This window comes from Zalophus californianus, chromosome 3 (genome assembly GCF_009762305.2).
Source record: "Zalophus californianus isolate mZalCal1 chromosome 3, mZalCal1.pri.v2, whole genome shotgun sequence".
NCBI classification, from domain to species: domain Eukaryota; kingdom Metazoa; phylum Chordata; class Mammalia; order Carnivora; family Otariidae; genus Zalophus; species Zalophus californianus.
The window spans coordinates 188,221,303-188,350,076 of NC_045597.1; the positions used below are offsets into that span (position 1 = coordinate 188,221,303).

General features: G+C 51.7%; 1 protein-coding gene across 1 annotated transcript; it reads left to right on the top strand.

Annotated features, from left to right (window-relative positions):
- The first annotated feature begins 4,683 nt into the window (after window positions 1–4,683).
- Window positions 4,684–117,880, top strand: INPP5D (inositol polyphosphate-5-phosphatase D). The gene is made up of 27 exons (XM_027590307.2): window positions 4,684–5,052; window positions 20,427–20,490; window positions 49,944–50,094; window positions 52,358–52,529; window positions 56,031–56,171; window positions 65,833–65,920; window positions 70,235–70,315; window positions 70,483–70,554; window positions 71,560–71,683; window positions 79,010–79,116; window positions 81,546–81,648; window positions 83,721–83,917; window positions 84,379–84,496; window positions 87,490–87,586; window positions 88,122–88,260; window positions 89,533–89,641; window positions 89,818–89,906; window positions 93,577–93,658; window positions 98,127–98,216; window positions 100,493–100,606; window positions 101,793–101,875; window positions 104,470–104,557; window positions 106,911–107,060; window positions 109,114–109,210; window positions 110,918–111,184; window positions 115,159–115,771; window positions 116,609–117,880. The coding sequence occupies exons 1-27, from the start codon at window positions 4,919–4,921 to the stop codon at window positions 116,609–116,611; spliced, it is 3,573 nt and encodes a 1,190-aa protein (XP_027446108.1). The 5' UTR covers window positions 4,684–4,918; the 3' UTR covers window positions 116,612–117,880.
- Window positions 117,881–128,774: the final 10,894 nt, after the last annotated feature.

The window sequence follows — 128,774 nt, forward strand, 5'->3', positions numbered from 1 at the left end:
AGTATGTGGTCGCAAAGGAAATCCGGGAAAGTAGAAGGAGGAAAAAGATTGCTCGTGGATTTGCTACCTAACTCACCACCCTTCGTATTCGGTGATTTCCCAGGATAACTTTTTTTTCTTTTTTCCGTAGTTGGATTCATACTGTAGCCTCAAATTGGTTTCCTGATGTTTTTCTTTTCTTTTTCTTTTTTTTTTTTAAATTTACCATTGTATTTTGAATATGTTCCTGCATCTTTAACAATCTTGGCAAAAGACACAAGTTATTTCTGTGGATGTGATTTTCTCCCTTATCCAATTCTTCCCCAAATCCAGCCCCATTCTTCTGGTTGCACTTCAGGTCTATTTGATTTCCTGGCAAGGGGAGAGCTGGGCGCTGCCAGGACTTTGGTGTCCGAAGGAAATCCTTGAGCACAGTTATGGACTTGGTGAGCCCTGGGGAGGGGGGGGGCGGGGGGGGGGGTATTGCCTGCGTCCCTGAAGGCGTGGGTACTATGGGAACAGGAGAGGCGGGGCCCTTGGAAAAGTGGCAGCCCCGCTCAGGGTCACACAGGAACTCAGGGCCGGAGGCAAGAGTTGGAGGCTCCCCCTGGTGGTGGGGAGTCACAAGGCTCTGAATCTGACCCATTTTAGGTTATTTTTAGTTGTAGGTGAAGAGCACTTTTATAGAATCGTGTCCTCTTTCAGACCAGGGTCGTTAAACCAATGGCCAGTGTCATTGACACTGGCCGCTGGCTGGAGCCCCCCCCCCCGGCTCTGTCGTCCAGGCAGCGGTCAGGAGGGCCACCTTGGAGGCCTGCCTCATCTAGAGCGCCCACCTCACACCAGACACTTAGCAACCTCACAAACACCCTTCAGCAGAGATATTACTACCCCCTTCACAGAGACGCAAACGAGGATCGGATGCTAGATCTTGAGGCAGAGCTGGGACTCAGATCGGGTCCCGCTCCCGTGTGTATGACTCAGGGTCTGATCTCCAGCTCTGAAACCAGAGATTGCAGGGGAAAGAGTGTGTGCGTGTTGTGAGCGGAGGCCCTGCCTTCCCACCCTTCATGGTGCCCCAGGCTCCGGGAGGCTTAGGCCCAGGGCCTGTGAGAAGCCTGGCCCAGCACTCAGGACTGCTGAGCCGAATTCGTGTCCTCAGGGGTCTGGAGAGAGGATCTAGAAAGACCACGTGAAGATGCCCGAGCACAAGTGGAGCAGGGACTCACTGTGAGAAGGCAGGCAGGTGGAACCAGGCATCCTGACAGTCCTCGAAAATCACAGGGGTGAGGCTGAGAGAGAGTGGGCTGAAGCGGGAGGGACCGGACCCTTCCTTCCCGACGGAGGGTAGAGGATATGATGATCCTTGCTATGTCTGGAGGTGTCCCAGCTCTCAGGAGATCTCCACTGGGTGGGCAACTTACACCCGGGTCAGAGAGTGAGCCCCTTCCCCCAACTCAATAACATTATTGAGGTCCTTGACCTTTGATTTGGGAGGGGCCCATGGGGGGCAGGGTAAATTCTCAGGACAGAAGAGATGAGGGGGGGCGACCCACCTGCCCTGGGCCCCCTGACACCGGGAGCAGAGCTGCTTGATGACAGGAGGCTCAGGCCTCCTGGTCCTACCCTGGTTCTCTGTGAGTGGCTGCTCCCTCCCCTTCTTCAGCTCAAGATGCCTTTTTATCAGGTCTGGGGGGCAGGGGGACATTCACTCCTGATGACACCAGCCAGTGAGCAGCTTTCAAACATTTCCTCTTGTGTTAGTCAGGGTTCTCCAGAGCCACATGCCGACAGGATGTGTGTGTGCGTGTGTATATAAATGAGAGAGATTTATTTTGTAAGGAATTGTCTCATGTGACTATGGAAACTGACAAGTCCAGAATCTGCAGGGTGGGCAGGCAGGCTGAAGACCCAGGGAGGAGTTGAGGCTGCAGTTCAAGCCGGAGGCAGTCTGCTGACGGAATTCCCCCTTCTTGGGGCACCTCAGTCTTTTCTGTTAAGGCCTTCAACTGATTGTATGAGGCCCATCAGCAATATCTGCTTTACTCAGAGTTTACTGATTTAAATACTGATCTCATCTAAAAATATCTTCACAGAGACAACTAGAATAATGTTTGACCAAATATCTATGTACTGTGGCCTCTCCAAGTTGCACAGAAAATTGACTATCACTGCTCCCTTTGATTTGGTGACTCAGGGAGTAAACACTTGGATTTCCTCATTCTCCAATAGGAATGGGTAGGTGACACCTAACTATCTGCCCAGGCTGGTGGGCCATGGGGAGCCCTGGGGTCCAGCAAAGGGCTTCCATGAACACAAGACAATAAAAAACAGGATCTGAACAGGAAGCAAGAGCCTGGACATCACGAAGGCTCTTCCAGTGCACTGACTGGACACTGAACATAATCACCTCTTCTCTAGCCATTATTCTAAATCTTTAATGATAAATCACTATTCCCCCCATGGGTCCACAAATGTTATAATGCAAATTTTTAGTACTTTGTGTATATAGACAGGGGCCCTGCAAAAAAATATTTACCCAGGTCCCACCAACCATAAGGGCGGTCTAGATCTAAATGTTGCCAGGCACCCGGGGGCTCAGTTGCTTAAGCGTCCCACTCTTGAACTCGGTTTGGGTCTTGATCTCAGGGTGGTGAGATCAAGCCCCTTGTAGAGCTCTGTGCTCAGTGTGGAGTCTGCTTAGGACTCTCTCTGCCACTCCTTCCACCCCACGTGTGTGCGCACGCGCTCTCTCTCTCTCTCTCTCTCTCTCTCTTAAATAAATAAATAAATCTTTAAAAAAATACATTGCAGTTTTTCAAACATGGGGAGCAGAAGCGTGGGGGACCAGGAAGCTGACCATGTCAGATGGCTCAGGCAACTGGGTTAGGTGGAAGTAGAGATGGAATGGGCCCTAAAAATTAGGGAAACGTGTGTGTCATGTATGTGTCGTGTGTGTCCAAGGGAGATCACAATGGAGTCGAAGGACAAGGGCAGTCCCACTGGCCACCCAACTCTGTGGAGAGGCAGGACTTGGTGGGGATAGAGTCCTGAGAGAGGGAAGGCAGGAAGGCAGTTATAAGTGTAAAAGTCTTGGACATGGTGGATGAACTGGTCAAGGTACTAAGGGGCCAGGATTGCAGATGGATCTTCCCGATGGGCCCTAGAGAGACCAGGAGGTTTCGAGGCTGAAACCCATGAGGAGGTTGGTGGAGGTTAACAGGGAGGCAAGAAGGGTGCTAAGTGGGTGATGGGAGAATCTGCTGGCTTCCTGAAGGCCAGAGTGTGGAGGCCAGCTCTTGTCCCCATCATTTCCCCGTGCCTAGCTCAGGGCCTGCCCAGAGGACCCTTGCTTCCTAGCTTCTTACGTTCTGAGGGTTTGGGAGTTGAGTCATTGGTCCAGGGGAAGGAGCGGGGGAGGGGCAGCAGTCAGGGGAGAGGAAGCTCACAGTGGCTTGGGGAGGTGGGAGAGAAGACTGGCGAGTTCACTGGGCTGGAGCGTCCAAAAGGAATTTCACCTGGAGCCCAGGGGCCACACTCTGGGCCTCAGAATCAGGATGTGCTTGTTCAGAATCACCTGCTGAGAGCCAGTACGTCCGTGCAGGTGGGAGGGGCTGGGGGCTCCTCAGCACACGTGAGCTCCTTTAGGAGCTACTTTCTTCAAGGTAGGAAAGAGGAAACTGGGGCTGAGAGAGAGAAGTCTGATCAGCTCCTGCAGCTCAGATGTGGATGTAGAGCTGTGGGTTTCGGATGCTGCGGCCTGTGGAGGGAGGTCTCTTGTCATGTCTTGGGGGGCAAGGTCTGGGTGTGGGATTGGGGGGGGGCACCACACCTTGTGCAATAGGTCACAGTGCCCCTTCACCCTGGTGGGCTTGACCCAAGAACCGAGTGCACCCCAGGAGTGGGTGTTCGCTTTGGAGCCCTCAGAATCCGCCGGTCTGGGATGGTGGCCGCAGGGAGGCAGCTCTCGGCTGAGCCATGGGCACGTGCAGCCAGGCCCAGCCTCGGAAGAGCCGCCGTCCGGCTGGCCACCCAGACTCTGCGGAGATAAAGGGCACTGGAAGCCCCGTTCCTTATCCTTGGCCGGGTGGCCAGCCTGGAGGGAAGTGTGGTTTCCCACGTGTCCTGGAAAGACCCAGAGGTGAAAACCCAGCCTGCGTTCGCCCCGTGCAATGTCCATGTCCCGAGCCCTCCACAGCCTTCCTGTGTCACTAAGCGGGGTTGCCATGGAGAACAGGGCACCTTCACACCCACAGGCCCCTGGGATGAGGGTAAAGGTGTCCCAGGGCTGTCGCCTGAGCCCTTGGAGCCCTCAGGTGGTGTCACCCAAGGTCCTCCCAGCACTCGGGGCTGTGCGGTGCCCCGAGTCTCTCACGTGGGGCTGGGCTCAACTGTGCTCCCACCCCTCAGTTTTGCTCGGCTCCGGGGTGGGCAGGCCGTGGTCCCAGGGGGCGAAGCTCCGGGGTAGGGTAGGCCCGAAGGCGGAGGGATCCGGCCAGGGCGTGGCCACCCCACGTGAGCCGCGGGACGGGCCTCCAGTGGCCACTGCTTTGGCCGGTCCACACCGGCTAGGCCCCGCTCCTTCGGAAGCCAGCCGTGGGCCTCCTGGGCCCGAAGCAGCTGACACCCCCAGGAGGCCTTGTCGGGGGTGGGGGGAGCGGGAGGGGCGGCAGGCGGGTGGGCGGGGTGGGAAGGTGGAGCACGGCCGCCCGGCGGGTCTCCGCAATGAGGAAGTTCTCGGGCTGCTGCTGGCTTCCTTTCCCTCGCTGAGCTCCTGAAACAGGAAGTCGGCCAGGGAGCTGGTGGCAGCGGCGGGGCCACCGAGCGGGGCCAGACGGACGGCGGCGCCGGCTCGCAGTGCAGGGGCCTCAGCTCCCCTCGGTGGCGCGTCGGTCCTGGGGTGGCCGCCGGCCCGGCCCCGGGAAGGCCCGTGGCCGCCATGGTCCCCTGCTGGAACCATGGCAACATCACCCGCGCCAAGGCCGAGGAGCTGCTGTCCAGGACGGGCAAGGACGGGAGCTTCCTCGTGCGCGCCAGCGAGTCCATCTCCCGGGCCTACGCGCTGTGTGTGCTGTAAGTGCGCGGCCCCCGCCCGGGCCCCCGCCGCCCGCCGGGGCCCCGGGGAGGGGAGGCCAGCTCGGGCCTCGCGCCCACGTTGTCTTCATGTCATGGGATGCATGGACCCGTCTTGCGTGTTGCCCAGATTTGTTGGTGGGTCCAGCCGACGCCCACTGTGGGCCCCGCTGGGCCTTGGAGCATAGGTTTTTCGGCCCCCGGGAGCTCCCCAGGGCCCCCCGGGGCCTGGTCACCCTTGCGGCTGCCTGGGAGCGGTGGTGCCAGGGGCCAGGAGGCGGGGGCGGGCCGTCTCCAGACTCTGGGAAGCAGGCAGAAGCCTCAGGGCTCCAGAGCGGTGCGGGTGTTAGAAAGCGGCTTGGTCAGTTCAGGTGTGGGTCAAACATGCCCAGCTTGGAAACCCTCGTGGAAGAACAGATGTGGCAAGAGAGGACCTCTCCGGAGCCCAGGCTTTGGGCCCGTGTTGGAAGCTGTAGTTCGGGGAGCCAGAATATGGGGAGGGTTCACCCAAGAAAGAGCTTTCAGTTCACCCAGAAATTGCATTCGGGGCCCTGAGAGCAGAGGAAGTCACCATCACTGACAGCGAGAGCCTCTTCTCCCCCACCTCAGCACTGGGCAGTGTCCCCCACCCATTGTGGCCTCTCAGTCACCGTCAACTCCCCCACCCCCGTCCCCACTTCACCCCACTCCCAGCTCTGGGATATTGCTGAAACCTCCAGTTGTCTTAACAACGGAGGAAACAGCCACTTGCTGAAGGTTCCTTTTTAAAACACCCTTGTTTGACCCATGTCTGAAAAAGGCCCTCACGCCAGCAGCCCCGCCATCTAACCACCCCTGCCAGGCTCAGGGCAGTGCCAGGGCACGGTGGGGGACAGGCTGTCCCCCTGCACCTCTCAGGTAGTATCCGTGGCCTTGCAGAAAGTTCCCCCTGACCAGGCAGGAGGGGAAGGAGGTCACTGAACACAGACCTGTTCTGAGCATCGAGGGTAAGCATTTGTCTTGGGGTTAATCCCATTTTATCCTCTGGCGACCTGAACTGCAGTTTCCAGTATCAGTGCCCTTTGCAGATGAGAAAACTGAGACTCGAATGGGTTCAGAGACTGACAACAGTCAAAGCCTGGGCCCTCTGCCCCCAGAGGCTGCCCCCAGACAACCGGACCCTTGCCGCCCCACTCCGAACCCTGTCAGGCCGAGTGTGAGCATAGGTTCCAGGGGACAGCAAGGGAAGCCAGGGTGCTGACAAGGACGCAGCTGGCCAGTGGGCCGGAGCGCTGACTGCACCAGAGGCCCACCTCCCAAGGCCAACTCCCCCCCGCCACCCCCCCCCCCCCCGCGACTCTCACACTCAGGGGAAGAGACCTGGACTTCCCCACAGGCACTGCCCCCCTACCCCCCGGGCACCTGCCAACAGGGCCTTGGAAAGGATGGGAAGACGCCACACTGACTCCACTGGGCCCACATGGCTCTCTCTCCTGCCCCATGGACCTTAGCGGAAGGCCGATGCTGTTGGGTGTTGGCTGTGTGCTGAGCCTCCTGCTGAGAGCTTCTAGGACCCTCCCAGGGGCCCTTTGGTCAGGGTGCTCGGGTTGTGCGCAGGTTACAGACGTGGTCTCTGACTCCGCACTGGCAGGTGGCAAGCCAGAGCCGGGGCTACGCCTAGAGGCCCTCGGGAGCCTCTTGTCCCACGCCGCGGACTACGGGTGGGTGGAAGGAGCTCTGAGAGGGTGAGGCCTTTGGCTCCACCGCCCTGCTGACTGGTGGCAAGCTGGGGTCCAGGCCTGGTTTCCCCTCTTCCTTCCTCCGCCTCTCCTCCCCTCTGCTCATCTGCACTGAATCACTCACAGGGCTGCAGCGAATGTACAGGGTCCCCTTCTTAGAGGGGGCGCCCGTAGTGCCCACAGATGTCCGCGCTTCTCATCAAGCTCCTGTCTTCAAAGCCCTTTTAGGTCCAGACCCCAGGGCTTGGATTCCTCCCTGGGGACCCTGCCCTTTGGCCAGGCCCAGGGCTCCCTTTTCCCCTCTGCTCTTTGAGGGAAGCCACCCTTCCTTCAGGGTCAGGAGCCACTGCAGGCTTCAGGATAGGGTGGGCCACCAAACGTTCCCCAAACCTGGGAGACTCAACCCCGCTGCCACCTTTCATTTCGCCAACTAAGGAGATTTAAGAATGAAAAACTTAAAATGAATGACAACTATCTGCCACCTTCCAAAGGCTCATTTCATGGAAGAAAACATCCTTGAATACCAAAAGAGCAGGAAAAGTGTACTCTTAAAAAAAAAAAAAAAAGCCAGTCCTTTAAATCAAATTAGATTTAACTTCTCTGTGGCCTGGTGCAGACCTTGCCCGCACGCCATCTGGGTCCACGGCCTAGTGCTGGGAACCCTGACAGGGTGAAAAGCAGCTGGGCTTTCCTCCGTTTCACAAGTGCTGGCTGTCTGGAAGTCAGCCGAGAGTGCAGGGACCCCGGGGTGGGGGGGTGTGCAGCTGCGGGGTCAGGGCTCTCAGAGTGAGCCAGGCCTGCAGAAGGAAGCCACCAAGACTTGCCCTCCTGCTCTAGAAATATCCAGGGGAAAAGGCCTCCTGGCCGGACACGCCAAGACACCCTGCCTGGGCCCAGTGGCCGGAGCCTCTCCCCAGTGCCCTCTGGCGAGTGAGGGCACAGCAGGAAAGCTCAGCTGCCGAGTTAGGCGTCTGCGCTGGGAGCACCAGGAACTGTGTACACCTTCTCCCCGGTGGCCTTGGTGCCCAGGAAAGAGAACAGGATTTGACTATTTAAATGAAACGAGAGAGGGGGTGAGGGAGACACCAAAAGACAAGGCTGCAATTCAGGGCCGCCCACGTGATGAGAGCGCACAATCACCCCAGGCCTCGCAAACCCACATTTCCTCTCGAGAGGTCAGCCCTACCACCTGCCCCTGGGCAGGAAAGCTCAGCCCTCTCCTTGGCAGCTCAGAGAGGCCTGCTTGAGGGAGACCCCGGAGGTTCTTCTTGGGCACAGAGAGCTGGAGGGGAAGACCCCCAGGCAGCTGGCCACATGGTTTGAGTCCAGCTCTGTCATCTTGTGGCAAGGGGCTTGAAAACATGAGGGACACAGGGCCTGCGTCATCCTCCCGTGACCTGACTCAACCCCGCCACAGGGGTCCCTGGAGGGGGCGTCCGGCCCATCTTGGATGGGGTCGCTAAGAGGCTATCAAGCTCACACCCTCCTCTCCTGCCAGGATGGCACGTCCACGTGGGGCCAGGGTGCCTGTCAGGTGCTTTATGCTGCAGAAAGGAGATACACCTTTGGGGTGGGGGTCCCTCCATGGAAGGGGCCAGGAGTCGGCAGGACCAGCCTCTCCTTGCTCAGGCTGCACAGACAGAGCTAGAACAGTGGCCCAGCATCGCTGGGCATACAACCTGCCCACCCACCAAAGCGCACTAGAGAGGGTTGGCTCCCCTCCTACGGGAGGGACAGGTGTGTGCTGCCTTTGGTTCAGGAACCAGTGCCCCGTCCGGCCAGCCGTGGCAGGCACGTAGTCTTGGTTTCCCCAGTACAGAGCCTCCCCACCCCCGCCGAGCTACCCAGGCACACCCACGGTCTCCTTCCCAGGGACCGGGTACCAGGCAACCTGGACTCTGGCCTTGTCAGCAGAGCCCCAAAGATGAGGAAGCACAGGTAGGACATTGAGCCACCAGAAGTTCCCTCGGAGAAGGCATTTTTCTTGTTAGGATGATAGAGTGTGATAGGCCACTTGAGGTAGAGTAAGCCTTAAGCCTTGCAGAAGGTGGTTGCTAACCTGTCCTGTCTAAAAATAACCCAAAAGACTCACGAAGGCTTCCTGTGTGCCAGGCTCCCCATTCTAGGCTCTTTACATGGATTAACTCACTGTCCCCCAGGGCCTTTGGAGGAAGGACTATCATTAGCCCCACTTTACAGATGAGGAAGCTGAGACCCAGAGAGGTTAAGGGGCATGCCACACTTATAGGACTGATAAATGGCAGCGTTCTCGGGAGGGAGAAAGAGAGAGGAGCCAGCCAGCCTGGGTGTGTGTGGGGTCGGGGAGGCCTAGAAGGGGGAGGCGCAGAGAAGGGACTTGGGAGGGTAGCAATGTCCAGGAGAGGTGTAAAGCCATTTCCTGTGGTGCGAACACGTGGCTAGAGTCCCCCTTCTTCCAAACCCCTTCCAACGTTTAAGGCAAGTCTGCACCGCTCATTGATTATTTTTGTGCAATGCAAGGAAATACTGGTTTCCATTTCCCGCATTCATAGAAAGTGGGGACAAACGCTGGTCCAGACAGTAGCCAGCAGCCAGAGCTGGAGGACCACGGGCTCTCGAAATCTGGTTTATGTAAGAGCTTGTCCAAGGGCAACTCTTCGGAGTCGTCTTTCCGGGTGCAAGACAGGAGGGACTGGTGTGCCTGTGAAGGCCTGTGTGTTGAATGGATCACTGGCTCTTCCATTTGAAGTGACTCAGAACAACCTGGTGAAGTTGAGTGTCTCCAGGTTTTCTGTGCCCGTGCCCAGCACTCCAGAACAACCCCCCCAGAACCAACACAGGCTCTGGCTTTGGTGTGTTTTACAAGCTGGCCTACCTGACGGGTTACATTCACAATGGTGCTTCTCCGTTGAATGGTCCCCTCTCCTGGAGTATGAGCCCAAGCATAGGGAGGAAATGGCAGGGGTGCCCCTGGCCAGGCCTTCCTCCTTGCCCTAGCGATGGAGTGAGGAGAGGCCTGCCCTTCCTGCCCAAATCCTTGCCGTGCAACACAGTCCTTAGAGGTGAGCCCTCTGTGGTTGGCTACATCTGATGTGAGTTCTAACATTCTCGAGACACTAACCTCCCTGTGCCCACCCGGCATCCTCCCTGGTGAGAAGCCCAGTCCTTGGGTTATAAGTGGAATCATATATAATATGTGGCCTCCTGTATCTGGCTTTTTTCACATGATGCTTTTGAGGTTCATCTATGTTGCAGCCTGAGCATTCCTTTTTATGGCTAAATAATAGTCTGTTGTGGGGGTAGACCACATTTCATGTGCCCTTTCATCAGTTGATGGGCTTGCGGGTTATTTCCAGTTTGGGGCTATTGTGGACAATGCTGCTGTGAACATTCGTGTACAAGTTTTTATGTGAACACGTGTTTTCAGTGGCCTTGGGTGGAATTGCTGGGTCCTATAGTAATTCCAAGTCTTTGTGGAACTGTCACCCTGCTTTCCGCAGAAGCAGCTCCATTTTGTGTCCCCGTCAGCCATGTGTGACGATTCTGATTCTCCCGCATCTTCACCAAGCCTTGTTGTTATCTTTTTGGTAATAATCATCCCAGGGGGTGTGAAGTGGCCTCTTATGGTGACTTTGAGTTGTGTTTCTGTAACGACTAAAGGTGTTGAGCTTCTTTTCATGTGTTGATTGGCTATTTCCCTATATCTTATTTGGAGAAACGTGTATTCAGATCCTCTGCGCGTTTAAAAAATCGGGTTATTTGTCTGTCTGTTGTTGTCATTGGATTATTGAGAGGGTAAAACGAGAGAATGTGGTCAACCCGTGTGACCCACCCAAGGCCAGGCACGTGGTAAGCAGCCATAGAACACTGGCCATTATTTTGTACAAGTTATAGAGTGAGCAGTTACATCTCAGATGCAGGGGAGTACGGGCCTGTGTGTGAAGAAAATTCCACAGCAGAAGGAAAGAGGAGAACTCGGGCAGACTGTCACTTTGAGAACTTCCTGGAGGCCTGTAAGAGCCTCCGGGAGACAGTGAGCTGTCATGTGGGGCCTCCTCAGAGGAAGTGCTCAAAGAGATAAGGCAGGAAGAGCACTTGAATGGTGCATGAGTGTCCAGTGGCCGCTGGAGCCAGGGTTGAGCCCCCGGAAGCCTGAGGGAGAGAGGGCTCTAGGGGCACGGATACCAGGAAGAACCACCAGGTAGATGGAAGATAAAGTCAAGAAGGAATGGCGGCCATCTTAAGAGTGATGAACTAGTTCCCATTTAGGAGGAAGATACTGAGGGGACAGAAGCCCTAAGGCTCTGAGGAGGGAGCCCAGCATGTGGACGGGTGGGGATCCGTGCCGGTCGCTGCAGCAGGCCTTGCCGGAGGGAAGTGGGGAGGCCAAGCCCGCAGTTCTGGGGACCAGACCTTTCCTTCTCCCATGCTCGTGTCACACCCCCTTTGTCCATTAATTAGAAAAGCATCGTGTTAATAAGTACCAGCACCCAAACAGTTTGGGTTCAGTTACTCTCTAAAAATGACCCCAGGCAGGGCTGGCTCCGAAAGGGTGCGCTGATCCAGCCCCTTCGCTTGCCAGCCAGGAGCCTGGCCTCCAGAGAGGAGAGGCGTGTGAGGCCATGCCAGGCGTCGGGGGCCCACATAGAACTAGATCTGCTGATAAGCACTGCCCTGTTCTTTCAAGTAACTTAATACAGTATTAAGTATAATGTACAAAGAAGACAAAGCGTAAAGAAGATTAATAATCACCCGATTGCTGAGAGGCCAACATAAATACTGTTAATTTGTAGGTGTATGTTCTCACTCTTTCTTTGTTCCTCTTGCTCCACAGATAGCTAAATCTCTGTACTGTATACCGCTATAACCATGTAATTTTGGTCTGTGTTTTTTAGCCACGTTAACATTTCCCGGTTAGTTAAAATTTTTTTCCCTTAAATATCATATTTAACGGGTGCCAGAATTCTAGTACATGATGTGCCGCAATTTATGAAGTGATTCTTGTATTGTCAGACATTTGAGTTACCAGTAGTGTTTTGTTGTTATAAACATGATGGTGATGAAGGTCTTTGTGCAGAAATGTGACATTTCTGGTTACAGATTCCCAGGGGTGGAATTACCGGAGCAAAGGATTGAAAAGTTTTTCAGGCTCTTGATACAGAATGACAAATCGCTTTCCAGAAATTTTGTTCCAATTTATTCTCCGGTCAGTCGGCTGTACAAGAGAGTGCTCACCTCATTCCAGGCTCCCTATTCTGAATATTTGCCCTTAAAAAAAAAATTATTAAGTTGCAAGGTGAAAGGGGTTTAATTTCTGTTCCTTTCTCTTTGCATTTCTTGATTGCAGTTATAGTAGACTCGTTTGATAGGACTGTTGACCTTCATAATTCCTCTTTGGTGAATGATCTGTCCATTCTCTTTGCCATTTTTCTTTTGAAGGTGAGGTTTTTCTGTTATCTATTTACGTGAAGTCCTTAGATCACTTTTTTTTTTAATATTTTATTTATTTATTTGACAGAGAGAGACACAGCGAGAGAGGGAACACAAGCAGGGGGAGCGGGAGAGGGAGAAGCAGGCTTCCCGCCGAGCAGGGAGCCCGATGCGGGGCTCGATGCCAGGACCCTGGGACCGTGACCTGAGCCGAAGGCAGCCGCTTAACCGACTGAGTCACCCAGGCGCCCCCTTAGATCACTTTTGTTGTAAATATTTTCACTGTGGTTTGCCTTTAAACTTTGTGATTTCTTTGACAGTCAGAGATTGTAAATTTTCACGAAGTCTATCAATCTTTTTCCTTTATTTTTTTCTCCTTTGCTTTTCAATGTAGAGAGTCCGTCTGCACATGGATATTCTGTTTTTGTTTTTTTCTTTTTTTCCCCAGGGAGAGGCGGGAGGGTTAAGACAGGGCCTGTGGAACTTGATGGACTCAGGCTAAGGATGCCTGTGCCTGTCCAACCTCCAGATTCTGTGGGGCCTTGGTTTCCTCATCTGAAAACCAGGGCCAAGAATACCTATGTAGTAGTGTCAGTGGCTGGATCGAACAGGTGTGTATATCACATGCAAGCTACTTGGCAAAAACAGATGGAGAAATGGTAAGTTTGGGGGGCTTTATTTCTGTTTTGTTTTGTTGGTTTTTTTTACATTGAACACTTTAATCCTTCTGGAATTAATTCAGTGGATGGTGTAAGACAAAGGTGTATGTGTATTTTTTTCAGTAACCAATCATCTTTCTCAAAAACTTTTATTGAATGATTTGCTCCTTTTCTGATGCCTCTTTCCCTGTACATTAAGTCTTATATATCTCTTTCTTGCCTGTTTACCCTGCTCCACGTATGTCTGGTTTTCTTACACCAAATGCGTCACCACAATTTTATAAACTATTTTATTTTAGGGTATTCATATCTGTTGTTTTCAAGTATTCTCCAGGTGAACCAGCTAATAATTTTGCCAAGTTGGAAAAAATACAATTGGGACTTCAGTTCGAATTGCAGGAAATCTATAACATAACTTGTGAAAAGGAATATTTTAGTATTAGTATTTTTTTTTTTACGATTTTATTTATTTGTCAGAGAGAGAGAGAGAGAGAGAGAGATCACAAGCAGGGGGAGTGGCAGGTGGAGGGAGAAGCACGCTCCCTGCTGAAGGAGGCTGATTCAGGACTCAGTCCTAGAACCCTGGGGTCATGACATCAGCCGAAAGCAGACGCTTAACCGACTGAGCTACCCAGGCGTCCCCAGAACATTTTAGTATTAGTCTTAATGATAAGTGTACCCTCCCCTCTTTAAAATCTTGTCATTTTTCTTCCTATAGATCCTTCCTATTTCTTGTTATGATTACTTCTGATTACTTTATAATTTTGTTACTTTTGTAAATGATACCTTTTCTCCTCCAGTTACCCTTTTGTGGTAACTGATAACATACAGGGAAGTTATAGGTTTTATACATTTACCTTTTATTCTATCACTTGACTTACTTCTCTTTATTTCAAATTGTTTTCCATTTGCTTCTCTTGGATTTTCTTGAGAGGCAATCATGTTATATATAAATTAGGATCATTTTGTGGTCTACTTTCCAAATACTTGTAACTCTGATTTAGATTTCATAGTTTATTACATTGGCCAGTAGTTCTCAAACATTGCAGTGGAGGATGTTGGGAAGAGAACAGATCTACCTCAGGAAGTTCTGTGAGAGTCACACATGACACTGACTGGGTAGGACTTGATACAATATCCACACGAAGTTAGCGCTTGATGAAAGTGAGTTGTTGCTCTTTGTCATGTCAAACAAGGACCCATCTTTTCCTAGTTTTATAAAGTCTTGAATGACTAAGTATTTAATTTTATCGAATGCCTTTTTAATATCTATTGAGATGATTCTGTTGTTTATCCCTCATTTCATTTCCTGGCATAATAGCTTAATTTTATAAACTCCCTAACATTAACCATTTTTGCACGATTAAAATGAACTGTTCTTGATTATGTTAATTTTTTATTGTACTCTGAATTTTATTTAGGATTTTTGTATATATGCTCATAGGTGACATTGAGTTATATGATTTGGTCAAGTTATGGTTGAAGAGTCATGGAAATTACAAAATATGGAGACATTCATGTGGCATCATCATTATCTGATTTTTTTGAAACATTAAAAGAAGTTTGGCAGAGGTGCTTTTCCTCAGAGCCACAAAATAATTTTTATTTTATTTATTTATTTATTTATTTATTTTTTAAACTTAATTTTTAAGTAATCTCCACACCCAACATGGGCCTCTAACTCACAACCCCGAGATCAAGAGTTACATGCTCCACTGACTAAGCCAGCCAGGCGCCCCAGAGATAATTTTCAAATATTTGCTTCAGTTTCTTCTTTGGTGTTGATGGATTCTTGTTTTCTATCTCTTGTTTCACTTTCAGTAAGTTATCTACATTTTTCAGAAAACAGCCCATTTTTTGAGCTTTTCAAATTTTCTGGCACACAATTATGCCTAGTTTTTTGTAATTTTCAGGTTTCTCTTTTATTACTGTCCTTTCTTCTTTTTCTCTTTTTGATTTTGTTTCCTTCCTGTGTTGGCTGGGCTCCCAGCAGGGAATGGATGGCCTAATCCATAGGGGTGACAGGCATAGGGAAGGCAACTCAGCCTAGGGCTAGCAACCTTGGGAAGCCATTCCCGCACCTGAAGAGCCAGGGGCCAGGCTATCACCAGGCCCTCCGACTGAAGCTGTAGCCTCTACTGGAGGCAGGGTGGGGTCAGGGGACCGAATGTCCCCCTCCCGTGCTCCTCTCACTCTTGTCTGTGCCAGACCTGGGTGAGGCAGCCCACCCGGGGCCATCCCCCAGACACAGGGCGGGTGGAGAAGGATGGAGCCCGTCTAGATGGAGGGTAGGAAGAAGGGGAAGCATTTTTTTCTTTCCTTTGTTCAATTTGCCAGAGGGTTGGCCATTTAATTTTCTGCTTTTCAAGTCGTAAGCTCTTAGATTTATTCCCCGTTTTGCTTTTTATTTTTATTTAAAAAATTATCTGTGCTTTCAGAAACCCCTCCTTATGTACGTATGAGGACAGAGATCTGTCTTCTCTATTTCTCACGTTCCCTCCCTGTCTTTTCTTTCTGTACTGACTTTCTCGAGTTTTTCTTCCTCGTTAGCATTCTCCAGGACACGAGCTGCTGTTTATCTCCTCTCTTGTGGTGTTTCTTGCTGACTCGTGAACTCCTGGGTTTTCCCATCTGATCACTTTTCCTTGTCTCACGCTGCTCAATCTTTAACAACCGATCTCTCCCGTGCCGGAGATGCAATGGTGGACTGAGTTCACAAGTCAAATTTCGCCAGAATGTCTTTTATTCTTCGTGCAGTGATTCTGCGAAACATGGAAGTAACACCTTTGAGCCCTTAGAAAAATGATGCCCTTCCTTGGAGTGGTGTGGTGTTTTCATAGGTCTGGTGATTTTTCTTTTCTGACAAAGAACTGTCAGGAAAAGTTGGAACAGATTCTTTTGGAGAGCAGAGTAGGTTTCTGCCCACATCCTCTTCCCAGACGTAAAAGGACCAGCAGGGATGGGGGTGGGAGCCCCGATCGGAGATCCAGCTGTTGGGGCTAAGAGCCAGGGTCTCATACGAGGACCAATGTGCTGGGCCCCTAGCTGCTGGGGCAGGACGCTCAGCAGACCCCCAACAGCACTCTGGCTGCCTCCCCTCCACCTTTCATTTGGCCACATGGCCTCCTCTCACCTTCTCTCTTCTGAACTAATGGCCTCTTGTAATTCATCCATTTTCTGACTCTCTCTGGCTGGATTCTTTGAGGTTTTGGTGGTGAATAGAGAACACCCTTGGTTTCTAGGGCTGACGTACATTTTCCCTTGTCTCTCTCTCAGTCCAAGTGGCTTTTCTGAGTGCAGGGTTTCCACCCCTTGTTCTCCCGCCCACACCATCTTGTCCAGAGGTCTACAACATTTAAGCAAGAAAAAAAAAATGTGCAGGGCGCCTGGGTGGCTCAGTTGGTTGAGCGACTGCCTTCGGCTCAGGTCATGATCCTGGAGTCCCGGGATCGAGTCCCGCATCGGGCTCCGTGCTCGGCGGGGAGTCTGCTTCTCCCTCTGACCCTCTTCCCTCTCGTGCTCTCTGGCTCTCATTCTCTCTCTCTCAAATAAAAAAAAAAAAAAAAAAAAACGTACAAATAACACTAGAAATCAGAACTGATAGATAATAAAAATTACAAAGGGGCTTAGAAACAATTATACAGCACACTAAGCTGATCGGCAGCGTGAGAGAGAGACGCTAATGAGGCTCTTGAATTTTAGAGTTTGATTTCTCCGTCCCATCCTACCCCCACCCCCCATGGGGCTCACCATGGTAGACAGTGTTTCTGGGCATGCTTGTCAGTGTTCACTTGGCTGGGAGTAGACATGCAGAAATAGCAATATTTATCTGAGATATTAAAAATGCCACGGTGTTGCTTTCTGCTTCCACTGGCTTGTCCTCTTGCATTCAAGTAAAACTTCCAAACCATATTAGGATTGATCTGGAAATGCCCTGCCCAGGGGAAGCATCTTCCCACTTAGGACAGAGTGGGCACCTGCTGTCACCAGGCAGCAATTCAGAGTCACGTGGGACATTTGCTCTAAGCCCCATTTCACTGGAGAGTAGATCAGCGGCCCACGTACCTGGCCCAGCACCATCCCCACCTGGGTCTCCAGTGGGGCTATTCCTGACACAGTTGCCCTGAAATGCACCCCAGTCACTGGAAAGAGTAGCAGCCAAGGACCTAAGGGGTTAGCACCCCAAACGGTTACTAAATCCCCACAAAGAGCTTTGAAGGGCTGGACAAGACGGTCATAGCGCGTTGTCTGGATTACATCCTAGTGCAGTTGCTGTCAAAGAGGATTTCGTTGTGGAGTCTTCACGACACGTTTCACGTGTCAGATTGCGCGCCCGTGTGTATACATGTAGGTTATGGATCTGTGTGTGCGCACGTGTGTGTAGATATATATACGCGTGTTCTCTGTGTACACGTTTATGCATCTGGGACCAGAGGGAGGTACAGCTGCCGAGGATTGGGGGAGGCCAGGGAGTGCCCCCCTCCACCTGCCTGCAGAGCCCCCATTCCTCCCTGGCATGTGGTCTGGAACAGCTGATCTCCTGTGGGCTGGGGGTGGCGGTGGTGACCTTGTACATTTTCCCTCAAAGAGGTGAACTGACCCAGCTCCAGAGATGGCGAGTCCGGCCCCCTGTGCGCCCGCTGCTGAGATATCCCTAAGGGGGAGTGTCCTCTCTTCCTATTGTACTCGCTTGTTTTTAAAAAAAATTTTTTTTAAGGATTTTATTTATTCATTTGAGACACAGAGATAGAGAGAGAGAGAAGAGAAAGCATGAGCAGGGGGAGAGGCAGAGGGAGAGGGAGAAGCAGGCTCCTCGCTGAGCCAGGAGCCCGATGTGGGGCTCGATCGCAGGACCCTGGGACCATGACCCGAGCCGAAGGCAGACGCTTAACGACTGAGCCACCAAGGCGCCCCTTGTACTCGCTTTTGAATTCTGATCTGTTTGAGTCACACGGAACTGCTTCTGCGTTTCAGGGTTCCTGGAACTTCTTTAAAAAGCCAGAAGGGCTGGTGTGCAACACTTGATGAACGAAAGGGCCTTCCTGTTCCGTGCAAATGTCTCTGCCCCTCTCCTGGTGACCCTCTTCTTTTTGTGGACAGGCTGCCGTTTGGGGCCTGCTCAACTGCTTACACAAAGTAGCTGCCCTCAGCCAAATAAGACTGTTCGGGCCCCGGTCTCATTTGCATATCTATGGGAGGAAGTGTCACGAGAACAAGCAGTGAAAGATAAGAGCCTGGCAGGGTGGGGCTACCCCTCAGGCTCTGCAGAGGGGGCTGAGGCTGGAGGGGCCTGGGAGGGGGGCAGTGGGGCCGGGGTCCCCGGTTCTGGGACGTCTCCGGGAGCTGAGGTGACAGCAGCCTAGAGAGTCATCCTTGCAGGCTCTGAAATAAGTCAGTTGTGGCATCAGCTCGGGCTCTGGAGGCAGGACAGGGTGGGGGGCGATGAGCGTTCGGAGGTGAGGGAAAGACAGAAAAAAGAAACTTCCCTGGGAGAAATGAAGAGCCGGGTGGAAGTGAAATTACCCAAAACTTCTCCAAAACTTTCTTGAAACAGCCATTGGCTCACAAGCCAAAAAAAGATTGTAAAACTTGACCACGTAAAATCGTAAAACCTCTACACAGCTTAAAAAGAAAAAAAATTCCACGAGCACCGTCAACAATAAGTAACTCCAAGGGGCGCCTGGGTGGCTCAGTCATTAAGATCCCGGGGTCCTGGGATCGAGCCCCGCATCGGGTTCCCTGCTCTGCGGGAAGCCTGCTTCCCTCTCTCCTGCTCCCCCTGCTTGTGTTCCCTCTCTCCCTGTGTCTCCCTCTGTCAAATAAATAAAAATCTTAAAAAACAACAACAAAAAAACAAAACTCCAAAATATATTGTGGCATGTATCAAAGTCTTACAGATAAATAAGCAAAAGATTAAAAAAAAAAAAAAAAAGGTAAGCCAAACACATGAAAAGAAATTTGCAGAAAAAGAAAGACGAATAGTGAAACATGGGAACACGGTCAGCCTTTCTCATAAAGAAAGGCAGATTAAAGTGAGTACTCATTTTTCTTTAACCTCTCAGATTTGCAAAGATGAAAATGTCTGATAGCAGCCTGTTGGCAGGGTGTGGGGAAATAGACATATCCGGTTAGTGGGAGAGAAAAGTGACACAGCCTCGCTGGGAGGCGATCATCAGTCTCTCTCAAAATACAAAGCCTGCGTCTCTCCTGCGGTTCTTCTCCTGGTGGTGATCTCCCCACGGCCACTAGTAAATGTCAGCACGTGCAGTGTGTCCAGCGTGTTCCAGGCCCTACTGTAAATGCTCTTCCTACGTTAACTCACTTAGTGGAGGCAGTGACAGGTGGCCGGTGTTGTTCTGGTCCCCGTCGTACTGACAGGGAGGCTGGCTCTGTGCCTTTACCAGTCACACAAGGTGTAGGCATGGAGGTGCACACTGCAGCACCGTTTAGGAGGGTAAAAAGCTGAAAGTAACTACCCATCTGTCACGGCAGGCCGGTCAAATAAATGATCATACAACCACGTGGTGGAACGTGAGTTGGGAAGACCTGTAAGATACGTTTTTTGGTGAGGAAAGCAAATTTCAGAACAACATATATACTGTGATATTATGTGCATTTAAAAAGATGTGTATATTTAAGTTTGTACATTTAAGAGTTCTGGAATGATTTACAAAAAGGAGTGGTAACTCGGAGAAGCGGGGCTCAGCAGGAGGGGGAGAAAGGAGACATTTCTTTTCCATCTTTTATCTTTCTTTATGGTTTTAAATTGTTTAAACTGGTGTATAATTTTATTTCTTTTAAGTTTTTAAAAAGATTTATTTATTTATTGGAGAGGGAGAGTGAGCCTGAGCTGGGGGGAGGGGCAGAGAGAGAGGGAGAGCACAAGCAGGGGGAGCAGCAGAGGGAGAGGGAGAAGCAGGCTCCCCGCCGAGCAGGGAGCCCGATGCGGGGCTCCATCCCAGGACCCTGGGATCATGACCGGAGCGGAAGGCAGACGCTTAATGGACTGCGCCACCCAGGGGCCCTTAAACTAGTGTATGAGTTTAAATACTAGTTAAACAGGGGCGCCTGGGTGGCTCTGTCAGTGAAACATCTGACTCTTGATCTCAGCTCAGGTCTTGATCTCAAGGTCGTGAGTTCAAGACCCACATTGGGCTCCATGCTGAGCATGGAGCCTACTTAAAAAATAATAATAATAAAATAAAATCTAGTTAAACAACACATACAAATGTGGAGTGAAGTGCCAGGCACCCGGGAGGGGCTAAATACTCTCGTAATGAAGTTATGTCTTGAGGGTGGATTCCTTTAAATCAGACCACGTAGCTGTCAAGTGCCAATGTAAATCATGCCCAGAAGACCCCACACGCCTTTTCCTGGAGCTTCCTGAGTGGAGGGTGGGGGGCGGAGGGAAGGGGGCTCAGTCCAGGACTGCTTGATGTCAAGGCCGATCTTCACCTCAGAATGGTCAGCTCCAAAGTTCAGAGACGTCATGCCCGGGTTCCTCGAGCCATGGAATTCCTGTCTTTTCAGTTCCCAGAGAAATGAATTCCTTTGCATGGGTTCTAACGAAGCCTTTGGTCTATTTCAGGTACCGGAATTGTGTTTACACGTACAGGATCCTGCCCAATGAAGATGATAAATTCACTGTCCAGGTAAGCCCTTTATCAACCTGGACATCTGACCCTGAGTGGAGCCGGTGTTGGCAGAGAAAGTGACAGAGTTGAAGAAGAGAGGAAAGAAAGCTTGTGCCCCAAACAGCCTGGACGTGAGGGCCTGGCTGAGCCTCTTTCTCCCCAGCAGTCTGGGGGTGGGGGTTGCTTGGCGGGTAAGCTGTGACCCCACTCCATTGGGAAGGATGCCCAGAGGCAATGGAAAGGGACTGTAGCTTGTTGATTATTTTCTTCAGTGAGCTCAGCTGAGTGAGGGTCCGTGGGCCGGGAAGGAGAGAAGGTGAACTTACAGGAGAGCAGACCAGTTTTTTTCTGGGGGACTAGATGATCGCCCAACGGGTTAGCACAAAACAGTACCTTTCCATTTGTAGACGCCTGTTCTGCCAAAGGCTGATGCTCATGGCACCTGGTGGCACCGTCTAGAGGCCAAGTGTGTAAAACTTGCCATTAAACGTTAACAAAGAATCAGCTGCAGCAAGTCTTTCCAAGTCCAAGTCTCGAAAGCCCACCCCCCCACATAGTTTGCATGACAAACACCGCGGGCTCTGTGTGACCACCATGCATGCCAACTAAGTGGTGTGGAGGCCAGGGGAGCTATTTTTATCTGGCTGCCTTAAGAGAGCAGGGCGGGTAGTCAGAACAAAGGAGGTGTCCTCAGGAGGGGCAGAGGAGTCATGACCGTGGTAAGAGGCACCAACAAATGGCATGCACCCACGTGGGCAGCAGAGAGGAAGGGTAGACCAGGGTCAGGACACCGTGTCGTGGAGGAGCAGCGACAGGGTCTGTGGGGTTTAGCGGAAAAGAAAGTAAAAGCGGAGGGAAGGTGGGGCATGATCACTGATTCCAAAACGTGAAGGGAAGGATGCATTTTGTCCAGAGCTAGGATGCCGTTGAGGGCAGGACAACAGGCCGGTGCCGGGGGCACCGGTCGCTGGAAATGTGTCAAGTGGGAGAAGGTGTGTGGCGTAGAACACCTCTGGGAAGATGATGGGGGTCAAAGGAATCACTTCAGTGAGCCACTCGGTCAGAGAGTGAGACCCAGAGAGGGTGCTTGAACCAGCCCGGGGGCTCTCGAAGCTGCCTTCTCCAGCAGCTGGGGCTCTGTGATGCAGGGGCTTGTGGGAGATCCCACTGTGGGCTCATTTGGAATTACCACACCCAGTAGAGGTCAGGCTGAGTTCCTTTGGGCTTCTTCATCCTTCCCCATGTGTGTCTGCACGGGGATCTAAAGAATATCCATTTGAATGTTTCTAGCGTGTCTGGGGCCCTCGCACATCTTGGCCGGGTCACCGGGGATAAGTGGCAGCACCCCTGGTATCAGACTGTCCTTTCAGGTCCTTGGCAGCTGCTTATCGTGGGCACGGTGGTCTCTCCCGAGGGGAGGCCTGTGTGGGGCAGGCAGTGGGCGTCCGCGGCCCCCACAGTGTTTTGTGAGTCTAGGACGGTGTGAGCTTTCCTGGCCGGGCTGGCATCCTTGATAGGTGGTTTGCTGAAAGGAGTCTCAACTCTCTTAAGTTAAAAGTTGGTCAATGCTTTTGATCTGTTTTCCCCTTGTGGTTTCTTCTATTCCTTCAAAGTGAAGATGACTTCAAGTATGACTAGGCCTTAAGCTGGAAAAGACATGACTCTGTGGCTTCTTGTACACGTGGCTGTACCCACGGCCCACAAACATGCACCGACCGCGTCTGGCATGTCCCCCTCTCACCTCCGTACCCTTGTGGTCGTGGCCATGTGCCTTCCTGGGAGTTGCTGCCTGTCCCGCAGCGGTTTCAGGATCTGGGGCCTCGTCAGGCTTTGGGGGTGTCAAACAATGGAGACTCACTTTGGCTAAGCCCTATATGGAGTGGGCGGCCCGTGAGGGAGAAGGCCTGGCCTGGGACCAGGGGGCAGGGGGCCCTGCACTGGGGCGGGCCCTGCCACGCCTCAGCTGTCCTCTGCCCGTCTGCTCTTGTCCCAGAGACAGGTGTCCTTCTCAGTTACCGGTCCCCAGAGGGGATCTGGGGGGCTCAACCACCAACAGCTTTCTCTGCCGGGGCCACTCAGGGGCCACAGGCTGGCGTGTCAACCAGGTGTCTGAGCAGCTGCCCCCCCCCCCCCCCGCCCCGGGCCACAGTCAGAGCGTGGGCACAGAGCTGGTGACCTGAGGCCACACTCAGCCAGGGCCATGGGCGGGCAGGCTTCCTAGAAGAGCTGGGGCCCTGCTGGACTGGGGGGCTCCCGACCCCAGCACTGGGTGGCCCACAGCAGGTAACCAGGGTGCAGGGATCTATGGGGCCCGGGCGGCCTGCGAAAGTTTCCGCCCCAGAGGATACACCTTCCTGTAAAAACACAACACCTTCCTGTAAAAACGAGACACTTTCCTGCGATCACAAGAGTAGTTGGCTCCTGAGGAGCACGTTGAGGCGTGTGTGCAAGGAGACGAAATCAGATCTACCGGGTCTCAGTCCTGACCCCTTGCTGCTTATTTTAACCCTGGTTCCTCTTTTCATGTCGAGGCAAAACCTCATACTCTTTTCTGAGCCGAGCCACAGTTTCTAAATAACTCATTCCTTACACCTGAGCCTGCTTCGTACCACCAGAATGTGAGGCTCGTAAAGTAAGAATCCAGCCTGAAAAACGTGGCCAAGTGAAGCACCCAAGGCTCGACTCGCTTTCTTACTTTAGTTCCCTCTGCTCTTCTCACTGGGGCTTCTGTCTTTTTGGACAAAACCAAGGGGCCACCCCACCTCTGTTCTTTGCAGAGGGACCTCAGGTGGTGGGCCTGTGCATCGTGGCACATGACCGCCCCATTTGGGTCAGGAAGAGGAGCGATCCTCACGCTCTAGGACCTTGCTCTCTTTCCACCTTTCTCAGACTTCCAGAAAATCAGGGGAGGGAAGGCTGTAACTTCATTCCACTCCCCCGTCGTGAGCATGAAGGTAGCTGAGGACTACAGAAGGTGGAACTCACACCCGGGCCTCCACCCCAGAAAGTGTGTCCGGACCTGACTGGGTGTTGGACCCCTGGGAAGGGTGGACTCCACCCGAGGAGGATGCAGAGGCCGGGCAGTGTAACCTCTCAGGGAGAGAGGCCCTTTTCCTTCCCACAGTTGTCAGTGGCGTCTGACCATCAATGGCATCTGGCCCTTGCGGTTAATCAACCTGGAACGAAGGCAGGAAAGCCTACAACGTGTAAAACACCCACCCGGGTGAGTGGCTGGCGTGGGGGAGCCCCCGCCTCTGCCACTGCTGTCTGTCTTCACTGGGAAGGAACAGGCGTCGAACGAAACAACTGCATCTGCTCGCCAACATAAGTCATTCCTACCTGCTGCTCAGGGGACGGAGGGAAGGAGAATGGAGGACGAGGGGATGGACGGAGGGGGAGGGAGACTACGGAGAGAGAGGAAAGAGGGAGAGAGAAATGAACGAGAAGAGAAAAAGGAAGGAGGGAAGATGGAGGAGTAGACGTGGGTGAGGGTGGAGGGCAGTATTCTAGAAGGTTCTAGGCGGTAGTGCCTGGGGGTGGCGGGAAGGGGGCAGATGTCCCGGTGCTCAGTCTCTCTCAGCTCTGCCCCTTGTTCTGTGGATTTCTGTGCCTCGGTTACCTCAGGAGCCCACAGAATTGTGGCGGGGGCGGGGGTGGGTCAGCAGCTCTCTGGCCCCCCCCGATCCCGAGAACCTTCTGGTCCTCGGGGGTGAGTAGTGCTCTGAGCCTGGTGTGAGGCCAGAGGAAGGCAGGTCAGCTCCACCCGTCAGGCCTGAGTCTGCCACGCTCAGAGTTGGGTTTCTTGTAGACTCCTTTTCTGACTTGGAAGGGGATGTGACCCTCCTCTGAGGGTCTGACTGCAGAAAGAGCTGTTAGGCTTCTGTGCCTTTCCGAAACGGCCCTCCTCCCTGCGAGATCAAGGACCCGTTGGAAGCAGTAGGAGCAGAGCCGGTGGGCCAGCCTGAGCGCGAGCACGGGGAGGCCGGACGCTCCAGGCACGTCACAGAAATGGCTGCCCCGAAGCCAGCGCCCCAGTCCACGTCAACAGGGCCCTTCGGCCGGATTCCTACCACCCCTCAACCCTTGCTCTCTTTCTGACATCCTTCCTACCAAGAAGAACAAAGCAGAAAATAAAAGCTGTGCACCGTGGTCCCCGGCACGTCAGTATTCGCCGTGAACTTCCTGCCTTTTTCTCCTGGTTGAGACCGTGTCCAGGAGACGGAGTGTTTCAGGCAGGAGCCCGCACAAGGCTGCGTGCGAGTTTCGGCGGAGCGCGAGTGAAACTGTCTGCCTCGGAGACTCTTTGGGTCTTCTTTGCCCGTGTAGAAGAAAAGCCCAGTGGCTCAAGCCGCCCGGGTGAGAGGCTCATGACTCAGTTCCTGGTCCCTGACAGTGGCCGGTGGTAGTTGTCCTGTCGCTTGGGGCAGTGTGGCTTTTGGAGACAGAAAACAAAACAACTTTCTAAAAGCTGTTCGTCACAAGTGTCCCGGAGGGTAAACGGTTGAGCCATTGTTATTAAGTTCAGGAAGAGGGTGGCAGCTATTATTGTTCTGAGTGGTCACCCAGTGAAGCAGAGATTCCGTCTGAGCCGCCCCGGCGAAGGATGTGGCTCTCACACACTTCCTGACATTGCACAACGGGACGGAGCAGAAGGTGCGGGTGAGGGAAGACGCACAGGGCCACCCTGCACCACCGCTTGGCCTCGGGGGGCCAGGGGCCGGGGGCCTGGCGGTCCCTTCAGGCCCTGACGGCCACATTCTAGAAGCCTGCATTGTTTAAAATTAAATTTATTTTATTGTTTTTTTTTTTTTTAATTGTATCTGCTCTTGAACACGGGCAGCTCAAAACATCCCCCCAGTTTGCCTTTACCTTCAACAGGGAATTTGAGGGAGATAAAATTTTTGAGGACCATGGTTTTTTTTGTTTTTGTTTTTCAAAATTCTATATAGAGGCATTGTTCTACTGCCTTCCAAAATGCGCTATTACACATAGCCCTGAAGACAAAATCCAAGGCCAACCTGGTGCTGGTTCCAATATAGGGAACCAGGTTTTTTTTTTTTTCTTTTTCTGATTTGAAGCTGGTGGGAGTTGTTTTTTTTTTTTTCCTACCCTTGTTGTTTTCCTTTTGTTGGTAGTTCCTGAAATGGGTTCAGCCTGTTCCGTCTGCAAATTTGGGTCTTTCTTCGGCTCAGACTTCGCTTCTGTTTGGTCTTTGAGTACATTTTTATGCCAGCTCTTCCGACTTTTGTCATCCCCACCTCCCGATGACTGTCTTTGCTTTCTCTGCCCACCCCCCACCCCGCCCGCACCGTGTCTCTCATGCTCCAAGCTTTCTGATCCACCTTGTTCCCCCCCCACCCCCCCACCCCCCGCCTGGATGCATCTCCCCTTAGCTGCCCAAAGCAGAGCTCCCATGGGGCCGACACCAGCTGTGGTTGGTGGGCTTGGGCCCGGAAATAGGATGCAGTTGTAACCAAGGAGATATGAAGGGAAGCACTGTGTGGGGCTTCTGGGAAAGGTTTATTTGTCTTAGAAAGAGTTACAAGGATGGCGTCTGCCTTCGGCTCAGGTCCTGATCCCAAGGTCCTGGGGTCGAGCCCCGCGTCAGGCTCCCTGCTCTATCGGGAGCCTGCTTCTCCCTCTGTTTATGCTCTCTCTCTCGGTCAAATAAATAAATGAAATCTTTAAAAAAAAAAAAAGTGCTACAAGGATGAAATTGTCCCTTTTCTACCTTTGGAAGCTGTCGTAGTGTATAATAGCTGGGGCTGAGGCTCCCATCTTGCAAGCAAGAGGGGCGGTAGCTGGGGAGTGAGGCCGACATGCAGAGGGCAGAGCAGAAAGGCACAATGAACCCGGGTCCCCGATGACGCCACTGAATTAACTGAACAGAATTCACCAACCTGGTCACTGCCCTACCTCTCGTCTTCCTGTTTGTGAGATCATTCCTTTTTGTTCAAGTAACTGAATTAGGGTTTTCTGTCACCTGCAGCTCCAGGTATTCTAACATGCAGAGGTTTGGGCTGTCCTAGGGGAATCTCAAAGCAGAAAATGAAAATTTTAAATTGAACATCAAGTTTCATGGCCCCCAAAGCCCACAAGCCATGATCCGACCCCTGTGGTCTCTGACTCTTCCCTCTCCATAGCTCCGGCCTGCACCATGTTGCTGGACCCACTCCCACCCCCACCCCACCCCTGACATTCCCTGACCCACGTCACCGTGCCAGACATCCTGGAGTTCGGTATCTCCTTGTCCAACTGTAACCACAGAAAGCACAAAAACCAATCCATATTTCAGCCATTTCTGCCCTGGGAAGGTACCTCCGTTACTTGCTTACTATAGATGGTTTAGCCTCTCCGCTCGGCGTTGCCTTTCAAGATGAGGTTCTGGGTTTAGCTTTCACATATGCAAGAGGCCGCTTAAAGTCACTCACATATGCAAGAGGCCGCTTAAAGTCACCCAACAGAAGGGAGTCTTTCCTCTAAGAAAATAGCGCCCCTTACAGAGGCCTTCCCTGATGACTCCATAAAAATGTCTACCCGCGCCCACCTGTCGCCCCAACCCCATATCCTGCTTTATCTTCCCTGTGGCACTTGTAATTGCCTGCTTTACTTGATTTACTTATTGTCTGTCCTAGAATGGTCCCTGGCGTGTGGTGGCCGCTTGGTAAATATATCAAACGACTGAAGTCTGCCGCCACCCGTAAGAATACAGAAGGAGCTGCATGTTTCAGCTACAATGGTGACTTGTGTGGCGCTTGCCACACTTAGCAGCCCTCCATCGGGCCTCCATGGGATGCACCTGATCTGCTTGTTGACTCCTCACCCTTGCTTTTCATGCCTTGACCAGTTTCCTCTGCATTCTGGGCAGGGAGGTTCCCCTGCTCCCCAGTCTCGGTTTTGCTCTCACCCACTCCGATGTGGATTTGAATTTCACCACTGAGTTTTTCATTCTGCTGCAAGCCGGCCTGATCTGACTGGTCTCCCTCTATAAGTGGCCCTGTTGTTTGTTCGTCTTTCCTGTTCTCTTCTCGTGAGGAGAAGGAGGTGCCGAGCCTGGGCTTCTCTGTCCTGTCTTGATGGGGACCTGTTCGAGAACTGTTATGGTCTTCTGCCTGCTCATTGGGTTTCTGTCACCCCAGCTTTGGAGAAGTGGGAGGACAGAAGGTGGAGGTCAGGGCGGAGGCTGGTGGCTGGGGTCCCATGAGGCAGCAGGAAGAGAGAGCCTTGGGGATACCGGAGCGGTCAGAGGGAGGGTCCCCTGACTCCCCCTGGGCCCTAACTCCTCATCGCTCCTCACCATTGCCCCCATTTATTGAGCCCTTCCTGGAGCCAACCACTTGATATATGACCTTTAATTGAAACCTGGAAGGGAGTATCATTATCATTATTCCCATTTGAAACACAAGGAAACTAAGGGGCTAACATTATTTTCTTGGTTCATACAACTAGTCAGTGATGGGATAGGGATGTTATTTGATCTGCCGTGCTCTGGCTTAAGGGCCAGGCCACCCTCCCTCTCCTTGGCTTGGCTCTTAGTCACCAAGGCGCCCTGTAGCCTGGGCGCCTGGCTGGAAGGCCAGATTGAGTCTGGTGCTGCCGCCATGTTTGGCTACTGACCTCTGCTTTCCTGGCCACCCAAGGTCGGCCCCGGCAGTGGAACCAGCTGTGAGTTGTATGGCACTTGAACCTTTAACCTTCTTGAATGAGGCTCAAGATGACCCTACTCTTAAGCTGAGTCCAGTCAGCTCTATAGCCATATCTCCTGACCATATTCCTTAATGACTTGTCATTCCAGAATGACTTGGCTCAGAGACTCCCCATTTGTTCATCTGCTTGTTCATTCAGCAAATTTTGCTTAGGGCACTGGGGGTACAATCGTCAGTCAACCTTGTGCACATAGTCCTTGCCCTTATGGGATGGATGTTCAGTTTAGAGACTGATGACAAGCAATTATCAAGATTATCTCCTGGGCCCCAGATTTGTATACCTTGAAGCGGAGGTGTGTCAGGTGTCTTCATAGCAAAAGGAGCTGCCCTCAAGTGGGAGGAAACGAATGACCCAACCAATCCCTCTAAAAAATCACCACTCCCTGTCTGTGCTCCCCTAGCTCTTCCCCTCTCCCTGCTGCCATGCCCTTCCCACGTGGGTGGCCCTCAGCTCTGCGTCTGTCTCCCCGCACCTCTCCACCCCTGTGTGTTGTGGGTGCCTCGGGAACACGAGTCGGGGTTCGTTTGCTTCTCGTGTCTGCTCTAGAGCGTGGCCCAGGACAGAGAATTCATAGCCATTCATTGAACGAAAGGCCCAATTGGACTTGGCTTGAAGATGGTGCCTCTGTTTACCACTCAGTGCTCACAAACCCTTTGAGGTTAACCTTAATCCCCCTGTTCTCGGCAGAGGTGTGCCCCACTTTGAGCAACCCCGAGATGGAAAAATCCAGACTTCTTCCCAAGTATTCAGTGAATTAGTAGGTAATCCGTTAGTCATTTTTACAAAGAGATTCACTGTTAGAGAGTAGGAAGTTCTCAAAGTCCCTTCATTGAAGCTGCTCCTGACTGTCCAAGTCAAGGGTCCCCGGAGGGCGGATGGCCATCAGAGTGCCTGCCTGTCTCTCCACCACATTTATGCTCCTTCATGACTTGGGGGGAAATGTTCTGAAATGAAGACCTGTGTTTTCCAAATGTTTTGAAATGAAGAACTGTGTTTTCCAAAATCCAATTATTTCCGGCAAATACACTCTGAAGACCCTGAGAAGAGGCCATAACACCTCATACTGGGACAAGGACAGGACACAAGGACATAGTCCCAGGCTTTAAAGAGGGAAACCAGACATTCACAACAAGTAGATTTCAAGGTTACTCAGAAGTCTGCAAGAAAAACTGTTGCCTGCTTGGGACACCAAACAACAGAATGGTTCTCCCTTTGTGGGAAGGCATCGAGGAGGTGGTTACCCCTACTAACACCAAGCTCCTCCCTGCCCCAGGATCTTTGCACTTGCCCTGCCCTCTGTCTGGGACTCTATCCCCCTAGATGACCACATAGCTAACTGCCCCAGAGTTACTCCCAGGTCTCCCCATCTAAAGCCATGCCCTGCCCTGACAGTCATTCTGCTATGACCCTGCTTTATTTTTCTTCATAGTCTTATCACTGTCAGCAACCATATTAGTCTTCTTTTGCTGCTGTGATGAATTACTGCAAATGTAGTGATTTAGAAACAACACAGATGTGGGGCGCCTGGCCGGCTCAGTTGGTAGAGCGTGTGACTCTTGATCTCAGGCTTGTAAGTCTGAGTCCCATGTTGGGGGTAGCGATTGGTTAAAAATAAAATCTTAAAAAAAAACCCACAAATGTGTTATCTTACACTTTTGGGGGTTGGTAGTCTGAAATGGATTTCACTGGGCTAACATCAAGGTGTTGGCAGGACTGTGGTCCTTTCTGGAAACCAGGGGATAAATCTGTCTTCTTGCCTTTTCCAGTTTCTAGGGGTCCCCCATGTTTCTTGGCTCATAGCCCATTTTTCCATCTTCAGAGCCAGCAAAAGGGGGGGACGGGCTTTCTCCCCTTGCCACAGCTCTGGTTCTGACTCTCCTCTTTCCCTTCTGAGGACCCTCGGGATTTGGTTGGGCCCCACCTGAATAATTCAGAACGCTCTCCCTATCTCAAGGTCAGTACCTTAGCGATCTTAATTCCTTCTGCGTCTTGATCCGCACCCCTCCGTGCTGTGCAACAAAACATATCTCTGGGTTTCAGAGACCAGGACATGGACGTCTTCGAGGGGGTTCTGCCCACCACAGTGACTCTCCGTTATTTATTGACTCACTCATTTGTCATCTGTCTCCACTATGAGGATGTGAAACCCAGGGGTGCTAAGACTTTGTCTTTCTTGCACACTGGCTGCGTCTGCCGCTCTTAGAAGAGCACGTGGCACATGGGAGCTTCTCGTTTGCTAAACGGTTGAATGAAGAGGTAAATTTGTAATATGAGTGAGGGAGGAAAGGCCTCCATTTCTTTACGTCTACAAGGAGGGGAGTCGAGTAGAGACCTCCAAAGGCCTCTGCGCTCTAAAATTTTACAGTTCCTTCCATGACAATGACATTGAACGAGGTTTAGGAGAAGGGCGGGCTCCGAGCAGCTGTTTGGAATCTGCAGCAAGAGCAGCAGGAACCCGGTCTGGGTCTCCGACGAAGGGAAGGCAGCAGGGGAGCTTGGGGGCGAGCAGCAGAGTTAATCAGGGAGCTGCCCCAGGCTGCATCTTCCCGAGGCAGCTCCTCTCCAGGCTGGGGACACAGGCTTGTCTGCCGGCTGTCATTTCTGTCTCCCACCAAGTACCTCGAGAGTTTCACAGAGAGAAATGAAGCAAGCTAGAAAGAAGAGCATCTCAGGGATATGTAATTAAGGATAAAAATATCCCTCCCAGGCTCCCAGCAATGGGGAGATAGAGAATGCCCCTGATCTAGGGACTAGGGGAACCATGAGGGGTTTTGAAAGATAATGATGGGTACAGGTTTTTGTGTGGATAAGCTTGCACAATTAGAGACACCATCTATATCCAAACAGCACCAAAAGACACATGGTTACATTCTTGACAGGGAGGAGTTCGAAGCGTGCAGCTTTGTTAAATACAGAACCTTTGCTTGGGGCGAGAGAAAAGGGGAAACGGACATAGAGGAGAAGATGGGCTTCCTTCTTTGCGTGCAGCAGAGGGAAATGACGATTCTGGAGGCAAATGTTGAATACAGGAGGTGGAGGAGGACTTAGAGGCTCCTGACAACACCCCCCTGCCCCCCATCTCCCTTCCCTTCCATCTTGAGCCGGACAGAGCCAGGACACAGAGCCCATGCCTGTCTCACACCACCCCCCCGGGGCCCCCACCCCCACTCCAGCCCTCTGCACCCCTCAGCCCCACCCCACGCTTCCCACCTAAAGGATGTATTCCTGCTGGAAGGTGTGAACACATTTCGACCCCATGGTGCAAATGGTTACCCAGGAAGGAGCAGAAAGATAAATCACGTGGCCTGAGAGAGATGGGAAAATACGTAACCTCTCCATCTGAGTGCAGCGAGCGTGAGTCCCCGAAGCTTACATCGCAGCCCGGCTGGGCCCACTCACTCCCTCACTCATTTGGCTGACTTTTCTTTTTTCACCTTAAGAGGGATTCTTGCAGGTCGGCATTTGTTATCTCTGCTTTTTCTCTTAGCAAACTGGTAAGTGAGGGTGAGGAAGTTCAAACTGAAAATACTCAGCAGAGATAAAGTCCCCGGCCACCGGGACCTGCCTTGCTTCTGGGGAAACTGTCCATGTAAATAGGTTTCATTAAAATTCAACTTTAGAACCCGTAACATACTTGCCATCTCAAAAATAGTCTTAAAGACCTTATGGGAAGTACTTGGAATGCTCATTATGGCATTCTTTAAATGTCGACTCTGATATCTGGGGGAGAGATTTGCAAAAATTTGGCAACGGGTAGCATCGTGCCTGGTCAGCTAGAGCAAACTGTGCACGATTTTCAGCATGCTGTGGTTCCCTTTAAAAGTGAAAGCGGTCAAAAGGTACAAACTTCCACTTATAAAATCAGTAAGTCCTGGGGATGTAATGTACAACACGGTAGCTGTAGTTAATGATAGGGTATTGTATATTTGAAAATTGCTAAAAAAAACTAGGTAGATAGCAAAAAGCTTGACTACAAGAAAAAATACTTTGTAACTGCGTGGTGATACATGTTAACTAGACGGGCCCCGGTGATCATTTTGCAGTATCTATATGCCTTATATCGAATCATTATGTTGTACACTGGAAGCTAATATAATGTTGTATGTCAGTTATATCTCAGTTTTTTTCGTGTAAAAAGCAAAGTTTATTGGAAATGTTGCCTGGGAACAGAGAGGAGTAATAATATTAATAATAGCATCATTGCTTGGAGTCCTCGTGCCATCCAGAGTGCCCTCCTGCTGCCGGTCCTGAGGAGGCTTCAGACCGCACCCCCTTTGGCCAAAGAATGTTCTCACCGGTGCCTCCCGAGTGCCCCTCTTTTGCCTCCACCCATTTGCCTTGTGCTGCTCTCTGGGGTCTGGAAACAGATGGTGCCCTGGTTCTCTCGCTGGTAGAGCCCAGGAGATTCTCTAGCGCTGGGTGGGGAAGGAGGCAGCCACTGGCCACAATGTGGACAAGTACTTGGGTTGCAGCTAGTCTGACCATTTCTAATTGTTTTAACCATGGCTGAGGTGTCACTTTGGTAATAATTATTTTCCTTTTAGATATTTCACTTCTTTATTTTAGAATTATTGCTACAGGAAATGGGATCGTCTCAGAAAACCTGGGGCTCAGAAACGCTGTAGCTTCGGGTCCCACACAGGAGTCCCCGCAGACACTGGGGAAAGGAAGCCTGAGGCCTGATTGAGGAAGAGCTGGACCCTAGGCTGGGGAGTTCAGAGACTGTTCTGCGGGCAGTAGGGAGCCATGGAGGGTTGTGTATAACACAAAATGAACCGTTTTCAAACGAACAACTCTGTGACATCTCGTAGGTTCACAGTGTTGCGTGACCACCACCTCTGTGTAGTTCCCACACATCGTGGTCATCCCAACATAAAACCCCAGACACATATAATAATAATTTTGAAGTTAGTTGTGGTTTTTTTTTTTTGTTTTTTTTTAATTACCTTTGATTCCTTATGCCCCTTTCCCTGGGTGTCAAGACCCATGTAGAGAGTTGCTCTTGTTCTCTCCCCCTTCCCTTTCTTTCTTGTTTTCCTGTCTTTTTCTTTTCTCGCTTTCTCTTTTTCTTTTTAAGATTTTTTTTATTTATTTGAGAAGGAAAGACAGAGAGACAGAGAGTGTGAGCAGGGAGGAAAGGGAGAAGCAGGCTCCCCGCTGAGCAGGACCCCAGGATCATGACCTGAGCTGCTGGCAGACGCTTAACCGACTGAGCCACCCCAGGCGCCCCGGCTTGCTTTCTTTTCTTTCTTTTTTTTTTTTTTTTTTAAAGATTTTGTTTATTTGAGAGAGAGAGAATGAGAGAGAGCACGAGAGGGAAGAGGGTCAGAGGGAGAAGCAGACTCCCCGCTGAGCAGGGAGCCCGATGCGGGACTCGATCCCGGGACTCCAGGATCATGACCTGAGCCGAAGGCAGTCGCTTAACCAACTGAGCCACCCAGGCGCCCGGCTTGCTTTCTTTTCAACCCATGTGAAATGTGAACATGCCCCTTCAAGCATTCATTCCAACAAAAAGCACAGAGCGTAGAAAGCAAAAGTCTGCCCTCGGCATGCCCACACCCCTCTCTCCTCGGTGGGGGTAACCACTGCCAAGCGTGTGGCACTCGCCGTTTGGGTGCGCATTTACACAGAGATGGGAGCTTGTACAGATATATAGGGATTTTGTGAAAAACAAACGGGATTATGCTGTCCATATTGTTCCACAAGTTGCTTTCTTCTCTTAGCAGTTTGTCTTTGAGATTTATCCAAGTCAGTTCACATACCTCTGTGCCTCTCAGCCACTGTTACCATACAGTTCATCTTCCCACGGATCATCATTTAGACCGCGTCCTTGTTGTTATTAGCACAAAAAACCAACACTGCAGTCAGCAGGCTCATGCGGGCCTCTGTCACACGTGCTGCAAGTTCTCTTCAAGATGGTATTAGTAGGGTGAAGGAGTGCATGTTCTTATCCTACATACGGCCTTTTCATCCTGCCAAAAACCCCTTCCAACCGGCCCTCCCACCCGATGTCACTTGGGGGCCCACCAACCATGTCCACACATCCTCTCAATACTAGACATCGTCAGGGTCTATAATTTTCACCAAGCAGTGGGTGAAACATGCAATCTCAATATTTTATTTTACATTTCCTTCGTGATAAAACATTTTTTCCTATGTTCACCGGCCTTTTGTGTTTCTTTTCCTATCAATTGCCTGTTTATAGTCTTTGTCAGTTTTTTCCCTTTTAAAAAATCTTTCTGGTTTTAAAAAAAGCTCTTTATATGTTTTGCGTGTTAATTTTTGGGAGGTTAGTTAGTTATGATGTAAATATTTTCTCCCAACCTGTCATGTGTTAAAAACTTTGTTTCTGGTTTGTTTGTCGTGTGGAATTTAAACAGTGTTTATGTAGTCAAATGTTTTCATTTATGGATTCTGGGTTTTGTGAATTATTCATCTCAATATTATTTATCCAGGGAAAGTGTTATTTTTTTGCTACCACTTTCATGATAAGCTTTTATCTCTTTATGTTTACATTTGATATAAAATAGGGAATATAAGCCCATCCTCCAAATGGAAAGCCACACCGTATGTTGAAACATCCTTCACAACAGCCACCTTATCACACACTAAATTCTCACCTGGTGCTAATCTGCTTTTGGGCTCTTCCTTCTGATGCACGGACTGATGAATTTATTGTTGCCCTGATTCCATTACATCCTGACTATGTGGCTTTGTTGTGTGTGTTCCCATCCGGTGGACTAAGTTCCTGTTGATCTCTGTTCTCTTCATTCCTTGGGGTTTTCATGCCTTTTCTTTTCCAGGTGAATTTTATAATCAGCTTGCAAAGTTCTTTTAAAAAATCCGTTGGAGTTTGTATGTAATTACCTTTATCTATACGTTCTATACCTGAACGTATAGATTCATTAGAAAAGAAGTTACATCCTTACACTAGCCTGACATAGCATCCCTTTTGTTTGCTCAGATTTCCTATATATATATATATATATATATATATATATATATATATGAAGATGTTATCTATTTGTTAGAGAGAGAGAGAGAGAGCGCACAAGCAGGGGAGCGGCAGGCAAGGCTGAACAAGGAGCCCAATGGGGAACTCGATCCCAGGACCCTGAGATCATGACCTGAGCCGAAGACAGACGCTTAACCGACTGAGCCAGCCAGGCATCTCTCAGATCTCCTTTTATGTCTGTTTTATGCTGTCTTTTATATTTTCTCAATATAGTTCTTATAGCTTACATTCTTACATGTGATGGAGTTTAGTTACCTTGGCAGACAGAATCTCTTTTCCAGGACATTTTCTGATTGGGCTTTGTTGATGTCTCGGGAAGTTGTGGTGTTTGCGGGCTGCTCTCACCTATATTTCTGAATTACCTCGTGAGTTTTCATTGTTTCTTTAACGTATTCTTTGGCCACACGATTGAAGTACACCATCTTGTCTGCAAATAATGATAGACGCCTCTCTTCTTTTCAAGAGGACTGATTGCGGGGGAGGGGAGTCGTTTGGGGGTGTCTTCTGCTGGCAGGGACCCACAGTGATGCCCATCGGGGGCAATGGCGCTTGCTGGTGTCTTGCTTCTGATTTCATCCAAGAGTCTGGATTTTTACCTTCCCTTGAATATTCTGAAGTTCTGGCAACCTTGGGCCTGTGTTACCCGATGGGGATATAATTGGATATAAGTGAAGCTGATCCCTTCAAAGGGACATTTTTCCAATGTGCCACAGTCCCCACCGCTCCCTAGCGTCTCCCACCCTGCCTGCTTCACGCACATCAGGCTCCAGACTTTGTGCTTTTTACGTACAGGCCACATTGCTTTCTAACTAACAGTTAATTCCCCTGGCCACTTCTTCCTCTCCGCTTGACCAAGAGAAAAACTGAGACATAGGAGATTTGGGTAATTAATTCAGGTCAAATCAGAAAGGCCGCAACACGGCAAAGAACCCATCTCTTGCTCTCAGGCTACATGATGAAAACCGCAGTGCACTCTCACTATACAGTAATGCCTTACCCACTGCTTTGGTTCTTTATGCACTTGCATACCCTTCCTTCAGTAGGGCAACCACTTGACTGGGTGTCTTTTTATTTGAATGTGTTCTTACAAAAGGTCCATTGTTGTTCATGCGCAATTTTAATTCGCTGACATGATATCACCGCTCTCTCTCTATTTTCTACTTTCTTCACCAAAGGATCTTGTGAAGATCCTTCCACGTTGGGTCTTAAACACCAAGTCTTTGCTTTTGGCTGCTGCGTGACACCCCGTGTCTACCTCGATGCCCTTTGCCCGTCCACTCTCCCAGTGATGGGCACCCAGACCTCTGCCACCACAAAACTGTGATGGCCATCCGAATAGGTGGCCCGGTGTGAGCCTTAGGGCATATACGCAGGGGTGAAAATGCTGGGTCATAGACTGCACACGTATACTTGGCCTCAATTGTGTCTGATGGTTCTCCAGAAGTGTGCGTGGTCTACTTGATTCTTTATATAACACAGACGTTGAAGGAGAGTAGAGGAAGAGAGGGCTTATAGATACATAATATCCATTAGTAAGTAATTTCCTTTGGATGGAGTTCAGAACAGACTTGCCTCCTACCAAAGGTTCCAGAACACACAGGCAGAAAAATTGGAGGACAGCCCCCTTTCGGAGTCTAAGAGCCCAGAACCTAGAGTAAGGGACCCGAGGCCCGGTTCAGGTCCTGTGCTGCCACTTACAGGGCAAGGCATTTGGCCCTTTTAAGCCTCGGTTTCTTCCTCTGTAAAATGGGAAGACCAACAGAAACTCACGGGAAGTTGTCTGGGTGCTCGAAACACATTCGTCCTTCCTGCCTTCATTCTCAGCACGCAGGTAAATCCGTGATGCATTTTGTCACCTAAATGCTGAGTTTCTGAGTATGCTGTCTCAATAAGGAATTTAGTCTAGCTGGCTCAGGGACTCACAGAACCAGAGGCCCAGCTGCCTGAGTGGGTTTTGGACTAGTCTATGCAGAAGGTGAGGCAGGATATGCACCGAGAGTGTGCTGAGCCCGAGGGAGGTGAGGAGGGAGGAAGCAGAGAGGGATGGTGGCGGACCTCGTGGGTGGCCATGTTTGTGTGGATAAGAGGAAGTTAAGGGCTTCGAGTCTGATCAGTTCCTTCATAAAGTGGGAGCGGGGGGGGTCCAAATTCTTTGCCGTTAGTGAGGGGGCTTGGGTAGAGGGCTTGAGGGAGAATTCTTGGATCAGCTGTGAGGGAAGGCTCAAGAAGAACAAGGACCGGTTTGGGGGAGTTGAGCATCACAGGTCAAGATCTTCCAGAAGCTGACCGTGAGCTTGAGTACTCAATTCACTCAAGCAGAGCTCCCGGGAGAAGCCTATACAGGGCTGGGAGATGCAGGCCAGAGAAGGGTGAAGCCAAGCAAAGGTGCAGTGCAGGTGAAGTCTCAGACCCAGCCCTGATCCTGCAAGGAGCTCTGGAGTGTGAGTTAGGCCTCAGGGTTTGTCCTGCATGGAGGCAGAGTTGGGCTTTTGCATATATACTCCAGGCACACATTGGCACCTTTGGTGGGCCCAGGGAACGTAGAGCTCCCCAGTCGCTCCTGGATCTCTGTAGGAGTGAGGCGGCTCCAGGACCCAAGGAGGATCATGTGAGGTTGCAGGGTCAAGCCTTCAGCAGCAAAGCACAGAGTGCCCCGAAGAGAGGGGCTGGGAGCGTAGAGTGTAGAAGGGACCCTAGGAGAAGCGGGCAGGACACCAGCAGCACTCCATGCAAGGACCTAGCTGTGATTCGAAACCGTAATTTATAGGGACACCAATTCCTTGTGTAAGCCTCTCCCTCTGCCTACCATGATGTTTCCCTTTCTTTGCCTGATCCGCTGCTACCTGTCCTTTGTACCTCGGCTGAGGTGTTGCTGCTCTGACAAATAATTCCTGACCGGCCAAAGTCTCTTTGTAAGACCCAGGGCACGTCTTCTCCTTACTGCCTCTGCACCGTGGAATTGTCAGCTGAATTGTTTATTGTACTCCATCTCACTTCTTCACTAGACTGTGGCCAAGCCCTGGGTGGGGGCACCTGGTAAGAGGTCAGTAACTGTGTGGGCTGCCTGCTGGCTCGGTGGCCTCCTGGCCCTGGCTGACTCCAGCCCTGACCAGATGCAGAAGGTGGTTGGGGAACTGAGCCTGGACAGGGACTTCCACGGGCAGGGCCTGCGGACGTGCAGGCTGGGGGTGGGAGTGGTCCCATGGAGATAGGAGCTCTGGTGACCACGGAGGGGCGCGGGCTTGTTGGAAAGATGGTGGGGCCCGGAGGGGCCTGAAGGCCTACACAGAGGACAGGCTTGGAAGCAGGAGAGCAGACACAGTGGGAGTGATGGCATCAGCTGGAGGATTTGTCCCTTGTGGCAGATGCTGGTGACAAAACAAGGTGTGTTTTATCAACTTCCTCATGGGTAAGTGGAGATAATTCTGTCATGAAGTTTCAGTTAAGAGAAAGGCTCTCAGGAAAGGTTCGTTCTTCCCTTCAAACTTCTTAATCTGTCAGTGTTTGCTGTGTGACAAGCTCAAACATCTCAGTGGTTCACAACAACAAACATTGCTTCTCCTGTCCTGGGCCTGCAGGTCGGCTAGTTGGCTGATCTAGTCTGGGTTCTCCTGGACTCAGCTACGCGGGGCTGGACTCCACAGTTCTGGTCAGGTCTGGGTCTGACCTTCATGCCTCTATTCTTGGCCCACGTTGAAGGGCCAGAGGCTCCCTGGGGCATCTCTTCTCACGGCAAATTGCAGGGGTCCAGGAGGGGCGAGCAGAACCCCACATTGTCCATTAAGCCCTGAGCTTAGAACTGGCACTTTTGCCCACGCTGCGTTGGCCGAGGCAAGTCAGTCGTGTGGCCAAACCCAACATCAGTGGGCAAAGAAGTAAATTCTTCACACACTAGTGCAAGATGTGAGGCGCCATGATGAGGGCTGCTCCCCTCCCCCGAGTCTGAAGTCTGGGCTTCTGTTTGTGTGAGCTCTTGGAGAAAGCAGGAAACCTTTCCCATGGTACCTGACAACCTCACTAGGCTGCTGGGTGTGATGCCTAGTTTCTAGCTGTCAGCTGTGACCATTGACAAAGGACCCGTCCTGGCCCAGGGCCTTCACTGTGGGCTTGCGGTCCCCAGACGGGGATGCCACCATCCGAACACCCAGACCGCATGCTGGCAGATCGAGCGCTGTTACTGCCTGGGCCCTGGTTCCCGCTGCCGGGGCACCAACAGAGCCCTCAGACGATGCATCTAGAGCTGTCATTTCAGTACCAGCCTGAGGTGTCAGTTGCTCTGCCCTCCAGCCTGCAGCGCCTTTGATGTGAGAGGTTCAAAGCACTCTCTGAGCCGCTCGAGTCTGTGAGGAGAGCTCCGCGCGCACTCCCCCTGCACGGATAGCAGAGAGCGAAAGGCAGAGATTTGCGACCTCACGATCTCAAACCCCAGCGGGGATCGCAGCTCACACGTGATGAAGCCGAACAAGCCGCGGAAACTCAGACCTGGCATCTGAGTTTTCCCTGGCGGGAGAGCGCAGGACGCAGGACCGCTGGTTCCGTGGGCGGGGGTGCGGGGCAGTCTGGGAGGAGCCACCGGAGCGCCATCAGGGCACTGGACCGGTGGAGGGCTACAAGCCCAGGGAAGGGGCAGGGGTTGAGAAATGGAGACGTCGGCTCTGAGCAGCGGGGAGGGGTGTGGATTTCGGAGTCAGTGCAGACTGGCAGTGAGCAGAACCCATGCCAAGTCGTTCTGGGAAGTCTGCCCAAAGCAAGGCAAGAGAAAAGCCAAAGAACCCAGCTTCAGGAAGTGGGGACTGGTTAGAACAAGGGAGATGGGAGATCCCAGCCTCCTGGCTGGGGGTAGGGCAGAGTACCGCCCCCCCCCCCCACCGCGTCCAGGCCCACCTGACCCAGTGGGCAGCCTGGTGCTTGCTGGGGAGCTGGGGATGAGCATGGCATGAGCATGGTATGAGCTGGGAGCACTGACATCCTGCTGGCTACAGCTGGTGGGTGGGGCTGGGGCAGGCTTGGCAATCGCCACTTTGCTTCCGTTGAGCTTCATGCCTCCTCCCATAGCTGCCACATCATTGCCTTCTGCACATGTGAGACTCTGAACCAGCCTCGTGTTGGCACGCTTTCCACACCCTCAAACATGTGATCTGGGGGACCCTGCCAGGGGGCAGGCCCGTGGAGACAGGACCGTACCCACAGATAACAAATGCCGGCCTCCCCACCCCCATCCCCACCCACCGCAGCTCGGAGGGCAGGCCTGCTGCCACCCGGGATTCGAGCTTCTCCCGCCTGCCGGGTTTCACACCACCCAACCCACCCACTGAGCCGCTGGAGGCTGAAGTCTGCCGGAGAATCTCTAACCACCTGGTTCCACCCCGAGTTGGCGGCTCCCTGCGTCTGGTATCCTCCCTCCTGTCTAGCTAGAAAGTCCGTGGGTCCCCACCCACCACCTCCCATCCTCTCGCTCATCTTGAAGCCTGCCCTTGGGTGCTGCTCTTCTGACAGCGTCGCGGAGCACCCGAGACTCCCGTTTTCTCAGCTGTAAAATAGAGCGGTAACACCACCTGTGATATCAGATCCACTACACATCGGACAGCAGACCCAGCACCCCTGGCCCGGCTCGGTTCCTTCCATTTGGGGGGGAGTGGGGTCATCACCTAAGAAGAGCCAGAGAGGTTCCAGGAGACCCCTCCTCACAGGGACCCCTTGCCTGCCCCCGGCACAGGACACGCCGCGGGGAACTGTGTTCTTGCCACCTTGACCCTATCTCCCCAGGGGCCGACACACGGACTGTTCACTGTTACAAAACCAGGAAAGGTGGAGCAGACCCGCTGCCTGGGACCTGGAGAGCCCACGTTCCCCACCCTCCCGGTGCCACGCACAGCTCACGGCCCTCCAAGTCCCTTGAACCCACGACACCAGGCTGTTTCCGAGACAGGGCGGTCCAGCTTCCTGCTGCCTGACTGCCAGAAAGGGGCCCCTCCAAAAGGTCCCACAAAGAGTTCTGCGACATCCCAGACGACCCCTCAATGTGCCTCGGCCAGCACTGAGCGCTGTCCCTTTCTCCGTCAGCTCCCGCTCCTGAGGGGCTGTGGCAGGGGAGACCCTTGGAGAAGCTTCGTGCTGCCCATTGGGCACCCTGAGGTCACCAGGGTCCCTGCCCCTGCCTCCTGCATCCACTTGGGCCGCATGACCCTCTGCGGTTGTCTCTCTATTCTTGGTACGTTAGTATCATTGCAGTTATCTGAGCATCAAAGATGCTTCCAAGATGCAGCCTTTAGTACAGCAACTGACAGAAGCACAGAGACCAGGAACGTTTTTATACAACTTTTTAAAAAAATCGGGCACTCTCAGACAAGATGCCTTGGAAGCCCCTCTCCTCTGTGTGTGCATGCTTGTGTGTACGTGTGCGTGTTAATTGCACAGGCTAGGTTGCATAAGCTCATTTTTAAAACTTTTTAATTGCTGGGTATAGCTCAAAAAAGTGTTTACGTGTAGCTGCCGTGCAGACGAATGTAAATTAATCTGAAGTTGTAAAGTCCCTATCTTTCCCTATAAAATGACTGTTTTGTGGGGGGACATTTTGAGAGGCGTAAACAGCCCGCTCCTCCTCCACCACCCCCGCTGGTGTCCGCGTCTTTAGCGTCTGTCCACGCTTGCCTGAATCCCTTGTCGCTGTGACGGTTGGCGGCCAGCGACAATGTCCATCTTTCCTTCGACGGTTATTAATTGGCATTCTCCTGTGAGGAAGAGCGTTCTCTTACTTGCGTTTGTTTACATCGGAATGGACTCATCAGTTGCTCGTTTATTCCGTGAGTTATAATTATTGTTATTATTCATCTGGATGCTCAAATGGTGCTCTCATAAACGTCATCATTTTCTGAGCATTTCCTTACTTCCCGGGCCAACAGGTGTTCTAGGCCTACCGGGTACCTCTCCTGCCCGGCCCCAGAATCAGCCTCCTCGCCCAGGAGCCTGGGTCTTTCAAGTGCTGAGTGGTATTTAGCAACCAAGGCCTGAGCTCTGAGTGTACTCATGGGGGCATCTGTTGTTCGCACGCTGTGTCAGCCGAGCTAGGACGCAAGTGTGTGGGGACACGCGTGGGGACCCACGTGCACTCACACGTGCATCAGTATTTACCTGGATACAGGTGAATGCACCTGGAGTGCCCCCTGATACGTCCCCGTCCAACACAACACTACAACAAGACAGTCGTTCTTGCCTGACTGATTTCACGGTGTGAAGCCTGGCTCCCATTGCTCCTTATTTCTCAGCATTTGCCCGTTTCCCCGGATGTAGCCAGTCTCCCGCTCTGCTGCCCCTGGGCACCTGGGTCAGGCCTCCTTCTACGGTGCCGCCTGCATCTTCTGCCTGCTGATCACCTCCTTGGCCCCAGCCCCCAAAGCCCCATTGCCTTCAAAGGAAGAGCAGGGAAAGGAAGCAAACCAATAAATAGGTTTTGAAGAGAAGAGGGGCAAAGGGAAGGACAGGGATGGGCTGATCGGCTTTTAAGGAGACACACCTTGGGACCCTTCCTATAGGCCTTACAGCTGAAGAGGGATTTCTGGTTCTCGGCTTGGCCTCCAGAGCTCTCCCCAAGCCTGCCTGTCCCCTGCTGTTTCTCTCCTTAACCAAGTTACTAAAACCAGAGATCTGGGGTGTTCTTCCTGGCCCCTGGCCCCTCCCTAGCTGTTCAGTCCCGCTCTGGCTCCATCCTGGCCCCCCTTCCTGCACTGCACCTCCCCAGTGCAAGCACCAGAGTGGGGTTGCCAGCACCCCCCCACTTCTATCCTGCCCTACACAATAGCCCAAGTGATAATTCCAAAAATGCATCTGGTCGAGTCACACCCACACGCACGCACGCTTTGAAATGTCTTTAGTGGCTCCAAGTCACTCTTAGAACAAAATCTAAACTCTGCAAGGCCCCGAAGGCCCAAGAGGCCCATGATCTGGTCTCTTCCCTTCTCCCTTCTTCACCCAAGTCGGGGTCTGCAATTCTTAGGAATGGATTTTGGAGGGAGAAGGTGGAAAGGATTGAGAATGACCCCAAGGGCAAAAGGGGAGCCAAGCAAAGAATTTCAGGGGCTGGCAGGGAGAGGGGAGGGCTGAAGGTGGGTCCCCTCGGCAGCGTGCAGAGGACAGGACCTGGGCGTGAAGCCCCTGCGGAGCTGATGTCTAAGTGGAGGGAACAGTGCTGGACCTCAGGAGCTTCAGAGCCTCTGGGGGTGGGAGGTGAGGTTCCAGAACACAGAGCCTGGGCCTGGACGTTACCTCTGACTCTGCTCCATCGGCGCGGTGCCTCCGCAGATACATGGGAGCCCCAGGTCTGGGGGGCTCCAAGGCCTGGGCTGAATCCAGCTCTGCCCCACCACCACCCCTGAGGCCTCTCCACCCTCCACGGGAAAATGGGAACAGTGACACCAGCCACCCCGAGGCCCTCCCGGCCATTTCTTCACAGTAGCCAAATGCCGTGGTCACCCTGCTTCAGACCTTCTAGTGATTTTCTCATTGAACTTAAATGAAATGCTTTGCTGCAGTGGAATGATGAGCATGGTTTGGGGTTGGTTGGTTGGTTTTTTCCACTCCTTAATACTTTTTCATCATTCGTAAAATTTCCACAATGACTGTATACACTTGTTCATTTAAAACACGGACTGGCAGAAGCTTGAGGAGGGGGTGCCTTGCAGCAGCGGCTTCCTGCCCACCCTCCACAACCCCCCGCCCCCCTCGGCTCTCCCTCTCCTCCCTGTGCTGACCTCCTACTGTGCCTAGACCTCTTTCAGTTCCCCATTTAGACCCCAGACAGTGCTGAAGTTAACAGTTACCCCCTGGGAAAGTTGAGCCTGTCCAGCGCTCGGGCCTCCCTGCCCGGCTCGCCCTTCCTCTGGAGGGTGTCTGAAAGTCACAGCTATTTCTGGAAATACCCCATTTCTCAGAGTGCACGGCCCTAAGCCTCCAACAGACCGGAAACTCAGCTGCCCTTTGTTGTAAAGACCCTGGTGGTGGTGGTATCTTCCCGAACCCTGGGGCTTAGGGCCAGGCCGGCCGTCTTCCCTGGCTCCGACTTTCCCCAGGAGTCTAGTTCCTGGGTAAGCTCACGTGCCATAAGACAGGGTGAAGGAGCCCTTCCTTCAGCTTTTCTAATGTGAGGCCTGTTGCGCTGTCCCCGTCTCCCAGAACAGGGGTGGGGCCACTCACTGCCCTTGAAAGGGTTCCAGGGACCATATGAGGCAGAGCCAAGCAGGGTCCCTTTCCTTCTGGGACTTAGAACCTTGTGGGAAGGCAGACCCCGCAGGGGGCAGTGGGGAGGGCTCTGTGGAAGTGGTAGTGCTGGAAAGCGCCGGGACCTTCCCACACACCTGGAGATCTTAATGGAGACAGGAGAAGAGAAAGGTCTTCTGTTTCACAATCTGAACTAACCCCTCCCATGTTTTTTTTTTCTGTGTGACTTTTTTGTGGGATTCACATCGATCCCACAAATTCCGAAAGGCCGTCCGCTCTGGGCCCAGCCATCCTAAGTTGACAGGCTGACTTAACAGAGGAAATGCCGTTCCTTGCTTTTTCAAAATTGAGCTGTCTGTGATGACGTGCTCTAGGTATCCGCTAAAGAGAGAAGGAGCTCATTCCTGATGGTAGGAGAGTTGGCACGGAGCAGAAATCCAGCCGTCCACAGGCCCTACCCCGGGTGGGGGTGGGGTCTCTAATAGCGTGGGGCTCATGTTCCCGGTGCAAGTGCAACGTGGGGCTGCACGGTTTCTCTGTTTCAAAATGACTTGATAAATCTCTTCAGGAAGGTAGTGGCCGCGGAATGAGGAACAAAGTCTGGAGGCCCCAACCGTTAAGGATGGAGGGCAGCCCCCCTTCCCCGGGAGCGTGGCCAGTTCTCCCTCCGGGTGTGAACGCAGCCTTAGCAGGCAGAGTCCCCAGGCCTGCCTTTCCGCAGCTTCCGGAGCTCCCTAGCCACGCTGCTACACGTGGCTGCGATGCCCTGAGGGTCCTCCAGGAGAGCCCACCTGCCCTCACTCCCCTGGATTCCAGCTGGCTTTGGCGGGTGGGAGGCAGTGAGGAGAGGGTGGAGGACGTGAGGGCGCAGGACCTCCTGCCCCGGCCACGGAAGGCCCCAGGCTCCTGCCAGACAGCCCTCCTGGGGTTCCCGTGTCTGCTCCCGCCCTGTGCCTGCCCCCAGGCTGGTAACCGCTCTCCCGTTGCTAGCTCTGGAATGCTGCTCCTCTCTCACTGGTACCCCTACACCCCGTCCATGAGATGCTCCCCAAATCCCCTGGTGTAACGTGACATCTGTTTCCTGCCAGGACCTGACCGATATATACCACAATCTTCTTGTCAACATTTTGCATTTGAAAGTTGTTGAAAAGGCACCACTTTTGAGGGCTGGGATCCAGGCTGGTGGAGGGCTGTTCCCCCTACTGCCAACACTCCTCCACACCGTTTCTTTGCATCACCCGTCCCAGACCTGCATAGGGTCCTCTCTGACCATCTCTCCTGACTCTCATCCTGACTCCCCCCAGCGAGGCCATTCAGCTGCTCATTGCTGAGCACCCCCAATTGTCAGGCCCCACAACCCCATTTGGGGGTACAGCACTAAGCAGAGCTGGCCCCTGACCCCGGGTACATAGTAATGTGGATACGGACTTGACCAGGCCCCTACCCGCAAGGGACCTCGGTGTTCCTGCTGGCCAACGGTCAAGGCCCCGTTCCCCTGGAAGCCCCGACACCCGACTCCCTACTCCTGGCATTGGCTTGGCCGGGTTTGTGAGGTCTCCCCCAGGTATGGCTGTCCTTTGAGCAGCCCCTCCCACTTGCTGGCCACCCCACCCTGCCTTCTTGGCCACCCTGCCTTAACAGAGAGCCTTTCTCCGTCCAGCTTAGGGATGAAGACCCTACATCTGGGCTGCTCCTTTCTGTGCTGTCCAGGTGGGACCTCCCACCACCCATCTGAACCGTCCTCACCCCCTCACCCCACCCCAAGCCTGGGCCAGCTCAAGAGCTTATATAATCCTGGGCACCCTGACCTTTTTCTCTTCTAGAATGTGCTTTGAACATAAGTTCTTAAAGGCATCTCTGTGAACCCCTTCAAATTTTAGTACCAAGAGCAAATACTGATGTGAAGAGCTCCTCCAAAGAGACCCTAACCTTGGCTAATTGGCACCCTGCCTTCCCCATTTCCTCTGCGTCTGTATGTGCTGCCTCTTGAGACGGGCTGCTCCCTGTTGACCTGCAAGTGTACAGTGAGTCTTCCCTCCAGGTGGGATCTGCCACATGTAGACCTGCCTTCTGGAGAGCGCCCATCATTTCCTGGGTGCATCCCTCTCATGAGCGGTGGGGGAGGTGCAGAAAGGGGTCCCTCCCCAAGCAATGCCTTTCAGTAGCTGGCCATTCATTGGCTTGCTGGCCCATCTGCCCAAGGCAGGCTGCTCCACCGTCCTTGAGGTTTGGACTCCACCCTCACCGTCTACCTTCCTGGGACCCTGACCACCTGGGCAGCCAGCAGCCTCGGTTTGCCAGGCCCTGCCTCCCCGGCCTCTGCGAACAGTCCAAGCACAAGCAGGGTCCAGCAGCTTTGTCTTGCCAGCAGCACCCAGCACCTGCTTCTGGCTCCCAGGTCCCCCCCGCCCACCTCCTGCCTCGCTGGATCTGTAGGGATTAGATTCGTGTTCGAGTGTCCCGTTCCTCTGCATGCTTAAGATACTGCAGATTTCATCAGTTCGAAGATGCTTATTTTTTCACGCTTAACCTCTCTGAAATAAAATGTGTGCACACTTAGTGGTGGATCATAGTTTATGCTTTAGCTTTTCAGGGCTACGTGTAATAACTAACATGTGTCTTAGCATCGGTGCATCTTAAATTCCCACGTCCAACATGCCCCCTTAAACACACATTCCCGGCTGAGAATCCTCTACCAGACTCACACATGAGCTGTTTCACTTTGACTTTCTTTGATAGTTTCATATCTTTTCCCCATATGCCTAGTGGCTTGTCATCCATTAACTGTAAATTCTTTGACAAGATGACACTTATCCCAGCTGCTTTAATGGAACTGAGTTCATCGATCTTGCGTCACGTCAAATTATTTTTGTTATGCTGCTTCTAGTTTTGAACCTATTCTGGTTACTTTTGAGAAGGCCTAGCTGCTGCTGCTCAGATATTTCTGGTTCCGTAATGCTTGAAAGAGATCGTTTAACATGGGGCTTTGTGACAACAGGGAATTTATTGGAAAGAATTTAAAAAAAAAGTTGTTAAACTCTATACATTTGCTAAATAGCTTAAACCCCACAGTCAAACACACATACATAGCCTCATGTGGAGATTTACGTGTGTGCAGTGCATATGCACACACAAACACATTTTGGAGAGACAGAGGGGCTGAGTGCAGAGCCCTGAGTCAAGGTGAAATTCGGGTGGATTCTCGTTGAAGGCGAATGCATCCTCACTACAACTTGGGCTCAAGCACCAGGAACAGGGGCTCAGGGACAGGTCTGAGTCCTGGTCTGTTCCCACGTGTCTGGGTCTGTCCCAGACAGGTCTGTCATCCTGCCTCTTCGGCTGTCGCAGTCCCACTTACCTGGAGCCCTGAAGACCTGCCGACCAAGGCCCCACCCCAGCCTCCCTCGTCAGTCCTAACCATGCTGCAGCAACAGGTGCCTGACTTGAAGATGGGCAAGTCAGGATGGTCCAGCCACACCAGGCCCGGACCCGATGTGCTCAGCGACCCGGTAGACTGTCCAGCCCCATCCTGTTGTGGCTGTTGGCCTTCTTCCCCACATGGGATTGTCCCCACCCCTTTAGCAAGCAGGCAGCTGGCAGCCCCCAGGGGAGTGGCTGGACCCCTGGCTTCCAACTCCAATGATGGCACCTTCTCAACCCATTTTGAAATTACATGACTGCCGGGGCGCCTGGCTGGCTTAGTCGGTGAAGCATGTGACTCTTGATCTTGGGGTTGTGAGTTCGAGCCCCAAGTTGGGTGTAGAGATCACTTTAAAAAACAAAGAAAAAATGGAATTACATGACTGCCATTGATGAGGTGGTTGTGATGATAATGCTGGTGAATCACAGGCACTTAGTGTCAGGACCAGGACTGCTGCGCTCTGAGGCCGAGGAAGCCCCACCCAGAAGGGGGGGCTCCGTGGGGTCCTTTTGTACTATCCCTGTACCCACCAACAGCCTGATCCCTTTCTCCTGTCTAGCTGCCCCGGGCTCACTGCTCCTCCCGGGAACCCAGCTACGACTTCCTCCAGCATCCAGGGCTGCCACCCCACTCAACCCCTTAGCTGGATCCAGAACACCTGCCTCACACTGTCCACCTTTGCCCTCTGTGCCACAGGGAGGGTTTCTGCCTAGGCCAGTGGGGAAATGATGGTACCATTCCTCGAGACGGGGAACACGGGCAGAAGCAGGTGAGGTACTAGACAGGGAAGATGGACAGGACTTTGGGGCATGTTGGGTTAGGAGATGTAGGGTACAGCATTGAAGAGGTGAGTCTCCTCCTTGCAGTTCTCCCATCCTGCCCTGCTGCTTGATAGCCCCTCGGTGTGGGCGGGGCCACGGTGGGCGGGGCCTCAGTGGGATGAGGCTGGCTGCCAGGGCGCCCCCCCCCCCTTGAATTTCTTGCTGTAGCTAATGGACAAGCTGAAGGAGACCTGGCCCCAGGGCATTTGAACAGCACTGCACAATGACCTGCCGGCTCCTCTGTCATCAGCAACAGAGATACAAATCAGGGAAAAATATTGTGCTGCCTCACCATTTTCTGAGTTTTGATAAAACAGAATTTTAACAAATAAAAAAAATAAAAGCAAAACAATTGCTACAATAGATTTCCTTGTGTTTAAAAACAAATTATCTTGGGGGGTGGGGAGAAATAAAAATAATTACCCCATCTCACACACACACATATACACAGAAAAACTGATTCTCATATATTAAAAATAGGTCTCTTCGAACCATGAGGGATGATGGACTCTGAAAAACAAACTGAGGGTTCTAGAGGGGAGGGGGGTGGGGGGATGGGTTAGCCCGGTGATGGGTATTAAAGAGGGCACGTTCTGCGTGGCGCGCTGGGTGTTATGCACAAACAATGAATCGTGGAACACTACATCAAGAACGAATGATGTAATGTATGGTGATTAACATAACAATAAAAAATTTTTTAAAAATAGGTCTCTTGGGGTTTGAGACTACAGGTGACTTCTTTTTTCAAAAAAAAATCTGTATTTTCTAATTCTGCCATGAGGAAAATATATTACTTGTATAATAAAATGCTTTTTAAAATTAAAGTTAAAAATGGCGGGGGTGTCTGGGTGGCTCAGTCGGTTAAGCATCTGCCTTCAGTTCAGGGCATGATCCCAGGGTCCTGGGATCGAGCCCCAAGTCAGGCTCCCTGCTCAGCGGGGAGCCTGCTTCTCCCCTTCCCTCTGCTGCTCCCCCTGCTTGTGCTCACATGCACTCTCTTTCTCTCAAATAAATAAATAAAAATCTTTTAAAAAATAAAAATAAGAGTGAAAAAAAAAAGGAAAAGACCTTTAAAACTGTCCTATTTGTGCCTTTTGCAGACTGGTGCTCAGGGCTGCTGGCTACAGGATGTGAGGGTGTGGGTGTGGTGGACAGACACTGCGTAGGAGCCCAGGGCTTTTTCTGGATCGAGGTCACTCCCTCGGCCTCGTTGGTCTCCGCTGCAGATGGCCTTTGTGGTTAGGTGAAGTCGTGGCCCGTTGAAATGTACTTCAGTTTGGGGTTCTGTCCTCAGGCATCCGAAGGTGTCCCCATGAAGTTCTTCACCAAGCTGGACCAGCTCATCGAGTTCTACAAGAAAGAAAACATGGGTCTGGTGACCCACCTGCAGTATCCTGTGCCCCTGGAGGAGGAGGATGCAGGTGATGAGCCAGAGGAGGAGACAGGTAGGAAGGGATGGAAGGGAAGGCAGGAGGGGGGCACTAAGGGGGGGGAAGTCCTGGGGTGTTTCTTTTGCCACAAGTGCTTGTAGATTAGGTGGGTCCGATTATCAGAGGGAGAGAGGGTGACATGGTGACCAAGGACAAGTTAGGAAAGCAGCCTCTGGGGTCAGACAGACCTGGGTTGGACTTCCTGCTCCCCAGCTTCTTAGCTGTGTGACCTTGGGTAAATTGCTTAACCTCTCTGAATCACAGACTTCTCTTAAAGAGACACTAAAAATAGTATCTGCCTCTCAGGGTGTCATCACAGGAGGCAATGACTGTAGAGCCTAGAGCCTAGCACACAAGAAGCACTCGATAAATGCAGCTACCATCCTCATCAAGATAATCAGCTGCATTTCGCTGTAAAGAGAATGAAGGAGGAAATGCTTGTACCCTAACTGGAAGGGGGAGAGAGACGTTTCTTTATATCATCTTTAAAAGGAAAATAAAAAATACAGCCCCTAGAAAGTATGTGAGAGTCCAGCCTCCCCTTAGAACAGTGGGGGGGCCACAGAGCAATCACCAGGAGTCCGACAGGGGAGGGCACGGTAGCAGGGACCCTCCTGGACGGCGCCCTTCTTCTCCCCTCAGAAGTTCACTTCCTGACGGAAAACCTAAGATACGTAATTGAGCCTCTCCCCTGGTCAGAGCTCCTCCTAAATCCCAGGGCCTGGAAACAATTAGGTCCCCGCCGGGGTCGCCCCCAGACTTGCTGAGGTGCCTGGGCTGGCACCTGCCTTTCCCTGCGGGCTGCTCCAGGCAGGTGCACCCCTCGAGCCGGCTTGTGGGCCACTGGCCCACCTTCCGCCCACCTTCCTGGAGGCCCCACTGAGTGGCTGCACAGCTCGTTGGCTGCCGGGGCAGAGAAACCCTGAGGAGCAGTCTTCTCTGTAGAGGAGGTGAGGGCCAGGCAGAGTGTTTCAAAAGGACCGCAGCTTCATGGAGGCCGAGAGGGGCCTAGGCAGCCCATGCCCCTTCTCACCCCTCATCAGAAATAGCCAGAGCTGACGGGTCCCCATGGGAGCCCAGGTCACTCCCCGGCTCTGTGCCGTGGCCAGGTGTCCCCCAGCTGTCCCCAGGTGCCCGAGCTTTGGCCTTGATGCCGAGGAGCCGTCCTGCAGAGATGCCCTTCACACACTGTGGCCTCTCCTCCCTCACACCTGCTGGCCTGGCTCTTCTGCCTTTCTGGATGACCATCTGGAGAAAGCCCCCGGGCACCTTCCGTAACAGCCGGGAAGAGAAACCCAGTCTTGTGACTGCTGGCTTCACTTCCCCAAAGGAGGCACAGTTGTCAGCTCGAACCTGAGCAGTGTGACCTTCACCCCCACCGCCCCCGAGGGGTCTGATTTGGCTCAGGTCTTCTCAAGGTGCTGCCGGTCCCCACAGGGCTCAGAATACACTCATACCATCTCAAGCACTTCAGTCCAGGGGAGGATGTGGAGAGCTTGTCCTCAAAGAGAACATCCCCATGCAGCTCCGTGGCGGGGGCCCTGGCGTGGCCGTTTGGTGTGGGAAGAGGCTCGGGTAGGAGGTCGTGGACCCAAGAGGCTCAGCACCCTCCCCGTTTGTCGTGTGTGTGCAGGACAGAAGTTCTCCTGAAGGCAGATGGGCAGGAGTCCCTTCTCCCGGGGCTGAATTCAGTTGTTTGTTTTCTATTTCAAGTTCTCTTCGTGAAGGGGGCCCCTCACGTTCTTTTATTTGTCTCCTAGGGCCTGGGGGGCCGGGGAGAGAAAGATCAGCAGAGGCTGGAGGGAAAGCGGAGGAAAGAGGGAGGTCAGGGTCGGAGAGAGAGGAGCAGTGTGGCCGGGGCCTGCCTGCTCCCCACCCTTGCTCCCCCTGTCCTGGGAACCAGGCCTCTGCCCCATCCAGGGCCCCTGCCTCAGCCCTGAAGGCTGGCCATCCTTCTGGGGCTGCGGGCTCCACCTGTCCAAGGCCAACAGCCCAGCTGGAAGGTGTTTGCTGAGCACCTCCGTGGGACAAACGAAACCCCAGGGCTAAAGACCACTAAGACGGGGTTCCTGCCATCAGCAGGCTCCCCGTCCAGTCAGGGAGTGGAGACAGGAGCGACAGTGCGGGCACAGATGGGGTCTGTAACTGGGCACCGTGGCCTGGATGGACCTCATGGGTCGGGGAGGGGTCACTCCACAAGGGAGCCCTCTGTAGGTGGGTGATTCTGAGAGAAGCTAGTGCGTAGACCGGATGGCATTACTGCTCTTCTCTTGGGTAGAAGGTGTCCTGTCCCCACCGGAGCTGCCACCGAGGAACATCCCTGTATCTGCCGGGCCATGTGAGGCCAAGGAGGTCCCTCTGTCGAGCGAGAATCCGAGAGCCCCCGAGGTCAGCAGGCCAAGCCTTTCGGAAACACTGTTTCAGCGGCTGCAGACCATGGACACTAGTGGGTGAGTCCCCGCCTGGTGGGCCTCTCAGAGGCAGCTCCCTCTGTGCTCACTCCCGAGGGTGCCTCCTCCACTCAAGGACAGCTTGCTCTGGAGCCCCCCACCCCGCCCCCGGCTCCCAACGCGTTGCAGGTCTGAGGAAGCCCGGGTCACCCCTCCGCTGCCTGGGCACGGGGTGGTCGGCTCAGCTGCTCTGTCTGCACGGAGCCCGGCTGCCTGGCAGGAGCTGGTTCTGGAATGACATAGAGTTCTCCGCTGCAGAGGCATGGCCCTGCTCCAGGACTTAGGGGCCTCTGCTGGGATCCCCTTCCCGGGGCTTGCCATAAACTCCACATGGCATCCTTCTCCGTCATGGATATCTCTACTGCCTTGGGGTCTCCTGAGGCAAGTGGCCCAAGGCAAGGAGTTGCCTACACTGCAGCCTGGACCTGCCACTCGGCCCATTGCTGGAGCGGGGGGCGGGGGGGCACCTTCCTGTCACTAGTAAATAGGCCAGGGCGGTATTTCCGTGTGTGGTATAGACCACGGTCTACACTGCATGGCGCTCCTTTCTTCAAGGGAGACACAGTCATTCTACCACTATAGGTTTTCCTCACTCCGATCCCGAGCTCTCAGGATCTCGTCCCATGGGTAGGCCCACCCTGGCTCCTGCTGGTCCCCGCCCGGGAGGTCAGACACATACTCCTGTTTCTCTCCGAGCAGGCCCAGCACTGCCCTGGCTGGCTGGTGGCGAGTGGGAGTGTCACCCGGGAGGGGTGTTAGTTGTCTTGCAAAGCACTGGCCCTGACTACGAGACAGGCCAGGAGGATGGGCTCAACCGGAAGGAAGCCCCGTGAGTGGAACTGCGTCCCCGCGCCCAGCATGTCCCCCGCCCAGATGTGTGTTGAATGACTTAATAAGTTAGTACGCAGTGACTTCCATGCCTTAAAAACTTTAAAGGATTTTTTTTATTTGTTTCTTTGTGAGAAAAAGTGCCCCCCAAAGGATATCCTAACGGCAGGGCTAGTGCAATATCTCTAGCTCGAAGGATCAGTTGGAGGGCTTCTCTCCTACCATCCAATCTGGCGAAATACAAAGGAAGGTGCACACAAGCCACCCGGTCGCTAAGATACCTGGTGTTTTCATAATTCCACTTTGAATGTCCTTTGATTCTTCTGTAGGCCCACCAGGTTGTATTCTATGCACACTCCTTGCATTACTTGGGTTATTTATCAAATAGCTCTCCAGTGTTTTGAATACATCGGTGTGTTATCATGACTACCCCATAGACATGTGTAAATAACAAATACTTATTAAACTATTCCCATTGTTCAATTTCCTTGAGTTTCCATCTCTCTCCAGGGGTAGATGCTAGATGGAGGGAGCTTCTTGGGGAAATAAGCAAGGATGCCCAGTTGGTGCCACCATCTGCCCATTCCTCCTGACTCCTCGGAGTCTCCTCATCAGTCCCTCCTCTCCAGGGACAGGTGTTCTCTTGGGCCTCCAGGCCCCAGTGGGGCAGGATGACGTACGCGGTCAAGCCTCTTAGCAGCCTCATGAGAGGGGCGGAGGGGCGGCTGGGGGCTTGTGTGCTCTCTCTGTTTTGGCTTCTCAGCTAGCATATGACAGTGGAACCCTCCTAAAACCTCTCCTTGGAGCTGGGGAGGAGTAAATGGAGCATGGTGGCCGAATAAGGGAAGTGGTGACACAGTGCTTGTCCGTGGGCTTTTCTGGGTCCCGACAAACCGAGATTCTGCCTTATGTTTGAAAGTCCATCTATTTTGCGTGTAACATAGCTTTTTATACGAAGGACTGCCTTTAGTTTATTCTTTTTTTAAAAAAAAGATTCTATTTATGTAAGAGAGAAAGCAGGTGAGAGAGAGAGAGCATTCATGCGTGCACAAGTGGGGGGAGGGGCAGAGGGAGAAGCAGACTCCGCGATGAGCAGGGAGCTTGAAGGGGGGGGGGGGGCCTCGATCCCAGGACCCTGGGATCGTGACCTTAGCTGAAGGCAGATGCTTAACCGACTGAGCCACCCAGGGGCCCCTAGATAACTCAATTATAAGACAACCTGCCCAATTTTTCGTGCAAGTTGATTAGATCTAATCAGTTAGGCCGTAGTTAATAGTTATTTATTACAAGACTGCTGAAGGAAATCAAGCATCTCTGATGAACAGAGTTCACATCTTTATGTTACCAGTCTCCTACAGCAATCATCTTAACAAAGATAGCTTCCTATGACAAGCCCTCGTAGTTTCAGAGTTATGAGTCAACAGTCATTAGAACCATTAAAATACATATGTTAATACCATGGGGGCGATTTTGTCCTTTTCAGAAACAGACTTGGGCAGAAGCTGGATTTTTAGGATGTCAAGACCCAGAAGGAATGTAGATTAACGTTCAGTGCTAGGACAACGGGCATGCAAATCGTTTTCAATCTGAAGAAGTCAAAATGGCCAATGGCCCTTCTAGTCTCGAGAGCAGGAGCTTTTCATGCTTTCAAAGATCCTGCAGAAAAGAACCTGTGCCCTCCAGCTCCAACTTGATTATATATCAAGCCTGGAACAAAGATTTTTTAAGGCTTGTAATAATTTTTTCACCCAGGTGACTCAACAACCTTTCTGCTCATTTTGCTCATTTGTAAAATAGGAAGGATCATAATAACAGCTGTGTCCTAACATTGGTTTGGGGACCAAAGAGGAAATGGGCATTAAGTGCTTAGCAGAGTGAGTGCAGTGTTACACCAGGAGATAATTGGCTGTGACTCTGATTTTAATCACTATAGGAATGAAGACTCACAGGTTACCCAGAAAAAAAAAAAAAGAAAGAAAGAAAACTGTCTGGGCAAGAGAATGTAGAGGGACCATCAGACCTCCGTGACAGCCCTGGTACCACAACGCCTAGGCTGTGCCTCCGCGGGGCCATTGTGCACCCGGGAACTGAAGGGGCTGGGCCAGAGCCCGGAGGGCGAGGGCAGGGACCTGGGCCCACTACCATATTACCAGCCCATCACTCACCACACAGACTTCCCCATGGACCCCAGGACAGACAGCTCAGAATGTCCTCAGCACAGAGCTCCAGGTGGCCTTCGGCCATGAATTTGGAGTTGGTATGTGAGCTAGAGCCATTTGCCATCTCTCCACTAAGCATCCCTTAGCCCCCAGATGCTGTCTTTAGAAGTAAATGAGGTCGGGAAACAAGTCTGCTGACCGTTTCTCAAGTTGCTTTGTCTCCTTTGTAAAATACAAGCATTTCCAGCCGGTTCCTTCCTTCCAAGTATGGGCTTGGGAGAAAGCCTTTATGGGTGGGTTAAGAGGCATCCTCCCTCCCCCATCCTTTAATCTTGCTCAGACCTGCTTCTCTAGCCCTCCGTAAGACCGGGGGCCCCATCCAGGAGTGTGCCCATGTTCTCCTGAAGGACAGTGTCTCAGCCAGAGACTCTGACAATGAAGATTTCTTCTTTTACAGTCGGTATTTGTGGCCAAAGGAACAGAAGAAGCATGTTTCTCTTTCTATTATTTTCAGGCTTCCAGAAGAGCATCTTAAAGCCATCCAAGATTATTTAAGCACTCAGCTCGCCCTGGATTCTGACTTCGTGAAGACAGGCTCCAGCAGCCTCCCTCATCTGAAGAAACTGACCATGCTTCTCTGCAAGGAGCTCTATGGGTAATGGCTCTGTGGGTCCGGTGGCCCCCGGGGGCGGGGGGCAGGGGCAGGGGACAGTCCCCAGTGAGAGAAGCAGCTCATTTAGAGTGACCCCTGCCCTCCGCCTGGCTCTCCAGATAACTCTGCTGTACTCAGAATAATTGGGCAGTTGGCAGGGCTTAGAAATCTTTGTGGTTGTTTCAAGTTTTGTTTTCATGGTATTCGAACTGTGGCTTTTTTTTTTTTTTTAAAGTTAATTTGAGGCCAGTTGCTGTGGGAAGGGGTGAGTGGGAGGACATGGCTGGCCCTTTCACACTTGCTCAGGATCCAGCAGTAAGACTTTTGCTGCTAGTCTTTCTCCTTGCTGCACCCGGCACATTGGACAAGCACGTAAGGGCTCCAGGAGAAAATAAATTCAAGTCAGCCTGTTTTCTGCATGGGTAGCTGATGCCAGTGATGGCCGTTTGTGAAAGCAAGCCCAATGCACCAAAACTTTCGTTTTCTGATACTTAATTCATTGAAAGACCAATTGGTAAAAATTCCGATTTCCTTCAGATTTTTAGAATTTTACATTTTACCTTAATTAATGCTAATATTAATTTCAAGTTCAATTACATTTTAATTGTTAGAAGGGCAAAATTAAGGCTGCAGTGCTATTGAAGAATTGACAAAAGGCTACTTTAAATGCTTGAAGGGGCGCCTGGGTGGCTCAGTCGTTAAGCATCCGCCTTTGGCTCAGGTCATGATTCCCAGGGTCCTGGGATCGAGCCCCCGCGTTGGGCTCCCTGCTCGCCGGGAAGCCTGCTTCTCCCTCTCCCACTCCTCCTGCTCTCGCTATCTCTCTCTCTGTCAAATAAATAAATAAAATCTAAAAATAAAATAAAATAAATAAATGCTTGAAAAAATAGAAAACACCATTCGAAAGGCATCTGAGAGAAATGCTACGGAGCCAAAAGAATCCCATCATAAGTGAAAGGTCAACATTTTGGTTGGAAAAATAGCATTTCCTGTGGGCGAGGCTTTCTCGGACTATATACCATTTTGTATTTTATTATAAACATATGGCAGCTTCAGAACTCCCTTGTCAATTTCTCTGGGGCCATATCCATCTTGGCTTAGTTAATATGCAGAAAAGAATCTTTCATCATGAGTAATCAAATTGAACTTTCCTCGCAAATGCTCTTAAAAGGCACAGTCAGTGCATTTGGTAAATTTAACAAATAATTTCCTTGACAAATGGAGCACTCATCAAATTGGCCAGTCAGGTCTCATTTCAATGAGTTGGCTTTCAACTAATGCCGTTTCAGCCAATTGGATCGAGAGCCATCGTTTTTAGAGACTTCCTTGGAGAGCTATTTTTCTATTTGATGCTATTGTTATAAATCATGTATCACTAGGGAAAACACACATACACCTGGCACTTCCTTTTTAAGAGACACGGTTTCATGAAGACTGGGCACAAGCTATTTGTGCTCCGATGGAGGTCCTGTTCTTTGCTGCTTCCTTGTCCGGGAGGAACTACCCCTCTCAGTCTCTCCACTGGCCTCCCCCAGTCACTGGGTGCTTCTGCAGCCCTCCCCTCCCGCCACTTTCCTGGATCTGGGTCACCTTCCTTTATGGACACAGCAGCTTCCCCAGTGTGTGGACTTCTCTGTGCTCATGGGAAAGGCTTCCTTTGGCTTGCAGCTCTTCCACATCTCTGTTTCCGGGATAGTTAACTTCTAGCTAGAATTAGAATTAGGGACACTGTAATGTCCCCTGCACATCTGTCTGTCCTCACCCTCATAGGCAGAAGCATAGCTTGGCTTGGAGACTTGGTTGATTGGGGGCTGGAATTTTAGAAAATCTTACATAAAAACAGTTATGTTTCCCAATCCCTAACTAAGAACTTGTTGTTTTCAAACTGCTTTGTTTGGAACAAGGGTTCAGTTCATTCATTCATTCATTCGTCCATTCATTCATTCAATTATTTACTTAACAAATATGTATGGAGGGCCTCCTCTGAACTCTGTTCTGAGTTCTGGGATACGGTCATGAACACAATGCTCAAGATTTCTGCTGTTTTAGACCTTGTTGGAGCAGATGTCTCAGTGAAGGGCACAACAGTAGATTAAGTCTGTAAATAAAGATAATTTTAATAAGCATTATGACAAAATAAAACAGGCAAAAGTGACAGAGACATTGGGTGGGAGGGTCCCAGTGTCCTCTGTGGGTTAAGGAGGCCTCTCTGAGGTGGTGATGGAGCTGGGACCTTGGTGATAGGAGGAGCCAGCCATCCAGCACTTTAGCAGACAGATGTCAAGAAGAAAGGTCCTGAAGCCAGGAATGAGGCCAGCCTGCAAGGAACAGAAAGTCTGTGTGGCTGGAGCATAATGAGGGAAGGAAAGCGTTAGAGCAGAGGTCGGGGAGAGGCAGGCATAGGGTGGGCCAGACGCAGGATGAATTTTGGTTCAGTCTGAATTTTAGATAAATCACAAATACTTTTTTAGGATTAGTGTATCCCATGCAATGCTGGGATATACTTACACTAATAGATTATCCATCATTTATCTGAAATCCAAATTCAACTGGGTGTCCCGAGTTTTATCTGGCAATGTCAGGCAGGAGCCACGGCATGTATACCTCACAAGACTCTGTAGAGATTTTAGAGGATCATGCCATGAGCTGAGTTATAGCTGTGGAGCATGGAATTCAGGAGGCTGACCCAAAGCAGGCGAGCAGTTCCGAGCCCGGGAGTTGTGATGTGTGGGCGGCTCATGAGCAGGGAAGGCAGGGATCTGTGTCTGTTCCTTTTCCTGCCAAATCCCAGGCTTGGGGACAATGCCTGGCGCGTGGGAGTGGCTAATAGATCTTGGTTAAATGTGATGACCCAAGGGCGTGGGGGCGAGTGGGCGCTGAGAGTGGTGTGGCTGGGGTTTGTGTGGGTGGTAGAGTGGGCACACTTGCTGCCTGGGGAAGAGGAATGGAGGGTGATGCCTCGGTTTTTGGGAGCAGCTGAGTGGATGATGATGCCAGTTACTGAACAAGTGGGAGTCGAGAAGGAGGGTGTAGAGCTAGGGGGAGGTCTTCCTCTGAGCTATTAGGCATCCCACCAGCTGAACCACCAACCACAGTTATGATAGAACTTTCGAGCCCTGGAGACCTCAGAGCTGGGTCTCCATTTGGGACTCATCAGCCTGCAGAATGAAAGGAGAAGGGGGCCCAGGCTGGACGTTTCGATGTGGGGTACAGGAGTAGGAGCCAGAAGAGGTGACTGGGTCCATCTACTCAGACCACCTGGCTCGACAAGAACGTCCCTAAGTCGGAAGGTCACAGAGAACCGAGGAGTGAGAAACAGTGTAAGAGCCTCCCCTGCAAAATGTCACACCGAGTGTGTGTGTCTGAATATCTGCAGCACCAAGGCTCAACCAAGATTTGGAACCCCAAGTTAGATTCTCTGGAACCAGACAGAAACCTTTCCGGAGAAAAAAGAATAGAGAACAAAGTCACCAGAGTCTGGAAATACTTGATAACCCTTGAAATGGAGAAATGAGAAGAACCCCAAGTGGAATTTTAAAGTAAAATGTCCAAGAATGGAAGAGGGTACTTTATTTATTAATGAGAGTGGGGTTAAGGGTTTTTTTTTTCCTGACAGAGAGTGCTCTCGCATGCAACAGGGGTGGGGGGGCAGAGGGAGAGAGAGAGAATCCCAAGCAGCCTCCCCACCCAGCACAGAGGCGATGCAGGGCTCGATCTCATAACCCTGAGATCATGACCTGAGCTGAAACCAAAAGTCAGATGCTTAACTGACTGAGCCACCCAGGCACCCCGTGGTTAAGATTTTAATAGACAAATAAATCCAAAACAAAAATATTTCACCGGCATTATAACTGATTCATTGGAGGCCATAAAAATAAACCCATAGTTTTCAAATCAAATCTGAAAATTAAATCACAAAACAGAGCAGAATGTCAGGGAAGTATATATAGAAAACACAGAAGAGCTAACTAAGCATAGGTGAAGAACATGTGGTTAAAAAAATGGATAGTTTTTGGAAAGAGGGCAAAGAGATTCAACTAAGGTCTGGTAGGTGGGCTCTCAAAGAAGCAGGAAAACAATGATGCATAATTGATGGGAAATATATAAAAGAAAACATTTTCCCCAGACTTACTATAAAGGACCTAAATCCAGGTATTGAGAAGCCCCGAGAGATCCAATTAGCAGAATAATCACATAGCACCATCTCAATCTCTTCTTGTAAAGTTTCTAAAACACAAGGTAAAGTGACTTCAGAAAGTAAGTAATTACAAACAGCACCATTTCTTTGAGAAATTACAATATTTAATCTTATTAATAATATAATTAATAATTAATATTATTCACACGGCCTGATGATATAAAGCAGGTATCCCCAAGAAGACTGTGGACCTGGGATTAACTGAACCTAGATGCCACTCAGGAGCACACGGAGTCTTTTGCAGATTTAAAAAAAAATGTGAAAATGTTCTAATCACATGGGTTTACTTGAATAAGGATCCAAGAATTTTTTTTTCCTGAAATCTTAAGAGTGCTGGTGATCTTAAAAAGAACCCAGCAGCTTCCTGAGCAGCTGGATATGAATACACCCAAAGCAAAAGTGTTCATTTCTATGCTTCCAGAATACAATGTGATGAAAATAGAGATAAATAAGAAAACTAGCCACAACCACCCAACCACCTGGATGCTTTTAGATTGCCTCCTAAATCACAGTTGAATTAAAGAAGGAGCTGACAGGAGGAGAGCCTACATGGGTAGGTGTGGGGGGGTTGGGCATAGAGTAATCAAACCTCTGTCAGTCAGAACTCTGTGTGACGCAGCCAAAGCACTATTTGGAGGAAAAGCCATAGCTTGAAATGCTCTGTTACGGAAAAGGGAGTACAATAATGAGTCAAACACACAAACTGAATCCAGACTATGAGTCTCTTGAAGGTATCATGGGTCATGTCCTAATCACCTTCACACTTCCCACACCCAGCAAAGTATCTGAAACATTGTGCTTACTCAATATTCACACACGGAGAATGAACATGTGCCAGATGCGTGCTGCCACGCACTATTCCAGAGGCTGGAGATACAGCAGTGAACAAAACAGAGTCTTTAAGAAATCTCTGTTGAGCAAATAAACAATAACAACAATAGGCAAAGAAAAGAACAGGGGGGGATTGGTAAAAATAAAACCAGAAATAAGGAAAAAAGTAAATTACAATTTTATTTTTATTATTATTATTTTTTAAAGATTTTGTTTATTTATTTGACAGAGAGAGACAGCGAGAGAGGGAACACAAGCAGGGGGAGTGGGAGAGGGAGAAGCAGGCTTCCCGCCGAGCAGGGAGCCCGATGCGGGGCTCGATCCCAGGGCCCTGGGATCATGACCTGAGCCGAAGGCAGACGCTTAACTGACTGACCCACCCAGACACCCCTTATTTTATTTTTTAAGATTTATTGATTTATTTTAGAGGGTGCACAAGTGGGAGGAGGGGCAGAGGGAGAGGGGGAGGGGAAGCAGACTCCACCCTGAGCCAGGAGCCCCAGGCTGGGCTTGATCTCATGACCCTAGATCACAACCTGAGCCAAAACCAAGAGTCAGTGCTTAGCTGACTGAGCCACCCAGGTACCCCTACAATTTTAAATATTAGAATGTAAGAGATTTAATAATCTGCATTAAAGACTTGCAAATCAAAGGCACAGTGCACAATGACATGGCCACAAATCTTCAAATTATAGTTAAATGGAACAGATGTTTTACATACAATATGAAAATTACCATGAGTGCCCTCCTTTGAAGTCTCAAGAACCAAGTAATGACCATAATCTATAAATTATTCCTGAATGACAAAAATCACCTAATTCAATCTTCAAGAAAAATACAATTCAAATACAAAAACCTGATCAAGATAATAGCCTGAAGTAAAACTTCATCCAGTTTCATTTGTTAGTATCAATGTTTAATATTTCAGCAATGTTTTATTTATTTATTTATTTATTTATTTTTAAAGATTTTATTTATTTATTTGACAGAGAGAGACACAGCGAGAGAGGGAACACAAGCAGGGGGAGTGGGAGAGGGAGAAGCAGGCTTCCCGCGGAGCAGGGAGCCCGATGCGGGGCTCGATCCCAGGACCCCGAGATCATGACCTGAGCCGAAGGCAGTCAGTCGCTTAACCAACTGAGCCCCCCAGGCGCCCCTCAGCAATGTTTTAGTAAATATAATTTAGTAATATGAAAAATGGACACTGGGGCACCTGGGTGGTTCAGTCAGTTAAGCATCTGACTCTCTCTTTTCTTTTAAAGATTTTATTTATTTGACACAGAGAGAGAAAGCACAAGCAGAGGGAGAGGGAGGCAGAGAAGGGAGAGGGAGAAGCAGGCTCCCTGCCGAGCAAGGAGCTGGATCCCAGCACCCAGAATTGTGACCTGAGCTGAAGGCAGATGCTTAACTGGCTGAGCCCAGGTGCCCCATGAGTGTCTGACTCCTGATCTTAGCTCAGGTCTTGATCGCAGGGTCGTGAGTTCAAGCCTTGTGTTGGGCTCTGCCCTGGGCATGGAGCCTACTTAAAAAAAAGGAAGAAAAATGGAGGCTTTATCTAAGAACTCGCTTCAAAGAAGAGTCAACATAAAGAAAACACCATAATTTAGTAGATTAAAAGATGAAAAAATCATTTGCATAGGCATCCTAACAGATATGTGATTAAAGAAAGAAGTCATTTCTCTTCTTTTCTTTTTCTTTTTTTTTTAGAGAAGGGAGGGAGGGGCAGAGGGAGAGGGAGAATCTCCAGCACTCCTCACTGAGTGCAGAGCCTGACCGGGCTCCATCTCACGACCTTGAGATCATGACCTGAGTCGAGATCAAGAGTCGGACGCTTAACTGACTGAGCCACCCAGGCGCCTCCCAAGAAACGTCATTTCTAATTTTTAAAAAAGGCTTAAAAAAAAAAAAAAAGGATAGAAGGGTACCTCCTTACTAAATGCAATAGGTATCAATGTAAAACCTGTTACACCTGACAGGGAAACAATACAATCATTCCATTAAACATTCTAACAAAAGAAAAAGAGATGCTCTTTACCACCTGATTTCGTGCTGTGTGGGAGTTTTTTGCCAAAGGAAGACGAGAAAAGGAAGAAAAGAAAGAGAAAGCAAAAGTTAAGAAAACAACATCTCATCAGAGCATTCCTTCTGCGCCTGGACGTCTGGGTTGGGTGACGCTGGATGTGCTGTCCCGATACTGAATGGGAATCTTGGGGAAATGAACCAACTTGCTGAGAGCAGGGCAGAGGCGGTGCTCCCTCTGGGAAGGCTTGGGCAGGGGGTCTGAGCCCCTAATGAGCTGTCTCTGGGGTGTGACCTACCCCAGGACCTCAGCCCTCTCGGGCTTGGCCCCCTGGCTTCCCTTGAGCTGGTGACCTGACGCTGGACAAGTTTTCCAGGGACCCTGCCAATGGTTTCTATGTCCCCAGACAAATCCTTTCTGTATGACGAGGCCAGTCCTTCTTAAGCTGAAGTCACAATGTGTCATTGGTCCTTCTGACCCTAACCAAGACTTCCAGACACATCCAGGAGCCAGTTTTCTCAAAATCTTACAAAGTTTAAAAATACCAGCGTCCCTCTTAGAAAACCGTAAGGATTCAGCTTGTGTATGTATATTTGTGTTTTTAGGATAACATTTTGAAAAAGGAGAATGGTGAGGGAGATCTATTTGATGTTAAAGCAAGTTCTGAATTGGTGCCTTGGAATTTTTTTTTTTTTTTTAACCCAGAATTCTTTTCTGACGATGACAGTGGATAGGGAATATCACTGCGTGAACGGATGCTGGAGCTCTGGCGGAAGGGGTGGGAAAACCCAGAACTCAGTGTGCCCTACACTCCCCCTGCCGTGCAAGTCAGCTCCCTCCACCCCATCCTTGGTCCCCGAAGGAGAACCATGTGTGATCCCTTTCAAAGCCAGAAGGCTACAACACCATCCCCAGAAACTGTGAGACATTGTAAATCTGAGATCATGACATTGCGCGGTTCACGCGGTTCACGCTGGGAGCTCTGGATTTTTAGTTAAATGAATGATTTGGAGCCTGGAAACAAATTCTACCATATTCAAGAAGAGCCCGTGCAATGGACTAGCCTAAGGGAACAATGGAAAAAAAAAGCAAGTGCTTTTGAGTGAGACTGAAGAGTGGTACAGAGAAAGATGAACTTAATTCCACCACATATTAAAAAAAAAATTCTAGGTGAGGAATTAAGAATGTATACTATCAACAAGAAAAACCCATTCATAATATAACTCTAAAAAAAGCAAGTGAGAAGCCAACTTAAAATGAGCAAATAATTGCTTACTAGTAAATACTGATGATACATTTTTAGCTAAGGTAAGCAAAGAATTACCAAGGAACAGATGAAAAATAAAACAATGAAAAATTATAAAGTGCTTCACAGTGAAATCCAGCCCGCCTAGGATGACAATAACAGAACGGAAAAAAAAAATCCTTACAGCATCTAGATTAAATAAAAAGCAAAGTGGTGTATAGAGAGTTTACACCAATGTCTAAAAATTCTAACAAAATTTCCAACAGGAAACTGACAAAGTTTATACAAAGTTTATACAGAGAGAACCAACCATGCAGAAAAATATTTATTGACAATAAATTAAAGACATGGGATCAGTATATCAGTATTGAAATGCAATGTTATACCCACTAAAAGAAAGGAAAAGATCATAGAAAGAATGCAGACAACACCTCGAATGAGCAGGCTCCAGCAGGACCTGTGGCCAGTGATAGGCACCATCACTCAGAGGCTCAGCAGTTTTGATCAAGAGCCATAATCTCCCCTTGTCATAAAATTGTAACTGAAAATAAGAAAAACTGTAGAAACAATCTGTTCAGAGCAGCCTTTATTTGTAATCACCAAGATCTCAAAATAACCCAAGTATCTAGCAATTCATCTTGGCACATTTTCTCAGTAGAATATTTGGAAACCATTAGAATTTGTTAAACAGGTGAAGACATGAAGTTTTGGGTGAAATAGTAAATGAAAAATAGAACTCAAAATTGTCTGCCACCGTGCTTAAAACAAATAGAGAAAACAATAGAGAAAGACAGAAGGCAACAAAGAATGGGTAAAGCTCTGGCGTAGGAGTTGTAGATGAATTAGACATTGAAAAATCTCTCCAGGCGTCCACCTCAGCAGCGAGGGGGGATTTGAACCAGAATGCTCAAACCGCCAGCACAGGAAGCCCCTGGGGCATGCATTTAAAATGCAGATTCCAGACCAAATCTGGTTGGGGCCCAGAAATTTGCATTTTTAACACTCCGGTGTGTTTGCGCTTCTTAACACTAGAGGTTGGGAGCCATGACTTACTCAGTGATTTCAAAGTAGTTTGGTGATTCTAGATTCCACTTATCTGCAGGCTACGAGTCTGGCTAACCAGAGGTAAATTGGGTCTATGCATCACGACTCCAGTTCGGTCCGGGGTGGGGGACAGGAAGAAGTGGGGTTCCCGAGGGGTGGGGGGTGGGCCAGCACTGACAGGCCTGGATCTTTGCCCGGGCTTGTCCTTCTCGGGAGGATCTCTGCCTTTGCCAGATCGTGTGTGACCGTGCCTCAAGCTAAAGCCTGCGATGCCTCATCTGGGTCCTCACTAATCCTTGACCTTCACCTTGTCCCCTGCTCCCAGCGAAGTCCTCCGGACCCTCCCCTCCCTGGAGTCTCTGCAAAGGTTGTTTGACCAGCAGCTCTCTCCTGGCCTCCGTCCACGGCCTCAGGTAAAGGCTTTGGGGTTGGAAGGATGAGACTGATCAACCGGGGTGGGGGGGTGAGGGGTGGGGGGTAAGATAGCGGGCGTCCCGAGGGCTCAGAAGGGAGCCCGCCACCCCACTCCTGCCCGGAGTTGGCTAGACCACCAGAGCACGGGATCGGGGTGGGAGCCTCAGGGCTCTGTTCCTCCAGTAAGGCATTTCCCCCGCTGCCTGATTTTGGTTTAAGGAATAGGGATTTCAAATTACGCACCCATCAGCAGAACTAATTAGTGCTGAATAAGGAAGCAAGGCACGGCCTTTTTTTGAAATCACAGCTCACCGGAAACTATTGGAAAGAAGAACGTGGCATGCCTAAATGCTTGATGCCACCTCTTGCCCCAAAAAGAGCAGGGTGAAGGTGCTCCCTGCCCCCCCACTCCCCCCCACTGGCTCACAGTCTGTCAGGGGCCAAGGCGGGTCATCCACTGAGGAAAGGTGTGTGTATTGAAAGGTATCACCAGCAAAGGTGAAAAGCAAAAGCAGTATCTCCAGAGAAAGTACTTGCAACAAACATAAGGGACAGAGGATTAATATGTTAACAACAACAAACCTCCTCCAAATAATTAAGGAAAAACAATCCAAGTTTTAAAATGCGGAGAGGTTATAAAGAAAGTCTGTCTCACTGGAGAGGGACGGGAATGACCACTATATGTATGAAAAGAAGTTTAACCTTACCTCGTTAGTAACTGGGAAACGACAGCCACGGCGGGGAGATCTCTTGCCTGTCAGATGGGCAAAAAGCTGGTTGGTCAAATCAGGGCTTGGCTCGGGTTTTGGGGTCAGGGACTCACATAGATAGGTTCACTCCTTTGCTCTGCGGCTGGGAGAGGAAAGAAAAACGGGTTTTCTGAAAGGCCCTTTGTCCACCTGCAATGACAATGTTAAATGCACACCTCCTTCTATATGTAGGCATCTGTCTTAGGGATAGAGATGTTTATTGTTTATTGTGGCTTTATCTCTAAAAACAAGAAACATTGGAAACCACCCAAACGTAGAGTCGGTTAAAGTATGCCACAGAATTCTGTTCTAAGGTGGGTACACTGATGTGGACAGATTCCCCAAGGCATACTGTTGGGCGGAAAAAAGCAAATGGCAGAACAATCTCTAAGTGATGATATACGTGTGGAAATCAGACCAGAAGGATTTAAACCCAGAGGGCTACTCTGGTCACCATGTGGGGGGATGGGACGAGGGAGAAGGGGCTAGGCCAAGGGGCACTTCAGGCTTGACCAGACTGTTTGCTCGAGTTGTTTTTTGTTGTTGTTGTTGTTGTTTTTAACTGAGAAAATGTCTGTGTGCTATTTGTACAACTTAAAAATTTGCCCAGAAATTAAAAAGGTAATTTTGCTTTCCTTGAAGTGAACCATGAGATGTTAATTTCTGGGAAAGTAAAAGCAAATCTAGGCAAATCAGGGGCCCTGCCAGACACTAACATTGAAATAGTTTGAACAGAAGACCACACACCCACATCTTTGAAATCGACCAGAAGAGGGCGAGGCCCCCAGAGAGTTAAGCCCACTGACCTACCCGACCAGCCTACCCAACTAACGAGCCAGCGGGTGTGACCGGCCAGCTGGTGTTTATGTTCAGTGACAGGACAGAGCAGGGACCAGAGGGAGGGTGGCAGCAGACGTGGATGGAGAGAAACGGTTCTCCTTCCACTCTCCCTTACGAGACCCCGACTCATCAAGAAAACGCAGAGAGGTCATTCTTGATGCCTTCAGAAATTCACAGCTCGAGGAGAAAGTGGCAGGGTAGATCAGAAACAGCAGAGCCTAGTATCCGACCCGCCCCCACCGGTCCTTGTTTTCCCCATCTGTGAAATGGGCAGAGCGTGTCTGCCACTGCAGGGTTCTGTGAAGGAGTAAGTGAAATCGCCTGTGTGAGACATCGGACGGCCGTGCTCGGCTGACGTGTGGCCCTTCCCCTCGGGTCGGTGACACAGGCTGCGGACCCCTGGGCTCCCGCGTGGACTTTATTTGAGAACTGATGGGAGGTGCAAAATGCAACGTTATTAAAAATAACTGCGGACCTCAAGGGCTGGGAGAGACGTGGCTCTGCCCCATATGAGAAAGGAGAGTTGTTAACCTTAGAACCCACATCCTCCCTTTAAAAGGGCAACTACAAAGCAGAGTAAAATAACTGGGCCAGTTTATGGGAACTCACAGGTGTCACTCAGGCCAATCTGCTCGCTTCTAGGCTAAGCTGTGAATTCTACCCTTAGCCTCGACGTGAGTGACATTTGGGGCCAAATTATTCTTAGTTGTGGGGGACTGCCCTGTGCATCATAGGATGTTAAAACCTCTTTGTTTCTACTGGCTAGATGCCACCAGCATCCCCCCAGTTGTGACAACCCACAATGTCTCCAGACGTTGTCCAATGCCCTTTGGCGGGCAAAATCGCCATCAGCTGAGAACCACGGGGCTAGATCTACATTCAAGTCTGAGGTCTACACTCGCTGTGTCACCTTGGACACGCTGACTCACCACTCTGACTCCATTTCCCCTCGGCAAAACAAGGGTTAGAAGGATCTGTTCATGCAGGGATTAGATGAGTGGATGCATTTAAAACGTGCTTGGCATCATGGAAGAACTCATCCCGTTCTGTTTGTTCTGCCTGCTGGGAGGCAGAAGTGCAGGCAAAGCTCCAGGATGGTGCTAACACCTTTGGTTCCAAGAGCAAACTCCCCGTTTGTCAATAACTTCATTTACACTTGGTAAGTTTTTGCCAAACCTGCCTCGTAAGACACAGATTCAAAGAAGGGACGGCCTCGAACTGCAAGGTAGCAGGCAGGCCATTAATCCCAAGTGTCTGAGACGGACAAGAGGTTGAATCTGATCTTTTCTATTCTTTATGAGAAAAACCACCCAAAGCAAAGGGATCCTGAATTGCCCCACCGCTGAGCAGCCGGTCTGCCCCACCCCCACCCTGCCCTCCATACCTCGGGTTCTTCCCAGACCTTGAGGCTTTCTCCCTCATTGATGATAAGCACGGGCTGATTGTGAGCTTTGTTAAGGAGCAGGGCAAAACCAAAATAATCAGAGAAAATGTTGACAAAAATGATGTGTTTGAAGTGTTGATAAAGCGAGGATGGTTGTGGGGGGTGTGATGGGTGGTGGTTGGAGGTGGTCGTGGTGGCTGGTGGTGCTGGTACCAGAAGTCCATTCAGGTGGTGGGGGAGGGGGCGGAAATTTGAGGTCGAAAGCAAGTGTAGCCTGGCCGACTTACTAAGCAAGGGGTGGGGTAAAGGGACTTCACCTGGTTGGCGAGACCTCATTCCATTCCATACACTTGTCTGATTTTATCATCCAACTTCTGAAGGGCAGGGATGGTATCATTAATTCCACACGTGTGACCACACATCTGGCACAGAGTAGATGCTTTGGAGATACTGGTTCTGGGAATAAACGCTTGAGACTGTGGACTGGGTCTCAAGACGGGCACGGATTCATGTTCTCTGGCATTCACTAGCTGTGTGACTTCAGACAAGTAACTTCAGCTCTCTGGGCCTCCTCCTGTGCGGGTTGAACTTGCCTGAGCACCTTCTCGGCCAGGCGCTATTCCAAGCACCCAGGTCACAGCACTGAACACCGTCCTCACGGTCCCAGTTCTTACAGAGCTCACATTCTAGCAGGGAAGACACAATGAACAAATACATGACCAAGGTGATTGATGAGGAACAAAGCAGGATGGTTGGATAGACATGCCCCGGTGACTACTTTAGCTAGCCTGGTCCGGGAGCACCTCTTTGTGGATCTGAGACCCGAGTAATGAGCAGGCCTCCCCAGGTGACCTCCATGTCTCTGGGAATCTCTCAGGGAGTGTAGCTCAAGGCCACAGGCAGGTCGGAGGTGAGGATGGGGGTGGCTGGGGAGGAGGGGTCAGTATACAGAGTCCTGGAGGGCGGGGTAAGGAGTCTGGATAATTTTCTCCCAGTAGTGGGTTTCCAGCAGTAAGATGGCCATATTTTGGAAGCATGAGGAACAGCCCCGGAATAGAGGTAGGGGGAGCACAATCCCAGAATTTTGTCGCAGCAACTGAGTGAAGGAGGTACGAAGCAGTTGGAGAAGCAGATTTGAGAGGCGAGACGAAATGAAGGTTTACTTTTGGGCCATGATAATCTTGAGGTGATTATAGAAAGCTCTGGTTTTCTTGTTTGCAAAGGGGGTTAATCATAGTACTGAGGAGGTGAAATGAGACGGAGGGTGGAAAGGGCCCAGTGGAGCCCCTCTCCATGGCTGACACTCTGGGACTACTGTCCTTACTTACTCTTTTCCTCAGGTGCCTGGTGAGGCCAATCCAATCAACATGGTGGCCAAGCTCAGCCAACTGACAAGTCTACTGTCCTCCATTGAAGACAAGGTACTGGGGGATCCTGCAGCTTCTCTTGGCTTCTCTGTGGTCCTCTCTCTTTGCTTAGAGTATGCCCAGGTGTGCAGGCTCTAGGCTTCCTTTGACCCTGTCCCCAAAGGAGGCTGCCTTCCTTGCACCTCTCCCCCCTGAAGGGCCTCGTGCATTTATGCCCACAGGTCAAGGCCTTGCTGCATGAAGGCGCCGAGTCTCCCCACCGGCGCTCCCTCATCCCTCCGGTCACCTTTGAGGTAAGAGGCTGTGCCCTTGTGTTCCGCGGTTGGTCCATCTGGAAAGACAGCTTTTGGCTCAGCTGTACGAGGGCAAGGAACCCAACACTGAGGGTGGTGGTTGGCAGAACCACCTGTGGAGATGGTAACGTTAGAATGGACACCCCGACAGGTCTGTGGAAAGTCCTTCAGGGGGGGCTCCCCAGAGAAGAGCTTCTCAGCTTCAGATGCTGTACACTGTGTCCTTCTCCGAATGGGTGCAGCGAGTGACATCAAACAGGGGTCCCCGGATTCCCCTCCCCAGAAGCTGGCTGCAAAGTAGTACCTCAGGGGAGAAGTAGGAAAAATATGTAATTCCCGTGATTTCCCTAAGAGGGACTGAGTTAGAACCTCCAAGCTCAGGCCCAGAAATTTGTTTTTCTTGATGATCCGCAGAGATCCCGGTGCAGCCAGCCCAGCCCTGGTCCCACATTCAGAAAAACACAGGACAAGATGCCCCCCACGCAAAGGCCTTTCTGGCCCTGATGATAATTCTGTATTTATATCTCCAGCTTCTGAGCATGCCTAGGCAATTGTCTTTTTCCTAATTATTGCCAGTAAGCAAACCTTCAACTGTTGTAACAAGGCCCAGGAGCCGAAATCTGTTCTTAACATCCTTTCTGGGAGTAGATGGCACAACAGATTAATAAGTGTTGTCAGATTAAGGTGTAAATGAGCCGTTTTCCAGTTGTTCACCTGTTCCCTCCACCAAACCTGTTGACAGGACAGCTGATGGGCACACGAGGCACAGCCGGGGTCTTTCACACATCTGAGCGGTTCTCGGGGGGCTGCCTGTGGAAACGTGGACTTGGGCCTCCGGGGCGAGGGAAGCTCTGAGATTGAAGCCCGATGGCACCACCTGGGACACCAGGGCTGGAATGGCCAGGGGCCGCCCAGCCCCACAGACAAGGGGCTCTTGGGCTGGCCCCCAGAGCCCACACAGAGAGAGCATGACCACATCTCCCCTCCCCCCTCTCCTCCTCCCAGGTGAAGTCAGAGTCTCTGGGGATTCCTCAGAAACTGCAGCTCAAAGTCGACGTTGAGTCTGGGAAACTGATAATTAAGAAGTCCAAGGACGGTTCTGAGGACAAGTTCTACACCCACAATAAAAGTAAGACCTGCTCCCACCCACGCCGCTCTCATTCTGCTGGTGCCGTTTCTCATGACCCGCCTGTAGCAGAACAGCTGGGAAAGAAGTCCACAGGCACATCCACCCCTGTGCTAGGACCTCACCCTGCCTGTGGGACCCTGAGCCAGCTCTAAGGCCCACCTCACACACCCCTCCTTCACGAAGCCTTCCCTGTACCTCGCCCCCTTCCACCAAACCCTGGGGAAGTGAGCTTAAACGCGCGGCTCTGGGGGGCCGTTCTCTGTGAATACGCACCTCCCCACTAGGAGCCACCTCCCAGTCCCCGGACAGAGCCCTGCACGCAGAGGGGCTGCCGGCCCAGTCAGGTAACGTCTATCTTGGGCGTAGCATGGACCGAGAGCCGGTTTAGCATGGTGCTCAAGACTGAGCTGTCTAAATTCGTATCCCAGCCCTGCCACTTGGCGGCTGTGTGACCCCGGACACATTGCTTAACTGCTCTGGGCCTCAGAGTAGGCACCAGCAGAGATGGCTGATGGCAGCACCTCACAGCACGTCTCTTGTGGATCTCTAGGGCCCAAGGCACGTGCCACGGCCTTACCCCGTCGAGAACACTCACCTGAGCTGTCTATTCAGATGACAGCTCTTGGCTTGACAGCCAAGCCCTACAAATAATGTCCACTATGGTTGGACCTCCAGAGGGGCAAGAAGGGAGATTATATATTCAGCACCAGCTGTGCTGGGCGCCATGCGACGGGTAGGCGTGCAGGTAGACCCTGGGGCTGGCCTGCCCGAGGTCAGATGTAGGCTCTGCCGCTCGCCAGCAAGATCGTGTTGGCCTGCTTACTTAAGCTCTCTGTGCCTCATTTTCCTCATCTATGAAATGGGAATAATAATAATAATGGGTTTTTCCTAGGCTTGTCATGAGAAGTAGATGAACTAATGCATGCGAGAACACCTCTTCTGTGCCCAGCAGTGGCACCAGCCCCTGGCAAAGTGCCCAGGCAGAGACCAGGGGCGGGAGGTCTACCCCACATGGGCCTGCAACCTCCTGCTGCCAAGTCCCGTCTGGGTGGTGGCACCAAAGTCCTCGGGATGCTCTCAGGGCAGCAGATGGAGTGGGAGTCTGGGGAGCAGCCCCATGCAGGAGGTGGGGTGCAGTGAGGGGAAAAGTGTATATAGCACAGGGAGGCAGTGGGAGCCCAGCCTCATATCCCAGCTTGGCCACTTGTGACCCTGGTCTAGAGCCCAGATCTCTCTGCTCCTCAGTGTACTCTCCGTCAAAAGGGTGTATATACATCCTGTAGGGCTGCCATGAGTCTTAAATAGATAAACATCACAGTAGGTAGTAGGTGCTCAATAAAACACCATCACTGTTGTAATTATCCTTCCAAGGAAAGGCAGCATAGAGCAGTGAGGAGAGACCAGGAAATGAAGTCCCTAGACACCGGAGTGTGACAGGCTGTCCTATTCAGGCATGGTTGAGGTCAGTGTTGGGACAGGGCTGCCCTGTCTACTGGCAAGTTGGGCCGGAGACATGGGATACGTGAGGGATCGAGCAGGATTGGGCTGTGTTGCAAGTGATCCACTTAGAGCCGTGCTTTCCTCTCACCTGTCACAGAGAACAGAGTTACAGCTGAAAGGGGTGGGCCCAACTTAAGAGGAAACCAAAGCCAAGGATGAGGGGAGAAAGTGTCAGAGCGCCTGACTGCTCTAAAAAACTCAAGGTTTCTGGACTGAAAGAAATCCCTCCCAGGGTTCTGGGAAGCACGGTGGACCCTTGTCAGTTTAATTCAATGGACATTTTTTCTTTGGAGTGTTTTCCATGAACCAACACTAAGTTAGAGCCCTCCAGAGATGTAGCAGTGAAGAAGGGAAAGTTGACCTGTGAGCATATATTACAATGTGTATCAGATGCAAGGCTGGCCCAGAAGGAGGATTGATTGGCTCTGTTATGGGTGTGCAGGGAGGCCTCACACCACAGATGGCTCTGTCTAGGGCTTTGAGGGATGAATAGGAGTTCACCAAGCGCAAGGTAGGGGAGGGCCCTAGGACTGAGAATGGCCTGTGTTGGGCCAGAGTGTTAGGCGCATGTCCCTTGTGGCCCTAAAGAGAGGAGCAGTGGGGCATGGGGCCCCAGATGTGGACAGGGCCCTGAATGCCAAAGTAAAAGCTGGAGATGTTCTATGGCATGGACAGTGCTGATGGGTTGACCACCTAGAGGGGTGAATATACCCCTTTGTGGAATTCTGGACAGTGTGAAAGTTGCCATCAGCCCAGGGACGGGTGAAAGAGCCAAGCTGGTGAAGAGGTGCCCTGAGAGACCCCAGCTCGAGTTGAGATACACTGTGACAGTGGAGGTTCACGAGCCCTTAAAAAGAGAAGCATGGATGCCTGGAGCCCACTAAACCACACTCTCTGCAGGCTACGCTCGCTTGCTTCCTGTCCTCCCTCCAGGCCCTGGACCCCAGCTCACCCTCTGCCATGGCCTCTCACATCAGGACACAATTCCTTGTTCCCGAGTCCCCCTCCCCCATGAGGGCCGGGTCGTGATCTTACGCACTCTGCCATCTGCAGGCCCAGCACAGGACCTGGTACTCAGCAGGTGCATACTCAGGGATTGCTGACTGACTAGGTGCTTACAGTGTCGCTCATAAATCCCCAGCTCCCCCCACCAAAAACATGGGGCCTCCACAGAGGCCAGGAAGTGGGGCTTTTTTGTTTACTGCTAAATCAATCCCCAGAGTCGAGAACAGCACTTGGACAGAGTAAGTGATCAGTCAGTACGTACTGAGCAAATCCACGAGTGAATGATGAACAAATGAGTTCGCAAGGCCAGTGCAGTAATGCAGTTCATGTGGCCGCGTGTTTGGGTGCCCTCTTAATAACCAGCATGGGAAGCAGTTTGCTTCTGCGGTGAGGGGCTCTGGGTAAACTGGATTCCCGTACTGGTTTGATAGCTTGATAATTCCCTCGCTCCACGGCTTGATCATGGTGTGACCTTAAATTAGCAACTTAACCTACTCAAAGCCTCCATGTCCACATCCATAAAATGGATTCCTATAGGGTCCTCGTGAGCGCTGGTGGCGTAAGGCATGTCTTTAGCCTGTCCTGGCGCAATCAGTTTCCAGTCATGGTTATTGTAAAGTGCTAATCATCTGGAGGAAGTCTTTGATTGCAGGTGTTGGGCGTTCCTTGCCCTGCTCCGGTCCCCGTGTTCTTGAATAGCTTTGGCATTGAGGTCTTCTGTGCATAGGAAAAGCCAGTGGCTGTCTGAGGCAATCATAATGTATTCACTTACTGAGCAGTCATGATGCGCCAGGCACTGGGGATGCAAAGGTGAACAAGCCAGGAGGGGTCCTGGCTCTCAGGGAGGTTCCACACAAGAGTCAAGGAGAAAATAACCAAGTACACAAATACATAAACCAGGAGTGTCAGGGAGTGATGAGCTCTAGGCTGGGAATGTAAATAGGATGTTAGGACAGTAATGGAGGACCGCCATTTGAGCTGGCACCTGCATGTCACGAACATGCTGGCCACGCAAAAACCACAGAAAAACCCTTGGGCAGAGGTTCCGAGATGGGAGCAAGCTTGTCATGTGAGCAAGCCTGGAGTGGCCGGAGCACGGATGGTGCAGAGATTGGGCACCTGTCCTGGGCCTGGTGACCCCGGAGTATGTTCTATGTGCAGTGAGCCACTGTTAGGAGTTTTAAGCAAGGGAGTGGTATGATCCCACTTTAACATGAACTCGGGCTGCCGTGCTGAGAATAAATTATGGCAGGGAGTGGGGAGACAGACCAAATAGGAGGCCTTGAGATGGGGAAGGAAGGGCATTGGGAATGTTTTGAAGGTCAGACTGCTCCTACCCGCTCATGGGTGAGATGGAGAGTTGCAAGGAAAAGAACCACAAAGAGCTAGTTTTATTTAGCTGGGTGTGGGGACAAGTGAGCCTCTTACTAGCCCTGGTAGAATACTAATCCTGATCAAGCAAGATGTCACATCTTGCAAGCAGCCTCACAGTCCTGCAGATGGGGGTCAAGGAAAAACCAGAAGTTCAGAAGGACAGAGACATAGCCTCATAGTAGCAGATTCACAAAAGTCTCAGGGCATCTGTGTTGCCAGCAGTAGGCATCACACCATGGGCTATTTACTGCTGCTGACAAGGGCGATAGGATTTCTGAGCACACAGGACGTCCACGATTTCCCTTGGGTAAGATTTCCAGTGAAGATGGCGGTTGAACACACACACTTGTCAGTTCCCTTCCTAAAAGCAAAACTCACAGAAACCAAGAGACTGAGGTGGCAACAAAATTCTAAGTGCTGAAAAGCAGATGGATAATGATAACCAACTTAAAAAGGCTCAATTTTAAGCATGTAGTAGGAAAAATTGAGACACCTGACTCATACCACAGAACCCACAAAGGGTACAGGAATTGATACTGTCAGGGGCCCCTAGAAGTGGTGAAGGTGAGGTTATAAACATCAGGATTGGATGAAAATCTATTTTAAAAGAGACCCACCAGATCTTTCTTACTCCTCACAGCCTACCCTCTGTTTCCCCTCGCTCATTATACACAAGGATGTTAGTTTTCTGGAGAAGCTAAAGGGCTGGGGGGACACCAGGCCTGGTAAGGACAGAGGAACTCACTGGAAACAGGACAAAATAACGGTTACTTCTGAATGTTGATACCACAACCTTCATCACTGCCCTGGCCAGGATGGTGCCAGCCAGGCCCACACCCTCCTGCAGGCAGGAGGTTGGAAGAGTCTTCTCTGGAGCACGTGACCAGCCCAGGGACAAAAATCAGCCCATGGGTTTCCCTGTGAGTCAGCCCGTGAGACCACCCGTTGCAGAAGCAGTGCTTGACAGACCCCCCACTGTCACTGTTGGAACACATAGCCAAGGATCACCAGATGGAAGCCTGGGATGGGCCGTGAGACTCAAGGCAAAAAAGAAACAAAAAGGCAAAAAAATTGGAGGGAGCAAATTGTGAAGGTTAAAAGAAATTGGACCATGAAACAAGAACAGAATGCTATTTTAAAAGGAACATTCAGAGGACAAAATAGAAATGAAGAAGGAGGAAAGAAGAAAGGGGAAGAAGAAGTAGGGAAGGGGAAATTAAAACATTACAGCAGAAATTTTTAAAAATAAAAACAGAATGGAAGGATGACAAGACGAAGTTGAGGAAGGCTCCCAGAGGGTAGGACGAAAGGATAAAGGGAGGGGAAATAGGAGAGAAGAGGTTATTTAAACTTAGAAGACCAGCCTGAGACATCTAATACCAAACTAAGGCAGTAAGAGAAAATGGAAACAATGAGAGAGACTCTCAGAACCAAACAACACCAGTTTCCAAATTGAAAATGGCCGACAAAGCGCCCAGCACGACAGAGGGACATTGTTCCACCCTGAGGCACACGCAACACTGGAAAGTCTCACCACGCTGGTGTCCCAAGAAAAGATCCTAAAATCGTCAAAGCAAAAGATAGATTACAGACTGTCAGGACTTCCCAAGACTATCTCAGCAATTCACCAAGGAGAACTCCCAGGACTCGGCATCAAGTCATACAGCTATGATGTGTTCCAGTGAAAGGATGCAAAGCAAAATCAGCAAAAGGAAAAGGCATATGGGACGAATTCCACGGGGGAAATAAAGCACAGACTTCCAGGAGTCCTCTCCCAGTGCAGTCACACGGGGCATGCCTAATTGCTCCCCCAATGAGTTGTGACAACACATGTGAAATGTTGTCTACCAGGGAAGCTCATCAGAGAGTCGGCACCCAGGGTTTTTCACTGGGGACTGGTCACGTAGGCACCCTCTGCCTGGCACATACCCAAATTCCAGACTTCCAGGAGGAAAGCAGATGTTCAGCACAAACTGTTAGTACAAATAGTTAGTATAGTATAAATAGTTTAGGGGTATCGAGCTGCTTTTACCAGTTCAGGACAGGCTGGGGACCCTCCCCAAATCCAAGTTCCCAGGTGATAACCAACGACCACCTTCCAAGCATCTTTTCCAAGGATGGCAGTCAGGCTTTCCAGGTTTACTCTTCTGTAGGCAGGTAGATCAAAATGACATTGAGTTCCTCAGCAGCAGTGCCAAAAACTAAAGTTTTCCCAAGGAAGGGTCCTGAGGAAAATAATTCCAAACTGTCAGTGAAATGTGAGGGTAGGGTTTTCAGACATGCAAGGCCTCCAAAACATGTTATCCATTCCCGTTTATTGAAAAATGACTAGAGACATTGCTCTACCAATATTTGGGCATAAAACAAGAAAGAGGAAGACAATAACTGAGAAATTGGATCCAGTACAAGAGAAAGAGCAGTGAATTGATTCCTGTATGATGGAGAGGGAAGGCCCTAAGGGCATGGCTGTGCGTGAGACCTAGAGGTCACCAGCCCAGAGACGAGAGGGCCCAGAGGCTCTGGGAGAGGCTTCCTCAGGATGGTAAAACTGATGAAAGTGCTTGATTATACAGAAAAGAGAGTTATAAACGAAGAGAGTTAGGACCAATGAAAAAGCATGGCAATTATTAACTCCAGGAAAACCCAAAAAGTTGTGTAAGAAAAGGGAAGCAATCGAGGCTTATCAGTAGCGTTTCCATAGTCGTAACACTGAATCCTTACCTGATCAAAATGGTGATATAATTACTGGAAGATGATGATGGGACCGAAATTTTGCATTGGTAGGGAGCAAGGAGTGGTGAGAGTACCAACCTGTGTGAAAGAGGACTAAGCCTCCACCTTCTGTAGTGGGAAGTCGATACATAATAGGAAATATCTAAAACTGAAACACCAGGAAGAAGTAATAGAAGCATGTTATTTAGAGACACAGTAAAATTCCCAAAGAACCCATTAAAGGAGTTAAACATAATTGCCTGTAGGTAGAAGGACATTGGAGAGGTGGAGTTGGGGGATACGATTGTTTGTAAAAAATCTTACAGAACAGCTTGAGTCTTGATTGTTGATAGAAGTAAACAGTTTTGATTTAGATATGAATTAAGAGCAAAGCAAAAGAGGGAAGAGAAAGGAAATCATTGAGGTGGGGGGGAGGAGGAGGAGGAGAGAAAGCAAGGGAGAGAGGGCGGGAGATGACAAGGTGACAGTTCACACTGTCTCTGCTCTGGCCAGGCCACCTCTTGTTTTTTCCAGGCACCACCCTTCCCAAGCATGAGTCCCTTTCTGGTATTACAGCCCGGAGCAAAGGGATCTAGGCGACTAGGTACAAACTGGGTGCTCACCTGGGGATGGGAAGTCAGGATTGTTGCTGATCAGGTGCCAGAATATAGCATAGACTCTACATATTGAGTGGCAAGTGGATGAATGAATAAATGAACTTTCGTTGCTCTTAAGTCCTACAGCTCATCAAGTCTCAGAAGTTTCTGAACAAGTTGGTGATTTTGGTGGAAACCGAGAAGGAGAAGACCCTGCGGAAGGAATATGTTTTTGCTGACTCCAAAGTAAGTGAGGACAGAGTGCTTAGATGGGTCAGGAGGGGAGTGGGGGACACGTGTCTTTGGAGGCTTGTGTGTGCCTGGAAATTTGTACCCTTAGCTCACTCAATTCTCACCACTCATTTCCCGTCTGGGAAAACCGGTCCCAGGAAATTAGGGGACACATTCCTGGTCGGCGGGGATTTGAACAGCTGCCAGTCCATCCTCCCCTCTCTGCCACATTCCCTGCCCCCAAGAGGGCCCTTGGGCTTTATCACTTGTGTCTCATCCAGCCCTGATCCCCACTGGGAGACGTCTCAGCTTCCCGGGGCTGGACTCAGAAGTCCTCTGGGGCACCTCAGATTTAAATCTGAATACCAACCAGCACTCCTTCCGGGGCCACCTTTTGCCCCATCTGCAGGAGTAAGATGCCCCACCAGGACTGGCTCCTGGAGCAGGAGGTGGTGTGGGCCAATGGAAATACTCGGGGTCTTTGGGCATTGCACTGGGCCTCTGTCTAGCCAGAGGCAGGGTCCTCTGTGATCTGATCACTCCCCTCTGACACGCCACCCAGGGCCTGAGACCCTCCGTCTTGGCCTTACTCTTTATCCTGTAGTATATGGCTCACACGAGGCAGGGCACAAAGAGCTTTCATCACATCAAGTGTTGGCTGACCAGGCGTCAGCAGCATGGCAAGGCTGAGGGACGAGGGCTCCCAGCTCAGGCGTACAGGGACAGTCCCCACCAAGTGCCAGAACCTTCCTTCTTTTACCTGCTCCATAGATGCTGTGTCAGCGCGCAGGGTGGGGGGTGCTGGTGGGAGGCCAGCAGGAGGCCAGGCGGTGCCCAGAACTGGCGGAGAGGGTGGGATGAACTCAGAGGAATGACAGAGAAGGGGCTGGGAGACACAAAGATGCAGGGGGCCAGATGGGGCAGGGCGGAGGGGGGGGCGGGGAATGGAAAGAAGGAACGTCTGGCTGGACCTCATCCTGGGTACATGGACATAGATCTAAAAACCAATTCTGCGCATTGCTGCAAGCTCAGAAGGATTGAGACACAGCAGTAAATTGTGGCACCACGTTTTGAGCCATCCCGAACTAAAGGCAGGTTTCCATAACGACAGTCATCATAACATCTTTGTGAGCAGGTTTCTTCAGAGGGGATTGATTAACTGAGATCTGCAATTTTTTAGGTTGAATCATACGAAATTGCGATCTCTGTAGGTGCGAAACAGCTAAACATTGGTAATTTCATATGGTACAACCTAAAATTTGCGTGTGTGCTTGTGTGGTCAGCCTGCCCTTGACAGTCTGCTCTGCTTTGTGCCCCCCTGTATGCCCAGGTGCCCGGGACAAGTCAGGGAAGACTCTTCAGGAGTCTCTGACAGCCTTCATGTATTCTCTTCTTTTTGGTTTCTTAGATCTAAATTTTCTTTCATTAAATAAGTAACCTATTCTCATTGGTGAAAAAGTAACAAATACAAAAGAAACAAAAAGTTTAAAATGGAAGCATCCATATGCTGCTAGTAGACTTTGGACTCTCAGGATGTTTTTGTTTTGTTTTGTTTAAAGATTTTATTTATTTATTCGAGAGACACAGAGCACGAGCAGGGGGAAGGGGCAGAGGGAGAGAAAGAAGCAGACTCCCCGCTGAGCAGGGAGCCCCAGGCGGGGCTCCATCCCAGGACCCCAAGATCATGACCTGAGCCAAAGTCAGACGCTTAACCGACTGAGCCACCCAGGCGCCCCTTGTTGGTGGGTTGGTTTGTTCTTTTTAAGATTTTATTTATTTATTTGACAGAGAGAGACACAGCGAGGGAGAGAACACAAGCAGGGGGAGTGGGAGAGGGAGAAGCAGGCCTCCCGCCGAGCAGGGAGCCCGATGTGGGGCTCGATCCCAGGGCTCTGGGATCATGACCTGAGCTGAAGGCGGATACTTAACCAACTGAGCCACCCAGGCGCCCCTCCTTGTTTGTGTTTTTAATAAAAATGTAACAATGCTATTTATACTGTTTTGTCAACTGGCTTTTTGCATGTAACAACGTAGTTTGGACATCTATCCTTATTGAGAAAGTATTTCTGCAGCGGAACTTGTGAACCCTACAGTTTTCTGGCATGTGGATGACCCATACTACAGTTATTCACTTGCTTCGTAGGATTGGACATTAAGGTTGTTCCTAGTTTTTTTCTGTATTGACGTGCATGCTGCAGTCCCCGTGCTATGGCTGGGTCTTTGTGCGGTTCCTGGTGTCTTAGAGTCAGATCCTTGCAGAGGATTGGCAGGGTCAAAGAGAAGCCACTTCCTTAAGACTTCGGACCCTCTTTCCAGATGCTCTCCTGCAAGTTCGTACTGATTTGCGCTGCTCTCAGTTTTCTTGAAGCTGACCAAGCCCTTTGAAAGTGTAATGTGCAGGGAGGCGGAGGCCTTTCTGAGTCTGTCTGCCCTTCAATCCCTAGAAGAGAGAAGGCTTCTGCCAGCTTCTTCAGCAGATGAAGAATAAGCACTCGGAGCAGCCTGAACCAGACATGATCACCATCTTCATCGGCACCTGGAACATGGGTGGGTCCATATGTGCCCCCGCACGCTCCTCCCACCACCTCCTCTTGGGTTCTGCTTTGCTACCTCAGACATCCGCAGATGGATGGGGGGGGCGTCTGTCTTCCTCCCACCCACCCACCCCCACCCCCACCCCCCAGCCTATCTGCACAGCCTCCTTTCTAGGGAATTCTGTACTTTTGCTGAGACAATGGATGCGAGAAATGAGCTCTGGGATTCTCATACCCCAGTAGCAGCTGGGCTGGGTTACTTTGCATGTCTAAACTGGAAAGTTGTAGTTATAGTCTGGATGTGTAGGTAAAGAGGCTTTGTGCACCTGCCAGCCTTAGGCAGCTCTCCAAGGGGGCCTCAGGCCTAGAAGAAAGAACTCCCTCCCTGGGTGGGGTTGCCAGATTTATTGAGAGAGAAAGAGAGTGAGATGATGCCCAGTTACATTTGAATTTCATGTAAACGGCAAAGTTTTTTTTAGTATTGGTATCTAGCTAGAAATGATTATGCTAAATATATACTACGCGTATTTATATACTAATCTATATTACATGCTAATATATGTTGTACTGAATATAAGTTGTAGCAAATCGTGTAACTATTCAGCTGAAAAGAAGTACTAAATCTACACCAAATATATACTGTATCAGCCATGTACTGTATACTTATATACAATATATATTTATATACTAGATATATCACACTAAATATAAATTATACTAAACAATTATTTCATGGAAGTATTTAGCGAGGAGAAAAATAAGTAGATACAGGATGTCTAGTTCATTTGAATTTTAGTTAAACGGCTATTGCACGGGGCATACCTTTTGTAACAGTTCTCTGTTGTTTTACTGAAACTTGAATTTAACTGGGTGTCCCTCTAACCCCACATTGTCCAGAGCAGAGTCAGGCTCACCCACCCTCTGACCCAACAGATAGCCACCCAGCAGTGAGGGGGGCGGGGGTGAGCAGCAGCCCTTCGAAGAGGGGCAGGGGGTGATCTGGAAATGAGAACACAATTTGCTCCTCCTGGCCTATGGGCTGAACGGAGAGTGGGCCAGAGCACCTGAGCCCAATTCCGCGAGCCGCCAGCCCTGCACAGGCATTCATGCCCTGATGTTGCAGGGGGCACGGCAGTACTGAAGTTGAACTCTGGCCCATGCTTGGGGTCCCATGTCCTCTTCTGTCCTCCCTTGTGTTTCTTACTGGCCCCCTGATTTCATCAGCTCGCTCTCAGGGGTTCATGCGCGGGGGTACACTGCCCTTGTTTTTCCCTCTGTGAGCATGGGGGGCTTAGATTCGCCTGGACATGGTGAAGTCCGCCCTGGAGGGGGCGCGCCGTTCATGCGGAAGGCAGTGCAGAAGGAGCTGGCTGGGTGGGTGGGGTCTCCTCAAGCCGAGACCACCAGCCCCTAGGGCTTACGCTCCCACTGCCAACCATAGTGGGGAGCAGAATGGCCGCTGTCAGGTGACTTGGGTTCTTGGCCAAGTAGGTTATCTCTCTGGGGGAAAAGTTTACTCAACTGTGAAGGGGTGTTTCGAGGAGAAATAAATCCTTCATCATGTCTTCATTAAGCTACTTTGACTCGTTTTTCGAAATGAGAATGGAGGAGGTCTCCACACTCCTACTCCTCCTGTCTCTTTGGCTCTCAGTTTGCGGCTGAGATCTCTCTGGTTTGCAAGGAAGTCCCTGTCGTCTCCCAAACCTGTCAGCCTGCTGGGCTGTCCTTGCCAACAGGATGTAAACTCCTCGAGGACTGTCTCAGTTACTCAGTCAGCCCCACAGGCTAGGACGGTGTTTTTTGACGTCTCGTGCAACTAGTTCAAGTCACCCTATGGACTCTTTGGTTATTTCCAGTCTCTGAAACTTCATGTTCTCTTTACAGAGAGACTTAACTGTGCTCTGACCCCACCTGACATCCTGGGGGTAATAGTACCTAATTCTCCAGCTGTGGCATTTCGTGGGGTGGCCTGAGTGGTTTTCAGTGGCTGGGTGAACCTCCTGCCCCGCACACTTTCCCCCACCTGTGTTTTGAACTCTCCTGATGTACCTTTGACTCACTTGGTGTTGGGTTTTGCTGTTGAAGGTAACGCCCCCCCTCCCAAGAAGATCACGTCCTGGTTTCTCTCCAAGGGGCAGGGAAAGACACGGGATGACTCTGCTGATTACATCCCCCATGACATCTACGTGATCGGCACCCAGGAGGACCCCCTGGGAGAGAAGGAGTGGCTGGAGATACTCAGACACTCCCTGCAAGAAATCACCAGCATGACTTTTAAAACAGTGAGTAGCTGGCCAGGGCACCGGGTGGAACTCCGGGGCAGTGGGCTTTGTGAGGCCGGCCAGGAGCATCTCAGACGCAAGGGTGGGCTCGGCCTGTGAGCTCTCAACTTCCAAAGAGACCCGTTTGCTCAGTGGTCATTCCCCACCACCACCTCTGCCTTCCAGGGCCAGAGAGGAGCACCTCTATTCTGAAATTGGTGTTGCTGAAAATCACTGGGGCCCTCCCTCGTCCTTGCCCCTGCTTGTAGATCATCCTTACTTCATTGAAATCTTGCCAGTCCTGGCTCTCATCTTTAGTATACTTTGTTTCATTTGCAGGGCATCCTTAGACGCTCCCCTGAAGTTTAGGGATTACAGATAGGGTCCCCCATCTTGGAGGTCAGGGCTGGGGGTAGATCTCTTGCCCTGTGGTCAAGCACCATTGCCCTGGCCAAGGGTGACCGTGTTGTCCACCCCACCAGATTGCCATCCACACCCTCTGGAACATCCGAATTGTGGTGCTGGCCAAGCCGGAGCATGAGAACCGCATCAGTCACATCTGCACTGACAATGTGAAGACAGGCATTGCCAACACTCTGGGTGAGCAGGGAGGGGGCCGCGCTCATGGGGCCATCCCACCCGAGCCGACTGGGACATCCTGGGCTCCCCTCAGTCCTGGGTAACCAGGTTGGTGGGTTCCCCCAGCCTCCACCCGGGGTCTACACCAGTGCTGCTGGGGATCTGGCTAAAATGCGGGTTCTGACTCAGCAGGTAGCAGGCGGAGCCTGACATTCTGAGTTTCCAACTAGCTTGCAGGTGGGGTCATGCTGCTGTCCCGCAGGCCCCACCTAGAGAACCAAGGACCTAAGACAGGAGTTGACAGACTTTCTGTAAAGGGCCACATAGTAAATATTTTAGGCTCTGTGGGCCGGGTGCCATGACACAAAAGGAACTACGGATTGCACAAACGGGAACGCGAGTAGCTGTGTTCCAGAAAGCTTTGTTTGCAGACACAGGTGGGGCTGGATTTGGCCCGCAGGCTTTCTGTTGCCGACCCCTGGTGTAGATCGAGGTTGGATGCGGAAACGCTGGTATTAGCGGTGAGCCAAGGGGGACCAGTCAGGGCACCTTCGAGAATTGAATTCAGAGCAGAGGATGACGGGAGTGCATTTGTAAGTGTGAGTCTGGGTGTGGGTGTGAGTGTGAATCCTGAGTGTGTGTGAGTCTACAGGTGCAAATCCAAGCCCGTGTGTCTGTGTACACGCAGGTCTGTCTGTGTAAGCCTGTCCGGGTGGAGTGCGCATGTGACTTTGTGTGTGTGTGAGTGTGCCTGCGAGTCTGTATGTTCGAGTCTGAGTACATGTGAGTCGGTGTGCGTGCGTGTGCAGGTTGGTCTGAGCGCATGTGTCAGTCTGTGTGTGAGTGTGTGTGGGCAGGTGCACCCACGCAGGCCATGGGCAGGGTTGAGGGCGAGGCCAGTGGTTTTTGGTGGTTGGGGTCAGGGACTGGACAGAGGCCCTGAGACAACAGGAAACAGAAGAATTGCTGCAATCGAACGTGAAGAACTCTCTCGGCTTTTCTGCTGACAAACCGCACCCTGCCCGCATCCACACCCACTTGACCCCTTCCTTCCTGTCTCTGGAGCTGCCCTGTCAAAGCCCATGCCCTTCTGCTGCCCAGGAACCTCTCTCTGTCCTTGCTGCAGCCTGCCTGGGCTGCCCACCCACCTGCCACCAGCCCCTTCCCAATACACGTAAGGTAGTCAGACCTCCCGGTACGAGCTAAAACCAGGCCTCAGCCAGGCCGTGCCTCTGGCTGTTGGCCCAGCTCTTGTTCATCGTGACAGAGCCGCCCGTGTGCCCCCCGGGGGCCCCCCCCAACATGGTGCTGGGCACTGGACAAGGGACTGTGCACACTGCAGCCTGCTCACATCCCATGCACCTGCTCCTCCCTTCCCCCAACCCTGGGGCGGGCTTCTTTCCCCTCTTCTCCCCCCAAGTGGCTCCCAGCCGTGGTTAGCGTGGGACAGAGCCCGGTGAATGCTGGTTGGCTAATGCTGGTGGACATCATCCCTAGAAGAGCTAAGGCCTTTTTGAGAACATACATGTGCACGGCCGACAGCTAAATGCTCTAGGAGTATTACCCCATTTACTAGAAACGCCCCGTGGGGGGCGAGGACCATTGTTGACCCCATTCACAGACAAGATGCTGGAGGCAACAGTGATGTTCCTTAGCCTGTCCCAGGCCCAGTGGCAAGAAAGTGGTGGGCAGGGATTTAAACCAGGTCACATCGCAGGATGGGGAGAAAGCTGGAAGGAGAGCCCCCCCCGCCCCGGGGCGGGGGAGCAGGGCCACCCATCGTCGATAGGTGGGTGATCTTTGAGGTCCTTCCCCTTAGGCTCCACCCAGTGCTGTCCAGCTCAGACAGAGGGAGAGCCACATAGGTGGCTACGAATATTCTAGGAGCCACATTCAGGAAAGTTAAAGGAAACAGGTGAAGTCGGTTTTCATAACATTTAATCAAACACCATTCTTTCAAAAGATTACCATTGTATGCAATATAAAAATTATTAAATATTTTACATTCTGTCTCTCTTGCTGGGGCTTATAATTCTGGTGCATCTGTATACTTAACAGCCCTCCTCAGTTGGGACCAGCCACATTTCAAGGGCCCAGCACATACAGCTCAAGCCGTTGACCAGAGCAGGCTCTCAGACGTCTGCATGCGTCAGAATGCCCTGGAACAGGGATGGCAAATTTTGTCTCTTAAAAGGCCAGCCAGGAAATATTTCAGGCTCTGCAGGTCATGCAGCCTCTCTTGCAACTACTCAACTCTGGGCATAGCTGTGTTCCAATAAAATGTTATTTATGGGCTCCTATTTGAATTTCATACCATTTTAATGTGTCACAAAACCTTCTTTTGATTTTTTTCCCCAACCATTTAAAAATGTAAAAATCCTCTTCACCTGACCTGACATCGGGCCTGCGTTTGGCCCACCCCTGACCTACAGGGTTTGTTTCACCCACATTCCTGGGCCCCGCATCCAGAATTTCTGATTTGGCAGGTCCAGGGCGGGGCCTGAGAATTTGCACTTCAACAGCTCCCAGGTGCTGCTGCTGTTCCTTGGGGAACACACTCTGAGAACCACTGGTCTAGAATAGGTTGGAAACTCAGAATGAGAGGTGGCCTCAGTGAGGGTTTTGGTCCCACCAGGAGCCTGGTTAGCTGGGGGAATGTCCGCCCACCCAGCCCCGGGCTCCTTTGACTTTAAATCTTCCCCAGGCTTCTGGCTGCTTTCGCTGGTCTTGCCTGCTTGGCCTGTGGGGTAACAATGAGTTCCCGGGAGGGGGACAGCTGGATGACTCAGGCCTGCTGAGGACTCCCAAGGCCGCAGGCCGTTCACCCCGTTTCTTCTGGTCCTGGAGGAATGAATGCCCCCCTACCCCCCGAGTCCTTGCCACTCCTGAATATTCCACTCCAGATGAAGCTGTTCTCGCTCTCCTCTTAAGGAGTAACATTGCTCCACCTTGATTTCCCACCACTTGCCAAGGTTGCCTGTTGTGCTGACTTCTTGCTTCTCCCCTCCCTTTAGGGAACAAGGGAGCTGTGGGGGTGTCGTTTATGTTCAACGGAACGTCTTTGGGATTTGTTAACAGCCACTTGACCTCCGGAAGCGAAAAGAAACTCAGGTAATAGAGCTCATTGCCTGAGAGCATGTTATGGGGTTATCTGCCCAGACAGACCTCACATCCCCCAACACCACAACTACTGTGCAGCCCCCGGCTTTCCCCATCCCTGTGGCACAAGAGCGACCTCTCGTGTGGATGAATCTTTTTGGGAGGACAGGACACGTGTTTCCGTATGTCATTGATCTCATAGATGCCTAAATACCACTCCATTTCTAAAGGGCAGGACCTCCTGCGGGCACCCTTACAGATCAAAGCCTGTTGGGCCCAGTCATGAAGACCTCTGTCTAGAATAATGATGGTTCCAGTCCCTGCTGAACGGAGGCTTTGGGGGCCCCTGCACTGTGCCCCCGTTTCCACCTGAAAGGCCCTTTGCACCCTGACTTTGTCCCACCTGCACACGGAGGGGGTCTGCTGCAGCCGCCGGGGCCCCAGAATTACGTCTCCGTCCCCCCAGGCTTCCTCCACCTTCCCACCAGGGTGGTGAAGTAGGGAACCAGCGACCCCATGCAAGACGGCTACTTTTTCATTTAAATAGGCGAAACCAGAACTACATGAGCATTCTCCGGTTTCTGGCTCTGGGGGACAAGAAGCTAAGCCCTTTCAACATCACTCACCGCTTCACCCACCTCTTCTGGCTCGGGGATCTGAACTACCGCGTGGAGCTGCCCCCCTGGGTAAGGGGCTGCCCACCAGCCCACCAGGGGTGGGGGCTGCACAGGGCCACGGAGGCACAGGCCGAGCTGGGCCGAGGCCACTACACCCCCTCAGGGACTCGATGCCGTCCTGTTGTGGAACCCCGCACCTTTACAGCTCCCTCTGCTCACACTGGGTCCCCACATACCCGAGGAGACCAGCCCAATTTTCTGTCCAGATGGCGGGTCACTGGGCAGCTAAGGAAAACGTCGCTTGCGTCGGCTGCCCAGGCATGGTCCACCGAGGAGCAGACCAAAGGGCCACTTGGCAGACACGGCCCTGCTCACTGAGGGAGAGCAGAGCGTTCCCAGGAAGGGGGTGGACAGGCCTGGGAGCAGAGCCGTGCGGTCTGTGCAGACACCGGGGTTACAGCTCGTACGCCCCTAACCGGGGCGTAGAGCCTTCACTTTGCGTCCCGTGTGGGGGAAGGGAGGACGGCAGACACTGAAGGGCGAGAGCCCTGGGGCGCAGTCAGGCCAAGGAATGGCCTGGGGTCGGTTGCAGATCCCGGGCAGTCGGGCTGGACCCCGGACCTTCTCTCCTTCCCACCCATTACCCTGAGCAGCCCGCCCCTCGCTTTTGCTGCCCCAGCTGCGCTGCAGAGACCGAGGAAGAGCTTAGGGCCCGTCTGTGCCCCTCCCGCCTCCCCACCCCTCCCTCCCTCACTAGAGGCTCCCCGCAGCCCATGGCAGAGGGCTGGACATGGACCCCACAAACCCCGACCCTTCGCAGTCAGAGGGGCGGTCCCGGCCGTTCCCTGACCAGGAGGTCGGCCAAGGGCGTTTGCCAGAGCAGGGGGAGCAGCCTCGGGAGGGAGGGCCTCTGGGTTGCAGGCCGCCGGCGCATCCTGCTGATGCCCACGGATTCGCGGGGCTGGGATTTCAGATCCTGCCACGGCCTCACAACGAGCTGCCTCGGTTCCCACAGAGAACAAGAGAAACATACCTACCTGCTAATGAAGTGTTGATAAAAACAACACTAAAAGTCGGAGTGAGAAAGTAAAAGGTCCCTCTGCAAATCTGGAACAGCCAAAATTTGTATTGTCAGGTTGATGTTTGGTGACCTTTGCAGGGTTTTCCTTGTAAAACAGTTGAGCGCTAAGACACACCAGCTGGGCAGCCCCGGGACCAGGGTCTGGTGCAGCCTCGGGGGGCTCCGGGTCCCTGGCGGCGGGCAGGTGGGTGGTGATGGGTCTCCTGATGTTGGTGAAGGCGGTGGGCCTCACCGGGGGCCTGGCCGTGTCCTTGCTCCAGGAGGCAGAAGCCATTGTCCAGAAGATCAAGCAGCAGCAGTATGCAGACCTCCTATCCCACGACCAGCTGCTCATGGAGAGGAAGGAGCAGAAGGTCTTCCTGCATTTTGGTAAGAACTGTGGCCCTCTGCCCCTGGGTCCCCTCCAGCCATCGCTGTCTCGTCTTTTCCCTGAATATCCTTGGGGTGGGGGGAGGGGAAGGACTATAGCCGCAGAAGAAGGACAGGTGGCCCGGGTGAAACGTGGGGGAATCAAAGCAGAAGCCAAGGTTTTGTTTGGTTTTCAGAGGAGGAAGAAATCACGTTTGCGCCCACCTACCGTTTTGAAAGACTGACTCGGGACAAGTATGCCTACACTAAGCAGAAAGCCACAGGGGTGAGTTCTCGTCATGGCCATCACCCTGGCCCCCCATCCCCACCCCCCTGCACACCTCACCCCTCCTGTGCCCGATCTCAGAAAGGCGAATGGGGCATAAAGAGCATCTTCATCCACTAGGCAACGGAAAAAACGAAGGACAGTTAGAGATCATGTGTTGAGCATGATCTGAGCAAAAAAACCTCTTCTGAGGAGAGGCTGGGCAGCCAGACTTGCCCACGACAATTAACTAGACTCTGACACAGGATTTGCCTTCTGTCCAGAGAGTCTAAGAGTGGTTCTGAAGCTCTTTTTTTTTTTTTTTTTAAGTCCTTTGATGAAATCTATTCGCGAATCTACCAAATGAATCATCATTAAGCAAGCTTCCTTACTGCAGGACTTATCAGAGCCTTTACAGGTTTATGAGCATTATGGTTCTCCACAAGGAGATTTCTGGCCAAACTCAGTTTACTCGTGGGATACCAGTGATTACCTTATGAGGTCCCTTGGGTTCCAAGGAACAGTGTTTGGGGAAAGCTGCAATAAGGCTTTCATTCGTTCTTATTCAGCAGGTATTTACTGATGACCTGTGATGGGCTAGATATTCTCCTAGGTGGTAGGAGATCAAAGATGAGCCCAGTGTTTGCCCCCAAGGAGTTTATAGAAGGAAAGATGAGACAAACACACAGCTAACTAACCAGAGATGGAATATGAGGTTGCCCGATACACTGAGGAGCCGTCAGAGAGGGACATGACCATCAGGGGAAGGAAAGATCTGGAGAGGCTGTCAGAGAGGTCCCACTCGTGGTGCTGTGAGGAACAGCTTGGCCATCGACAAGGGCTGAGGGGGCGCTGATCCATTTCCAGTTGGAGGAATTGCCAGAATAGACATGGAGGTAGGAAATTCTGGCCTCCGTCACCTTCTGGGGCTCAACCCAGGAAAGCCAGGCCCCGAGGTGTGGAACGGCGAGCTTCTGGGGCTGCTGGAGGCTTCAGGAAATGGAGAATGGTTCAGAACATTGCCTGAGGGCTCGGGGCAAGCAGAGACGTGCAGGAGGGATGGTAAAGCGAAGCATGGGGGTGATCCCAGAACAAGGCAGGAGCTAACAGAGAAAACCAGACAGAAGCTAACAGAGAAAACCAGACAGAAGAGGAGAGAAGATCCAGGTCTGCTGTGGAGGAAAGAGGCTGAGACCTGCCCCCCCAGGGCAAGACACCTGCTGGGGAGGCATCCACGCGCTGCTGTTAGCTGCGGTCCTCTGGGCAGGTCCACAGGGGCGTGTGGGGACAGTGATGGCATGTCCAAGTTGACTTGAGTATCAGGAGAAGAAATAGGGGCTGAGCTGAGGGGAGGGAGGTCCTAGATGCCAGGGTAAGGTTTTAACCTGTCAGGTAGGCAATAGGAAGCCACTGAAAGTTCTGCTGGGGGTCGGCACAGCAGTGATGCACAGAGAAGGCCGGTGTGCATCTGTCCAGAGGGTGGGGAGGGTGCAGGGGATCCCTGAAGAGGCCGTGTGCTATGTCCCACTGAGAAACTGGGGCCTGAGTCTGAACTGGGAACAAACAAACAAGGCAGAAGCAAAGGAGAGCAGGACGTGCTGGTAGATCTGATTGCCATGGATAAAAACGCTAATCGGAAGGCAGAGCTGGCTTGGAGGGGAGTCTAGAGCTTGTCTTCAGACTTACTGTATAATATTGGTGGAAGACCTCAGAGGAAACATCCAGAAGGCAATTGGAAAATATTAGGTGACACCAGGGCTGGGTCATAGATTTGGGAGTTGTGCGTGCCAAGAACACGGACACCCCCACGGGGTAGGTGACGTTGGCAGGGAGTGAGTGGAAGAGGCGAAGAGAAGGGCTGTGGGTAGATTTGGGGGCATCCACGTTCAGAGGTGAGAGGAAGAAGCAGGCACAAGAAAGGAGACGGGCCGCGAGTGCTCCTGTAGGTGGTGAGGGGACCGACCCGGCATTTCGGCATCACGGAAGCCGGGGGTGAGAGACCCGTCAGGATTAGCAGTGGCCAGCGTGGAATGTGAGTCTAGGAAAACATGTTCCCTGCGTGTGAACCCTGCACAAGGAGCTGGATTTGTGGTCCAAAGTCGGTGGACTTTGAAAGAGCAGTTCACGGAGTCCTGGGGGTGAAATCCAGCCTGGGAGGGGACGAGAGTGGCTCTTTACCAGGTGTGTGCAGATGAGTCGGGTAAAGCTTTCTAGAAATACGGATGTCTGGGCCTCATCCCCATAGGCTCTAATGCAAGAGACCTGGAGCTGTGTCTTCTGTATCTTTGTAAAGCTCGCCGGTAGTTCTTGGGGCAGCCAGTGCTGAGAACTGCAGCGTTAAGAGTAATAGGTTGGCAGCATTGTGCACCTACCCTGTGACCCAGGAATTCCACTTTGGGGTAACCCCAGATACATTAGTACATGTGTTCATCAAAAGAGAGATACGAGAATGTTTATTGCAGCTTTGTGCACAATGTCCAAAAACTGGGAGGAGCCCTGCTTCCGTCAACGGTAGACTAGATAAATGCGGTATATACATACAATGGAATACAACCACAGCTGGAAGGTGAATGAACTTCTACAGGGAACAACATGGGTGAAAGAAGCCAGACCTCAAACTATATATACTGAGTGAGTCCATTTATAAGTTCAAGGTTAGGCAAAATACATACGTAGCGGCATCAGGCAGGATCATGTTCACCTCTACAAGGTGATGGTATGAACACAGAGGAACATAAGGGAGCCTTTTGAGATGGAGGAGACTTTCTTTATCTCCATCTGGGTTAAATGAGTGTGTACAAATATAAAAACTTCTCAAGCTGTCTACTTAAGATGAGTACGCTTTACTATACGTAAGTTGCACCTCAAGTTTAAAAAACGAAATGGGTGGTCCAAAAGTAGAGGCAATGAAAATAGAACATTCTGGAAAGAAAACTGGTAAAAAGAGAAAAGGTTACTGCAGGAGATGGCAGGGGTAGGCTCTTTTAGGGTGAGTACCTTTACATTTATAGGCAGAAGAGAGAGAGCTAGAACTTAAAGTGATAAAGGATATTGCCAGTTTGCCTCGTCTGTCACCCCCAGTGGGCATCTTGCTCATTCACCAGTGTAGCCTGGAGAGGGCTTGTCTTAATACATATTGTTTGAGTGGTTGGATGGGTAGATGGATATGCAGATGGGTGGGTGGGTGGGTGGGTGGGTGGGTGGGTGGATGGATGGATGGATGGATGGATGGATGCGCAGGTAGGTGAGTGAATAAATAGATGGTTGGCTGGCTGGATCAGTAGATAGGTGGGTGGCTGTGTAAATGGGAGTGGGTGGCTGGAGTGTTGTTACTAAAGTAAGTAGCTGGAGAAGATAAGCAAAGATTGGGTTGAAAGTACAAGTTGTGCGGTTCACCTGAGTCAGAAAAAAAGAGGTTGGAAGAACAAGAATTCAGAAATAGGATGATAGGTACAGTCCCATAGCTAGGTGAGTCAGTCTTCCAAAGCAGGAATGCAAGGTGTGCACTCAGCAGTGGACTCAGGACTTAAGGCAAATGAAAAGGGTTGAAGGCCACCTATGGGGCAAGTCTATAAAGACCCAATAGCACATGAATTCAAGGATTACAGGGTTCACAAGTCAACCTCTTATACTGATTTCTATATATAAAAAATTAGCAGGCATTTACAAAGCTCGTGACTTTGATTTATAGATGAAGTACAACCTGCCTTCCTGGTGTGACCGAGTCCTCTGGAAGTCATACCCGCTGGTGCATGTGGTGTGTCAGTCTTACGGTGAGTAACAGTCTGGGGGATTCGGGTGCCCGGAACTAACGGGCTCCAGTCTATCTGTAAAATGGGAGAAGTCCCAGCAACCCCAGTCAGGTGACCTGGAAGTGTTGATGCATCATCCTCTCCTGCCTTGAGGCTGCAGCATGAGAAGTGTCTTCTGGATGGGGAAACATTGGAATTATGGGGCCCTTTTAAAAAGAAATCCAGACTTACTTCTTTTGAAAAGAGCATATTAGGTTTGAACCACATGAAAGTGGTGTTCTCATAGGTCAAATGAAGTCAAATATTGGAAGTGCATATGGGTAAACCTAACATACCATGAGTATATGCACATATATTTATGGAGATTTAAAGATAAATTGAGGGGGCACCTGGGTGGCTCAGTTGGTTAAGCATCCGACTCTTGATTTCAGCTGGGGTTGTGATCTTGGGGTTGTGAGATTGAGCCCCGTGTTGGGCTCCGCGCTCAGCACAGAGTCTGCTTATCCTTCTACCTCTGTTCCTCTCTCTCTCTCTCTCTCAAATAAATAAATAAAAATCTTTTTTAAAAATAAAAAAATAGGGGCACCTGTGTGGCTCAGTCATTGGGCGCCTGCCTATGGCTTGGATCGTGATCCCAGGGTCCTGGGATTGAGCCCCCCATCGGACTCCCTGCTCCGCAGGAGGCCTGCTTCTCCCTCTCCCACTCCCCCTGCTTGTGTTCCCTCTCTCGCTGTGTCTCTCTCTGTCGGATGAATGAATAAAATCTTTAAAAAAATAAAAAATAAAGATAAATTGAGTAAAATTGAAGAAAAAGCCATAATATGCAATATTAAAATAAATAATTATGGAAAAGTTGTCAGAAGGAATTCTTAATTGCCCAAGTGCTTATGCTTAAAAGCTACTTCTTAAGGGCGCCTGGGTGGCTCAGTCGGTTAAGCGACTGCCTTCGGCTCAGGTCATGATCCTGGAGTCCCGGGATCGAGTCCCGTATTGGGCTCCTCGCTCAGCGGGGAGTCTGCCTCTCCCTCTGACCCTCTTCCCTCTCGTGTGCTCTCTCTCTCTCTCAAATAAATAAATAAAATCTTTAAAAAAAAAAAGCTACTTCTTAAATCCCATTATTTGGAACTATTCTGCACTGTGTACTTAAAAATTCAGAGCAGAATTACCTTGAACATTCCTGACCAAGAATCGTGGTATTATTTTTAAAACATTGTGATTCCCAGACAATGAGCCACCCACATTCCCATCATGTCCCTCATGTGACAAAGTCACAGGCCCGGGACCTCAGCCCTCCCCCACCCACTCCTCAAGAGGGGCCTTGCTGCTGCCCAGTGGCCACCTTTGGGGCTCCCATCCTCTCTCTGGGGCCTGGCAAATCCCCACATTTAACTCAGGTCCCATCAAGTTGAACTGATGTCCATTCCTTTTTCTTGTGCATACCTCCTGCTGCTTAGAAGGGACCAGAGCAAGTGCCCTGGGAAGTCATGCACCTGCACTCCCCTAGCACCCGAGCTCTGTCTCCCAGAAGTGACTTCCCGAGACAAACGTCACACCTTTAGATGTGCAGAAAGGCATCCCACCCCCCTAGCCACAGCCTTCAAAACCTGCGAAGGCCCACATCCCACCCACCATTAACCATCCCATTTCTCAGTGATGCCTTTCTTTCCCACATCCTGCAACTCCGTGAGTCCTGCCAAGTCTCGTCTCTAGGAAGATGCCACCGTCTGCCTTCTGCAGGGATTCAGGAGAAAGTGCTGGCTTGTTCCGTTACTGCCTTTTGAACCTAAACTTGGCATTCACAACAGCTCTGTAGTAAAGGTTTTTAGGAAAACAGGGAGATTGCTCTGGAAGTGGCATTGAGGAGCAGGGGGGACACACCTTCCCACTCTGGACCCACCTAAGAGGGAGGGAGCAGAAAAGCAGCCCTCCCTCGAGAGGCTGCAGTATCTTCCAGGAAGGACCAGGTACAGAACGTGAAGGGAAAATTGAAAATATAGGGAATTTTGCTAATGATATTTCACTGAATGCTGGAGGGCTCAGTGGAAGGGTTTAATGAGTTGGTGGTGAGCAAGAAATTGGGAAAGAAAAGGGAATGAATGTCCAGAGCTCAGGAAATGGGGTAAACTAAGAGCTTGAGTCTTACAGTGATTGGCATAAATAGGATGTATCAGTTACCTATTGCTGCATAACAAATAACCCTGAAACTCGACATCTTACAGTTCTCTGGGCCAAACTTGGGATCTGTTCATCTTTGTTCTGCTTGGTGATGGCTGGGCACCCTCAGACCAGGAGCCCCCCCCGCCCCCAGACGGGGGGTTGGCCGGCTGGTTGGCTGGCTGTCAGCAGGGACAACGGTGGTAACCTGCCTGTGTAATTCATCACCCAGCAGACTAGTCCAGGATTCTTGCGGGTTCCAGGGATGCCACATCTGCAAGTCCCAGATGTGGAAAAGCTTTCTGAGTCTCTGCTTGCCTCATATTTGCAAATGTCCTACTGGCCAAAGGAAGTCACACAGCTAAGCCCAGACTCAGCTGTGGGAGGAGGACGTACAGGGTGTGCTTACGGAGAGACCATCCAGGTCCGTCGCCTTCCTCGTGTTTAGGGCACAGGCACCGTAGTGCCAGTGCTGTATGTTCGATACGTATGTAAAATACGGTTAAGAACATTTTTAAAACCCTGGTTGTCCACCTGTTAACTTCTCGCTGGAACATCCCCTCTTCCATTGCTCCCCCCCCCACTCAGCCTGACTCCCTCCACCCCAGTGCTCTCCTGTTTCACACGGTCCTGGACCCTCCCTGACTTCTCCCTGCCCCTGCCCGCATCCCACCATGACGTGGGCTGGTGCCCCTCCTACCTTTTGTCCTCCTGTCTCAGAGAAGGGGTGTCGTCCTCCTCTCCCGGCTACCTTTCCACCGGGGCCTCTAGCCCCTCCTCCTCCCCCAGCGCCCCCACTTGGCCCCTTGTTCTCCTTCATTCTGTCTCCATGTTTCAGTTGTCTCTCTGATGGTCGTGAGCAAGTGAGCATTTTTTCCCCATGTTTCTTTTTTTTTTTAAGATTTTATTTATTTATTTGAGAGAGAGAATGAGATAGAGCATGAGAGGAGGGGAGGGTCAGAGGGAGAAGCAGACTCCCCGCCGAGCGGGGAGCCCGATGCGGGACTCGATCCCGGGACTCCAGGATCATGACCTGAGCCGAAGGCAGTCGCTCAACCGACTGAGCCACCCAGGCGCCCTTTCCCCATGTTTCTTAGCCATCTGTATTTCTTTTTTTTTTTTTTAGGATTTTATTTATTTATTTGAGAGAGAGAAACAGCATGAGAGGGGAGAGGGTCAGAGGGAGAAGCAGGCTCCCCGCCGAGCTGGGAGCCCGATGTGGGACTCGATGTGGGACTCGATCCCAGGACCCTGGGATCATGACCTGAGCCGAAGGCAGTCGCTCAACCAACTGAGCCACCCAGGCGCCCAGCCATCTGTATTTCTTTTGCGATTTTCTACCTATATCCTTTGGTTGGTTGAAGGCTGGATGTTTACCTTTCTCTTGCTGATCTGTAAAAGCTTTATAGAAAATTATGTCCATTGTCTTACTGCCTTCTTGGTCTCCTCTGCTGTGTCTCTCTGCCCCGTACTGGCCAGTGTGGCCTGGATTTGCATCCCGTGTGCCTCCCCTGGGGAGCCCAGACATCCGCATGGCTTCTGCTTCCACCTAACATTGTGACTCCAAACCTCAAGAGAAATCTCCAGCCCTGAGTGCCCAGCCAGACACTTAGAACTCAGTATCTCTAGAACTCTGTGCTTTCCCTTCTGCCCTCCAAACATGCCCTGCTGCCTTCCCTCCAAGCGCCATGTTCCTTGAAAGAGGTGTCTACACTTCATCACCTTCTGCTGTCTCCCAATCCTAGGAGGCATTGTGGGATGGGGGGAGGTGCCATCTCTGTCACTGAGGAGCTCAGTGACCTAAGTCCCCACCCCACTTTGGGCCATGAGCTCATCAGTGCAGTGAAGTGCTGAGACCAGAAATGTCCACAGTTCACGCCCCATGATCTATTTAAAACCTCGTGTGTCTCTAAGAAAAATTAGCGCAGGCACGTTGTCACCGTGGAGGAAAGGGTGGTCACACACTTCCACTGAGTCGCTCTTTTTTTTTTTTAAGATTTTATTTATTTATTGGACACAGAGAGAGAGCACAAGCAGGGGGACCTGAGGCAGAGGGAGAGGGAGAAGCAGGCTCCCCGCTGAGCAGGGAGCCCGATGCGGGGCTCGATCCCAGGACCCTGGGATCATGACCTGAGCCGCAGGCAGACGCTTCACCGACTGAGCCACCCAGGCGCCCCTTCCACTGAGTCTTTCAAGCGTGGTTGTGGAAGGTCAGCGGAACAGCAGGTGCAAAACCGTGAAACTTCTGGAGGCTTCCATCAATAGAGGTTGATTTCTGCCATTGGTTTGCCATCCTTGGTTTGACCAGAAGGATTTCTCCTTCCCTCCCCTGCAGGGAGCACCAGTGACATCATGACCAGTGACCACAGCCCGGTTTTCGCCACGTTTCAGGCAGGAGTCACCTCCCAGTTCGTCTCCAAGAACGGTAAGTGGTGGGCGGCGTCTGTCCCTCTGTCCTGCACGAAGACAAGAGGCCTTGGGCTCTGGCCTTCTGGTTGCAGCGGTCCGTTGTCTGCGGTAGATGGAGGCTCCACCTTCCAGGCTCGTTCACACTCCATCCATGGGGACTCCTCGCCTCTAAACCACATCACGGTTTCCGTGCAGAGCATGTTCTTGCTGTCTTTGGCAAATATGTCAGCTTTTTAAGCCTCGGTTTTAATTTGGTCTTTAAAGTTGAGTAAATGAGTGTTCGTCCAAGGTGTGGCTTGTATGTGCCACAATTCTGGGGGGCACGTGGATGAACCTTGATCAGTAATGCATTTACTTTTAATATGTTTCACATTTGTCTCTTCTGTGTAAGGCAGGCAATGCTGGTTTTCCACTTAGTCTTGTGATGTACTTTCTTATTTAAATACGTTTACTTAAGTTTAGAAAGTGAGTCTATTTAACAAAACTATTAAGTGAGTATTAGGGCAGGTGAGTGGTAGGTGGAGATGGTAAACATTGTAAGGATGGGATGGCTGACTGAGTTTGGGAAATGCTGATGTAAATAATACTTAGATTTGCAGGTATGTCTTCAAATAATCTAGCTCAGCCCTGCTCACCAGGCCATCTTCGTCCCAGCAAGGGCCTGGTGTTCTCTGTGGCGGGCCCAGCCTGGGTCTGGGTGACTGGGGAGGCATATTGTCACCTCCTCTGTTCACCCCCCACTTCTGTGCTCAGCAGCCGGTTCAGGCTAATTTAGGAAGGTTGAGCGGGGGGCCCAGTTGAGGCTAGAAAAGCTCATATTGCTGTGTCCTTCATGCCCTGAGGGTTGTAGGGGAGGCTGGAATACTGTCTTCTGGGACATTCTTCTCCACACTCTGTTGGGTTTATCGTCTGCTCTAGTAATGTGACCTTCCCTCTCCATACAACCCTCAATCCAGCACCCTATCTCTATCCTAGCTCTGGGCACTATCTTTCTAGAACCTCCCGTCTCTCCCTGGGCTCCCACTGATCTCCCCTTTCTCTGAGTTCCTGCAGCATCGATGGGATGGCTCATACCATCGCACCCTCCGTGAGGACCCTCAGCACATCCTCAGTGTCGGGCTTGCCTTCCCTCTACTGGGACTCAGTGCCCAGACGATGCTCATAAATACCAATTACCTGGATTGAGTGTTGGTTGAATGTTGTCCTAAGGGGAACCTGGCCTATGTGTTGTGGGGTGTGAAATAAGCCAGACAGAAAAAATACCATGGATGTATGTTATCACCTATCTGGGGGATCTTGGAAAAAACTGCCAATTTCATAGAAACAGAAGAGAACGGGCGGCTGCCAGGGGCTGAGGGGAGCTGGAAATGGGGAGATGGAGGTCAAAGGGTACAAACTTTCAGTTATAAGATGAATCAGTTCTGGGGATCTAACAGTCTGCATGATGACCATGGGTGATAATAATAGTATTTGCTGGGAGCAGATCTTAAGTGTTGTCACCACACCAAAAAAAACAAAACAAAACAAAAAAACCAAAACCAGTTAATTATGTGGGTGACGGATGTGTTAATTATCTTGATCTTGGTAAGCATTTCACAGTGTACATGTGTATCAAATCATCACGTTGTAAACTTTAAATATGCACGATTATATTTGCCAGTTATTTCTCAGTAAAGCCGGAGAAAAGGAGAAGGGAAAGAAGGAAAGGCTGGGTGGGAGAGAGGCCGGGAATGTCTGTCCTTGCTCGCGCGTGGCGCAGAATTTACATGGAAGGCCGGAACTTGCTCACGGCGGGCCTGAGGACGCTTGCAAACTCGTCATGTCAGTGAATACCGTGACGGGCCAGTCACCACGGTGGGAACGAGGGTGAATAAGGAGTGGAGGGAAGTCAGCCTGAGGAAGGAAGAACCGGTCTCCCTCGCTACTTGAACTTAGAAACGAGACAGATTTGGGTATTGAGCCACTGAGCCTTTATACAAGCTCTCTTGGCCAGAACAGACGGGGACACTGAGGCACAGAGGTTAAAGGCGTTGCCAGGGCTGTGCTTGTTCAGTGGCAAAGCTGAGAGTCGGGCTCTTGGCTCCCTGAACTCTTCGCTCTTCCCACCCTGCTCTCCGTGGCCTGTGAGGACGTTCCCATCATCGGGGATGCTCAGTGCGGGGGGCGGGATTCAGGGAAAACCTCTTCTTCACCCGGACCTCACCTTCCCCGGAGCCTGGTGTTGGGGGCTGATTCAAAATGCTCCATGTCTGGGCACATCGTGGAGTCAAGTCTCTTTCTCACCTGCTCCAGGCCCCGGGACTGTCGACAGCCAAGGGCAGATTGAGTTTCTCAGGTGCTTTGCCACGCTGAAGACCAAGTCCCAGACCAAATTCTACCTGGAGTTCCACTCGAGCTGCTTAGAGAGTAAGTGGGCCTTGAGCTACCTTTGGCCAGGCAGACTTTTCATCAACGGCGCTTTGCCCCACCTCTCTCTCTCTCTCTGGGAAGGATTCACAGATGGGCCTCAAGGGCGCCTGTGTGGGGGGAGCCCTCAGAGTTTCAGTTACCCCTGAGTCTAGGTGACTGGATCCTGGGCCACTGGATCTTCTCCTTGCCCCTCAGGGCAGAGTGTAATCCACTCAGGGGTCCCCCTCCTGCCACAAGCTGGGGCTCTGACTCAACCAGAGGGTCCTGGGCGAAGGTCCAGAGCTCGAGGAGGCCAGTGGGGGCCCTGTTCTTCCCCAGGGTCCTCTGCTCTTTGCTATGGGATGGGGCATCTCCCTCAGGCGGTCTGGTGCATCCCCAAACGAGCTCGAGATGGACAGCCTCCTCCCAGCCAGCAGTAGTTAGCACAAACTGTTTAGCAAACACCCTTTCTGGGTGACATTTCTAGGCATATTGTCTAAAGCTGTTCCATGGCGAGATCTGTGTGGTTTCCAGCTCCCTTCACGGAGATGGTCTGGAGGTGGGGGTGCAGGGCAGAATCAACTCCACCCAAGGAGGCATTTTGTGACGGGATGATGGCTGCTTCCAGAAATCCAGAGGGTGTATTGCCCTCCCCCCTCCTTCTCCCACACAGCCCGGGCTCAGTCTTGGTGACAGACCCACCTTTTCCTTAAAGTTTCTAGGGCCCGGGTCACCAAGCAGGGGCAAGGCACTTCCAAAAATGAGGAGGATTTTCATGCGGGTGTTTTTAATAAACTATCGAGACATTTGCATACATTTCTATGGAAACAGCATATTAGGAAGCTCAAATTAGCATTTCAAAAGGCTGCTATCTTGAGTGGCGTGGGACGAGCTGTCATGTTTCCTGATCTCCTTGCCTGTGATGTGATGATTTCTTTGTTGCCTGGTTTGTTGCAAAAAAAAAATAGCTGAAAAGGAGGGGAATCTCTTTGATTTTCCTAAAAATAATTCAGCCATATTGGCAAATGACCATCCCCTGCACCAAAACAGAATCCCCCACAAGCCTGAATCCTGAACGGGGCTGTGGCCCCACAGATAGAAGAGGGAGAATATCTTCATTGGTCCAGGTGGGGCAGCCCTAGGAGGCTTTTCCGTCTGGCTCTCATTCTGTTTTCTCAAAACCGGCCTTCTTGTCCTATGACAGGTTTTGTCAAGAGTCAGGAAGGAGAAAATGAAGAAGGAAGTGAAGGGGAGTTGGTGGTGAAGTTTGGCGAGACCCTTCCAAAGGTAAATCAAGAACAGGACGTAGCGAGGGAGAACTTGGCCCCAGGGGCCTCAGGATTCCTCGATGGATTTCAGTTCCCATCTTGGATCACGGAAGAGATCTAGAGATGGGCTTGTTGTCCACTTGACGTTGCAAAGAGGGAGCCTGAGGCAGATCCCGGAGAGGTTGGTTCACCATCACACAGCTGTAGTGACAGACAGGCTGGAGGCCCCGGGCCCTGATGCCCCCCCGCCCCTGTCACCTGCTCAGCCCCAGCTTGGAGGATCAGCTGAAGGGGCAGAGGGGGCAGTCCACTGGCTCCTACCCAAACGCTGGACTCAGAAAAAACTTGACGCGTCCATGACCCCATGAGAGCAGGGGGGGGGATTTGAAAACACATAGGCAGACCTTAGTGGGAACACATTCGTCTTTCTTGCAGAAAAGAAAATGGCTTTCCCCCAGGACCCAGAACAGCTTTTATGATGTCGAATTGATGGTGGGCCCCCCCGAGTGCTCATGCTGGGTGCGCAGTGGAGTAGGGCTTTGTTTCTTTGTCACATAATGAGGGAACGGTAGGCAGACCAGGGCCAGGCAAATCTGTCACACATCCAGGAGTCCCACGGGCTCTCCTGGAAGGTTCTCTCGGAGGGGACCCCCAAGCAGAGCTTTAAAAATGGCCTTAAACGGGTAGAAGGACCCATCGTGTCCTAAGGCTGGGGTGGTACACGGGCAGTTTTGGGGGGCTGGGCTACCCACTCCGGCACTATTGATTGGAACCCGTGCTTGGGCCACACACAGGAAGGCAGATACCTGCATCACAGTCTCCTAATGTGGGAACACTTCTGGTTGGGGTCCTCCACAAGGCCAGGGCGTAGGTCAGAAGTCCCCATCCTGGGGCTGTTTTCAGGTACCTGCATCCTGGCGGCTTTGGGCTCCAATGTGACATCCCGCCTCACCCACCCACCCACCCACCTTACCCTTCGGTTCCTCCCCTCCCGGGGGCCCCACACGGCAACCAAACGCCTTATTTGCCCCTTGGGTCAACTTGGGAAAGATGCCAGCCTCCCAGTCCACATCGTGCATGTACCCCAGGCTGGCTCACAGGCCTCTAGGGTACCCCTGACCCACAGCCTGACCGCTGCCTACACCTGCTACTCCTCCTGCCTCCGTCCCTCCTCTTCACCCCACTGCTACCTCCCAGGGGTCTCCATCCTGCCTGCCTTCCTGCTGAGGCATCCTGAAGCCTGACGGATCTTTCTAGAATGCCTGTTTGATCCTGGCATCCCCCTCTTTATCTGGTCAACTCCCTGCTGTTGACATGAAATAAGCCCAAGCTCCTCAGCTCCCAGGCCCCCCCTCACTCCTACTTCACGTGCTGCCCCCACAGCACCTGAGAGGTCTTTACTCCCTCCTGCTCCCTGATCCTCCCCGCATCTCTGTCACCTGACAGCACCCTCTCTGTACCCTCTTTAATCCCCCCAAAGCACCCTGACAGAGGCTCCCTTCCCTCTACCGTCGGCACCCCCATGGTGAGTGTGTCCCTCACAGACATCCTCTGGTCAGATATCCACCACCCCGCTCCCACAGCTGCCCCAGAGGGCAGGGTCTTCCTGCATCGGCGGCACCCAGCCCGGGTCTAACTTTGAGTCCGTCATCACTACAAGTCAGTGAACTGAGCATTTGCTGTGGCTCTGGAACCCGAGAGTGCCCTTGAGCACCTGCTGTGATTTCCAGTCATTTGTTTCGGAACTTTCTGAATGGAGATGGAGTCCATCCTGTCGGGCAACATGGCGCCCAGAGGCTTGCACAAGGGTCTCTCGGCATCTGGATGGGAAGGAAGGGGGCAGGCTGGAGCAGTGTATGGCCTCTTTATCGGGCCCCTCTGTGTTGGTGTCAGCATGAGAAACAGCCTTAGGAGCTAGTGCACACAGAAAGCTCCTCCTCCCTGTGCTTGCACGGATGCGGCCTACACTGGTGAGGTTCGGGTTCTCCCCAAGTGCGAAGCCTGACACAGACGTGTCCTGAGCCAGACCAGCAGGGCAGCTGGGAGCCAGCAATCCCTCGCTGCAGCAGGAAGAGGGAGACAGGGCTGGAACTCAGGATCTGTGCCTGTCATTTGCTGAGCTACCCTCCGACAACCTGCAGGACACTCCAGGGGGGCTCCCCTGCAGGGAGACCCTGTCGAGATGGAGGGTAGGCCTTGTGTGCCACCTGCTGGGGGGAAGCCTGCGGTGGGGAGTGGGGTGCATTTGGACCCGGTTCCTGGTCCCATTACTTTTGTGTCAGCTTGGCCCCCACCCCCATGATGCTGGGGTATGCAAGGGAGGGGAAAGGAGGGAAGGGAAGCAGGGGATGTGAGGCACACTTGGGGTCCAGCTCTCTCCTGGGGTGCGGTATGATCGGGGGGAGACAGGGACAGAAGTGAACCCCGCATGCTGGACAGGGTGGATGTGTGGTTCCTTCCTACTATCTTGAACATGAAAGGCAGAAATTCAAATTCCATGAATAAGAACACCCATAGTCCTGTTTGCTCAGGCACGCCCCTCATCTGGGCTGGCAGCCTCCCCGCAGCTGTCCCCCAGTGGGCAGCTCTAACCCTGTGCCCTTCTCTGTGCAGTTGAAGCCCATCATCTCTGACCCCGAGTATCTGCTAGACCAGCACATCCTGATTAGCATTAAATCTTCCGACAGCGACGAATCCTATGGTAAGCGTCCCGGGAGAGCTGCTGCCGGCAGCGCACCTGCTCTTAGCTGGTGGCCTATGATGTCAGGGAGGCAGCAGCGTCTGCATCACGGGAAACCCACCATCCTGCTCTCGTGCCACTCCTCTCCCACTCCCGGGGCTGCCAGAGGGACAAATACTGGTAAACCATCCTTCCTGCCCCGTCGGGCTTCTGGGAGAAAGAGCCAGCAGCCACAACCCCTCTCGTTTATTGGGTCTTTCCTGTGTCAGATTCTGTGCCAGGTGCTTTGCAGGAATTATTTAATCCTAACGAGACCTTATAAAGCAGATACTCTTCTCCCAATCAGTAGGTGAGTAAACTGAGGCTCAGAGAGGTTAAGGGACTGTGCCCAAGCCACAGGGAGTAACTGGCTGAGCCCTAATTTGAACCCAGGTCTGTCTGGCATTGTTCAGGGCCCCTGCTGGGCAGACATCAGCCATCCTACTAGGGAGACATCATCTTCTGTGACATTGTCTTCAGCCGGTCCGTGGCTCCAGCCCAATGTCAGGTTCACCCTGGACCGTGATGCATTCGGTGTGGCTAGAACGCAAGGGTGAGAGGAGCAGGTGGCCAGAGAGAGTTGGAGGCAGGAGCCAGACCAAGCAGCTCCTTTCACGAGACAGGCAAGAATGTGATCTGGGTCCGGGGAGGGTGTCCATTTTCAGTGGAAGGAATCTGAAGGTGCTTAATGCTGATCCAGGGAAGCCAGGACACGGAACGAGGCTGTAGACACAAAAAGTGTCCATGTGTGTCAACTGCCCACCGTTCAGGCCCTGCCAAAAGCCCTGGGGTACAGATACAATTGCTACACTCATTGCACAGGCGAGGAAATGAAGTGACTTGTCCACGGTCACAGGGCCACTGAGGTGGCCTTGGACTGGAACCCAGGCAACCCAGCTCCAGAATCCTGCCCTCCACCCTCTCCTAGTCAGCACCAGAAAGAGGGTCTCTGAGCCCGGGCAGGGGTGGCCAGAGCCTAAGGATGGCGCTGACCTTGGATGGGGAGGGCCTGTCCGTTGTGCTGGGCAAAGAGAGGGATCCGTGTGGAGTCACAGTGTTTGAAGCTTCGGTGGTAGGCCACAGGCACACGGGAAGGATGGTTCCGTGTTCTTGTTCAAATACTGCCTTCTTCCTCGGTTTCTTCGTCCTGGTATTCATACAAGCAGCATTTCACAATGATAGCAGGAAAAAAAGTCAACCCCCAGTCTCCTCCCCTACTTACAGCCACCATTTTTATTTCAGTCTCATACTTCCTCATGCAAAGGCATACATAGATTTCTGTATATAACCAGCTTGGCGATACCATTTTCTATGCTGCTTCCCTCACCCAGTGAGAGACAGGTTAGGTGAGACACATTTTCCAGGACCCTCCTCCCACACAGCCTCCATGACCGCTGCATTTAACGGCTGCCCCGTATCCCCTGGGTTTCCTTCTCGTTGTTTCTGTTCATGTTATCAGTAACGCTGAGATGGATCAATTCGTGAACATTCTTTATCTTCCTTCAGCTACATCTTTTATTCTTTTGGGTCATCTCTTGGTAAGTTCCCATGTGTGCTGGGTCACAGGCTATAAACAGGTCGGTGATTCTTGACACTCGGTATCCAACTGATTGCCACAAAGGCGGTGTCCAGCCATGGTGACCTTGCCACATCCAAGTGAGCAGGTGTCCCCGGATCCTTGCTGGCACCAGGTATCGTTTTCCTTCCTTCCATTTTGTGCTAATTTCCTCTGTGTGAGAGAGTTCCTTAGTGCTGCCTTAATTTGCATTTTTGACGGCTAGGAAGACTGAACTAGTTTCCGTGTGTTGAAATCAACCAGCTACAATTCTTTTTGTGTGAAATACCTGCTTGGGTTACCTGCCCAGTCATCTGCTGGGATTTGATTTTGAGGCGTTCCTCATGGGGTTCAGGTAAAATACCCTCTTTGTGAAGCCATCAGTCTCTCCCATTTTCCTTTTATCCTCTGTGCAGAAGTTTTAAGCTTTTATATCCTCTTATCTGTCAGTCTGTTTTGTCATTTCTTAAATTGCTCCAAACCCTGGGAAGTTATCATTCCCTCTCGCAATCAGATTAGTATTCAAGTCTAGCTTTTCTGCTGGATTTTCTATGATTTAAATTTTTTTTTTGGATCAACTAATCCACATGAAGTTCATTTTACTGTAGGGTTTGAAATGTTTTCCCCAAGTTGTTCCAAAAGGTTTATTCGATAATCCCTGCCTTGGACATTGTTTCGAAGGACCGTCTGTGGGCGGTGGAGCTAGGTCTGCAGGCTGAATGCAGTTTCTCCTGTGAAATGGCGGGCTCTTGACATGACTCTGGTCCCCACCCTCCCCAGGCGAGGGCTGCATTGCTCTACGGTTAGAGGCCACGGAAACTCAGCTCCCCATCTACACACCTCTCACCCACCACGGAGAAATGACGGGCCACTTCCGGGGGGAGATTAAGCTGCAGACTTCCCAAGGCAAGATGAGGGAGAAGCTCTACGGTAAGTGGGTGTGACCACTCCCTTGTCCCCTCTTCAGTGCTGCTGGGAGAGGGACAGGAATGAGGTGTCTCTCGGCCCAGCCATTGACTATTCTCTCTGCTGTGGCCTTCGAACAGAAATCTACCATCAGAAGGGCTGTGAGAGGGGCGCCTGGGGGGCTCAGTCGTTAAGTGACTGCCTTTGGCTCAGGTCACGGTCCAGGGTCGTGGGATCGAGCCCCGCATCGGGCTCCCTGCTCCACGGGAAGCCTGCTTCTCCCTCTCTCACTCCCCCTGCTTGTGTTCCCTCCCTCGCTGTGTCTCTCTCTGTCAAATAAATAAAGAAAATCTTTAAAAAAAAAAAAGAAAAGAAAAGAAAGGATATGAGAGATGATCTGGCCCAATTCTGAGTTGATTCCAGAATTTCCCCATAGAACCACAACACCCCACAATTTGCACATCATCCTTCCCTGACCCCAGTCACCTTCCATCTGTTAGGACGTGAAGCTTGTGAGTGTTCCAGGTGCTCTGTTCTTGTCTTAGATTAGGCTCGTAGGCCTTGTCACTTCCTGTTAGCACCTCCACTAGAAGGACTAAGATGACACAAGAAACCTGCCTAATCCTGAATAGCTCTTTCTAGGCTACAGGCGAAGGCACTGGCTGCAGCTGAGATTTAGAATTTCCCGAACTTCCCGTGTGACCCGTTCTTCCTCGTGGCCACGTGGTGTGCAGCTCTCACACACACACACACACACACGTGTCCACACCCCACCCTCATGGTGCCCCCCACGACTTCTGGGCCTTCTAGGCTGTTTCACACACCGTACACACCAATAAGCCCCCTGTCCTTGTTCTTAGCACATTCCTTTGGCTTTTCGCTACCATCCAAAATGGCAGCATTTTGGGGTCTTCTCTTCCCTGGCAGGGTCCCCCAGTACCTCTTCCAGCTTGACCTCAAATCTTTGTGTCCTGCAAAACGACACCTGCTTCCTTCTGCTGGCTGTTGGGAGGAGGCATCTGTCGTGGCTCTCAGGAATAACACCAGTGTATTATTCAATACCAGTTGATTCTGGAATCAACTCAGAATTGGGCCAGATCGTCTTTCATATCCTTTCTTTTCTTTTCTTTTCTTTTTTTTTTAAAGATTTTCTTTATTTATTTGACAGAGAGAGACACAGCGAGAGAGGGAACACAAGCAGGGGGAGTGGGAGAGGGAGAAGCAGGCTTCCCACGGAGCAGGGAGCCCAATGCGGGGCTCGATCCCACGACCCTGGACCGTGACCTGAGAGCTTGGGAACAAACACTCATTGGAGGTGTTTCCTTACCCCCGTGCAATCCCAGCCTTGGGGAGTCATCTCCTATCTGTCCCCAAAGGAAACCCTGCTGATTCCCAGTAGGCAGCTATAGACGTCTTATCTCTTAGATAAGACCCATCACTGCCCCTCTGGGAAATACTAAAACACGGCCCAGAGACCCTGCTAATAGGGAACACAAGGAAGTGTCTAGACTTGGATTTTCTTAGAATCCCGCCTAAAATTTTAAAAATTGGAAAGAACGCGTTGTCTTCAATAGTATCCATGACATTAAAGCCTCTCTGCTTGAGGGGCGCCTGGGTGGCACAGCTGGTTAAGCATCCGACTCTTAGTTTCAGCTCAGGTCATGATCTCAGGGTTGTCGTGGGATCAAGCCCCGTGTTAGGCTTCGTGCTCTGTGAGGAGTCTGCTCAAGAGTCTTCCCCCTCCCTTTAAACTAGGTGGGCTTTGGTATCCAATGCTCTTGTGGAGCCACCTTATTCTGTTGGTTTTATTTGGATCTCCCAAGAAATATTTGCCTGTCCCTTGTGACACCAAGCTGAAAATGTCCCATGAAATGATAACTGGGTCGCACATGCCAACTCTTCCTCCCTCTACAACCATGGCAGACATAACAAGTCAATCACTGAACGTGCATGAGGCCTCAGAATCTTGCTTAGCCCACCGCCCAGCCAGCCATTAGTCACTGTCCAGCTTCGGCTGCCATCTTGCCCAGACTGGGTGCCAGGCCTCACGTGCTCTTTCCTGGCTCTTTCCTTGCAGACTTTGTGAAGACTGAGCGAGATGAGTCCAGTGGGCCCAAGTCCCTGAAGAGCCTCACCAGCCACGACCCCATGAAGCAGTGGGAACCTGCCAACAGGTAGAGCAGGGGTTGCTGCCAGGGTTTCCCTACAAACTAGCTTGGTTTTGCAGACCCAGGACCCGGGAGAGGGTGAGTGGAGCGCAGAGAAACCAAGGAGAGGGAGGAAACAGAAGCTCAGGCCCAGGACCGGCGCCGTCCCGCTGCCCACTCCGGGGAGGCGGGTGTACCCATGCAAGGCCTGGGGGGCGCCTGCGTGTCAGAAAGCAGCTCAAGGGGCACCTGTGTGGCTCAGTCGGTTGAGCGTCTGACTCTTGCTTTCGGCTCACGTCGTGATCTCAGGGTCAGGATATCGAGCCCCGCATCGGGCTCTGCGCTGGGTGCAGAGCCTGCTTAAGATTTTCTCTCTCCCTCTGCCCCTCCCGTCCCTCTCTCTCTTTAAAAAAAAAAAAAAAAAAGTTCAATTCACTGACATTGGCTGAGCACTTGGTGTATGTCAGATTCTAGAGAAACCAAGGCAAAGTTGGTGCAGCCCCTGACTTAGGAACTCTCAGCCTAGCAGAAAGACGCGGTCCCGGGGGAAGCTGCTGCAGGGAGGAAATGGCCCCTGTGTCTCCTGGGGACCAGGGACAGCAGCAGGCATGGCTCGGTGGTCAAGGAGCCCCATCCTTTTACTACGGGGGAAAAAAATCATTGAGGAAAATGCACACAGGTTGCTCTTGGCAGAGCCTGGACTGGGAATAATGCAGACATTAAAGTCTCTATGACTAGGGGACAGCAGTCCCCAATAGCAGGGTCACCTTGACTCACTGATGCGCTCCCAAGTCCCAGAATCAAGCCAGGTGGCAGGGTCACAGTCTCCGTGCCAGCTCGCCTGCTGAGGGGGCAGAGTGGTGCCAGTTGGCCAAAGCGAAATCCCAAATGCTGCTCTAGAGCCCAGCTTCCTCCCCTCCTTTGGGTCCTCAGACCACCTGTCTGGCCAGACCTCGCCCTCACGCCTGCCCCCCCCCTCGCACCCAACTCCTGTTGCCTCTGCCAGGGCCAGGCCATCCCCTCCACAGTGTTGAGTTAACCGTCCCAACACTCGAGGTTCTAGCCTTGACTTCTGTGACCTCCCACTCACCTTTCCAAGTGCCTGCACGGCCGTCTCCAGTTGGATGCCTCTCACAGACGTGCAAGCCGACACATCCCGGATGGAGGCCTTCCTTCCTTACTCAGCCCGGCCTCCCCAGCCTCTTACCCATCCTCCCTGCTTGCTCACAGGCCTTCAGACTCTCATGAAGCAGTTCAAGTCCCTCCTAACGGGGCCTTTGCCCGTTCTCACCCCTGTCTCCCCTCCCTTCCTTATCTGCCTCCTCAGGTAGGCCTTCTCTGGCCACCTTGTGCCCCGTGGGTCCCAGCCCTCCTGCTGGTCTGTCTCTGCCTCCTTTGTTACTCTCTAGACTTCAGCACTGTGTGAGCACCGTGTTTCTTAGTCACTGTGCTTGCTTCGTTTTCTCTCCTGTCTGATGGGGGTCCTCTGAGAACAGAGACGGGGCCGCCTCGTTCACGCCCACATTCCCTTCTGGCCCAAGGCCTAGGGCTTACTAGGCACCCAGTAACTATTTTGCTGTATGAATCAATCAATCAATCCATTGTCCAAAAAGTGAAGGAGCAGCAGAGGGCCTGGGGGGCCCCAGGGGACCTCAGAGGACACTGTCCTCATGTGGTGCTGACCTGGGGGGAAGGGAGCCCTGGGGTGTGACTTGGGGTGTCTCTCCCCTCCAGGGTCCCTCCATGTGGTAGCTCCAGCATCACGGAAATCATCAACCCCAACTACATGGGGGTGGTGCCCTTTGGGCACATGATGCAGTCCCTGTCCCCAGACCAGCAGCCCACAGCCTGGAGCTATGACCAGCCGCTCAAGGACTCCTCCCTGGGGCCTGGAAGGGGAGAGAGTCCCCCAACACCGCCCTCCCAGCCACCCGTATCCCCGAAGAAGTTTTCATCCTCGATAGCAACGCGGGGCCCCTGCCCCAGGACGCAGGAGTCAAGGTGAGTGTCCTCTTCATCAAGCCCTCTCCCTCCTCTGGGTTTCCACCACCAGGGAACCCGACCCTAGAATAGAAGCTGCATGAGGGTAGTAGGGTTGTGTGTCCACTGTGACCGTCGACTCCTCCTCAGGGCCTGGAACACAGCAGGCACTCGAGAAATGTCTATGGAATCTCCACGTCCTACCCTATCGGTATAAGTTTGAAAGACTTTTTAACAAATAGAAGATTTTTGGGGCACCTTTGTGGCTCAGTCGTTAAGCGTCTGCCTTTGGCTCAGGTTATGATTCCAGGGTCCTGGGATCCAGCCCTGCATCTGGCTCCCTGCTCCGCGGGGAGCCTGCTTCTCCCTCTCCCACTCGCCCTGCTTGTGTTCCCTCTCTCGCTGTGTCTCTGTCAAAATAAATAAATAAAATCTTAAAAATAAAATAAAATAAAAATTAGAAGATTTTAAAGATACTGCCCCCCCCCCCAAAACAGCTTCCCGTGAAAACTACATTTATTGGAAAATACATTTCTATAACTAGCGAACCTTCATGCGATCTCTCAAGGAACACGTGGGGATTCCCTCCTTCCCCAGCTCTGAGTTCCGCTGCCTTTTCAGCCAAGAGGTTCCTGTTCCCGTCCACAGCCTTTCTGTTCCTCCTTGGGAGGCCAGTCAGAAGACGCAGCAGCCACGGGGGAGTGCGAAGGGCAGGAGAGCAGGTGGCCTGCAGGAGGAGGGGTTTGGCCGAGAAACTTGGGGAAAGGCCAGGAGCCCAGAGAAAGCCGACCTGCATCTAGAACCGGTCAGGGCAGCGCGGGCCAGGGGGACGGAGCCGGGAGGGGCCCAGGCCGGGCAGCCAAAGCCACAGCCGCTTCTCACGGGGTGCCGCGTCCCAAGTGAACCCATCCGTGGGCACTTTGTGGGAAGGCCACATAGGGAGCCCTGTGAATTTTCCAGTAAGCACAGCGTGACCGGGAAGTTAAAAGTGCAGATCCCAATGAACAGCGATTGGACATGTAGCAAATATCACGAGCATCATCTTTCCTTGGTGGCTGTCTTTGGAATGACTGCAGGGGGGCTGCTCTGGACCTCGCTTCCCATCTGTGAGGTCACTGTGTTCCTCAGTGCTGGTGTCCGTCTTGTCGGAGGGGCCAGGGAAGGGAGCACTGTCAAATGTCATTCTTTTTTTTTTTTTTAGATGTTTTAATTTATTTGAGAGCGAGAGAGAGTGAGCAGGGCGAGGGTCAGAGGGAGAAACGGGCTCCCGGCTGAGTAGGGAGCCCGATGCGGGGCTCGATTCCAGGACCTCGGGATCATGACCTGAGCCGAAGGCGGACGCTTAATGACTGAGCCCCCCAGGCGTCATTCTCATCTCATGCCACCTTTGACCTCTGCGCGCCTGGCCTGGCTGGAGTTTCCTGTGGACTGAGGGGCCCCGACGAGTGAAGGGGAGGGGGATGTGTAGGGCAGGGTCGATGACAAGGCCTGCCCGAGCCTCCACCCTGTCTGTCTCGGTGCCTCTAGCTTTCAGAGTTTGTCGATAATGGTTTTGTACTCCGGTCACTCCATAGGAAGCTCAGGAGAAGGGGGAACAGCCTCTGTTTCCTCCCGTGGAAAGATGAGGACAAAAACCACCGTACGGAGGGTGCTGAGGTGCCTCTTGGGCAGCCCTGGGCAATGGAGCTGTAAACAACCTCAAAGAACAAGGCGATTCTTGAAGTGAAATGTTTTTAACTTCCCAAAGTCAGCGCATCTCTGTGCTGACCAACTTGCACATAGCACATGGCGTGGACCTGAGTGGAACTGTGTCCCCTCTAGTTCCACAGGTGGCAGCCTCAGAGCGGGGACATTCGTAGGCAAGAGGCCCCCAGGGTGAGATTCGAAGCTGTAGAAAGGAAGACTGGAATCTGAGAAGGGAGGTTATTTTACCAGAGGAATTAACTCCGTGCCCTGGATATTGCTGCACTCATTCCACGACCATGGCCTCCTATGGGACTTGGTTTCTTGCTGCCTGTGGTCAGGGACTTTTTAAATTTTGCGTGGTTTTCCCTGGTCTCCCCCACCCCCACCAAGACTTCCCCTCTCTAGGAGTGACAGAATTTCCCTCTCAGACAGAAGAGACAACTTGCTTCCATCTCCCTGCTCTTTTCCCAGAAAAGGAGCTTTAGAATCACCAAAGGGCTTGCACCCAGGGGCCTCTTCCTGGCGCTGCCCCAAATCCTCCTGGTCTCGGTCACAGGGCTGCCAGGAATCAGGCCATGCATTTTTCTTTCCTACTTCTGACTCTTCATCAGAAACTTCTGGTCAGTGCCGCTTGGACCTACTTGCACCTTCCTTCCTGCACTAATTCATAGCAAAGATCTTTGAGGATCCAGACAGGGGTGCAGAGGGTGGCCTGAGGTCGAGGGGCAGCTTTCCAAAGTCTTTGTTCAAGGCCCCAACGTTTCTGGTTATACAGCTGCTTCTAGGTCTTTCCAAAGAATAATGAGCAAAAGAGGGAGTCTACAGTCAAGCCCCCTTTGGCATGTCCCTGAGGCTCGCCTCCCCTGAGCCCACGCCTATTCCCTAAAGAGTCTATTAGCCTCGGCCGGTCGGCAACTTTGGAAGAGTGTTTCAGCGCACATTCCATCAGTAAGAGGCGTCACAACCTGAACACTTCAGTGGGTTCCAAGGGACCTGCTTCCCTTTTTTTCTGCAGAAAGCAGAAGCCAGAACACTTCCCCAGGAGATTGTGCTGTTGGCCAGAAAGTAAAACGTGTTCCCATTCCTGGTTATAATGCGCTCAGGAGGAAATCACCTCGCATCCGAGCAGCAGTAATTCAGGAACCACAAAAATAAAAGTCAGGTCTCATCTCCTCTGAGTTGCAGTGTGAAGTCCCTGCGCTGCCCAGCGTCAGGCCTGTTGGCTCACCACTGGCTTCTCTCCCTGGCTCACATCTCTCCAGGCTCCCTCGGATTTTCAGCATGACCACCATTTTTTTCTTTCCCACTCCGAGTGAGGACCTGAAGGAAAGCACGCTCACCAGGAGCTCTCCGGGGAGAGGACTGTGTGAAGAATACCGTGTGAATTGGGAGCATGGGGCCCCTGAGCACAGACTTTGTCTGGTTCGTGGCCCCCTCCTGTGCCTGCGACAGCATCTCACACACATCGGGGGGGCTCCTTGGGCTGGGGCCCTCAGAGAGCACAGATGGTCACTGAGGGGGTCTGGTCCCCTGCAGTCTTCTGTTCTCCTGAGAGTCAGGATAGAATTTGCTAGAGACAATATAGAGGCTGCGGATTCCTTCGAGGGGAGTCCAGGAGAGGAGGTCTTTTGGGTAGCTGTGAGGGGCAGGGGCTGTGGAGGGCAGGCTTCTCTGACAAGGACTGAAGAGGTGGTTTTGGTACTGGGCGTGCCATGTAAGTGAGCTCCTTCCCTTCCTCCTACGAATCCTTCAGCGAAGATCCCCTTGCTCACTAGTGCTCCGGTGTGAACAGTTTTTATGGTGCAAACGGTCAAGGCAAGGAGTGGGCTTACCCGCGAGATCATCATCTGAGCCACACAGTACTTGCTCCTCCCATCCTCTATTTTTGTTTAGTTGAAGTGAAATTCTCATAACAAAATTGAAGGAAATCTTTTATATGAAACAACAGGAAAATCACTATTAGATGCTTCCCCCCCCCTTTTTAAATTTAAATACTAGTTAGTTAACAGATAGTGTAATATTGGTTTCAGGAGTTGTATTTAGTGATTCATCACTTACCTATAACACCCGGTGCTCAACACAACAGGTACCCTCCTTGATACTCACCACCCTTCTAGCCCATCTCCCTGCTCCAAAATTAGCCATTTTAAAGTGAAGAGTTAGGTGGCACTCGGTACAATCACAAAGTTCGGCAACCCCCACATCCATCCGGCTCCGCACGCTCTGATCACCCCAAAAGAAAACCCCCTCGGGATTAAGCAGCCGTTCGTCAAATGTGCTTCTCTGTGTCTCCTCTCTGCCACCCTCAGGCCCTGCGACTTGGGCAAGAACTCCGCAGAGCCTTCCCCTCAAGAGGACGTGCAGCTGACCAAGCCCGAGATGTTTGAGAACCCGCTTTATGGGTCCGTGAGTTCTTTCCCTAAGCTGCTTCCCAGGAAAGAGCAGGAATCGCCCAAGATGCTGAGGAAGGAGCCCCTGCCCGGCCCGGACCCAGGAATCTTGTCGCCCAGCATCCTGCTCCCCAAAGCTCAGGAGGCCGAGGGCACCAAGGGGACAGGCAAGCCGGCGCCCACGCCCTTCCTCAGCCCCACGCCCCGGCTCCGCTCCTTCACCTGCTCGTCCTCCGCCGAGGGCCGGCCGGCGGGCGGCGACAAGAGCCAGGCGAAGGCCAAGGCCGCCGCCAGCCTCCAAGCCCAGGTGCCCGCCAAGAGGCCCGTCAAGCCCTCCAGGTCGGAACTGAGCCAGCAGGCCCCGCCCCCGCCCCCGCCCCCTGCGGCGCAGCGGCCACCCCTCCCGGTCAAGAGCCCCGCCGTCCTGCACCTGCAGCACTCCAAGAGCCGGGACTACCGCGAGAACGCAGAGCTGCCCCACCACGGCAAGCACCGGCCGGAGGACGCGCCGCTCGGCCGGGCGGCCATGCAGGTGCGCTGGCGCTGGGGGCGCGTGCGCGTGCGCCCCTGCTGCCCCCCGGGGGGGGGGGTACGCGCGCATGCGCGGGGCTTGCACTGGGCGCGTGCGTGCGTGTGATACGACAGCCGGGTCCCGCTCAGATCCCAGGATTTGAACCCACGCCTGTCCGTCCCCGAGGGCCCTGCTCCTACGCTGAAAGAGTTAAATGAGGCGCTGGGGATAAACTCTGAGCCCGCCTGTGTCTGCCCTGTGGGAACTCCGGGCTCCATAAATAAAAAGAGCCCAGAGCGTTTACATTGCGTTATCATCATCATCAGTGTTAATACTTAAAATTTTCCCGGTATTTTAGAGACTTCAGACACACTGTTCCCTTCCTTCCTACAAAATAGATTTCTTTTTGAGCAAAACTAATAGTGCTTAAGAACTGCCTCTGGAGCCAGACTGTCTTGGGCTTGAATCCAGGCTCTCCCGCCTCCTGGCTCTGTGCCTTGAGCCTTAGTTTACTCGTCTGTAAAAAGGGGACTATTAATGGAATCTGCCTCATAGGTTTATAGGGAGGACGAAATTTTATTATATATCGTTACTATGTTATAACCTACATATAAACTATATGTTTTACATTGCATATTTTATTTCTCCCATATGCTGTAATTACCACATACGCATATGACGTGTGTGCATATATATTGGAATATATGGTAAGTACTTAGATCAGCGTGTTGGCTCTCTTCACCACCGTGTTGAAGGAAGCCTGATCTAGCCCATGGCGTGTAGGGACGTTGGCACCTTTAGTTAGATCTGGCCTCGTGGAGAATTCAGCACTGATGGTCTTCTGTTCTTGTCCCACAGTAAGGCCCCCGGTGAGCTGCCAGCAAGACAGGAGCCCAGAGGAGCAGCGTGAAGCCACTCGGACCTTCTCCCAGGACCCCCTGCTGGTTCCTCCTACCTAGCTTCCTGTGCAGGGCTTCCTATTTTTCAGGAGAGCGCCTAGCTTCTGTGTGGTCAGCAGAGTGCCCTGACTGCAAAACTTGGCACCAAGTGCCAAGGGTGGAAGAGAAAGTGTACCTGGGCCCCCAGCTTGATCTTGGTACTTGGGACCCATGAGCCTCGTTCCGGTCATCATTTTGAAGAAAGGAGCTAAAGTGCTGATTTGCAGGTGGAGATAGAAAATAATAATAATAATATTAATAATAATAATTGCTACATGTATGGAGCACTCACCACGTGCCAGGTACTGTGCTAAGTGCTTTACAAACATGAGTTAAGTCTTCTTCAGCTGACCAAAACCACATTTCCAGACGCCCAGTTCGGAACATGTGTGTCCTGAGCGGTTTGGACAAAGCATTAAAAATTAAGGCCAGTGCCTTCCTGGAGTGAGACAGGGCTTGGGCTTTAGGGAGCTGAAGAGTGAGTGGTTCACTTAGGGTACAACAAACCTGGCTTTGTCTAGCTTCAGTGATACCAGCTGCTTCAGCTAAAGCCCCAGGTTGCAGCAGAGCTGGCCCAGAGAAGGGATCGCTCTCTGTCTTCTCAGTTCTTTAGTCAGAAGGAGAAGGAAAATCAGCTCCTTCTCCCGGGGAGAGATCCAACTTCAACTCATGCTAGAGGTGCCCGGGCTCCCCTCGAGGTGGGCAGCCATCACCAGGCCGCGGTTGGAGCCGAACCCCCCCGACACTTATCTCATTGTGCTCATAGAAAAGTCTCTGCTGTCACTCCTGAAAGCCAAGCTCCCCTGCCTGGCTGCCAGGGAGGTGAGCCTCTCAATTCCGGCTCTCAGAACAGTGCAGGCATTTTTCTCCAAACTCTGTGGCTTTTGGCCCTGCTTCCTTGGTTACTAGGAGAGTAGATTGGCGATGTCTTTTCTTGTGTTGCTTTTTGACGTACAGAATTAGCATAGAAAACCAAATCCAGAAGTGTGAGTGCAGGAGAATGGGTACGCACCCCACGTCCCCGTGTGTGTCTGTCTGCGTGACCAATAAATTGTGCCTTTCTCACTCAGCTCCCAGCTGTGTGGCAGTTTTTTCCTGACATTCAGCCACAGACGATGCTTCTAGGCTGCATCGTTTGGGGCTGCAAAGCTGCAGGAGGAGAGGAGAGGTTGTTGAGGTTCGTGGTGGTGGCGGGCCGACTAGTCCCCTGACTAGAGGGGCCTTCGTAGAACCGGTTAGAAGTTGGCATAGACCAGGAACAGCAGTAAATGGCTACACAGCTTCGTGGACTCCAGGCACCGTGTGGTCCCCCAACTTCCGCCGATGTCATCACCCCCCCACACACACACGCCACCATCACCACCTGCTGTCCTGCAGCCCCACGTTCCTCCTGCCTTTTCTAAGTGTTCATTGCTAAGCTCCAGAGACAATAAACACATGTAAACAACACCCACGTTGTGGGCCTCCAGCTCCCGGCACTCGGGAGCCACACATACCGCCCATGGGCCTGGGAGCAGCCCGCACCTGGAAGACCAGTGTGGGGGCTGCTTGGCCCCACTTCCAGGGCACTTTGGCCCAGGCTGCTGTTCCCACCCAGCTCGGCAACTCAGCCTCTGCTCCGCTTCGCAGACACCAAGCCTGCACTGTGGGCAGAGCTTGAGGGAGTGGTGTGCTTAGCGGCCACGGGGCAAACTATTCGCTGCCCTGCAGCGGTGGCTCGTGGACATGCAGGGGTGAGGCTGAAAGTCCACTGTGACCACAGCTCCTCACCGCACTCAGGCGGGCCCCCCTCACCCTGCAGGCGCACTTCCTGCTCCTCACACAGAAACACCCGAGTCCCCAGGTGCCAGCCTTCTGACTCGCTAGGCCAAGGGCCAGGGGGGAAGGACAGCTGGAAATACCCAGACATCCTCTTGGGCAACGCCCCCCCCCCCCCCCCCGCCCCATAGCCATCACCCCATGGCTGAAGACCTGGGCACGATACCCGGGGCTCCTGGGGAACCCACTGGCTGCCAGGATGGGGTGGCCTCCTGGGAGCTGCCTGTAACAGCCCACTCACAGGAAGAGTGTAGGGCTGGCGCTAACACCCCCCACCCAGAACGGACATCCAGACCCTCCCCACCATTTCTAAGGGTTCCCAGGAGAACTGAGTTGAGGACCAGCACTGTGAGGTGCACCTTGGGCTGCCGATCATCTTTTGCTCTGAGTTCTAGTGGCCAGAGCAAGTACAGTGCCCCTCGTGGGTTTCCTCCAAGCCCGACCGCAGGCTGTGTGAGCACCAACCAGGCTGTCAGTTGATGGGTAACAGCCCCACTGGGATGTCTGGAACCGGAAACTGAAGTGTAAGAGCCTTGTCCTCTCGGCTGCTCAGCCCCACACCCCCTTCCTCCCTCGAGGTCCCTGACCCCCTTCCCCTGGGCTCCGGCCTGCCACTACTCTTGGGGCGAGCTCTCTCCGCCGCGTCTGCCGTGCTCGCAATCCTGCCCCCTCCTGCGGGAGGGTGACATGGGGACCCAGAAACCCCTACCTCTTTATCACTTGGGTAATTTTCCCCTGCTTTGCGTCAGCTAGCCTTCCCCAGGCTCCCTAAGCGAGAAGGCCGATTGATTAACACGCTTCCTACAAAAGTGCCCCCTGCCCCGAAGATGAATTCCGTCGCCTTCTGAGATGGCAGAAGCTGCTGCAGCCCTTTTTTTCTAAGTAAATTTTTCCCCCTTTGCATGGTTACATGAACGCTGGTTGAATGCAGCAGATTTGATGCTGCTGGGATGTAATCATGGTGGATGTTCCCTAAGGGCGGGTCACCCCCGGCAGCTCCACCCCCAGCGCGGGCGGCGGGGGCCGGGTGCACCTGCTGTGGCTGCTCCATCCCATTCCCCCAGGGAGGAGGTCAGCCCTGCCGCTCCTCCTTTTTCCTGGGTTTCCGGTTTTCTCCCCGTGCCATTTGTTTCCCCACCTTGATAGGAGGGAACTTAGTGAGTCATTCAGAAAAGCTCTCTCCCACAGCTACCTTCCCTAACCCCAGCCTACAGGTTCTCATCTTCGCCTGTCCTCAAAATAGCTCCTTTCTCCCTGCAAACTAATTTCCATGGAGATCCAGCCATCTGAAGGCCTCGAAGCTTTCTGCAAGGCAGCAAAGAGCAGCTCCCAGCCGGCACTCCAGTGGAAAGAGACCTTTATAATGCAAATGCCTGGTCTCACCCCCACAGACGCCCCCACCCACCGCCCAAGAAGGACATCTCCCACCCAAAAAGGTCCCATTTTGGGAAATCCACGCTGTTCCAGAACAGCGCTGGCAGGTTGTTTCCTGTTCTTCTCTGAGTAGGTGGCTGGTCTGCGCTGACCGCCTCTCTCAGGTCACTGCAGACCAGGCCCTGGGTGTGCCCAGCTCCGTCCTTCCCTCAGCCACATCGGTGGTGATGGCATGTGCCGGGCCTTGGGGGCCAGCATGCTTATGAAGGCAGACGTCAAGGGGGAGGGGTGGCCTGTCCTGGGCTATGGGGTCAGATGGAATGGAGTTTAAATGTCTCTCATTTCCTAAAAGCATAATCTCATGCTGGGCACTTAGCTTTGCTGAACCTCGGTCTCCTTGTCTCTAAAATGGGGAGAAGGACGCCTTCTGCGTGGTGGGATGGTTGAGCAGATTCGTGAGCTCAGCTCGCACAGACTCAGGGCCTGGTCCGGTGCGGGCTTCCCCGAACATCGGCAGGAGCCTCTCCCTCTCTCCGGGAGGCCAGACAGTGGGGGAGGGCCCTGGGGAGACCACCCTGAGAAAGCTCGAGGGAAAAGGCCCAGGCCGGGATGAGGGAAGGTGCTGAGGTGGGCCTTCTGGGACCGTAGGAATGTCCTGGAAGGTGGTGGGTAAAGAGCTCCCCAGCTGTGGGCATGAGAATGATTGAACAAGGCCCAGGAACGAGGGGCAGGTGGGGGATGGGAAAGCCTTGCCAACAGGGGCCTGGCTGTAGCCAGCTGGGCTAGATGAAGCCAAAGATGTGATAGCTGAGGCCAGGGGGGCCGGTGGGGTCTGGAGGGAGGGGGCACTAGTGGAGGCTGGGGAGAATTAGTTGAGGCCAGCGATCTAGCTGCGTGGATTGAGCTACACGGACCAGAGCTGCTCAGACTGCCTAAGTCAGTGGAGCAGGACTCAAGGACAAGAGGAAGTTCTTGTGCCGGCAGCCGGCCATAGCTCCCAGGGCAGCGCTGGCCAGCGCCCCCCCCCCCCCCGCCCCTTCCGTCTGGGATCTGTCGGCAGTCCCGGTCACCACAGAGCAGCCTGGGCCCCACAGCAGGTCTGGATCGCCCTGTCCAACCTAAGACTCAGCTCCAGCACTTCTGCTTCTTCCCCCGTTGGCTGCTTCCTCCTTCCCTAACCAAGGAAAATGACTCACAGCCCCTGCTTCCTTCTGCAGGCCCGGCAGGGGGGGGGACTGAAGCAGACAGTGACACGCTGCTGCTGCTGCTCATGTTTTCAGGCAGGTCAAGAATACAGTAGGGCAAGTGAGGTGCCTGGGAGCAAAAGGTAAGGGGCATTCGCTCTCCGGAGCCCACCTGAACTTGCACCACCTTGAATGTAGCCCCCCCCCATGCCTCCCTTGCCTCTCCTGGGCCCCAGCCTGCAGAGCAGGTGGCGCAGGGAGCGGGCGGGGGGCGGGGGGGGGGGTGTAGGTTGTGAGCACTGCCACTAGATGCCAGGAGGAGTGACAGTCAGCCATGCTCCCAACTGTAGTGCTGGCAGGGACCCTGGGAAGGAGAGGGAAGGGGTAGGTAGCGGGGCAGGCAGGAGAGGCCGTCTTGGAATTCTGTGGAGTCATGTTTTAGTACATGAGATGTCAATAGAATTTTCCTGTCTAGTTTTGAGCATATCCCCAGACAGGGTTTGTCTTGCTTCAGTTATTTTAAAATAGTATTCAGTATGGGTAGTAGCTAAGAGCCCAGACTCTGGAGCCACAGTGCCGAGACGGGCCCAAAATGGGCCAGGCTGTGAGGCCCCCTGAAGAATAAGGCAATACTCCCAGCTTCGAGAAGAGGCATACACGTGGGCTAACGGCTGTCTTGCCGTCAGGTAAGAGGTGCGTGAACCTCAGGACCATGCGATGAATCTCCTTCAGGAGTTAGCTGGGGAAACCTTTTATGACAGCATTTAGAAAGGCCATAACCATGGCGGTGAGGATCTTGGGCTCTGGGGTCAGACCGCTTGGGTTTAGCCCCCAGTCCCCCCCAGCTGAACCACCATATGACCTTGGCTAAGCACTTCACCTGGCATTGCCTCCGTTTCCCCATCTGTAAAAAGAGGAGAATAATGGCATGAGCCTCAGGGGGTGTTTGTGAGGACTGAAAGACCCACAGGGGACACATAACCTTGGCTATGTGCACGCCCTCGACAAATGTCAGCAGCAGCCAAGGTGAGGATCTGACAAAAACACATAGTTCATGTTTCCATTTCAACCTCCCCTTCTCCCGGGTGACTCCTCCATGCCCGGGTTCCGGGGCCGGGTCCTGGCTCCAGATCTGACAGCCTGCACGGCTTCGGCCTGGTCGCTCCCGCGGGCCACACCTGTGGCAGCCGGGGAATTAGTCGAGGCCTAATCTCTCCCGCTGCAGGAGAGCAGTGGCCCGTGCCCGTCAGGAGCGGCGTGGGGCCTGCACCGCCGCGCCAGCGCCCGGGGCCTGCGAGGCTCCATCCACAGCAGCCCCTCTCGTTCGCTCCCCCGGTCTCCTCCGCTCTTTCCACTCCCCTTCGGCCACGGATGGCGCAGACAAAGCAAGATCAGCCCTGGCCCAAGCAAGCCCCCGCTTGCAGGTTACCTCCTGGGGGAATCTAACCCAGAAAGAACCGGAAAGAAACACAAAGGCTGCTCACCGGAAGGCAGTTTCTCAGCCTTGACGCTATTGACATTTGGGGCCGAGTCATTCTCTGTTGTGGGGCCATCCTGTGCGTTGTAGGATGGTTAGCAGCATCCCTGGCCTCTGCCCACCAGATGCCAGGGCTCCCCGCCCCCCAACACCACCAAAGGCCCCCCGGGGGGGAGGGGGAGGGGTGAAATCATCCCCGGAAGTGAAAAACTGCCATCCCACGCTTCCCCTAGAGAAAGAGGCTCTCCCCACAAATCTGTCAAAATATCGCCCAGGCCAGTCAGGCTCCTTCCGTTTCAAGGGACAAAGAGGTGGGGGTCACCTCAGGGGATGGGGTCTGTCACCAAGTGCTTGGCAAGTAAGGAAGTTTCACAGCTGTGCCTTGGGGGAATGGGAAGAGTAGCCCCTCAGCAGTCGGGTACAAGCCCCACGTGAGCCCAGGTTCAGCCCTGGGGCCCCATGAGATGCCAGCCACCACGCTCACCACCCCGCTGCTTCTTGTCTCTACTTGGTCCACAGTCCCAGCCCCTCGCTCAGTATGCCCTACATTTAAAGCTTCCGGGGAGCTCAATTTGGGGTCAGCTAATCTCCACCTGTCTTATTAGTTTGGGTTCCCCAGAAACAGGCTCTGGGACAAAGTCGGGAATTGAGAAGAGAAGGAAGCCAATAAAGGATGCTCTAAGAGTAGGTAGCCCCTGGGGCCAACCGGGGCTTAAACTATCTCCAAAAAGGTGAGAGCTGGGTGCTTACACACCAGCTCGCACGAGCCACGGTGAAGGGCGGCCTCTGGGGTGTGTTAAATTCCTCAGCTCTTCTGGCCCATCAGCAAAGACAACTCCATTGGCGAGAGGGAGCATGACATGGGGGGGGGGGGCACCAACGTGCCCACTCCACCAGCCCGTAGGGTCAGCACCACCGGGCAAAGTGCCCAAACCCAGCCAGCCCAGTGGCCACTGGTCTCTCCTGTTTCTGCTCTGTGCTTTGGGGCTGACATTCCTGGGTGCTCAGAGAGACATCTCTGAAGAGATACTTAGTGTAAGTATGTCCCAAATAACATAATGAGAGACGGAAGATACAGGCAGTGGTCAGACCATATATAGAAGTAGAACCCTGACCCACAGCCTGCCAGGAACCCAGGCCCTCATGCGTAGTAACCGGCCCAGGAAGGCAGCCTGCTGTCTTTTTCTGACCGTCCGGGCAGCCAGACGACAACCTCCGTAACAACTGGCCCCAAAGAGCTGGGACTTGACTAACGATTGGCAGCTTCCCTAATTTTTGTCCCTGCTTCCAACTTAAGACCAACCAGAGAGAGTCCAATACGTCCTCCCGCCCAGCCACACAGACATCCCACTTTTAGGCAGCCCTCCTCCAGCTTCCCCAGGCCCCAGGCTCCCATCAGGGCACACCCCGAAGCCTCCCCGATCCCCCCGCCAAGCTCCCCCACTCCTCTGCCTGCCTCTGAGGCTCTGCTGTAAAGCAAATGACAGTTATCACAAGCTCTGAATAGATAACCCTGCCTTTTCTCATTCACTCTGTCCTCACTTGTGTCTACACTAAGTCTGTCTCAAATAATTTACGCTAAAAATGTATGGGTTTTTAAAATCTGATATTAAAATTTAACAGGGTGTCTTGAATTTTTTCTGGCAACGGTAAAGCTGTTCCATCTATCCAGGGACCCGGGTCAAGACTCCATCCCCCGGAGCTGGAGAACTACCGTGCTCCCACAGCTGGAAGGAGGCATCTCAAATCCCTACGGTACAAGCCTGTAACAAGCAAAGAGCAGTAACAACAAATAACACTTACAGACTGGACTGTAAGTTCCGGTTTCCCATCAAAGAGAACCAAATCAAAGTTAAGGGAGTGCTTGTTTTAGGGTAAAAGTTTTAAGCACAGACGAAAATTTAAAGAAGTGGGACGTCTGGGTGGTTCAGTCGGTTAAGCGTCTGCCTTCGGCTCAGGTCATGATCCCAGGGTCCTGGGATCGAGCCCCACATCGGGCTCCCTGCTCAGCGGGGAGCCTGCTTCTCCCTCTCCCTCTGCCTGCCGCTCCCCCTGCTTGTGTTCTCTCTCTCTCTCTCAAATAAATAAATAAATCTTTAAAAAAATTAGAGAAGTAAGTATACCCTGTCGAAGTTATATTTCGCTCTTAAGGTATCTAAAGCTAGCTGCCCGTTAGCTGGATTACCTTGGCCAAGCTATTCAGCACCTCAGGAGGGACAGAATTTGCAATGTTAGTTTACCCACACCACCTGCCCCCAAAACAAGCTGACTAACCCGAACAGTCCCACTTCTCAGAGGAACGGAATAGAATTCTGAGAACCCACAGTTTATGGCTTAGATTACCAGGATACGTCATTCACAATGTTCAGGACCCTTTTCAAAATTACTTTACGTAAAGGAATCTGCAAAATGTGACCCATCTCAAAAGAAAAGATAAGCAGCAGAGGTCAATCCCATTCCACATGTTAGAATTAGCAAAGACGTTAAAGCAGCGAGGAAACGACACCCCAGGACCTTAAGAAAAATACTCCTGAAGTGTAGATATAGTTAGAGATATGTAATATCTCTAAAGTATATATTTATTACATATACCTGCAGAATATATATACACTTTAGGATATAAATATCTTTATATGTATATCTACCTATCTTTATATAGTATCTTGATAAAGTATATATATATATATAATATATATATTTAGGAGTATTACATGTCTCTATCTCTAGCTATCACCTATAATCTCAGCAGAGAAATAGACATTTTAAAAAGTCAAGCCCAGAATTCTAGTCCTGGTCAAAAGATCCTTCAAATATTAAGGTGAAATAAAGACATTTTCAGATAAAAGAAAACTTCATTCTAAGATCTCCTACAAAAAAAAAAATGCTAAGGGAATTTCTTGAGGCTGATGGGTTATCACAATAGGTAGGAACTCAGATCTTTAGGAGGGAATGAAAAGCATTGAAAGGGATAAATATGTGGATAAATAGAAAAGACCCTTCTGTTCTCTTAATTTCTTTAAAATATGACTGTGTAAAGCAATAATCATAACATTCTATTGTAGTGGTTGTAATGGATGTAGAGGAAAGACTTATGACCACAAATCATAAAGGAGAGAAGAGGGTAGGAAACCGCTACGTAATTGCAAATTTGAGACATTTTACTTGAAGTGGGACAAAACTAACCCTAAATAGCCTGTGAGGTGTTAAAGAAGTGTATTTTCATCTCTAGAGTAACCACCAAAGAAGGGGATTCTTGGGGAGCTTCTTCCAGTGGCCTCCAGTCCCACCTCCATATTTCCTATGTATTTCTTGTCTTTTGACCCTTTTCTGTCCCATGCCGGGCCCTGCCCTGATTCTTTCGCTCCACCAAACAGCACCAAGGGAAGTCCCCATGTAAGACCGGCTTCAGGGAAAATGTGGGGCAGTGAGTGAGTGCTCCAGCACAGAATGTCACAGCCAACAACTTACAAATAACTAGTAAACATGTTTGTTCTTAAAATTCTTCAGTTACCTAGCCAATTTTTCTCTGATCGACTTTCTCTGGGACCCCCGCCCCCCCCCCCCCCCCGTCCTCCACACTTGCCCTCACTCTCCATGATCTTCTCACTTTGTCCTACTGGACAATGTGGTTCTGCATCTCCTTCGAAGCCCATCCTGGCCAGGCCTTGGGGGTCAGCTCCCAATACCATGATCCTCCGAAATGTTCTGCTACAAAAAGATAGTTTTCTCTCTGAAAAATTCCACTACTAGCTTTTAAACCCATTTTCCCTCCTTCCTACATATAGATAACACCGTGGAGACGTTTCCTGCCTCCCTTCTCTAGTAAACTGAGCAAATGAGCTCCAACGCAAATTTGCATCTTCCACTCATCCAGGTCTGAGCCAAACAAGTGCCTTAGAAGCATCAAAACCCACCCTTAATGGCTATTGTTACTGAAGTATACCCCCTGGGATCCCACTCCCCATCTGGCTTATTTGTTTCATCCAAAATGTAAATTTCTGAAGCATCTCCTACGTGCTAGGCACCCAGGTCTTGTCATGGTACATACATATACAACTCTCCCTAAGAAGGGTTTTTCAGAAAGCTCCTTAGAGGATAAAAAAAATATTCTAGTTGGTATTTCTCTGTACCATCTCCTTGTCACTGGTAAACACAGGGCCACCTGAAGGCCAGCTTAATCCACGCAAGTCTAACCATAAAAGCTTTGTGCCAGGGGTGCCTGGGTGGTGCAGTCAGTTAAGCATCCGACTCATGGTTGCGGCTCAGGTCCTGATCTCAGCGTCGTGAGATCGAGCCCCTCGTGGGGTTACGTGCTCAGTGTGGAGTCTGCTTAAAACTGTCTCTCCCTCTGCCCCTCACCAGCCCTGCAAATCAATCAATCTTTTTTTAAAAACCCAAAAAACAAAATAAAACAGAAAACCTTTGTGCCAGCCATCTTTTGCTGCATAACAAACCACCCCAAAACTTAGTGGCTTTAAACAACAATACTCATTTTACTCACAGATCGGCAATTGAGGGAGAGCTTGTTGGAAACAGCTTGTCCCGGCTTCCACCACCATAACTGGGTGAGCTTGAAGACTGGTGGCTGGGGGCTGGGACCATTGCAGTATCATTCATTCACAAGCCTGGTGGCTGATGCTGGCTATCAGCTGGGACCTCCGTGGTGGCAGGAACACCTATGGTCCAGCCTCTGGAGTCCTGCAGAATCACTGTGCTGCATTCCGTTCTCAGTAAGCCCACGTTCCAGGAGAAGAGAATTAGACTCCACCTTTTGTGTTTTTTTGTTTTGTTTTTTGTGTTTTTTTTAATAAAGATTTTATTTTTTTATTTGACCCAGAGAGAAAGAGGAAGAGAGCAAGCACAAGCAGGGGGAGCAGCAGGCAGGGGAGAAGCAGGCTTCCTGCCGAGCAGGGAGCCCGATGCGGGGCTCCATCCCAGGACCCTGGGATCATGACCTGAGCCAAAGGCAGACGCCCAACCAACCGAGCCACCCAGGCGCCCCTAGACTCCACCTTTTGATGGGGAAGTGTTCAAGAACTCACAGGCATGTTTTAAAACCCCATGGCCTTGAAGAGAAATGTTGCTCATAATTGAGCCTCATAATCCACAAGAAGCTTCCTCAACATCCTCCTTGCCAGTTTTCTCCAAAGATCAGGGCATCCTGCTGCTTATCTCTCCCTCCCCTCCTCCCTCCCCCTTCTCCCTCCCCCTCTTCCCTTCCCCTCCACCCTCCCCCTTCCTCCACCCAGACAGATGTCCAGTCTTCCTCACCCTACTCTCTTGGTTCTGGCACCTGCAGTCCCTTTTACATCGAGTTACACTTAGACGCTCATGTGTTCCCTTCCCCTGTGCTCCATTTCTGTCAGTTTCCTCAATGGAACCAACAAAGTCTTCCCATCCCTGGAAGGTGGGGGGCGGGGCGGTTGTCCCTCTTTAATATTTCTCATGCTGACCCCTGAACTGCATGGGTCCGCTTAAACGTGGATTTTCTTTTTCTAAATACAGTAGAGTACCAAAAACGTATTTCCTTTTTCTTACGATTTTTAGTATCATTTTCTTTTCTCTAGCTGACTTCACTGCAAGAAAGTATGTACTACATGTAACATGCAAAATAGGTGTTAATCGATTGTTTATGTAAGACTTCTGCTCAACAGTTTGGGGGGAGCCAAAAGTTACCCGTGGTTTTTCTTTTTCAAGATTTTATTTATTTATTTATTTGAGAGAGAGAGAGAGAGAACAAGAGGGGAGGAGGGGCAGAGGGAGAGGCAGAAGCAGGCTCCCCTCTGAGCAGGGAGCCCAATGCGGGACTCGACCCCAGGACCCTGAGATCATGACCTGAGCCGGAGGCAGACACTGAACTGAGCCACCCAGTACCCCTACCTGTGGACTTTTGACTGCGTGAGGCGGTTTGGCGCCTCCAACCCCTGTGTCGTTCAAGGGTTAGCTGTCTATATGTGTGTGTGTGTATACATATATATATAAACACATTTATATATTTGAAAATAAACCCAAGAGTTCACACAGTAATTATATTTGCAAGTTGAGCCAGTATTCCGGATAGACTAGACATCTTTGTACACACACAACCCATGAATGTAAATAAATGCACCTGAACGTATAGGGAAAGGGCACACCCAAGGGAGACCTTAATGAAGACCCTGTTTCCAGAGGCGCAGGCAGAGTGGAGAGAACCCGCGAAGGATGTTGAGACACCCAGGGACCAGTGACAGCAA

What these genes read in the sequence shown, in the direction of transcription:
- INPP5D (XM_027590307.2), top strand. Translation starts at nt 4,919, where the DNA reads ATGGTCCCCTGCTGGAACCATGGCAACATCACCCGCGCCAAGGCCGAG. An exon ending in GCCTACGCGCTGTGTGTGCT is followed by an intron (nt 5,053 to 20,426) that starts GTAAGTGCGCGG and finishes GGTCTATTTCAG; the next exon opens with GTACCGGAATTGTGTTTACA. An exon ending in ATGATAAATTCACTGTCCAG is followed by an intron (nt 20,491 to 49,943) that starts GTAAGCCCTTTA and finishes TTCTGTCCTCAG; the next exon opens with GCATCCGAAGGTGTCCCCAT.